Source organism: Triturus cristatus, chromosome 6 (genome assembly GCF_964204655.1).
Source record: "Triturus cristatus chromosome 6, aTriCri1.1, whole genome shotgun sequence".
Classification (NCBI taxonomy): Eukaryota; Metazoa; Chordata; class Amphibia; order Caudata; family Salamandridae; genus Triturus; species Triturus cristatus.
The window spans coordinates 1,516,059,972-1,516,204,150 of NC_140589.1; positions in this window are offsets into that span (position 1 = coordinate 1,516,059,972).

Below are 144,179 nucleotides of genomic sequence, written 5' to 3' on the forward strand. Positions count from 1 at the left end.
GAGAGTGCTCACCTGTTCACAGAGGCGTTTCTCTCTAGCCCACTCCACTATAAGATGGCTTGTGAGGAAAAAGAAGTAGGAAGTGTCACTTAAATAAATGAGATCCCCCTGAGCACAGCCTGTAGCCTGCGCGAGGCAGGATTTGAAAATCTTGAGGATGGCTAATGAAAAACGAAGGCTGATGAGATAATCATTTATATAGCTGTTCTCTATTTATGAGATATGACTGTTTCATCCCAAAAGTAAATTATTTGAATGTACGTAAATTTTTCTTATTTATTCAGACATGTCTCCCGATGCATTTCGGGCAATGGCCCTTCATCAGGGGAAGTATAGGTCTGAAAGTGGTGACGGTCGCGTAGTCAGGAAGTGAAGTGTATATGACTACGCTATCGTCATCACTTTCAGACCTATACTACCCCTGACAAAGGGCCATTGCCCGAAATGCATCGGGAGACATGTCTGAATAAATTGCGCATGCAATGGGAATTGCATGCGCAATTTGCGAGCACCCATTAGGTACTCGCAAATTGCGCATGCAATTTCAAGGGTGCAAGGGTGTCAAAAGGACACCCTGTTACACCCCTGAAATTGATATGTGCACCCATGTTGTGCACACACATGCCCCAAGGCCATGTGTGTGTGTAACCTGGAACTTTAAAAAATGCACTGTAGTGCATTTTTTAAAGTTTTCGCTAAACACCATCAGGTTTAATTTTTCTAAATTAAGCAGACCCTAATAGCGAAATCACTATTTTAAATGCCATCTTGCATTGGACTCAAGGCATCGCAATTTGTGATTCCTTAAATGCAATCGCAATTTGCGATTTTTGCATTTGGGATGATGCATCCCAAATTTAAAAATACAGGTCGTAAAGGGGCAGATTCTGAGAATCTGCCCATTTGAGACCGTTTTTTCCCTTGATGCATGTGCCCCTTAGTTACCTGAAATTACTCATCAGCACTGCAATTTCTTTGAAACTACACCTAAAAAGTTCCTTTGAGTTAAAAAAAAAACCTGTTCATTCTCTATGAGTGTGTTCCACTCTATGGGCAAGAATTAAAGTTTGTGTATTTTCATGTCATATTTGATGCAGATATGTAGTATAAGAATCTATATAAAAGTGTGCAGTCTTAACTGTTCGGTACCTAAGCATTGTTTTACTTATTTTCTCTGATGCCCTGACTCTCAAAGAGGGCCTCTGATTAATCAGTTCCAACACCAGGGAGCACATATGCATGATGGATAATGAAAGAGAAGAAATGGCTCTGCAGCACTATGCAGATTGATTACAGAAATTCGATGCAGCGATCAGACTCACCATCTGAATCTCAAATGTGCAGCGTCCACAGCTGAATAAAAAGTGTTAAACAGAAACCACATAAGCCGTTGGAAAAAAGAAATCACCAAATCATCTTATATTGCTCAAATTGCCCTACTTCTGAGGGAGAGGGAGTGAAGGTAAAGAGACTGATTCACATAGATAAACGTACACTTTTTGTAAGTTTACTTTTTTTTGTATTCACTAACTGCGATTTAATTGTAACTTTACGACTGCTGAAATTCTGCAGTCAGGGCGGAGAACTCTGCAAATAAAAAGATAGGCCAGTCCTATATTTTTATGTCAGGAGTTCTCTTCCCCAATTTCAGAGTCTCTACAATAGTAAAGTTACTATTACATCATAGTTTGGGAATACCGAATAGGAGTAAACTTACACAAAAGTGTAAGGTTACCTTTGTGAATCACGTCCTTTAATGTGTTTTTATTGAATCAGTGAAACCATTAGATTTATTAAGTAGCATACTAGCAAGTGAATAAATTGGAAATGAAGTATTTCTGCCTGGTTGCTTCTTGTAATAATCATTTCATGTTTCAGTTATTCCTCTTTAGATGTTCAAAGAGCAAACAAATTAGCAATATTAATAACTAAAATATCATTTTAATGAGGCATAGAAAATAAAGACTATAAGCAGTTTCTCATCCAAGCATGATTTCTGTATTATTTCTCTTATCAAATTAATTCATTTCATGGCAAAGCCGTTTTAGCAATGTGCATGCTTTTCTTTGAAAATGTGTTTGTCAAACCTTTTTAGATATAGGTAATAATTTTGCCATAACTTTTTAGCCACTCAATTTCCCACATCAGTATGAGTCTTTCCAAATATCTAGGTTAGTACTCAAAAACGGCTTTCCTCCCAAACAAGGAGACGAAGAAATAAAGGTGGAAGGGAACCAGAGACAAGGCAATCAGAATCAGACCATAGCCGATCTAGCCAACTAAAATGGAACTATTCAACTACTAATTTTTTGACTGAGGATGGGTTACCAGGAGGAGGAGACACCGCGCAAGGGGCAAACAAGATATTTTCTGATTCACAGACAACGGCAGAGGCATCTCCCTCAATGAAACTGATATACTCTACTCTCAGACAGATGCAGGTGGAAGCAAGACAGGAGCACAGGAGGACCCACTTAGCAACAAAGAAGGGACAAGGACCCATTCAGAAAGTAAGCAAGACATGCATGGAAATTGCAGGGAGAACAACGGCATTGGAAGAGCGAGTGGTAGCATTGAAGGTTGGAGCAGAGGGTACTGTTCGGCAAGTCCCAGCAAATGAGACTAGAATGATGGACGTCATGTGGAAGTTGGAAGACTTGGAAAATCGCCAAAGGCAAAATAACCTGAGACTTTTGGGTATACCGAAAAATGCAGAAGGAGAGGACATCAAAGGGTTTGTGCTACACCTACTGAAAGTGTGTCTGCCCAAATTGGCATTTTGGGACTGGGCAGCGAGTGCACCGCTTTCCACTCATGCTTAAAAAAAGGAAGGGGCAGAATGATGTTAATGAAAAGCCTGGAGCGATTTTAATATTTTTGGAGAATTTACTCCTGACACAAGCAGTATTCCATAAAGCGAGGCCCGAAGCAAGACGATCTGCCGAGGGGCACACCTTCTTTGTTAGGCTGGACTTCTGCCATAACACTGTGGAACAAAGGTGGAGGTTTTGGCAATTAATCATGCCTTTTCAAAAGTTAAGGTGTGCGGTATATCTACTAAGTCCAGCATGGCTCAAGGTCATTCATAAGGGAACCACAAGGGTATTCTCTTCTGAAATACAGGCACAAGACTTCCTACGTGAAATTTTGGAGACAGGGAATTAAAAAGAATTGGACGGATGTTAAATTTGGCCAAAAATAGTATGGCTGTATTTTTTTTTTGTTTTTTGTTTTTTTCTTGATTTTAAAATATTATGAATAGAGTTTTTTCACATTTGGTTTTGCAGTGTCATGATTGGTAGTGACAGGAAGCAGCATTATGCAGGAGGCATCACAAGGGTCTATGGACTTTTCTTGCCTGGAGATGGGGGGGAGGGAGGAGGGGAGGAGGGCTGGCCCAGTTGGCTGAATCTGACGAGATGGCATTGTTAGCTACAGGAAAGAAATCATTTTTTTTTAAAATGCCACAAAAGGGAATGGGTAAACTAAGAATTGCATCAGTTAACATTTGTGGGCTAAATAACCCCCTAAAAAAGCAAAGGATTAATGACGACATCCGATATCTGAAGGCAGACATAGTATGTCTGCAAGAGACACATGTAGAAGCAGGCAGACGGAAGACGGCAGAAATAGCAGGATATCAGTTGGTGTCCAGCACAATCAGGTAACTCGTACAGGAGCAGTCCCCATTATGGCTTGTAAAAGTACATTTAGATTCCCACTCTCTAAGTCGGATCAAACGGGCAGGTGGGTCATTACTCAATGCTGTATTGACAATTACTTTTATACACTCTGCTCAGTGTATGGTTCGGTATTAGATGACTCCGCCTTGTTTAACTGGTTAAATACAGAGCTAGTCGGCTGGCCGCTTCCTTTAACAGTATGTGGGGATTTCAATATCAATATGACTATCAGTCATATTAAGCTAGGGGAAAGTTCATACCATGGCCATAAACCTAAGGTCTTCAAATCCCTAGCTTATTTTTGTATGACACATGGACTAACATATGTCTGGGCCATGCAAGAACCCCAAGATTCAGGGTATACTTTCTTATCCGCCCCACATCAGATGCACACAAGGCTAGATTATTAATTTGTGTCCCAGGGGATACTGACAACTTGTCGGATTCTTAGATTCCCCTAGTATTATGTAACACCGAAGCCCCCGATATCATGCTGGACTTTTGATAGAGCACTCCTCTATGATGAGGAGTAGATTCAGCATATGAGGAAGTGGATTCCTAGGTTCATAGCTGAGAATAAGGGAAGTGCGAGACTGAATGTAGTGTGCAATGCTCTAAAAGCAGGAGTAAGAGGGGAGACATCAAGGTATGGGTGGATATTCCAGAAGAAGGAAAAACAACATATGTAGGAATTGTATAAGAAGCTACTTGAAGCAGGAACACAGCTGGTGGGGGTAATCACGAATAGGGGAGATATAGGCCAGGCACAGACAAAAGTGGCTCTAATAAAGTAAACAATATTGGACATCTTGGCGAAAAAAGCGGCAGGGAAATATGTGGCCTGGTGCTCTAAAATGTATCAATGTAGTGAGAGAGTTGGACACCTTCTAGCGCTGCGCACAAGACAGCAGATTTTTCAGGGGGGAATTGAGGAAATTGAGGATCCTCTGGTTGGCTTAGTCTCTGAGCCCTCAGACATACGGGCTGCTTTTCAATGATTCTATCAGCATCTATATACTGAAGACACCAATTGTGGGAATAAAGAAATAGAGGGTTTTATGGCTGGTTTACCAAGGGAGAATTTCTCGTTAGAAGAAAGGGAGGCGCTGGAGGCACCTATTGTGGAAGAGGAAGTTGGGGGTGCAATTTGGTCCTACGTGATAGGGAAGGCGGTAGGAGCAGATTCTATTCCTGGGGAATTTTATAAAAAACGTGCTCCCTGTCTACAGGAACTGATAAAGGATGTCTTTTTGGAGACTCAAGCGGGTCGGGGGCACCTGACTCTTGGAGACTGGCCAACATAGTGGTATTTCCCAAGAAAGGCAAATCGGTTAAGGACCTGGGGACCTATCGCCCTATCACGCTAATAAATAGCGGCGTTAAGGTGTATGCTAAGATCTTAGCCTACCGACTCGCAGGGGTAATAAAAAAAAATTGGTTTCCCCAACTCAACACGGGTTTGTTCCCGGCCGTAGCACCGTTGAACATATTCAGCGGGCAATTGCGCTCTTTGATGCCGCGGGAATGCCGGAGACCCTCTGGCACTAATTCTGCTGGATGCAGGGAAATCCTTTGATAGGGTCTCCTGGCCTTTTCTTTGGGCAACTTTAGAGAACAGAAGGATAGGAAAAGGCTTCATTAAGGCCATTGCAACAATGTATTACAACCCAGTGGCCAGAGTAGCAATAATGGGGGAGATGTTGGATCCAGTTTTGATTAGTTGGGGGACTCGCAAAGGATGTCCATGTTCCCCCTTTTTGTTGGCTTTGTACATCGATCCGCTAATCAGAAAGATTTAGGGTAATAACGGGATCCTAGCAATTCATAGTAATGGGGGTGGGGGGGCACTAAGATCTTGGCCTATGCAGACGATCTAGCATTTGTCACTCCTAGCCCTGTGGGCGCATTAGAAGAAATTGAAAAGGAAGCTGATATCTTTGGGCATATCTCTGGCTATCAGCTTAACCAAAGTAAGACCCAAATTGTGATAAGTAAGGGGCTACAGTTGAATGATTTGCGGGTAGTACAGAAGGCAATGTATCTCGGGGTTGATCTTAAGATAGACATGACAAAAAGTGTTCAAACAAATCTGGGCACCCTCCCCCTAAAATTTTAAATGGATTTTGCTCGGTTGGATAACCTTAAACTTTCGTTGGTTGGGAGAAGCAATGTTATTAAAATGCTTTTTTTGCCAAAAATATTATATCTCTTCAGGGCTATTCTTCTGACCATAGATTGATAGTGGCTGGTTTAAGTCCTTGAATCAGATGGTATCTAGGTTCCTGTGGGCTAACTGCCGCACTCGCAGAGTGCTCAAATTTCTAACGCTCCCAAAGGATAGAGGTGGGTGGGCTGTACCTAATTTCCAACTATATCATTGGGCTTCGGTATTAAATAAAATGGGTATCCTACCCGATGGGGAAAAGGATAGGTCACAGAGGGAAGCCTCCACCTCAATATAAAAGCTACTACTAGGAAGGGAGGTTAGGGGGTGTCTTTTAAGGCATACTGAACTCAACTATTACAAAAGGGTTAAGTTTAAGACCCTGACTTGTGCGTTTAAAGTTTGGACTTCGGTCCGGAAAAGACTTGGTTTGGGGCTTATTAATTGCCTATACCCCAATGTGCAATTATGAGTCACTTCCTGGTATTTTCAATGTCGGTCATATGAAATGTTGGTTTATTTAAGGAGTAAGGACGAATGGTGATGTTATGGACGAGACGGGGTAAAACCTTCTGATCTGATTAAGGATAGATATGGGGTTGAGAATAGACAGTTCTTCAAATATCTTCAGATAAGATATTTCTTATCAAGAGAGGGGAGGTAGTTGCAGCTTTGCCAGGGTAACACTGGTGGAGATGCTGCTTAAAGGGCCAACCACACTTGGCAGGATGTTTCAAATACTGAATGAGTTGATGCCGGATGATTTAATCAAAGAAACAGAACACCTTGTCCCAACTGAAATCAATTAGACGACAAAACTATTTTCAAAACCTATCATGAACTGAAACACGAAAGGAAGGCTTTACGAATTGCCTGTTATTCGAAACATTTTTGTTTATTACACATTATTATTTTTTGTGTGAACGGCAATTTTAATTAATAGAATTAAAATTGCCGTTCACACAAAAAATAAAACCGGCGGAGGGAGGGGAGGGACTGGCAGGAGGGTATGGGAAGAAGTGGCTTATGTGAGTTGTAAAGAACTGAAATGTTATTTGTTTAATGCTACTTCACCATGGTTGGTTAAAATCAATAAAAAAAAAATTAAAAAAAAACATTTGGCCCAAACATCATTCATTGTGGCTAACCTCCAATTGCAGTGTTTCAAAACATGGTTTAACCTATATATCACTTCAGCTAAGATTGCAAAATGGGGAAGATTGGCTGGGTCATCTTGGCCGCGCTGTGTCTATCAAGCAGCTGATAGTGTGCATATGTTTGCATCCTGCCCCGGCTTGGATACTGTTAAGAGAGATGTGTGTGCCATTCTGGAATCTTAATTGGGTCAGAAAATAAATATGTCATCACAGCTGATTACTGGTGGTGGGTAATACTTTACTATCAGGGCAGGTGCAGGTATTCCTATATATTCCTATGATGGTATTTAGACTCTGTTTAGCCACCCACTGGCTGGATCCAGTTCCACTAACCAGCCAACAGTGACTGGGCAGATTCTTGGCTGTGTATCCACTGGAAACAGCAGTTTATGCTCGGAGGGGGCACAGGGCATAGAAAAGAGGCATGGAAATTTGGGCACCTCTGAGAAGATGGTCCCGCGAGGAGGAGGAGTTAGGATCTAACTAATGAAGCAAATGGGCTATAGGATGTGGTGACAACTTTTATGACAATGATCAAAGGGAGGATTGTTTTCTTTTTGGAGAACAGAAGGGGTCTCTATTGAAAGGATATAACATTTTTTTGTAATAGCATGTAAATCCTCAAAAGTCTAATTGGGCGATTTGTATTAGGCTATGCAATGATGATATAATTGTATGTAATGAAATGTTAACAATCATGGGCAATGCCGTCCACTTGTCTGTGGAAGAACTGATTTTTTTTTGTTGGGTCTTTTGGACTGGGGGGTGGGCGGTGGGGGGTAGGGCCAAGGGGATGGGGAGGGTTGGACTACTTTTCCGGTTTCTGTCGTTTTGTATTTGAAAATCACAATAAAGAATTATTTTTTTTAAATAGAAAAAAACTAAAATGTGTTTCTGTCTTTGTCTTACTCTGTCATACAACATGATGCCATAAGGAGATATTGTAAAGGATGACTTCTTCCCTCAACAAACCTATTGTTCTCATGCCTTCTATTTCAGCTAAATAGTTACCCAGAACTCCCCTTTTGTCAGAGATATTGGCCTGCAATGTTTAGTCCAATTGTGGCATCTCTCCAGGTTCAGAAGCAGAATTAAAACTTCACCAAGTATCCTTCTTTTCCCCCTCTCCATATGCGAATTAAATATGTCCTGGATGCTAAATTGGTTTTCAAAGAAAGAAGGAAAAAAACTGTCTTATGTATCGATCCCAAAATATGAAGCCTTTGTTGTATTACTTCATTTAATGGTGCTCTCTACTCAACTTTACCTGACCAATCACAACTTGAGCCCTAGATTTTAGGACCCTTCCATGTACTTGTACTCATAATTATAGGTAGCATAATTTGTAGCTACAAAACCATTGTGCCGATAACACTTCCTTTGTTAAAATGTGTCTAAACTATATAGTTTGCATAAATTCTGTGAAAATTTAGGGCATGATTTCGAATTTGGCATACTAGTGCTCTAATACAAACGTGGCAGAAAACCCATCTACCTTATTACAAGTACACAAGGATTTAAAGCAGTTGTAATAATGCAGATGGGAAATCCTTCATGTTTGTGACGGAATAACCCACCCATCAAACTCTAACTCAAGCCCTAAGTTTGTTTAACCGTTTTTAGTTGTGCCCAATTTGGAGGCAATTAATGAAGAAAAAAATAAGTTTGTACCCTTATGTCATAATTTTCATAAAATCAATATTTTTATGGGATGTCAAAACTAGGGGTAGGTGGAATTTGTGTAGTCGCGCTAAGTAAAGCTCCGCAAAACTGTAAAAAATATCCGCGAGCACGCAGAGTTCCACAAACACGCGGAATTGCTTGTTGCGCCCGTTCGCGGTGCTTTTTTCCTGTTCACGAACTCTGTTTGCGTGCTCGGGGGAAATATCTCATGAACACGCATTTTGAAAGCACGACCAAGCAACAAATTCCGCGAAGCCGCGGATCGCAAAATTTTTTGCAATTCCGCATTCTCCGCGGAACACGAAATTACCCAAATTCCGCAAGCGGAACGGAATTTTCCACCCAGGCCTAGTCAAAACCCCATAGCTATTGCACAAAAATCAATGAAAATCATACATTTCAATGTAAACATGCATTCTGAAATCAACCACTTTACAGTGCCATTCAATGTATAAACTATAGAATATTTTCAGTGTTGGTGACTTCCTTACATTATTTACATGATTACGAAAGCCATTATTTGCATATTTAGGCCAGCCATTGTTTGAGCAAATTGGGTGTGAAGAATCATTTTGAAAGTTTGTAATGCCTACAAAACTATGGCTTTGTAGTTGTGCACAACTTTTCAGAGGCCACTAACCTAATAGAACCCGTGTTAATAACCTAAACCATATTAAGCTGTTGGACGTGGAATTTTGGGGCATAAAAAACTGCAGTAAGGATTTACAACATTGGGGCAGATTTACAAGCCACTTGCGCCACTTTTGAACCGTCGTTGTGTCACTTTTGTGACGTAGCGGCAGCGTAAAAGTTGCGGCCCATTTATAACGTGACGCATCTAGGTAGATGCGTCACGTTGTGAAGCCCTGCGCCACATTAAACCTGCATCAGGTTTAATGTATGCAGGGTGGGCGTTCCGTCGCAGGAAGCCCCGTAAAAGTGATGCAGTGAAATCTACAAGATTTCACTGAGTCACTTTTATGTCCATGCTGCGTCAAAACCCTGCGCCTGCTTGAAGGAGGCATAAGGAGTGACGCAGCATGTTAGGCATAGGGCGCCCCTGAGCATTGCTGGAGTTGCATCGTGCTTGCGACACGACTCCAGCAATGCGTGACTTTTCCGTCAACAGATGCGTCAGAATTTCTGACGCATCTGTCAATCCTTGCGCCATGGTGCACCGTATTGTAAATACGGCGCATCCATGGCGACGCAAGGGTATTGCATGTTGGCGCACGGAAAGTGACGCATCTCTACAGATGCGTCACTTTCTTGTAAATCTGCCCCTATGAATGCAAATTCGACGTTTTGTGCAAGCTGGTTTTAGTGGCATCCAAAGGTTTGTGAATCGGATCCTAAGTGTGAATCACATTAACATCTTCAGTTCTGATAACTGCAGAGATGGCTTGTTTTATACTGGCCATGTTGCAAGTAACATTTTACTCAATGTTCGTTTTCAGCATTTTATTTGGGACCCTTTGGTTGTGGTTCTCTTGCATGTTTAAATATTTCAGATTTGTGTTATTGCTCTACATATTTCTTTAATTTTACATCCAGATGACAATGAACGTTGTTTACTTGAACATAGCATAGCCTTGTATGTGTCACAGTTAATATCTTTGCTTCTATCTTGAATGAGTTGTTCCTGAAAACTGTTAATAAATGTGAATGTAAGGGGGAAATATTGGTCCTGCAGCAAACTGCCATGGCATATCTGTCAGGGTTGTACTTAGTCTTCTTAGCCCCGATTATATATATGGTGCCCCAAGTAGAGCGTCGGGCATTTGCACTTGCTTTTTGAGGTCCGACCCAATTTTTGTATTACAGAAAGTGCCACCGTTTTTGTACAGCCCCTTCTGTAATATTTTGTGCCATAAGATCATAAGAGGGTGTTCCGTCATTTACATGGAGGTGTGGCCCCATGGAAATGAGGAAATGCTTTGTAATTACACCTGTGAGAAAGTTGTTTCCTTTAAGATAATTACACCCTCGATCTTCCACAATACCCAAGACCACTGAGATCACATCCTGTAAATAACTTAGCAAAAAACAAATGCTTCAATCTCCCCAGAATTCCTCCATGGAACCCATAACCCTCTCAGGCAATTCAGGAACAGAACAAGGATGTGGGAAATAGGCGTAATGTTGACTAAGTCAAGTAATCAAAACATTACTGCCACATCACCATTCACCTCAATCTCTTGCTGACAAATGTAAGGATGTAAAGGTGAAATAAGAAGAACAGCTTGAGACATGAACAAACAAAACAAACTCAACATTATCTTGGTTGCAACACCTGTGAATTTTTTTAATAAAAAACTAGAAAACATAAAGGTTACACATTGGTAGCCATTGCCAACACTACTCCCCTTACTGAGTCCACTGACTCAACAGTAACCTGAAAATGATAATGGTGAATGACTATAGATGAGGTTGACAATGTAGCAGATCTACAACCATCTAGCACTGCCTGAGGCAGATGACCATGAAACACCAACCCCTTTTGTGAATCACCTCTGCACTGAAGGTAGAAGGCAAGTAAGTAACCTTATCAAGCTGCTCAAAGTAGATGTATCTGGTTTTAAACCACACTTGTTGGAACCAAAATTCCCCCAAAAAGCTTTGGGAGCCCTAAATTCTGGTGTACAATGTAAATAAGTTAACATAACAGGTCTCATATGTAAACCCGGATTTTTACCCAGCTTCTCAATACTAACTGCAAGAAGAATGTCTTCCTGCTACAAATGACAACGGGAAAGAAGCAAGAGCAAAAATCAAGATAAATCCCAGTGAGGATCCATGAAATTTCATAGAGGACTGAGTAATAAATGCCCCCTTAGTAACCGAGGCACTAATGGATCTAACGCTTCTCACATGCCACATGCCCTTCATTGCACCCCTCTGAACCTTTAAACTGGCAAATAGCTATGGAAACTGTTTAAAAGGATTCAAGAATAGGAGGAGGAGGAGGAGAATATGGTAATCCTCCCACCACCACCTTTGATGGGATACAGAAGGGTGTATTTAGGTTCTCCTACTGAACACTCTCTGTGAGTCTTGTATTGCTAAGGCTGTTACATTTGAAAGACCCACGAACTCTCGCCCCAACCTTTTAGCATTCAGATCTCACATTTCAACTAGAACAGTTGTATGGAAATCACTTGTGATTCCAGCAGGCTCTAAATGCCATCTGGCATCCACAGTGGGGCACACTGATAATGCTTATACCAGCAGTGCTTATTTTGTAAAATAAGGAGTGTCGGTGCCAAAAGCACTGCTCAGAAGGCCACGACCGGTGCTACCTTTTACTAAATAAAGTTGTGATGGGCCACAGATATCTAAACCTCAGTCTCTTAGTAAATCATCAAATATATTTCCCTATTGGTTGTATGGACCTTTGTTAGTCAACTTGAAGTGTTATAAAGAAGCTGACATCAGAAATACATTGCAATTTTGTGGAGCCAAAATTACTTCACAATAAAGGCTAAGAATCAATTAGTTAAAATATAAAGGTTTATATTTGAACATTAATCCAACCAGTATATATGCAAAGCAGGAATACATTTAGAAGGTATAGCAATATGGTTTGAAGACTGAAATTTGAAAATAAATTAAGTTGTAATAAAATGGTGTACAAAATAGCAACAGCCGCAATGGAAAGACAAAACATTGTTGCAATAAAGTGTTCTATTAAGAAACTTTCCTTTTCTAACCTAAACATAGGCTGGGCCCAAGATTTTCTAAAGGGAGTTTCTAAAGTTTGTAAAGGAAGCTTCGAAGGTGTTAGCATAAGATCAAACTTCAGTAGAAGTTCCGGGAATATTTGCTCAGTATTTCCTCCTAATTTGAAGATCTGCTCACAATCACTCCTTCCCATCAATTTACTGTGGACCACCATCTTAAATCTATGTGCGCACAGCTTGCCTTTATGTTGCCAATCTAAAGTCAATGTGGGTTGCATTCCTTATGTGTTACGCTCCAGTTCTTCCTTTGCCCACTTATATTTGCCGAAATCTTGTCCAGTTTTCTTACTTTCCTCAATTACTGTTCTTCCATCTTCTAGCTCATCTATAAATATCTTCTTGGCATCGGTCAGAGAACAGGTCAAATTCTATTATTATAAGCAGTGTCAAGTTTCTATGTAGGCTGGAAGAAGCTCTAAACATTGCCTATCATTTTGGCATTGGGATGTGGATTCAAATATTATATTTCTATTTGGGGACTTCTGAGAAAACTAAATTTGAAAAATAATATTGAAATTTACCTCATCTATATAAAAAGCTATGCCAAATGCTGCAGGAAATACCATAAGTTAGAGGAATATGATGATAAGGAATTCCCTCAGCTTCTGAAGCAGGCAATTGTGTACAAACAGCAATCTTTAGCATCCATGGTGTCAATATATTCATAAAGCTGTCTAAAATAAGCATTTGAAGAATAAACTCCCTTTGAAGCATCGATGTGTTACAATTTAAAAATTAAAGTACGCAAATTCCCTACGGTAGAAGCAGTGGTGCTTGAGAAAGGCCTAAGACTTGAAGGGGTTGTGAGTGTAATACTACAAGCATAATGAATAACACTACAACAATCGCTATTAATTTACAAGCTACTATAAATCTTTGCTTATTTGGGTTGCCAGTTTCCATGACTTCACTACAAATAGACTGTTTGAGTAGAAATAGAAGCAAAAAGATTTTCTCTGTATGTTTGTACTTCTGCAAATGACACAACTGTTCAATAATGAAATGTGTTTAACAATCATACTATTCCTAAGTCCAGCGCCTATAGTGCAAGTCGTTGTAATGACTTGCATTGTAATAACAGCGATGTAACGTACCGCAATCTAAATGATCGCGTTGTATCGTCACATTTCATACCTACTCCATTATCTTCTAAAATGACAACCTTATGCTCCTTCGGCAGTCTCGGGCCTAGAGAATCTTATTAGTTATTGAAAACAAAGTTCATAAAATTATCACAGTTCAAAGGAAATGTCAAATTTTTGTCTTGATAATCAAGCAAAGACACAGTTTAATTTACTCCATCCAGTGATGGGATGACAATTTTTTTAAAGTACTCCAGAATAGGCTCAAGTTCACGGAGGTTCAATTGACACTGCACTGTCAACACCCAGATCATAGAACACTCTGTCTCTGTCATATGTCACAAGGTAAGTCCATTCAGGGGTTGAGTCCCTCCCACAAGGCACCCGTGCTCTTTTTGATCTCCTGAGAGTAGGCTGATAGACTTCACTGCCACTTAGATCACTAGCTTCAGTTTCTTCCATGACAGTATGTGGTGTGCATTCAACAGACAGACTCAGTCTCACACTCCCTTGCCTTCTTGGCCATTTGTCTCCAGCACCAACTCAGCTGGTCCTACAACCTGGCCCTTCATCAGGATCAAAATTGCCCTCTACCTGCGACAACAACCAAGAGCCTTCATCAGTTTTGACTCCAGACGCCACCACATCAAGACCCCCCTCAGGCCAAGGGTGTGCTGCTTCAGGGTCCTTCCTGGACTACTGATGAGTCACGAGTCTCTTGCTTGTTCTCTGAGCCCCCCTCTATTTCTCCATGGTGCTCTACAGTTGTGCTCTGCTCTTCAGTGAGAGGCACTATCACATCATCAAGGGGGCACTCCACTCTGTGTGTGTGTGTGTGTGAAGTGTGCACCCAGTTGGGAAAGCCTCCACACTTTCCAGTATTCGTTACTAGTATGACTTGGAAAGCGCCTCTTCAATGAGGTTCCAGACATGTCATCCGAACATGTTTCTTCACCAAGATGCAGTCTCCAGAACTGAGGTCATTGCTCTGCTCCTGATGCCGGAGAGTGGTGGCAGCTCCAACTTGGTGAGGCACAGAATGCATCACATCAGCCAGCCCTTTACAGTAGTTGAGAATCATATCATCCGTTATATTCACAAGCACATTTGCAGGCACTGCAGGCAACCTCACTGCTCAGCCCATGATTATCTCATGAGGAGACAGTTCTGTTCACCCTCTGATTGGTAATACTGCGGAGACTCATCAGTACCAAAGGCAAGGCATCTGGCCACTTCAAACATGTAGTTGCACACACTTTACCAGGATTTCAGTAAACCATTGACTTGCTCTACGATGCCAGAAGCCTGAGGCTAATAGCTACAGTGCAGTCTTTGTTTGATTTGCAAAGCTGTGCACACCATTTTCAGGATATCATTATTGCTGACTCCAGCAAGGACAGGAACCCAAATTTGGGGATTAGATCCATCAGCAACAACTTGCCTCTGGTGAGACTGCTATTTCCTCTTCTTGAGTAAGCTGCAACTCAATGTGAAAAAATAGACACAACCACCAGGACATATCTCAACCCTTTACACACAGGCATTTTGATGAGGTACAGCTGCATCCTGTTAAATGGATCTCTTTGTCTCCCTATGTGACTCATCATCATTGAAGTTCTCCTTCCTATGTTCATTTGCTGGCACACAACAAATCTGTGATTTAAACTTTCAGCAATCAACCTGAATTGGGGATTAAACCAATTCTGTTGAAACAACCTGACCATGCCATCCCTTCTTACATTTGTGGGACCATGAAAATGTCTAGCCATTGGGGCCAGCAAGCTATCAGACAACAAAGGTCTCCCATCCGTTGATACCTAAATTTCATTAACCCTCTTCACACATTCTGCATGACCCAACACTTTTCTGCCCCTGTTTCTTCTTCTTGCAGCATCTTAACTTCTTCCCAGATACACCCACTGTAAACAACATGTTGAAGTCGGTCTCATTTTGAGATTCATTTCGATATTCCCCATTGAATGTTCGGGACCCATGAGCACAAGACCGTGCAACCTCATCAGGATAATGATTGCCAATTGTCATATAGTCGCTTCCACTCCTGCATGCCGAAAACTTTACAATAGCAGTTTTTTTAGGCAATTGCAATGCTTCCAACAGTTTCATGACATAATCCCCATTTTGAATGTGGGATCCCAATGACGTCATAAACCCTCTTTGGGACCATAACTGTCCAAAATCATGAACCACACCAAATCATTGACTATCAGTAAAAATATTCACTCTCAGTTGGTCTGAAACATAGCAGGCTCTGGTAAGAGCAACAAGTTCAGCCATTTGTGCATAGGGCACTCCTCAGAGCCAGGAGGCTTCCACTACTCCCCTCAGAGTACAAACCACACAGCTTTCAGTGTTCCTTCAATTTCTCTAGGCAAGAGCAATCTACATACAGTATATGATCAGACTCTGCCAAGGAGTCATCACGAATATCTGGTCTCAACTTGCTGCAAAGTTCCATGACGTCCAGGAAGTCATGTTCCACCTCCCCTTCTTCATTTTCATTTTCGGGCAATGGTACCAAAGTATCAGGATGCAGCGAAGCACACCCCTTGAGGGTGATGTTCTCAGTGGCAAGTAAAATCTGTTCATATTTATTCAACCTACTTTTTGTCAAGTGCTGTCTCTGAGTATTTGTTAACAGTATTTCAATGACGTTAGGCACCATGATAGTAAGAGGTTGTCCCATGACTATGCTCTCACATCTTTCAATGGTGACATCCACTGCCACTACAGCTTTAAGGCAACAGGGAAGTCCTGCAGCTACGGGATCAAGAGTAGCAAAAATATAAGCCACAAGTCTTTGAGCATACCCATGCTTTTGTGTAAGTACTGAGAGAGCACAGCCCTTCCTCTCACTGCAGAAAAGTGTAAAGGCTTTATTATAAGCAGGCATTCCTAAGGCCAGGGCACAACAGAGACTTTCTCTCATCTCTAGGAACACAGCCAAACAGTTGTTGTCCTATGGTCAGGGACCGGGCACATCCTTGTGAGTCAGACTTTGCAAAGGCTTGGCCACTAGGGAAAAGTTGGGTGTCCACTACCGAAAGTAGCTCACCATTCCCAAAAACATCCTGACTTCTCTTTGTGTAGTTGGCAGATCCATTTTTAGAATCACAAGGATTATTCCTTGTGACACCTTCCTCCCTCCCTTCTCAATGTGGTGTCCCAAGTACAGGACTTCCTTCTGACAATATGGTAACTTACTCTGGGATATTGTCATCCTCTTCTTTAAAAAAGGCTCCAGTTCAAATCCTATCAATTACAGACAAATTGCCTTTTAGACGCCACTGGCAAGATCTTCGCAGCATGCATTTTGGACCATCTGAAAGATTGTGCATTTTCGAACAACATGATCCCCATTACACAGGCTGGGTTTCGTTCAAAACATTCAATTACGGACAACATTGCTATTCTACAGACTGTTCTCAATTAGTATGTAGTGCAAAATCACAAACAGTTTACTGTGCCTTTATTGATTTTTCAACTGCTTTTGACAGCGTTGACAGGCCAAGGCTATGGGAAAAGCTAGAGAGTTTAGGGGTCCCCCATGATTTACTCACAATAAATATATCTTTGCATACAGCAACATGGTGTAGAGTGAAAATGGGGGAGATATTGGTTTAACCAGACCCATCCCCACGATGAATGGCTTGAAACAAGGCTTCCTTCTTTCCCCCTTGCTATTCTCCATTTATATAAGCGACCTACCGGGGTACTTTTACCAAATTAATAATCTGCCCAAAACTAGCGCAAAGTGACATCTATAGCCTAATGTGCGCAGGCGATATCATTATATTTGATCGCACCCCAATTGGATTACAGAGAAACCTAACTGAATTAAATAGATACGCAAAAGAAAACTTATTGGTCCCAAATATCTCCAAAACAAAAATTTGACCTTTTAGAGGAAGAATGAAATTTTCACCATTTACTTGGTTTTCGGGAGGTAAACCAATTGAGGTAGTGAAAGAGTACATTTACTTGGAACGAATATTCTCATATAATCTCCAAAATGCTTCTCACTTTCATCACCTGGGGCGAAAGGCCGACTCCCATGTCGGGGCCTTAAAGAGATTTTATTCCTCAACTGGGAAGAGACACTTTAAATTCCTGCTAGAGATTTATAGTGTGAAAATCCCACCTATTCTATTTTATGCTCTGGAAAATATACAGATTAAAACCTGGCAACCAGTAAAAGTGAAAGAAGGGATTATCCTAAGGAAACTGCTGGAAGTCTCTCAATCTGTTCCCGCACAATCCCTAGGCCTTGAGCTCTCTTTTAATAAGTACATATGCTCGAGCCACCTCTAATATTATAAGGTGGGCTTTTATCTTTTACATGCGTATCCCAGCTCGCTAAGACATATATTAAAAGAGTTACTTTTCGAGAAGAATCGGCACGGCATGCTTTCAATAGGAATCTTAAAGCAGCCCTAGAGGCATCACAATGCACCATAGCACTTTTGCAGGATTGGTCCCCATCACATTTGAAGCTCTTTTTAAAACATATGACTCATAGAATAAGTTTTGACTCAGACAAGGTGTATTGTACTCAATTAAAACATTACAAAAAATATGCGGACACTACAGTAAATAAAACTCCTGAGCATTACTTAAAATTTCAGCTTGAACATAGAGTAAGGTTTTGTATCCTTCTCCTGTGATTAGGAATTCTTCCTTTAAAAGGTATCTGTGACTTGTGTAACGGTGGAGAGCAAGACCTTTGCCATGCACTTTTAATTTGCCCAAACTCGACACTGGTAGAAGCCCGGCAGCATTTCATAAAACCTATTTGCCTCAGATATAATGCTATTTTATCTCAAGATTTAATGTCATTGTGTAAGTCTCCTCTAAATGCATTTATTTGCTATAACTTGTACAAGTTCTTAGAGAGTTTTTTAAAGTTGTAAAAAACAATTACAATTTTAATAACCACAGATTCTGTATTTGTACTCCTTAAATTTAAATTACTATGTTTACAATGTGTTTTTAAAGAAAGTTCAAAAGTATAAATACAATTTTTTAAATTATGTATTTGTATTTGTTGACCTCATACGAGGTCTGAATCAAATAAAAAAAAGAAGATTTTTTGTTTATACTTGGGGACACTTTATATCCATTTTCAGCCAAGTGGTTCAACAGTGCGATAGTGTCATGTTTACAGGCTTCTTGAGCATCCAATGCGACCAACAAGTCATTGATATACTGGACTAGGACAGAATTATAGGGCATTACTAAGGACCTAAGATTCTTTTTGAGAATCTGATTAAAGATTGAAGTAGTCTCTGAATATGGTTATGGGACTTGGCACCATGCCAAAACACGGTTCTGGAACCGGAAATCAAAAAGGTACTGACTGCCCTCATGCCAGGGCATAGAGAAGAAAGCTTGACACAAATCAACCACAGTGAACCACTCAGCCTCACATGGTTCCACTCTATTAGTTCATTTAAATGTATTACATTAATGAATTTAAGCCACATGTTGAATATAAGTGCTGTTCATAAGCTTATAAATGTATATGCATGAAATATACCAGTTGGAGCGTAAATTACACTGCTCCAGTTGCGTAATTCTGAATCCACTGCAGACCCCTTCAATCTACTGCCAGACACCGCCTGCCCCTTTATCTCACTTTTGCGGGTTCATGTTTTTTCCCTTGGTGAAGTTTTTTCCATATTGCTCTTCCTCCTTCTTTCCTGTTTGTATTTTTTCCCGTCTTGCACTTGAGAAATATCTGATGAAGCACAGATAAGTACCAGTCTCTAAAACTGAGTGCCAGTGGGGCATTATCAATAGCACCTTTGCCCTTTCCTGAAGGATTCCCTGCAACACAACAGAAATCAACATAAAAGCACATAGTGCATATAATAGGACCTTTGCAAATGGAGTTACCAAGGCATCCACTCCCCAATTCAGAGAATCATAGAACCTGGCAGCAAAGTGGGGACCCACATTGTTGCTCCTCATTGCAAGAACACCAGGAGTGGCTATCTGCACCTGTTACTATTCTTCCCGATCATTGCTAGCAAAATATTTCAAACATTTTTGGAGGTAGGAAACACCCTGCTGAGGTGATCCATTTCATAATTCTCACTTGCCCTGAGGTGATCTGCTTGAATTAAGGAAGCTTCTTTTGTGCCTGAGCTATGATCTCAAATGCCAGGAGTAAGGGATCTTGGTTCCCCTTGTTGGTTTACAACAGTTTTTGCCACTATATTGCTTATCCTAACAACTACACGAATATCCTCCAGAAAATATGAGAATGTCAGGAAACCTTAATGGCTTGCCTGCAGTTGTCTCCAACTGAGAGATTAAAGCCTCTCAATTCTAGACATTGACTGTGGGCTTCGTATTTGCCCAATGTTGTACCCCAGCCTGAAGCACAGGTGTCCGTTTCAGAGCATTTGGAAGTGGAAAATCCAATTCTACTTTTCTGCTCAAGTTTTCATCTTGTAAACGCTGCTGTAGAAAAGGTGATGTAAGTTGATCATAATTCTCTGACTCCAGTTTCCTTGCTCACTGGAGAGGTTTCGAATGTAGCTGCAGATGATAACGGGCCCAATGTAGCAGGAATTTTGCTGATGCCATATGTCCCTGTATCTTGAGCCAATTCCAGACTAGGGCTACTCCTGCTTTGAACAATGCTGACACTTGGGATTACAGAGCCAAAATCATTTCTGTCGGGATCTCCTTACCCTGATTTATTTTCTAAATAGAACATAGAAATTCCATTGACAATGTTGGTTGTAAATCAAATTTCTATACATTGTTCATAAACCCCAAATTCAGCAAAACAGAGCATTCCCTTTGAGTATGCATGGTCACCAACTGAAAAGAAACCACAAGAACAAGCCGGTCATCCAAGTATGGATGTACCCTGACACCTTCCTAATTAAGTAGACCAATCACGTGGGACAACATATTTTGGAATATCCGTTGAGTAGTCATTAAGCCAAATGCAACACGATGAACCAAAGTACTGTCTACACATGGCAAACTGGATATACCTCTCATGACCATCCCAAATAGGAACAATGTAATAAGCAACTTGGAGACATACAGATGTCATATAATCAAACTGACATATTGTTGAAATCACCTATTGAAAGTCTCCATTTTGAAATAGAGGCTAGGGGGCAGATTTATGTTCCCTGGCGCATCCCTGCAAATCAGCATGGATGTGCCTAGGAAGATGCGTCACGCAAGTTTGCCCTTGCGCCACCGCAGATGCGCCGCATTTACAATGCGGCGCATCGTGGCGCAAGGACAAGCAAATATGTGACGCATCTGCCGGCGTAAAGTTGGCACAGTGCTGAAGTTGCGTCACAAGCGCGACGCAACTCCAGCACTGTTCCAACCTACCCTATCCCTAATATGGTGCGTCAAGCCTTACGCCTGCTTCAAGCAGGCGCAGGGTTTTGACGCATCAGCGTTGGGAAAATGACTCAGTGAAATTTTATAGATTTCACTGAGTCACTTTTCAGGGGCGTTCCTGCGATGGAGCGCACCCCCTGAGTGGCAATGCCCACATGAAACCTGACGCAGGTTTCATGTGGTGCAGGGCTTTACACCGTGATGCATCTCCATAGATGCGTCACGATGTAAATGGGGCGCAACATGGCGCAGGGTTTACGCCGCCGCTGCGTCACAAAAGTGACGCAATGGCGGCGTAAAAGGGGCGCAAGTCCCTCATAAATCTGCCATTAGGAATCTAAGCTTCAAACATTTTGGTTCCTTATCTAACCTGAACCATTGTTTGGCCTTGAGTACTGCAAATAGTGGAAAATGTAGGAAGCGGTCTCTTTATGTGATGTATCATACATTTGATATATTTGTAAAGAGTCCAGGGGTTCCTTTGCTAGTGAACAGGGCTTGCTATGCAATTCTAAAGTGCTCTGCTTAGGAGTAGTGTGGTTGAGCATCCTTAGGCTGAAGACGGGGGAATGTAAGACATTTGCAAATGAATGCAGTGTTTAATAAATGACAACACGACTCCAGCAGGAGATCCACACCAATTTATAAAAATAGGAAGTATCTTTATATATGTTTAGGCATCAGGGAAAAATTGTACAGGTAAGTATGTTTTTAAATATAACTTTGTTCCACTTTAAAAAGTTGACGCAGTGCAATTTCTGAGTTTTGCAATGTTATCCTATGGAAGGTAAAACAAGTGCATCGACTTACAGGACCAACCTCCGGGAGTTAAGGTGAGTGGTGGGCAAGGTCCAAGGCAGCACCAACAGTATACCACCAGCAGCACAAGGGCGGCCGGGGGCAGGGTGAAATCAGTGCTGGGTGCCCAATGCGTTTAAATTGGGATCAGTCTCTGCAAAAAGAGGCTGAAGTCTCTGACTAGGAAGCCAGTTGGACTGAACCAGGAAGTGGGCACAGGCCTTGTGATGCTCGGGCTGTGGGACACCTTTGGTCTTCTTCTCCAAGGACCAGGGGCAACGGGTGCAGAGGTGTCTTGAGGCATTGGGTTTTTCCTTATCAGAGCAATTGCTGTAGAGGGGGCCTGAAAGCAAAGGCTTCAGGCGACACCAGGGAGTCATGGTGGGGTGAAAGCAGGATGGACTCAAGCTCAAGAATACTGGAGAACATTTGTTGGCACAGTTGGCCCACTTCAACTGGGGCCAGAGGTGATGGCTGCAGAGGCTGCTTCAGGTGTCGGGTTTTGGCAGTTCTGGAGGCCTCAGAGTCTTCTTTGTGGAGCTTCTGCTGAACAGGTCTGCTGTGCATGGAAGGTCTTGAGATTTTTTCGAACACTGTCTGCCCTTCCAAGCGTCAGCTTCAGATTCTGAAGAGGAGTGTCCTATGTCTGCAACCACTGCCTTTGCTACTGAGTTAGAAACATGGCATGGAGTTCAGCAGCAGCTGAAGGGAGCCAATCTTTAGAATTCAATCTATATATTTTAGCAGGAGAGTGGTAATGAGAACGAGACCAGGAGGTGCTGTGAAGTACCGGGGATTTTAGGACCCTAGCGGTGCCAGGGGTAGCACCCTATGACTTCGTTTTCCATGTTGGCGTAGTATTATAAAATTCCACTCTCATGGTAATATAACAAAGAACTTGGCAAAGAAGCTGAAATATGAAAAGACATCTTTATTAAACTCAAATGAGTGAGACTACGTCGCACAGAACCCTTAGCAACTGAATGAGGCAGTCTCCAGAACAAAAACCAGTCTTCCCTTATATACAGAATATTACGCTTTGGGCAACACCGCCCCTGTTTCACAAGTGGTCATTCACATATTTTGGCTTCAAAGAAAAGGCAGAGTCATGATGACAATCCCACATTCCAGTTCGTTCAGCCCTCAATCATTTAACCCAGCAAGGCTCAGAACCCTCATCATATATCAGCAGACCCCAATAAATCGGGCACCTCCTGCTTGTAAAACAAGCCATAAAGTAGGAAACAGAGTCAGATGTGAAAGAGATTAGCCGGAGGCTTGTGTGGGATGAAAAGGCTTTATGGTGTGTCAAACCCTGATGCTAATCACAGGTGGCCGTAGGACGGGGGAGCTCGTGAGACCGGACTGACCTGGGGCAGCGGAGCCAAGCTGTACAGGTCAAAGAGAAGTCAAACAGAAAGTACATGTGTTCTAAAGGCCCGTACTTGTTTGTAATGTGTAGCCTATGTGAGGGCAACCATAAGATGGCCACCGCTCTAAGATGGACCCATGAAGTCAATGTATAATATCATATACATAGTGCATTTATCGATGAAATGTAATGAAAAGCACTTGTACATAACGCATTGGCCATTCGCGGTTCACTAGTACCCGAATAGACAGGGGTAGGGCCCTGCCTCCTACGCGGTCCCAAATTTCAAAGTACCACAGACCCTCCTTTTGCCCTTACATAGGCAATAACTATTCTCATACTAATCTCAGTCCAGGTCTATATTCATAAAGTCATGAAGATGTTGCTGTAGCATCATCCTATTACTTAGCAACTCTCTCTCGGGACACGTCTCCTTACACATGTAGTAGCACATAGGCCTCATATGGCAGGAAAAAAAATAAGGAATACCTCTATCTGTAGTGGGTGGCATAAGATCACACACCCAACAATTAGTGATGTTCACTACTAACTAGTGTTGATGCAGAAGCTGTACAAAAGAATTGCTTACGAATTCTAATCTTTTAACCTGCCCATGTTCAGGAAAAGGGTGAAAAGAATGCAAAGAAGCAGTAGTAGGAAAGGACATAGGTTGGAAAGCGGGTGCAGAAGTCAATTGGGTAGAGTAAAACAATCCCACCCATAAATGTCAACGTCATGTTTTAAAAACACTAGAAAACACGTTATAAAGAACATATAGGCAACGGGAGAAAGTAGTGACCACTATTACAAATGAAATCATAATTTTTCACAACCCTAAGCAGAAAGCAAGTCCTAAAATTATCTAGTAACACCTTTAGGGCTCCTATGCATTTTATATATTCAGGTGAAACAGTGGTGACCCTCATCAATGCTCTGAGGTGAAAATACTCTTTCCACAGAAAATGGACTTTATTCTGCTTTTACTAAACAGAATAGTACTTTAAAACAATGCCAGCAAAACAATCAGTCTCCTTAACACCTACTCTATACAATCACACGGAAACCTCTTGTGAAACCACCTATGCCCAGAGTCCGTTCAAAAAGCCTCTCTGGCAGGCTTCTATTGTCCATCAAATCTTCTTCTGTTGTTTTCTTTTGCATGGGCCTCTTCATTCAAGCCTTACATGAGAAAAGTACTGCTTAGTTGGAGTGCCCTCCTGGCAAACACCCACAGCTCACTCGAGAGTCTCAATGTCTCAAGGCAGTGCACCTGTGTCTTTCCTCTGCTGCAGACACTACAAATAATATGCTCTTCATTGGTCATGGGCACAGATCATCTTGTGCAGACCCGGGACCATTCTCAGGATCCAATACTCATCATTCGGTGTCAGAGGACGCTCAGGCTGCTCTTTCATGGGCCCTAGCATTAGTGCCTTTTGTCAATCTTGGATCCGCCGGTGCACTGCACTTCCATTGGAGCAAAGGAAAAGAGGGGGGGGTGTGGCCAAAAACTCAGGCCAAGGGGCTCAAGGGACTGCACACTGTCAGAGGTTACCAGCACATGACAGGCGCTCTTGTGCACTGAAATTCTGATTCTGTGGCAAAACCAGCTCCTCCTTCTTTTCTGATGTTGAACGCCTTCTGATGAAGCAAGTGCGATGCTTTAAACAGTTCATTGTATAACAAGGGGACTGCAAACAGTGGGTCTGCGAGTTTCAAAGGAGTGGCCACACGACATGGGACAATTTTGGTCTAGAATATACTGTCATTCTCAAAAAGCAATACAAATATAAAGACAGTAGGCAAAACAGTGTCTCTAATCTTTTCAATTTGGTTTCCATGTGAGAGCCTCCATCATCTAAAGGTAGATAACTACACAAGAATTCTATCTAAATGGATGTCTTCACATATGGTGGCATTGTCTAACGGGGCAAACACATTTTTTTCTGAATGATTACATCTAGGTGTTCCTAAATTCCTTATCCAGAACATCTCAATAGAGAAATCACATGGTACAAATTATCATGGGCATGTAGAAAACTTTCACATCAGGCGCAATATGCAATACACAGGCTAATAGTCAAATATGCAAACAAAAGACAAGAACTAGAGGGTCCTGATATTTGCATGATTAGAACACATCTGATCCCACCAAGAATTAAAGCAGCAGGAACAAAAATAAATAAACGTAAGTTATCTCCTATTGGGATGGAAAACTTGTCTCACTATAATATAATATACTTGACAGTCAGGCTGGAAAACATTGAAGCAGGCCTAAGGACAATTCTTGAAAACCAGTCTGGTCATACAAGAGGGGATTATACATAATATGGAGGTTCCTGGTGCATCACTGCAGTCTGGAAGTGTGTACCTGAACAATACACCTACAATAATAAATGGGCTGACTGATGAAAGGAATACGGAAAAGGGAATTGGAACTAGGACACAACTAAAATCCCCAATAACTAAGCATGATGCGACATCGGTCAGGGGAGAAGCAACAAAAGAAAGGGGAAAAAAAATCTATAGGAAGACCAAAAATTATTTGGGTGATAGTCAGGCGTGTGACACAACACCAAGAGTACGGGTGATACACAAAGGCCAAAGTTACATACATTTCAACTCTACCGCTGGCGGCTACACCATATACGGTAATCTTAGGTAATGTTCCAGTTCCTTCTTCAGGGAAAAATGAAAACCTAGTTTTCTTTTAAGGAACAAAAGCCATAGGCTACGTAGGAAGCAAAACATCATTAACTAATGTAATATAGAAATTAGGCCACCTTGAGTCAAAGATCTGTAATTTCATCCTTGGGTCCAATCAAGGATACATAAACGTAGGGCTGCCTGTTCCTTTAAGAGAAGGGGCAGTAACGTGACTAACTACAGGTGACACACTTCGATCCTGTATATCTCTTTTATTTTCCTTACCATTATAGCCAAATAGACATGCACTGGTGAAGTGTTGTCTCTCATGTTCACAGCATGAAATATCATTAGCTGTGGAATTTAGTAACCAGAACAAGTTCAACCAACTGTTGCGTAGCGATGGGCATCGTCATGACCATCCCCTCACAACACAGGTAAACTTGTAATAGTATCAAAAGCAGCAACAAAAACAAAGAAAACATGCAAAAAATAAAAAAATGCACAAAACGTCAAGCCATCAGATATACTTGCTGTATATTAAGCACAAAAAGCATAGACAAAACAATAGCATATGTAAATGAGCGGTGACACACAACACCATGTCATGTACTTTTATGCACTGTAAACCTGCAGCCCAAAACCCAATATACGGGCCTGTTTAATTTGTCAGGTTTAAAATCTTTACCCTCCTTTTGACAGCAGATCACCAGGCAATGGAAATCTGCTGTCAAATATAACTTTACTGTTTCTCTTCTAACGTACAGGACCAGCAAGAACAATTCATGATAGGACCAAATACACAAAAATAAATTTCCATTACTTAACTGTTACCCTCTTGTCAGTTACCTGGCAACATCAAGCCACCGTAGTTTTACCTTTCTGAAAGTAAAAATCGTTACATGACACTCCATATTAATTTGGCACCTACAGTTTCCACTGTGAAAAATAAGTCTTAATTGGCGATACGTTCTCACTTAGGCATGTAGCCTTAAAAATTTTAGAAGTGGGCTGCATCTTTAGAAGTGGGCTGCATCTTATTTTCTGTCTAAGACTTAATGCAACACTTCGTTTTCTGTTAAATAACACAAATGTATCTGTTCTGCAAAGCATTTAACATGATGTTTGGGCTTTCAAAGAAAACCCCTTTTCTATATTTTCCCTTTGGTATTAAGTTCTTTAGTTTTAGTGATGTTGTTATGGAGAAACCAGAAACCCCACCTTTAGAGGCCCGTGTAGCAAGGTCATTCTGCATTCCACAGAGGCAAGGCCCTAATTTAAACGGTCATAAATGTCAACGTGGCAGCCGCGTAACGTGAGCCAGCCTCTGCAGCTCTCCTTAGCCCCCAGCTTCTGCCACTCTGAATTTGTCAAAGCCAGAAGGCCTTCCTAATTCCTCCTAACTTGCAATAGTTTACTCTATTTTGAAAATAATTTCTCCTTTTTAGGCGCTAAAAAAATTATCTCTATTCCCAGATTATTAAACTACATGTACTGTGAATAATTCACAAAACTTAATAACACACATACCAGTTTTTAGAATAAATGCTTGTTGCAATCCTATGCAATGGTACACATTTCATCAACCTTAAATTAATAAACTTCTCAGTAGGCCCAGCTGAAGTTAGAACCTTCAACCCTGATATTAAAACAAGCCGTTGTACTGGCATATTGACTCATTGAATCATAAGAAGGCACAACCGGTAAATATATATCAAACCTAAATGTATGTATTTACTGAAGCCTGAGACACTTTAAAAAGTACTCTGAATGAAAGAAAATGCAGTTTAAACAGTGTTTTTACCCAAATTCAACTTTGATATTTCAGGCATTAAAAAATGAATATCCTACAATTTTCTTGCATAATATGCATTACCAGAATGTCTATTACATAACCCATGAGTCAGGCATTGGAAATAATAACTTATACTTTATAAAAATGAGGTTGTTTGCGCCAGCGCCAAGGGAAAATTGTACACGCGAATGCTTGTCATTTTAGTGATGTTACACAACTTAAATCAAATTTTAATGCTAAGAGGTCATAGTATGAGTATTTAAGCTTTATAAATATCAAAAAACGATTTTGAAAAGCACTTATTTTTTTAAAATAATTTTTCCATGATTAATAATTTTCTTTAAAAAAAAATCCCAATTATTCGTTTTTCTGATAATTCCATGTATAAAAAGCAAGCTGCATCTCTTGCCTATCATTTTGGACACATTACCTCACAAGCCTAAGCGCATAAGCCCAACTTGAAACGCGTCACATTTTTGCGCCACTTTCATTTAAAAGGACGGTTATGCAAAATTCCACCCGTGTTCAACTGGGAAGGTGCTGGCTGAATGAACATTTCTATCAAATATACTGCAGCTGAAAAGTTTGCCTGTGAACATCTAATACAATGCATCTAAGGAAAATGCTGTAAATTTATTTTATTTTTGCAAAAATAGACAATTTCGTTTTTGGGGCCTTATTTATATCTACTGAATGTGTTTCTAATTTTATCCTTTAAGCATTTAACGGCAGTTTTGTATATGTTAACAAACGCTCATTCTATAAATTAAAGAGCACCATATAGCTATTTTAGCACATCACATGGTTCATTTCTGGATTTCTTTTCTAAGTTTCTACTTGATATTAATTAACCAGCAATTTACTTCACAGACTGAAAACATCAGAAGACCCACAAACACACATTGAGCTCATTTCAGACATAAACGGAAAGGGGGTCCAACAGACAATACAGCGCGCTTTAGCCATATTTCATAAATAGCGCCGTCGCAATTTACTTACAGAAGTTGCACTAATGAGAAAACCACATAGACATTTAAACACACAGTTGACTTACAAATCAATACGCATGACAGAAAGAAAGAACAGCTCACAGACTATACTTGAACCAAACCATTTGCAAATACTAGTTGTAAGTCATATTTACAGGAAACGCTTCTCAATAGTATTCCAAAAGGCTGCATAAACAGCCCAACAGACAGATGTATGTCCAAGAAGTAGTGAATGCGCTCAATTCACTAGCTTTGCATAGCAGAACACCACACAAAATCGTTCTGCATATCTTTATTCATAAAACTGCACAGAACGAAGGATCCTTGTTTTGTATTATGTCATATTTTAATTCCCTGGGGGTACAAAATCACCAAGGAAGAAATATGTTTTCAAATCTAACCGATTTTAACTATGGTACCTTCCAAAAAAGCAACACATTTTTCCATGTGAGCTTACAAACAGGCATGTCAAAAATACTGCGGAAAACGCAAGTATTCTAATCAAAATGGTGCTTAAGGTATTTTTCGTACGTGCACCGTTCAACTAAACCAAATGGAGAAATATCTCCTCATTACCTGCCTACACAAATTGCAATTCGCATATCCAAACCTATACAAATCAAAAGTTGGCCAACACAAATTTCACAGTTCCAAAGCTACATTTCAAACTTGCTAAGATCAGGCATCTTATAGCTCACTAATCTAGCTTCAAAACTTCAAGGGTTTATCTCTACCAATACACTCGCAAATATGCGAGACCCTTGGGATGGTAATTGCAATGACCAAATCAACAAACCAAGAAACCAACCCCTCGGCTTTGGTAATTGCGATAACCAAATCAAAGACAAAGAACCAAAGCACTTATACTTAATTCTTATTTTTACTAATCAAAAGGTTATCCAAATTCTAACTGTCAAGTTCTACATAACCAAACGTCTTTTATAATACTCACGCCAAAAAGGGTTCTAATCGGGAGTGACATATTTTGGAGAGTCAAAGTCAGAAAGATCAGAGATATACTGGGCTGCAGAGACAAAGAATCCCCCAGAACCTCGGTGCTCAAAGTACCTGCTTAGTGGATTTCTGTCCTGTTCTTCCCAGTAGATTTCTGTCCTCTGACAAGATCGCTCCTCCAGATAGTCACTTGTATTGATGCCGCGCTGTTGGGCGCCAACTGAAGTACCGGGGATTTTAGGACCCTAGCGGTGCCAGGGGTAGCACCCTATGACTTTGTTTTCCATGTTGGCGTAGTATTATAAAATTCCACTCTCATGGTAATATAACAAAGAACTTGGCAAAGAAGCTGAAATATGAAAAGACATCTTTATTAAACTCAAATGAGTGAGACTACGTCGCACAGAAGCCTTAGCAACTGAATGAGGCAGTCTCCAGAACAAAAAACAGTCTTCCCTTATATACAGAATATTACGCTTTGGGCAACACCGCCCCTGTTTCACAAGTGGTCATTCACATATTTTGGCTTCAAAGAAAAGGCAGAGTCATGATGACAATCCCACATTCCAGTTCGTTCAGCCCTCAATTATTTAACCCAGCAAGGCTCAGAACCCTCATCAGATATCAGCAGACCCCAATAAATCGGGCACCTCCTGCTTGTAAAACAAGCCATAAAGTAGGAAACAGAGTCAGATGTGAAAGAGATTAGCCGGAGGCTTGTGTGGGATGAAAAGGCTTTATGGTGTGTCAAACCCTGATGCTAATCACAGGTGGCCGTAGGACGGGGAGCTCGTGAGACCGGACTGACCTGGGGCAGCGGAGCCAAGCTGTACAGGTCAAAGAGAAGTCAAACAGAAAGTACATGTGTTCTAAAGGCCCGTACTTGTTTGTAATGTGTAGCCTATGTGAGGGCAACCATAAGATGGCCACCGCTCTAAGATGGAACCCATGAAGTCAATGTATAATATCGTATACATAGTGCATTTATCGATGAAATGTAATGAAAAGCACTTGTACATAACGCATTGGCCATTCGCGGTTCACTAATACCCGAATAGACAGGGGTAGGGCCCTGCCTCCTACGCGGTCCCAAATTTCAAAGTACCACAGCTGTAACATTTGGGCCTATCCTCCCTCCGTAGCAGAATCAGACCCACATAAAATTGATTCTCATCATGTACCAGAAGGCACAGGTACCGATACCTCCCAAAAGCAGAATGAATGAAATGAGATTTATAGAGCGCAATTCTACCCTGAGGCCTCATAGCGCTTAGGACCGGACAGACAGTAAGCGTGGCAAGTTAATAGGTGGTAGTGAAGAGGTGAGTTTTAAGGAGTCTATGGGAGGTTTGAAGGTTTGATTCCCTACGAAGAGTGGGGGGCAGAAAGTTCCAGAGAATGGAGGCATTCCAAGAAAAGGAACATCCACCTCATCTGGATCTCCGAACTTTCCTCGTAGTGATGAGGAAGTCGGAGCTAGAGCGAAGCCTCCTAGAAGGTTGGTAAGGGGTGACCAGAGGATGGGTAATGGCTGGTCCAGTTTTCCAAATGGCTCTGTGGGCCAGGCACATGGCCTTAAATCGAATTCTGGACTGAATTGGCAACCAATGAAGTTCTCTCAGTGCTGGTCTCGCTGATTGTCTCCGTGGGATCTCAAGGAGTAAGCGAGTCGCACAGTTCTGAATTACTTGCAGTTTTTGGATGGTGGCCTGAGGGGCGCCCAAATACAGGGCGTTCCCATAGTCCAAGCGGGATAGTATAAGGGCTTGCCCCATGATCCTCAGCGCCTGAAAGGGAAGTAAAGGGAGTATTTTCCTTAACATCCTCATCAGACCAAAGCAGGTAGCTGAGAGCATAGTGGCTTGATGATTGAAACAAAGTGAACTGTCGAGCCACATACCTAAGCTCTTGATCTGGTGCTTTGGGGCAGGCATAGTGCCAAGACAAGTCGGCCAGGAGAAGGCCGAGGAGGGTGAGGGAGACTTGCCTAGAAACATTAGTTCTGTCTTGTCCCCATTTAACTTAAGGTGAGATAGTGCCATCCATTCGGCTACCGCCTCTAGGCAAGTGCCCAGAGGCCTGAAGACCCCTCGGGGTGGTTTAATGCCACCACCAGTTGGGTGTCATCCGCATAGGTAATGATTTTTATGCCAAATGGAAGCACTATCTCAGCCAAAGGTGCCATATAGGTGTTAAAAAGCGTGGGGCTCAGGGAGGAGCCCTGAGGAACCCCACAGCTCAGAGGCCATCGAGCTGAGGTAGCAATACCCTCAGAAACCTGGAAAAATCTGTCCTTCAAAAAGGACTGAAGCCAGGTGAGAGCCAGATCTGTCACACCGAGACTTTCTAATCATTCAAGCAGGATGTTGTGATCCACAGTGTCAAAAGCGGCACTGAGGTCTAGCAAAATAATTGCTGCTGAGCAGCCCTGATCTATAAGTCTCCTTGCTTCCTCTGTCACTGCCAAAAGGGCCGTCTCTGTCCCAAGCTTGGGATGGAATCCTGTCTGGGAGTCGTGGGGTAGATTATTGGACTCTAAGTAGTGGACTAGAGTGGAATTTATGTGTCTCTCAACCAGCTTGCTCAGTCGGGGAAGGAGAGAGATGGGGCGATAGATGGCCATATTAGAAATATCTAAGTTAGGTTTTTTCAGCAAGGCTCTGACCTGAGCACATTTCCAAGCCGGTGGAACCTTTCCCGAAGTAATAGAGGCGTTAAGAATATTCAAAATTACTGGGTGGATAGCATCATTAACTAGAGTGAGATGTGGCGGAGGAGCAGGGTCCGTGGGCGAACCTGATGTTACCCTGAAGATAAGTGTGCTCAGCAAACCCTCATCAAGCAGAGGGAACTCCGCTAGGGAGCAGTGTGGATCAGAATGGAAACTCTCAGTGTGAGAGGTTGCAGACTCACTCTGGCCAGGAACGAAGGATTGAGATATCAGCTGAATTTTTTTATGGAAGTATTCCGCCAGCTTGTTACAGCGAGCTTGTAAATCCTCTGGGTTGGGGGGTTTTTGCGGTATGGAAATAAGAGATTTGGCAATCCTGAATATATCCTTAGGAGAGTTGACGGCTGCACTAATTCTGTTCTCATAAAATGCGGATTGCGCGATTTTAATTACGGCCTTATAGTTTCTAATTGCATCTCTATAAACATTTTTCCGCTCGTCTGCTAAAATCTGTCTCCAACTCCTTTCAAGTTTCCTACAAGTTTGCTTGAGTTCTCTTAATTTGAGGGAAAACCATGGTACCGGTTTTTGTTTAGATTTCTTATGGAAAAGTTTCTTTGGAAGTAGTGAATCTAATGACTTTTGTATCCAGGAGTTAAAATTACTGTTAGCCTTTTCAGGGTCTAGATCAACGATGGGGGTAGTGGCGGCTAACATTGTAGACCACTGACTGACGGGGAGATTTGCCCATTTCCTTTCCAACAGAGGAGCAGCACTCTGTGTGGAAGAAGGGACTGTAGTTTCCCATACCAGGGGAACTAATAAATGATCAGTCCACGGGAGAGGAATGGGGGTGCCTACTGACAGACTCTGAATATTACTGAGCACAGAGTCAAGGAGATGACCCTTAATGTGCGTGGGGGCAAAACCCTTCTGCACAATTTGGAGAGCTGAGAGGCTGGTTAGTAGGTCTGTGGCCAGATGGTTAGAGGAGTCATCCAAGTGGATGTTAAGATCCCCTAGTACTGTGAAATTGGCTGGGATTAGTGCTGATTCGGCAAAAAAGGTCGGGAATGTACTAAGGAATTTTCCTATGGGTCCTGGGGGCCGATAAAGTAGCAGACCAGAAAAGGTGCTAGTAGATGAAAATTCCAAAGAAAAACTCATGCTTTCACAGTCAGGTAGCTCCTCAATAGAAGACCGGCAACAGAAGTTGTCTTTAAAAATTATGGCTAGAGCGATGAAGAAATGAGAATAGAGACTCTCAACATTCCCAATGAGTGCCTAGGTCTCCCATGACCCCCTTCCTTGATATCGTCCATTAAAAGGATAGTCAGAAAAACAGGACAAGACCTCACTGGTCTTGAGTATTATGGGCAACAAATGGGTGCATCTTAGTAGAATAACTTCTATGGAGAAGCCTGGGGCTTCAAAGTCTGTCAAGGGAGGCAAATGCCTCAGTTTCATCAGGAAGAGAACGAGGAGGACAAGACAAATGTGGCAATGTGCTGTTCTCATTGCAGGCACATGTTCGCACCTGTACTGTGAACTGTGCCATATCCTGTAGTAGGAAATTAATTGGAACAGAGAGCCCAGTATTTTCAGACATACAAATGATACACGGGCTCACAGTTGTGATGACAAGAGATTGGGAGCTGTGTGGCTTTTGGGAAACGCTTTCTGGTTGGGCATACGCAGTCCAAATAATGTTTTCTTGAACATTTTTCTAAAATGCCTTATATCTGTTTTTTAGTTTACATAAGGTTGCCTGCAAGACAGGTTCACGAGGGCCATTGCAGTGTAGTCTCATTGTAAGAAATCTGTGTCGGAGATTCCCAGGGCAGACAGGGGGTAATGGGTGACAACAAGGGGCAGCTCCTCCACTACCATTTTATGTTTCTGCAGAAGTGTTCAGTTGGGGGCAGACAGGTTAGCGGGGCTGCTCTAGGCCAGGGAAGGAGTGGCTTGCCTATTGCTGACGGAGGGCCGACCAAACCAGTCATGCACACTCTGCCTTTTCTCCATGTAGGCTGCATGCAGCCTACATGGAGAAAATGGCCTCCCCATAGGCGCCTGGCTGGTTGGGGTCCCGGCCAATCACAACGCTGCCATTGCAGCATTGTGATTGGCTTATGGGAGGGGTGGGAGGCTGCCTGCTTCCTGTTCCTGAGAGCAGGAGAGGAGTAGAGACGATGCGCTACGATGTGGGACCGGGCCGGCAAAGGTAAGTTAACTTTTTTCTAATTTGTATTTTAAATTAACCCCCCCCACGCAACCCCCACCCCTCCAACCGCGAGTCATGCCGGCCGTGACTGATGACAACTGTAACAACATTGGTCTTTGGTGACTGGTGTCTTGGATCCCCCTGAGTTGCGGACCTCTAATTAGGAACCAAGTACCCCTTTTTAGCATTTCACTCTCAGGGTAGTGAGGCATAACAGTCCAAGTCTTACTCAGAAGAGGTAATGTGAGCTACAGACTTAGAACTCAGCAGTGCAAGAAGCATCAATTAATAAATTGCTGTTGAGTAAGTACTTTGGCTTATTGAAAAGGAAAAGTACTTTATTATGCACATTTATAAATAGTACACACAAATTACGAAATATATATACAGATGGCAGGAGGGAATGCCTAAGGGGACACCCTCTAAAACTCCTCACAACCAACAGGCGGTGCACACTAAAGCAAGCCCTCAAAGGTCAGGTAACCTCCTAAATGCACCCAAGCCCCCCATCCTCTATGCACATTTGATGGTCTCCACACCAGCAAGCCCTGCAACCTAAAACCACACAGTGACAGGTCAGTGCGGTGACCGCCGCTGTGTGGTGAGACAGAAGTCGACAGACAATGGCATAAGGAAAATAAATATATAAATAAATAAATAAATCCTATTCCATCGTCTGTCGACAACCCCCTGCCTCGCCCCACCCCACCGAGCTTACCTGCACCGACCGCCGCTGAAACCACAACACCCTCCCCTGTGAGCCTAACACAGCATGAGCTGTGCTTTGACTCAACATCCAGCCTACTGGCTTTGATGGGCATCACGATTTGGGAAAAAGGGGGGTGGTGATGGACAGAGTTTCTGAATGATGCAGAATACTCTTACCAAGTCAAGAGATCATGGTTTTAATCCATCACCGTTTTTTAGCTCACTGCACCATCCCAGCTCAGAACCTGGCTACATGCAAATTAGTCTGTACCTGTCCCAGTGCATGATGGGAACAGGGCAAACCAAACTACCAAGCCAATTCTTATACTGGGAAGGAAACAAGCTTCCGGGGACCGGTTTCTGGCATCACAGCCTTCGTCGGGCATCACCACAGCAATTAAAGGCAAACTATCAGATCAAACATTGTGGATATCGACATTGAAACAGTTCAGAATGGTGCCACCTTTCAATCACAGACAATATGAACAGTGATTAACTGTCAACCATGTACACAAAGTTTTCAATGTTTATCATAATGCAATGGAAATGTCTTTTTTCTGCCTTGAACCTTATTGCAAAACAACCACAGGTCCTACTAACAAAGGTACATGCACCAAAGAGTCTCAGCTGAAGGAGTTCTTGCAAACTGTAAAAATCTCCCAGAAAACAGCATGTCGATAATTTTTTATGGAAAATATTAGGGTGCATATCTAACTGTTTCTCAGGTCTCATGATGAAGGATGTGATCATTGTACTCTTTAGTTTCTTATTGAAAAAAAAACTTTCAGTGCACTCCAATAGATCAGGACTGACAAGATTCATTCCAAAGTTACAATCATGTATTATTTACTACACATATGATCTTAATACATCACACATTTCATGGCTGGTATTATTATGTATCTTTATTATTCTGTGTTCCATTTAAATTAAACACAACACTTCCATTCACACTCACATGCGTTCATCTCATTCATCCCCGGGGATTACTATCTCCCAAATAGCTTTTCCGCCATCAGGAGACTCGCAGTCGACTTCCCGCATACACTCTCTCACACCCAGTGGATGCCTTTTATTAATCACGGTAGAAAACCTGATGTTCTTATCCGTTTTCCCCAAAGGATGCATTATAAACCAATTTCCATTAGGTTGTGTTAGCCCTGTCAGGAGAGGTGCAACTCGTATAAGTGTGTGCAGCGAAGCCGCTTTGTATTTTTAACTGGGCGAATCAGCTGGCTTCAAAAATGTGCTTCAATCTGCTAACCCATCTCATCCTGTTACAACTCTAACCATGCCTGTGGGTTTATTTTGTATTGTTTTTTGGGAGGCATGGATGGTTCTCTATTTGCCCAGAGCAAGACGCTGATACTACTCTGGTCGTAAATTAAATTTCTGCTCGAAAAACAAAGATCACGTTCGATGTCTTTGTTTGTCCTAAAATCAGAAATAAAGAGAAAAGAAACGAGGGGAGGAAGACGAAAAAATGTAAGGGCATGGACATTTTATTTAACCATCATGATATTAATAACTAAGACAAATCATGTGCTTTTTCTCTTTAAATTTAACATGGAAGTGCAAGATTTTGTTTTTGTCTCGACTCATTTAAAAATGTGTACATAATGAGGTTTGCGAATAAGCCACAAAATAAAAACAAGCTACCTAGTCGTTGCACTAGCACCAAAAGGTTTGGCCTTTCTTCCAAATTCTACTGCTTCCAGTATAACACCCAAAGATACTTGCCCAAGTATTCGAGGAACGTGTGTGTTTTTTCTCCTAGAGACTTTTTGGTTGACCTTTCAACATTTTCCTTACACTCTTAGTTATAAAGATTAGGGTTCCACAACAACAATGCTCTGCTTCCCAGGCCTGCACGACCAAACTACAATGGGGCAACACTATAACCCTTGAAAACAGGGCTGAGAAATGTAGAAGTAAAACCAATGGCTCCCTTAGGGGGTGGTTTTTTAAGCCTAAACCTCTTGGGCAAAATATTATGATCTTGAAAGAATCAGATGGAATTAGACAGTAAATTCTATTCACTGTATAAAGTTCTCTTCAACATACAGGTGCTGCAAAAACGACCCAGTGAAAGTGAATGTAAATAAAGTATAGAAACAACATAGGTACAAATATTGCTAGGGGCTGATACAGTTACAGATTCTCAACAGGACTAAAAATAGGAGTACAATGCGTACATTGTCATAACATACGAGTCCACTGGTTTATGTATCGATGTTTCGACTCTACATATGTTGACTTATCCAGGGTGTTCATCAGGACAAACAAGCATTTGCAATGCAGTCGGTCTCGCCTTTGGGACCTTATATGTATTTAGCTATGCAGCACATTAGCCTGGGTGCTGAAACATCTACTCTTCTTTAAGATGGAGGGAAAGTAAGCACCAAACTGCGTGACACATCAGGTATGGGAACACATGGAGAGAAATATTACCTTTCAGCGGGAAATTGTATAGTCCACAGCTCTGTTCTTAATATAAAATCAGGGCCTTCGGGGGTCATATCTCTAAAAATACAAGATTTAAAAAAATATTATTGTCTACGGGTGCTCGTGGAAGACAATTTCTATGGACTGGAACCTAGAGAGAGCTAAATTGATTCTGGTATTTTACTGACCTCTGCTGGTCGTTTTCTATCAAGAAAGTTGCATATAGGCAGTTGCCAGAACTTTTTTTTAAAAGAAAGTCCCTCAGCAGAAAGCAATTCTGTATTTTACTGACCTCTACTGGTCGTGTTCTATCAAGACAGTTAAATAGAGGCACACAAAGTACATACACATATAAGTATATACCAAAGTATATACAAGAGGTCTTGAATGCTCAACCTAAAAATATGATAGCAACCAGTAGTAGGAGAAAATAAGGCAATGTGACTTGCTGGGCTCTAACATATTTCTTCTTTGAGTAATAAAACCATATTTTGAAGGAAGAAAAAACTTTCCAATTCATTATAAAAAATTGTTTTTTTATATTTTGTGTTTGTTGTTTGTGATTTAAATATAATATTTCTTAACTGGTGAATACTTTAATGAATATTTGTTTCTGTATTTTCGTAAAAATCATAGAAATGGCTTGGGATGGGGCCCTCGGCTTCTAGAAGTGATTCAGTGGGGTCCCACAGTAGTTAATAGACATTTGAAGAGGTGGAAGGAGTAAGTATAAGAGAAGAAGAAGAAGGGGAATAAATTATGAGTTTTTTATTAGTGACTGCTATACAGACTATACAAAAGGCAGTGGCTGGAGTGGGGGGTGAAATGAGTTACCAGTTGAATAATATGAGGCTAATGCTTGAATGTTGGAGGAAAATGTGTTGTAAGTTCATGTTGAAGCATTTGAGACAGGAGTGTTGCCCCATTTTGCAATGGAGGCCCTTATAATAATGATTCCCAAATTGGACAGGGACCTAACTGAGCTATCTGCCTGTCATCCATTGTCCATGTTAAAGGTAGATGGCAATGTACTCATAAATATGTTGGTGCGCAGGCTGTTAGATGTGATCCCTAAAGTAAAGCATGTGGGTCAATGTGGCTTCATTCTGCTTAAAAGTTCATGATGCAATCTGCATCTTACATGCACTACACCTGGTAAGAGACAAATATGCACTAGAGCTACTTGATATAGGACAATCTTTAAATACTGTCAACTGGGAATACATGTGGGAGGTTCTAAGTATGCAGGATTTGGACATAGTTAGCTACAATGGACTGAATTGTTACACACCAAACTCACATCAAGAATGGACTGTCTCAGAATACTTTGAATTGGGGTGAGGGAGATGTTCCTCAATTATTTATATTGGCTATTGAGTTGCTTGTATGCTAAGAGGACTAAGTTGGGAGAACACGCACTGCGGTTTTGGTACGTCGCAGGTGTGGAGTTGTCGCGTGCCTCAGGAGTATCACTCTCTGATCAGTGAGTGTGATGAAGATAAGCAATGGATAGCATCTCCTAGCAAGGAGGTGTCCCCTTGAGCACAGCAGGTCCCACTAAATGGTGGATATAGCAATCTTCAACATTAATGTAGTAACAATAAAGCAGCAGAGTTGTAGATTGTTAAAGCTGTTTATTCGTACTTCGATTTTATGACTTCATATCGACAGCAAATTTCACCATGTAATGCATTCAACCGTTGTGCAATTCGAACATCTCCCGATGCATTTCGGGCATTAAACGCCCTTCGTCAGGGCAAAAAGCAAAGATATTTTGAGGACAAAATCCGTAAAAGGTGAAAAACCATGACCTTTGACCCGAGTGTGTAAATGTGAATATGATTTGTCTTATGAAAAAAGGAAAACACTACAGAAATACCATAATGTGCGGGTTAACAGTAAAAGTGGAAAAGCTTGGTTGTGGTTAGAATGTGGGTGTGATGTGATAAAACGAGCAATGGAGCTTAAACCAGTATAGAAAATAAAAAATCTGTGGTGTGTGTAAAAATACAATAAGGCAGTGTGGACTGACCACGTCATAACGAGTGAGTGATCGAAAAATCAAGATAGACATGCAGTACATGTGAGTAGGAGGTCAAGCGAGTCAAAAACAATGTGTATCGTACTAGAGGTTGCACTGCAAGGAATACTTATTGTGCCAGTTAAAAGTAAAACCTGAGCATGGTCATTGCGTAAATAAAAAAATCAGAGTGCACTGACAAAGTCTGCCGATGTGCGAACGCGTCTTCCAAATCGTGTGAGATGACCGGAAAGTATCCACAACCTTTAAAATGAGTGCACAAGGAGAAAGTGAAGAACGACTGAATCGCAGAGCGTGAAGGCTCTTACAAAACATGTGTCATCTTGCAGTGAGTTGAAAAGGAAAAAAGAAACATTTCCAGCATTATGAGTTGAAAAATAATGTGATAGAAAAGGGTGAAAAAAAAAATTAGAGAGTAATATCAGACAGCTCTTATATTTAACCAAAAGAGAAATCAACCAACGTCTTCATGCGAGCACGTTTATCAGATACCACCGCACACAAAGAATTCCGAGGGACTGCGCATTTCTCTAAAACCATTACTATGCAAAAACAGCCCCCGATTCATTGAGAAATGGTATGCCATACTTAACAAGTGCTCCCTGGATTTAATTCCACTCAATCATCATCGAAGAACTTTCTAAAATTTTATCTATCCAAAGAAATCATTCATGTCAAATCTGAACTATCCGAAATCATGACAACTGAAGACTGGACCAAGAAACTGGAAGACATTCATTCCCAATTGGAGAAATATACTCAAGAAATGAATGAAAGAAAAATCCGCAAATACAAGCGTGACACCATCGATTATAAACTGGGTGAGGTATCCTCGTGGGCAGAAGTCTATGCTAGACGCCGGCAGAACAAACCTTACAGCCAGCACACTGAGCCTGAGACATCATCATCGGACAGTGACAACATACGGAAATCCCGTACAGCTATTGAAATATAGCCTTCAACCAGCACAGTAGTGCCACAACTGTCTGGTGTTCCTTTTTTGGAAGAAGGCTCAAAGGACAAAGACGACTCTGGTGGAACAAAGAAGGGGAGAAAGAAACCTGGTGTCAATCGACCATCAACAAGAGACTCAAAAGGACCAGTGGGCACATTTCTTGACAAATATCTGCAACCTTTTGTCGTAAGCATGAAGACTTATATCAGAGACACTACAGATTTTCTTGCTAAAATAGATAGGATCACATTTACTGAGGATGAAGAATTATGTTTGTGTTCAGTTGATGTCAAGTCGCTCTACACCTCCATTCCCCATAATCTGGGTCTAGAAGCTATTGAAGAAACACTTTTGAACTCTGATTTAGATTCCAGTTTTCAACTATTTTTAATTGAGAAATGAGAGTTTGTGAACATAGGTGCCCCCTAGGCCCAGATGCACAAGGTCAGGAGGGAAGGGGGCCCTGCTTGGGGCCCCCAATGTTGCTTTCCGACAGCATTTCCATGTTGGAAAGGCTGTTGGAAACCCACATCATAATCCTAACTGCGGAAACGCCGTCCTTAACAGATTATGAGGAGTTTCCGACCGACGGGCTCTATGAGTCTGTCGGAAAGTGTTGGTTGGTCACTCCAAATGCTGCCTCCGATCGCACACATCCTAATGCGTTGGTCAGGCCTCAGCAGTAGATGCGGTTCAGATCACAACTGACAAGCTGCCGGTTGCGGCCCGAACCGCATCGTAACGAGGCCTGTAGATTATTTATATTCAGATGATGCACTAGTTTATCTTTAACAGCCAACTCCTCTGCTCCAATACTACTACATGCACTAAAAGCATTTGGTAAAACATAAAATCTTGATCTAAATAGAAATAAATGCTAATTTTTCCCAATGTGAGGCATAGTTGATTGCATGTTGAGTGAAGTCAGGTTTTCAATATCTCAGCATATGCATTGCATATGATGAGATTGAAAGTCATAAGGGCCTCCATCAAGTTCTAGAACACTTTGCATTGATCAATAATGGCAAAAGTAGGCATGGCCAAAATGGTTTATTGCTGAGAAGTCTTTATACTCTACAAGGTGCAATGTACAAAATTAAAAACTTTTAAAAGCTATTCATAGAGTTGGATCAAATATTAGGTGAACTAATTTGGGGAAAAGAAGCTAAATAAAACCTACAATATTCAAAAGAGAATGACACAGAGGGGGGTCAGAGTTCCTTGGTGAGTAGCTATACTGCACAGTGCTGCATCTGCAGTATATGAGGTGCTGCTTAAACGAGAGAGCAAATTGAGAAAAAGACAGCTAGAAGGAACACATGGAAATGCTCTATTACAGCATGTATTGAAGAGGGGTTGGGGGTTCAAGCTATTATACCATTTCTTATAAAACATATCTGTTAAGTCTGGGACAGGGTGAATAAAAAAATGTATCTGTCCTCCATTTGCACCTGATATGCATACATGAAGCAAACACCCATTTGCTCAGATTACTCGAAGTAGGACAATGTACAGATGGAAGAGGAGAGGCTTTCTGATGTTTGTGGGCCTCTATCCAGATAATAGGGTTTTGACTTAGTACTAGGGGTGGGTGGAATTTGCGAAATTCACTTTCGCAAATTATCGCGAAAATGTTAAAAAATCTCCGCAAACACGTGGAAATATCGCGAAGATGCGGAAGTTTTTTTCCCGCCCGTTCGCGGTATTTTCTGCGTGGTCGTGGCTCGCCAACTTACCCATGCGGCTGCTCACGGACGCGGCCATCTTGTTTTTACTTGTCTCGCGGTGCATGATCGTGAGAAGAAAGACGTGATAGCGCGACGAATGACGTTACTACGGGCGCGAACTGTCGCGAGACAGTGCAAATGGCTACCAACAATCCAACATCTCACGGTGAACGCGACCGGATCGGGAAAACTTGTCGGCGAACGTGGGGATTCAGGTAAGGCGATCGCGCGCACGCGAGAATGTATTATTTTACAGCGTGAGCAAGCAAACAATTTCCGTTAAAATGCGGATTGCTGTAATTTTGACATTTTCACGCTCTCCGTGGAACGCAAAAATGTCAAATTATCGCAATTTCCGCAAGCGGAACGGAATTTTAGCCCAGGCCTACTTAGTACAACCTTAGGAGACTTTCGAGATTGGGCCAGGCCAATTTCTACAATAAGCCAAGATTTTATGCATTGGTAGAGATATATGGCACATGTTAGGGTGAAAAAGTCCCTCACATTGTGACGGATGTGCACCCCTGAGTGTCCCAGCTGCAATTATATCTGGAACTCTGATGCTAATTTTTGTTGTCGTGGGTGAACACGGATCATTCTTGTGCGCCATGACATAGGACTGTCTCACAGGTTGCAGTCTTGTTGGACCGGAAGGGGCACCCAAAACTCTGCCCTCATAGTATTGTAAGGCTACTGCGTTTGCCAAGAGTTAAGTAGAACAAGTGTAGTGGTGGTAGCATACTATGGAGTGGTTATTAGAAGTGAATATGCCTTTCTACATGTGCCGCTGCTGAGTGCTTAACTCACCCTTGGTGTACTTCAAGGTAACATATAGTACTGTGCAGCATGCGTGTGGATACATGTGTGTGCTATGTGTGCCTGTAAATGGAGACTCTGGCCCCCAATTTAGGAGACCCAGGGATGACTGGAGGAACATGAAGAGAAAGAGGAATCTCCCCAGACAGTTTGGGGGGGCATCTTGGGACTAACTACGACCCACCTCTGGGCCACCTCCCCACCTCACTCTAGGAATATCAGGGCCATAAGGCAGAAGACGTACAGCTCATGGGCCTGAGTTACCCTACACTCCTCACTGGTGTACTGCTCCAGGTAAACTAGCTTTTCCACAATGATGGTCTGGTTGTGTGGTTCCTAAAAATACATAGGACCTGCACGTTTAGACAACATAAACTAAGGGATCGGTGTCCAGACTGACTCCAGACACCCCCAAAGGATATGTTAGCCCGTAGACCAGTTAGCTCACAGTGCCACCATAAGCCTCCTAACCTTACCAAGGACTGAATAGTTTCTGGCAACGATTGAACAAGACAACCCTTGATCCTTCAGGGATCATGGAAACAGTGCAGTACTTTTCGGTCAGTTAATCGTACTTACTTAGTCTCAGAGAACTACACAGATTGAACGATGGGGATATTTCCAATAAGGATTTATTGAACCAGCATCATTCTAGTATAAAACATGTTTGCTGTGACAACCATTAGACACAAACAGATATATAAGATTACAAGTACCAACAGATTAAATTAAAGGTAGAATTCTACCATGGTACTAAAACAGTGAATATATGCGGACATATATACATGACAGTAATCAAGGTTACTCCTATGATGCAAACCCTGACTAGGTGTTCCTAGCATGTATGTGGGTGTAAAGCCAAGAATCCCCTAGGAAAGAGCCGCCCCATTACCTGATTGGAGAGAACGAAGGACTTTGTCTTGGTCTCGAGTTGGACACCCTGCAAGGGATGTCAGGCCACTGCGTGTTTGAGATTCTGTCAGTAGGTACCTCGGCGTCTTGTTTTAGTGAGGAAGCTTCTCCTCCACTTTTCTAGTGTTGGTATGGTTCTTTTATACCATACAGATAGCCTCAGGGTTCCTTACATAATCCATATGTTGTGAGTATGATTATGTAAATGAGCCTAAATCAGTACCTGCAATTATGGAAAGAAGTTATTTTGCCCTAGGATGAAGATGACATGACTTTTATACAGGGTATGTTAATCCTGTTATGTACGTCATGTGCAGTGACTTATCTAAGAATTCTCATGTACAATAAATGAGGCTAGTTTATTCAGCACATAACTGGGTAAAAGGTCAGTGCTAGAACCGTTATGCAGAGCAAGGTAGGAAAAATGTAGGTAAAAGGTCAAGTAGCTACCTAGGCTCCGATTGGGGTACATAACACCCACACCCCATCTGAAGGTCGATAAGGCCAACTAATGATAAAATATGCCTCTTTAAATAGCATAAAAGACATTGTCATAAAACCAGTGTCTAAAAGAATGCTAAATGGTCAATGTTCTGTTAGACCAACTGAGCACATCTATAGCTATGGTGCTCAGTAAGAGAGGAAAAAACATAAACAAAACAATGTTTTGAAATTTAATTTGGCTTGTCTTGGAAAAAGGGCCGAATTGTTCCCATCACACAGAGAGCCAAATATTTATGTGTCCTGTGTGGGAAATGCAACATCACTGTCACTCACATCCGCAGACAACGGTCCCTGTAACATATCTTGTATCAGGTCAATGGAGCAAAAGTGATCATCTGTTGTAGAGTCGCTGTCCGATCCGACAGGAGCTGAAGCATCCAGTTTGGGCTCTGTTGGAGTCCCCCCTAGACCCTTTTTCTGACATGGTGTTGCCAACGTAGATGCTCTGAGCACTTTGCCACTGCTGATCAGTGTCAGAGTGCAAATGCTCCCTGTGAAAAGTGTAATGGTAATTGGTTGTCCATGATTGGTATATTTGCCTTACTAGTAAAGTCCCTGGTAAAGTGCACTATGTGTGCCAGGGCTGGTAATGCAAATGCTACTAGTGGGTCTGCAGCACTAATTGTGCCATCCACACAAGTAGCCCTAAAGAGAACTCAGGCCTGCCACTGCAGTGCCTGCATGCAGTTTGTTAAACTGCCTTGTTGTCCTGTCAAGTGCACCCACTTGCCAAGCCTTACCCTTCCCTTTTTATGCACATCAGAAACCCCTATGGTAGGCCCAAGGTGCCCCTGGGCAGGGTGAAGTGCATGTGAAAGGTAGGGCATGTACTGAGGTGTGTACCATGTCCTGAAGTGAAATACTCTTCATTTTGTTTTTTACTGTTGCAAGGCCATCTTGCCCATAGGACAGAATGGGGAGGCTGTGTAATATGTTTCCAGCCTATCTTCCCATAGACTTAAGATGGAGAGGCGAAGTTTAGTGTGCCTGAACTCACAATGTAATAACACATCTTTTTGTGAAGGTGGTTTTTGCAGTGTGTGTTTAGAAACCACGCTTTTAGAAGTGGCTGTTTTTCTTGTGTTCTAACCATTCTGTGTGTCTCTGCCTGGTTGTAGAATGACTGTCTGGATTTGAAAGCGATAGGATCTGGGGAATGTCTTGACCCAGGGGAGGATGGGAGACAGCAACAGGCTGATCTGTATCTGGAGTGTAGGGGGTAGGAGTAGCCCCTAGAGGGGAAGAGGCCTGTGCTGCTGCCATAAAACAATGGCTCCATCCCTTGCTGAGTGATTTAGGATCCAGACCCCCACTATCAAAGGAAGAAGGTGTCACTGGCAGGGAGACACCCAGAACTGGTTTGTACAGGAGTCAGTGCCCCCCTGAACACAAAGACGTCAATGACATTTAGGGGTATATCTATGAGAGCTGAAACCCCTGAACATTGTAACTGATCAAGACTGAAAAGGATTGAAACTACTTTGTGGTCAAGAGAAACCTCAGCCAAGGAAGAAACAGCTGAAGAGACTGAAGGAAAGAACTGACCCTTGGTGTGTGTTCAGGGGCTGGCCTGCAGTTTGCTGATTTAACCACGGAGAGGCTAAGGGACTTTGCTGTATGCTGTGTCCTCCTGCTTGAAAGGACTTTGCTGTATGCTGTGTCCTGAAGTAAGTTGTCCCCAAGGGCCCGAGGTGAGCTGGTTCCCTGTTGTGGAAACTCAGGAACATAAAAGTTTCCAGAAGTGTCTCAGTGACACTGTGTGCGTGTGCTTTGTGCAGCCTGAGATCTTCGTAAGGATTGCCCTGTGATTGTGGGCACCCGTAATCCAAGTGAGTCTCAGCGACGCTGTGTGCGTGTTCTTCATGCAGCCTGAGACCTTCGTGAGGATTGCTCTCTGATCGTGTGCACCTGGAGTCCAAGTGAGTCTCAGTGATGATGTGTGTGTGTGCTTCGTGCAGCCTGAGACCTTCATGAGGATTGCCCTGTGTTCGTGTGCACCCGGAGCTTAAGTGAGTCTCAGCGACGCTGTGTGTGTGTGCCCTGTTGGAGCCTGAGACCTTTGGGAGAAAATTGCCCCATGACTATGTGTCCCGGAGCAGTCGTGTTCTCTGAGTTGAACGACAGCGTGACCAGAAGTGCTGCAATCGTCATTGCCATTGGCCTGGACTGGCATCCCCAGAGGAGCTGTGGGAATTCACCGCTGCCAGCCCGAGCCTGCTGTTGCCAAGGAGAGACCTCGACCATCACGTCGGAGGTCCGTGTTCCACTGCCCGAGACCAATAAAGTCGCACCGGAAGCCCAAGCCGCGAGGAGAGGAGAGCGAGATCCCACCCCCCCCCCCCAGGTAATGCTCAGTGAGCATGCGTGTGTCACCGTCTGGGGCGGGGTGTGGTCTCCGAGAGAAATGCTCTCGCCCTTCCCCATTTTTGCAGCAGAAGCCTCCCCGGGCCTCCTCATCGCGGCCCGTACTTGCCAAGGAGTGGCAGTACCGGGGCCGGAGTGTGGAGCTGCACTTTGTTTTACACCAGACCCATGTTGGGGGCATATTTTGGCAGTAGCTGACTGAAAGTCAGTAGGAGTGGCATAGAGTCTGTCCAGAGCACTGTGAACGGTGCTGGAGTACATTATTGTTGGCATTACAAACTGCCTGATTGCTGCATTATTTTCGCATTACGAACTGCCTGATTGTTGCATTACGAATTGCTTTATTTTGGCATTATGAAATGCCTTATTGTTGCATAACGAACAGCATTATTTTTACATTACGAAGTGCCTGATTCTTGCTTTCCGAACTGCATAGCATTGCATTAGGACTGCATTGGATCATTGAGAATTGCTCATTAATACTGAAAGAACCTACCAGGGCTTGCTGACCTAATAACCAGCAGGGTGAAATATGACAAATATGCATGTGTTGGATTTTTATCATGTGGTCTCATCGTATATCTTTTTATGTAAACATATAATTGTTTTATGAAACTCGTGTGGAGTCCATTTGTGGTGTTACCATTGGGTTACTGTGAACGTGATTGTAAATACTTTACACATTTGCCTTGGAGATAAGCCTGGCTACTCGTGCCAAGCTACAGAGGGGGTGAGCAGGGGCTATCTGAGAAGGTGTCCTTCCTTTCCCTGATATGGAAGCAGGGGTCTCTATTTGGACTAAGGTACCTACCTTAGCCAACTAGAGACCCTCGGTTCTAACAGGCTCTAAGAATGCCGTCATCAACATGGGAATACGCTGAGGACACTGTAACAAGTGGGCCTTTAAGGGATTCAGTGGAACGTCTACGTCCGGTGGCGGAACCAATGGAAGAGTCAGACATTTGTCCAACACGCATTCCTATCCGCAGAATAGGCAGCGGAACACAGGCAAGATGCTGTCAACCCAGACTGGTCATAATTATAGAAACTAATGCTCGCTTAGCTCCCAAAGCCGAGTTGTGCCTAGATGGAGTACCATGAGTTCACTTCAACGTCGCACCAGGAGGGCTTTTTCCATCTCTTGAGGAACTTGGCCATCCATTGCGTAACAGGAAAATTAAAATCAGGATACCCACTACACGTAGTAGCACCAGCAGAAGCCGTCCAAAAACGCTTCCCAGTACGAAGTGTATAAACTCTGAAATAACTCTGAAGATTGTTTGAAAGGTGGTTAATAGGTCCATGAACCTATGCGTCTAAATAGGTGCATGATCCCCCTCGTATCAGACATGTTAAAGATACGATGAACCATTTCCCTGAAATGGAGCAGGAACTTCATACGGACTAGTGCCTGTATCTCAGATGAAGACCTTGCCACCTGGAGATCAAAAGTCTCTGGTGCTGAGGTTAAGGCCCCCTCTTTCTGCAAAAGCATGGCTTTCAGTCTTCTCAGAGAATCAAACCGTATAAAGGAAACATCAATGAAGCCCATAACATTGCCTCCCTAACTTTGTGGGTCTGTGGAAACAATACTTGCATACAACAAGTAACCCTGGAACATACTGTAACCAGATATGCAATGCCTGGTACCATCCCACAACAACCTAGATCACTCAGAATCAAATAGCTCCCATTCGAAAGCAACTTGAACACCGGATAAATCATGACAGCTGGGGATCACTTCAAGTGACAGGATAAGTTAGCAACTAAAGCATTACAGGCTCCGTGGGTTGAAATATCCTTACAGACTAGAGACCCACTGAAAGCAGTTTCACAGTTTGAACCGCCTAGAAAAATTGTCCCCATTCCTGCATCTAAATCTGTACGGTAATTCCCAGTACTCATGTATGTATCCATCTCCCAGTATCTGGTGATACTGTAGACAATATTGAAACTGGAATGTCGTGACTGGCAGTTTAATATAGCCATGGATTAACAGTTCTGTGGAAGGTGACTCAGCCACGGTTAAAGGTAATTGGTCCAATTTTTCAATGTGCAACATGGTATATGTTGCATCTCTTAATGCCATTGATATCTGTCTTTCTGTTAGATTGTATGCAGAAGACAGAGTTGTGCTGTTGATGTAGCGCCAGGGGACATGGCCAGAACACGATGTTTGCAGCATTCAGCTTAATAATTTAATGGATCGCAATTGTGATTTTCCGTGTTGTAGAATAGACAAACGCTGTTCCATTATATCTATAGCAGAGGACACAATATTGGCCAGTGAATAAATCCTGGATGAAAGTGTGGTCATACCATTGTCGACCACTGCCAAAGCCTTTTCTAGGTTAATCCTATCAATCCCAGGTAATCTCTCAGCAGCCCCCTGCTGGAAGATTTTCCATACCTCATTGTAAATAGTGCATAAGAAGTGCTTTTGACGTGGTTTCTGGGGACCTAACAAAAAATCTCTAAATTCTATGTCATCCGAGAGAAGGGACAAATGTTGCTTCACTTGGGACACTATTGAAGTCTTTAGCCACTCTAGGCATAATTTCCCAACACTGTAAGATGTCACCACCCCGAAGTAATCTGAGTGTACATAGCGCAAATATATGACGATACTTAGCATGCCATTAGTACGCATGCTTTTAGTGCGATGTTTTTACATTGCAAATGCCATTACTTCGCATATTTTTACTGCGCATTCCATTACTTCGCAAATGCATTAATAAGATAATAATTAGGGCTCCCGGTTTTCCGTTTTTATGGATTTTTACATATAAATACAGACGGAAATCTATATTTCTTTTGTCTGTATTTATATTTAGAAACAGACAAATACTAGAAAATGTTGCCACACTGCCGTGCTCAAATCCAGCCATGCCCCCTTCCTGCTGCTTCAAATTCCTTCCCGGGCGTGCACACAGCCGCACCCGAGTACTTCACAGGTCTTTTGAAAGACCATTTACTTGTTAACGAGGCTTTATTGTTTTCACCTCATGCCGTAGCCTCCCCCAACGCCCCTGACTCCTCCTGTCCCAGGCCCCATACAGTGCACGTTTTAAGCACTTCAATTCACAGTGCTGCAGCAGGAGAAAAATGAATATTTTCCACTGTGACAATCGGCATGCCCTGAGGCCTTGATTGAGAGATTTCATCCCAGAACCGAGGCTGGGGTGTGTGAATCAAGGGTAGGATTTGCATGTGTCACCAATTATAAGGATGGTGGGAAAAGAACAAGAAAAATACGAACACCAGTGAAATAGTGCGCGACGTGAACAAGCCTCTAAAGGAGAGTGGGTTAACCCATAGTGTAAAAACTAAACAGTACGGCTTTGGAAGAGGATGCGCCCATTCGAGGTGGTTACATACAAGTGTAAAACTAAAAATGATGTGTTCACGGAGTGCTTCACCAAATGAACTTTCTAGTGACAAGTGATACGTGACTATAACTGAAACGGTGAACGGGAATACGAGTGGGTGGTAGGGTGATTAAATCCAATGAATAATACAATATAAGGCTCAACAATCTTCTAGTCGCGGTAATACAAGATGTGAATGAACGGGAAAGGTAAATGCCACTGAATGCATCAAGGTTCCGCGAGGCCGAGAGCAGTTAACAAGTGTTCTGTAAGTGGAGTAACAATAAATGCAAAAAAAGTCTTAATAACGTAACATGCATTAGAAGTGTAGAGAGAGAGCGAGAAGGGGTCTGCGGCTTACCTAATCTAACCGGGGGAAGGCTCGTAGCTGAAACAGTGAAACAGTAACACTGTTTTAAAACATTGAACATGAGTGCACGACAAAGCGTGGTTCAGAAACTGCCGTGAATGAAAGTGGAAAATCAATCTAATCCAAAGATTAGATCAAAACTTGTGATTAATCAAACCCCCCGTCGGGCTGACCGCCCCACAGGCTTTCCTCGTGTGCCCTTCAACATATGAAAGAAAACAACATGATCCGGTGATCAGTATCTGAACGGGGCACTGGCTGCAGCGTCACACAGATCTGATAGTGCCTCGCTTTCTGTTTTAAATGCTGGCAAGGCACCCCAGACAGGCACTTCTATGCACTAGTAGTCCAGAGATTCCAGGCGGTAAAGGGCACTTTGGTTATTTTAAACTGAGCTGCTCTAGGCTTTCCCTGCCTCTTAACTTAAGTGGTATTGGCAGGATGTTTTTCCCCCTGTGTTGCAATTACCGAAGGGTCATCTGGCAGTTAGTGGAGCCCCTCCTCCCCCCAAACATAATGTTGGTCCCAGGCAGCCGGTCTGATTCAGAGAACGGATCGTTGTCCACCGAGGCCAGTCTCCTCTGCAGCAAAACCAGCAGAGCAGACTGGCAAGAAGTCGAAGTTCTCAAGGAGTACTAGACAATTGCTGAAGAATAAAGAAACACCCTATTCACATTTCACACGTTTTATTCCATATTGCATTCCCGAATACTATTTCCTTTTACTAACTGTTTTGTAGATTTTAACAACACTGACATGACGTGCTTATGGACAATTTCAGAGAGATGTTGGAAGAGAAAGAATGAAAGTGTATAAAGAGTGAAAAAATGCAAAGGACAGTATGAATGGAAAAACGTGATAGATTCAAGCACTCTAAAGACTGCTTTCCTTCCACATACCTTAGTAATACTTAATTCACAGTCTAATATTTCCGGAATTGCATGATTTAAAACTCTAATTCACAACAAAAAACATTATTAAATACTCATTCATCTGATACTGCTAACAAGCATTAGTTACACCAACAGGTCTTGTCTTGTTTTAGGGTATGTTAGGTATTGTGTTATATATCTGGCTATAGTAATTTCTGATATTTATATGTTCCTCTAATCTTCATTGCTTGATTTTGCTTGTGAAAATGTGTCACTCATAGTCGTTGAAATGTCACTCATAATTACACTGAAATTATGAAAATGTCACACATAGCAATGTGAAACCTTGGCAGCTATGAGCAGAGAAGGAGCCGACGCGCCCCACCCGGGGTATTGAAAACATCTTTTGGCAGAAGAGAGCTCCCAAGCTATATGCCACGTCCTTAATTGTAACGTATACATATATAATATGTATCAAAAGGGCGTGGCGTGTAGATGGGATCTATCTATCTGTTTGTCTATCTACACACAAACACACCACCACCAATATAGGTAACCTTCTGTACTCTGTGTGAAAACCATAGACATTTGAAGGCAGATTTCTAGCTGGCTTTAGATGGAAATACAAAAGCGCTGGCACATGTTTGCTCCTGATAAGTGTTTGTACTCTATCCTAAAGTGTTTTTATAGCAGAACTGAGAAGCACAGGTACTCTCCTTTTCAAATTACTCAGTGCCGGACCATTTAAAGCACTGCTAAAGCCACACCAAATCGCTAGTTTAAGTGAGCGCATATGTGCATTGTCAATTTAAATAAATGTGGAAAAATACTAGCTGTAGCGTCGTCTTTTACTTGTGGCAAAAATAAATGTGGATAAATACAGAAAAAATGCCCAAAAAATAAATATGGATAAATACAGACGGAAATGGCAAAAAAATAAATACCATAAAACCGGGAGCCCTAATAATAATTTACTTTTACAGCGCATATCATTACTTCGCATACCACTACTTGACGTAAATGGACGATTTTTAATATTTTAAATTGAAAGTAACCTACCTCCTGGGACGGGATACCGGGGAAATAGGGGTTTTGGGTGGGGGAGTAATTTTAAATATATTTTAAAAATGTATACTCGGGTATGAAATTTAATACACCGCATAGTTTTACATCGCATTTTTTTTTTATAAACACCCCAACACTTAAAAATGTAATAACATATTTTTCAAACATTAAATAAATAAATAAACACCCCAACACTAAGCTAAAAACTAAATGCAAATACACTACCCTACACAACACAAACTTCACAACACTACTCTTGTCCCTTAAACACTACCCCCTGCATGACCCTACCCTGTGCCCCAGTCCTGTCCCTACACGCAAACACTTCACTACATGACCCCCCGACACTACCCTAATCCCTAAAACACTACCCTACACTACACAAACACTACAACACTACCCTAAACCTAAAACACTACCCCAGCACAACCCTACCCCCAGTCCGTCCCCTACACTGAAACACTACCCTACACGACCCCCTGACACTACCCTAAACCCTAAAACACTACCCTACACTACATAAACACTACAACACTACCCTAAACCCTAAAACACTACCCCAAGCACGACCCTGCACCTACCCCCAGTCCTCTCCCTACACTGAAACACTACCCTGCACGACCCCCCGACACTACCTTAAGCCCTAAAACACTACCCTACACTACACAAACACTACAACACTACCCTAAACCCTAAAACACTACCCCCAGCATGTCCCTACCCCTACCCCAATTCCATCCCCTACACTAAAACACTACCCTACATGACCCCCTGACACTAACCTAAACCCTAAAACACTACCCTACACTACACAAACACTACAACACTACCCTAAACCCTAAAATACTACCCCCAGCACGACCCTACCCCCAGTCCATCCCCTACACTGAAACACTACCCTGCACAACCCCCGGACACTACCCTAAAACACTACCCTACACTACACAAACACTACAACACTACCCTAGACCCTAAAACACTACCCAAAAGCACGACCCTGCCCCTACCCCCAGTCTGCTCCTTACACGATAACACTATCCTGCACGCCCCCCAACCCTACACTACACTACACAAACACCACAACACTACCTTAATCCCTAAAACACTAACCCTGCACGACCCGCCCCCATCCACCACTCCTGTCCCTACACACAAACACTACCCTGCACGACCCACAACACTGCCCTAAAACTAAAAACATTACTCCTCAAACACAAACCATTCAAAAATACAAAGGCCCTCTTTCTTCTCTCTCCTCGGTGCACGTCCCTTGTCCTCGGCTGCAAGCGTTGTCAATGAAAGGACAGCAGAAGTTCCTCTAAAAAGCCTTTGAATTACGGTGGTGTTGAGATGAGTGCGGGTGTGTCCGGAGCCCTTCGTGCCCCTGCTTCAATGCTGTGGTCACCAGGTCACCTTCCACCATGCCATCTTTCGGGCCTCCACGTTACTGCAATTCCGGGCGTGTTCCGACATCGCTGCCTAGCTCGCCAATCTATACCCTGACTGCCATCAGCCATACACGCATTACAACGCATGCGAAGTAATAACATGCGTAGTAAAGGCTACGCATTGTTACAGTGCTTGTGTTGTTTCGCTTGCGTAGTAATGGTATGCGAACTAGAAGTTCCGAACTAATGGCTGTTTCCACGTAGCGCGGGCCAGGCCTATGGATACTAAACCCTTTAGTGGTACCCCTTAATCGTGACTGACACCAATTTGTGTTGACAGACCAAACCACCCACCCTTCTAATTGGTTTCTGATGAATTGTATGATCCCTTGTGTAGCATTGCATCTAATGTTTCCTCACTGTGTTGTGTGTAATTTTGCCAACCCTCAAAGTGTGTGAGGGAATCTGAGGTGTGTTCAAATCCTTGATCTTGGCTAATCCAAGACAGGAAGTCTGTTGCACTGTGTCATTCAGGAAGATCATCTGATGTGGAATGAGGCATGCTCTGAATAAGACATAAGTTCCCTGATCATGCCATTCTTTAGTCCCTCAGACAGATTTTGTGTCTATAGTGTCTTTCCAAAAGTCGAAACCATGTGCAGACAGCTGGACAATAAAGTATGCAGAGTATATCTGTTTTGTGTCAGTGAGCACATTTTTCTTTGCAGTTGTAGGTGCAAGCTTCTAATAATAAAAGGTTGGGCCTGATGTGTTTAAACACTGAAAAATAAGCAAACTTCTGTGCAAATGTAGCTTTACTACCTTTTGGCTGTGTTGGGCAATGTTCCCATTGATGGTAAGAGATAACGTTACGTGGGATACTTGTTTTGTGCAGGAAATGGTGACCATAGTGTTGGTAACAAAACATGGTGTCAAAATTTGATGTACCATCATGCAATTCATCTTTTGAAACTGCTGCAGATTGTTGAAATCAGAGAGCATATTATGCACATTTTCAATTTCCCAATCATCAGAGGGAGTACTAGGGGTGATGATATCACTGAGAGAATTGTTAAACAAGTGTGGTATTCTTAATAATTCAGAAGGACCATATGCCTCATAGGAATCTCTGTCCCAAACTATTTCTTCAAGAACTGGAACTGCTGTAGTGTTCACTAAGGACAAGTCTCTCGGTGTGATGATGCATGTGGTTTCAGGACCAATTTCACTTGTTGTACTGCATACTGTTCTAGGAGATAATGTCCATTCAGGAGCAAGGAGAAGACAGTCACTATATCAATCCAAAGGACTAGGAACAGTTGACCAATTTCAATCCAGAGCTGTAGCCAGGGAAAAACAAATTAAGTATTTTTCAGCCAAAGGTAGAAATCACAAATTTTTTATTTGTAGGAAACAGGCGGTGGTGGTAAATCGGGTTCACTGGGATCCAATGAGAAAGTATCAAAATCAATGAAGTAGCCAGACGCAATTCGATCTATCTTTGGTAGCTCAGCAGATTTAGCAAAACTGGGAGATGACCCAGTTTGAGACATATTTACGTAGATGTGGGTGCTAGGCCAAAATGAGATCTGTGTTTCATGTGTAGTTTGTTGCTGTTCATTTTCAACAGGTACAAGTTCCATTTCCTTATCGGCAGCTCCTTCACATCACAGATCAGATTCTTCAAAGGTTATTAATCTTTCTGTCTGAACTTCCTGTATGGTAGCGAGAGGAGACCTTGTGCTAGCCAGGTGCTGACGCGGCCTACTATTGAGTATCGGCCACATAGTGTGGTTTGATCAGATCAACTGAGGTGAATCCCTTTTCTTTCTTGCTGACAAGGGGCAGAATAAGTGCTGTTCTTGTTCCTTTGACAGCCAGGACAGGTACAGGTGCTCTCTAAGATAGCCCGAATTCTTTTTTGTCTACAAACTTTTCTCTGACCAGGTCCTCAATCTTCGGTACCCAGGCAGGTCTTGCCTATACTGCAATCACTTCTCCAGTGGCGGTGCGTTTTATTTGGACATTGCTTTGTAATGCCCAGAATTCATAGAGTTCAGAAGGACCATATGCCTCATAGGAATCTCTGTCCCAAACTATTTCTTCAAGAACTGGAACTGCTGTAGTGTTCACTAAGGACAAGTCTCTCGGTGTGATGATGCATGTGGTTTCAGGACCAATTTCACTTGTTGTACTGCATACTGTTCTAGGAGATAATGTCCATTCAGGACATGGCATATTCCATCCTAATGCCCTGCCTACAGAGCATGCAGCATACTGCCCTGGCTGTCACGCCATTTTACCGTTCATTCGTAAATCCTTTCAGACTGGTAAGCACCATCCGACGAAATCCTACACCATTGCACTCACAAACGTCCGTTCGCTTAGCAAACACAGCCAGGACATCCATGAACTGATACAGGACCATAAAATAGATATCCTGTTCATGACGGAAACTTGGATGGGCCAAGCATCCAATCCGGATCTTGTCATAGCCGTTCCTGACGGGTTTGCCACTTATAGGCTGGACAGGCAAACCGAGAAAAAAGGTGGCGGTATTGCTATCATTGCCCAAGACACCTACATTGTAAGGCACACGCCAATTCTTCAGACTTCTTGCGAAGCCTTAGAATTCGCAATAAAACTGACCCCTTCCTATACCTTCAAAGGGATCCTCCTTTATCGACCACTGGGACCCAGGTGTGACTTCCTGGGGGCTCATAGATCCTTCCTGGAAACATCCGCGCTGGAGAACTCCTTCACCATTCTAGGTGATTTTAATTTCCATTTTGATGTGCCCAACAATCCTGACACAGCCACGTTTTTAGCTGACATATCCACTTTTGGTCTATCCCCTTTGGTCCATTCCCCTACGCATGAAGGAGGGCACACATTAGACGGCATTTTTTCTAATGCCTCGGGCCTCAAACTTACAGAAATACTCCCTCTAACTTGGTCGGATCACCATCTCATTCTGGCGTCACTTCCAGTGGGTGACCCCCAGGTCGACAAGCCCCACCCTAGCGCCTGTCCTCCCTACCTGGCATGGGATGACTTAGATGTACACAGGCTGGAAACCTTGCTTAATGATACCAGCCCCACGTTATCTTCGGACCCTAATAACGCTACGTCCCAATTTTATAACTGGGTGAGCTCAGCAGCTAAAGATCTGGTCCCACTTAAACAACGGTCACGCAATAGATCTACCCCCTCGGCCCCGTGGTACTCAGAGGAACTGCGTACCCAAAAACAACAGTGCAGAAATAGAGAGAGACACTGGCGGAAGGACTACACACCCGAAGCCAAACTCTTATATAAAGAGTCAGTAGCAAAATACAAACATCTAATCTTGGACGCAAAAAAAAAGTTCTATTGCAATAAAATTGAAACAGCACAAAACTCCAATAAATGTTTATACGAGACCACCAAACAATTGGCGGGTCTCTCCATGGATCTCACACCTCCCCCGTCTCAAACCCTTTGCGACGCTTTATCTAGGTTCTTCTTCAGTAAAGTGGATGACATTTACAGGGTCTTCGCCAATAACGTCACTCTCTTCCACAGCCCATCTATTCAACCTGAAGGACCTATTCTCTCGCAGTTCAGTGAGGTCACGTGTCCGCAGGTGCTAACAACGATATCCACCATTAAATCGGGATCGGGATCGGCCCTCGATCCTTGTCCCTTGAAAGTCTTGAGACCTATTATGAATACAGTCCTACCCTCCATAACCAATATCTGCAACTCCATGTTTAGCACCGGCATTTATCCCGAGACACTAAAGAAAACCCTTATAAAACCGTTGCTCAAAAAATCTACCCTTAATAAAGATGAACTCAAAAGCTACCGCCCCATCGCCAGTCTCCCACTATTAGCAAAAATTGTGGAAAAAATTATGAATGCCCAACTCTCCTCCTTCATCGAGGATAATAAATGCCTAGATGAATCACAGTTTGGCTTCCGTCGCTTCCACGGAACCGAGACGGCCTTGGTGAAAGCGGCGGACGACATCAGATTTATCCGGGATGCGGGAGGCACCGCCGTCTTGATATTACTAGACCTGTCGGCGGCCTTCGACACGGTCGACCATACCACCTTGGTCGACCGTGTCGAGAGCATAGGCATCCAAGGTAACGCCAAAAATCTTCTTGCCTCCTTCCTGGCCAACAGGACCCAGGTCGTCACTGTGGGACCTTTTGAATCCTCCCCTCTGTCACTACCGTGTGGAGTTCCCCAAGGCTCATCCCTTAGTCCGACACTATTTAACATCTATGTGTCGGACCTTGCCAATGTCATCAGGGCACATGGGATGAGCCTTACCTCATACGCTGATGACACTCAACTGGTCCTAGCCGTCAAAAATGACGGCCTTCAGAAAGCCAACATGTTCAACCAGGGCATGTCAGCCATCGGGAACTGGATGTCGCACAATTGTCTGAAGCTAAACTCCGACAAATCGGAGGTTGTAATCTTCGGCAATCTCTCTCCGGAGTGGTCCTCCCGTTGGTGGCCGTCATCTATGGGCCAGCCCCCAGTTCCGGTTGATAAAGTGAGGAACCTGGGAGTTATGTTTGACAACCGTCTGAACTTCCTACCACACGCCAATCAGATATCCTCTTCAGCCTTTTATAAACTTAGGCTCATCAAAAAAATTCTGCCCTTCTTACCTGAAAACATGGCGAAAACGCTGGTAAGCTCCCTGGTGCTTTCCACCCTAGACTATTGTAACGCTTTGTTTCTAGGGGCCCAGGAGAGAGTGTTAACAAAAATGCAGTCCATACAGAACGCGGCCGCCAGGCTCCTAGGGCGAATCCCCAAATTCCATCCGGTTCTACCTACCATGAAACAACTTCATTGGCTTCCGGTGAGGAAGAGGATCATGTTCAAAACCTTGTGTCTGGTATACAAGGCTTTACACAACGCTGTCCCAGCGTTCTTCACTCAGAACCTTACCCCTTATTGTCCATCCAGAGCACTGCGCTCTTCCAGCTCCCTGGATCTGGTGATCCCCCGAACAAAATCTGTCAACTGGGGTGACAGAAGATTTCTGGTGGCTGCCCCAAAATTGTGGAACACACTGCCTCACTTCATCAAGACCAGCACGTCCCTCTGGTCCTTCCGAAAAAACCTCAAAACCTGGCTTTTTAATCACTGATCTCCCAGTTCCCTTCTGGCTAAACATTGCAGTTACTTAGCGCCGAGATGCCCACGGGCCTTCGTTCGCGCTTTACAAATGTCAAAAAATAAATAAATAAATAAGTTCCTTTAAAAAAGCCAAACGATCATTGATGGCAAATGGTTTTTCATCTGTCACAGTACTGCCACTGTCGAAGTCAGATACCCATATACTAATCCTGAACAGGACTTTGTATGGAGTATGGCCCACCCAGGGAACTTCTTTCTTGACATGTTGTTTAGTGTCCTCTGGACCCCATATAGGTAATTGACCCAACTGCCACCCAAGCCTAATACCTTAGCTGTTAAGGATTGCTTTAAGTCCCGGTTCATCCTCTCCATAATTGAATTTCCCTCGGAATGATACAGAGAGGAGTACCGAAATGCTACATCCACACTTCCCATGGCTTCTTTGTAAGCCTGTGAGCTAAACGCAGGGCCATGGTCAGAATGTAATGTGCCAATTGCGTATGTCCCTATGAAGACTCTCAAACTCTTTATAACAGTTTGGGCGTCAGCTGTGCGCGGAGACAAAACACACAGGAAGCTAGAGCATGAATCCACTGCCACCAGGATGTACCCGTAAGCCCTGTCAGATTATAAGGGGCCGCAGTGGTCCAAATAGACACATGCGAGAGGTCTCTCCGAAATCAGTAATGGTGTTTGTGGTAGATGTGCTACGGTGGAACCTTTCATCTGCTAACAGATATCGCACTTAAGGGCATAACCTGTGGTCTGTTTAGTAAGGCCTGGCCACCAATAACGCTGCTTCAGTAGTAAAACCATTGCAGCCATACCTGCATGTGCTGAACCCAGACCCTTGTGAACAGCTAGAATTAATCCTAATCTGTGATTCATGTTTGGTATTACTCTATCCCCCACTCCTGGAATTTGAGCATATGGAATGTTTTGTGCATCTAACTTGCAGCACTACTTAAGTGGAAAACCTTTCGACAAGGTTGAGCTGTTGTTGCTCTTAGCATTCACAGCTATCATTATCTGTCCGTCTATCCTCGTGATAGAGTTAGAACGAGTGATTGCAGCAATGGTAGCAATTCGCACTGTCGCCTTGGTGGCTTCATCAGCCAGTGAATTCTTTACAATGTGCACACCAACACGCTGATGACTCAATGTGTGAATTACATGCGCCCATGGCAAGCCCATGTGCTTTATTGTGCAACCTATGGAATCTCTAAACCCATTCTGTCCCGAATAGGGAAGATCTTCATTGTATGACTGGACACAGTAAAGCAAGTGTGGGGAATTCCCGATCCCTATTTTTTTTTAGTGCCAGTATCAGTGCTTTTAGGTATGCCAGCTGTGCCATGCAATCTCTTAGAGACTGCGTCTGTGTATTGCTAGAAAGGAGCTTGCCATCCCGCATACGTCCCTTCACAATCGCACATGCTGCGCTGTATTGACGTTTACTTCCTACGGCAGGCTGGGCAGATTCGTCAGTGTAAATTATCTATTCATACTGATCTGAGGCATTATTTCCTTAGGGAGAGGATATTCTTGTTCGTACTGTAGGAATGTTTGTGGTTTTTTTTTATTTTTTTTTTATTTATTTTGTTCGAGCAAAATTCATACAGCATAATATTTCAAACAGTACATAGAAAGAAAAAACAATAACAAATCTAAAATAAGAATTCAAATCAGGGTTTAAATAAACATAAAGCCCAGCAGAGGGGATTAACATTTGATTACTTTTAGAAGCCAAAGAAACATAGAACTTGAGAAGCGGACAGCTTGTTTAGTTCAAAAGAGGTAGATCATTGGACCTATGTTTTAGATACCATTTAGAAATAGGAGCCCAAATCTGAGCCCCAAAACGCCGGGTTTTTTTACCTCTAGAACTATAAATTAGAAGCTCCTGTTTATATGTTGCTAAAATCCGGCTAAGCCACATCTGAAAAGTAGGTGATTCAGAATCTTTCCACCGTGCCGCCAAAATAATACGAAAAATAGCGGTACCCAAAAAAAGTATCCTTTGTTCTTCCATGTTATGACCGAGCGATTCATCATGTCCCAATAAATAAAGAGTTATTGAATCTTGAATATGATGACCAAATAGTCGGTTCCAAAAGCCCATGAAAGAAGCCTTTAATAAATCCAATTTGGGACAGCTTGCAAACATATGTACTAAATTCGCTTGGGGTTGGGTACATCTCGGACACCTATCATCAGCCCGTAGACCCCAAGAAAATAACTTTGCGGGCGTAAAGTAAAGGTTATAAAGAACTCTATAATATTGGGCTTTAAGATTCGAGGGAATAAAAAGCTCAGATGAAAGGACCAAGCAAAGATCAACATCAACATTTGGATTAGCTAACCTTGTGGCCCAAGCCTGTTCAACCCGTTCTAAATCATCTGGAGTACTTTGGTTCAGCAAATGATAAAAAGTGCCGATCTTAGTAGAATGTTTCCCAATAATAGAAAACAGATTAATATTGTCCAATTTAATTCTGGGAATACAGTCACGAATGCTTGTAAACACCTGAAGGTATTTGAGAAAGTCAGTAGATGGAATATTAAATTTCTGTTGCAACCGTCCAAATGACAAAGTAATATCCTGGCCAAAGAAATCATCCACTGTATTAATACCTAAAAGTTCCCACCTACGGGTGGTAGAGTCATTAAGGCTAATAGGTATAATAGCACTACGCCATAAGGGGGTGTATTTCGAGAATTTTGGAATTGATAAGTATTTAGATACAGATTTCCAAACCTTCCAAGCATCCGTGACTACTCTTAGCTTAATTTTTTTATAATATAGTTGCTCAACCTGCCTTAAAAATAAACCTTGACATTTATTTCCAAGACTCAACTCATAAATAGAAGGGATATAATACTCCATACTAAGCGAGATGGTAGTTTTATAACTAAATAATGGAGCCATTTGTTGAAGAAATGTTGCCCATAAGTATAATTTTAAGCTGGGAATACCGAGCCCGCCTCTCCTCTGGGGCAAAGTTAAAAATGATAGGGCTCTTCTGATTTTCCCAAAGCTCCAAATAAACTTAGACATGGAGGAGTCAATAATCTTAATAAAACTATCTCCAGGTAGAAGCGGGATTGCTCGAAACAGGTAGAGTATTCTTGGGAAAATATTCATTTTTAAATAATTTGCCCTGCCAATTATAGATAGATGTAAATTATCTACTCTCCTAAGGTCAACCTTTATTTTATTAATCAAGGGAGTATAGTTGAGATGATCAATTTCCCTTACATCAGAAGAGAGACATACACCTAAATAGGTGGCTTGCTTCACTCTTAGAGGACTATCAAAAACCGTATTATCTGTACACAGAACCATTGTTTTATCCTTGTTGAGGGAATAACCTGAAAAGAAGCCAAAGAACTGAGTGATTGATTCAATTTCCTGAACGGCGTCAGCAGGATTTGTCGTTAAAATGGCCACATCATCGGCATAGGCCAGGACTTTCGTCGATGACACACCAATATCAATAGGCCGGATAACGGGTGAAGAAAGCAATTTAACAATTAATGGGTTAATATAAAGAGAGAATAATATAGGAGAGCAAGGGCATCCTTGCCTCGTACCTCTCTGTATATCAACAAACTCCGACTCAACACCGCAAATGGAGACTTTTGCTTTAGGATCGATATATAGAGATTTTATAGCTCTAATGAACTTGTTCCCGAAGTTGTTAAATTCCAGGATGTTCCAAAGAAAGCTCCATGAAACGCGATCAAATGCCTTCTCGGCGTCGAGAAGGATCATCGACATCTCTCCCCCCGTGTTGCCCATGATGTCAAAAAGGGTGATGGCTCTCCGCGTATGGTCCGTAGTACCCCTACCTGGGATGAAGCCATGTTGCCATGGGGAGACAAGATGTTCGATGATCCCACTCAACCGATTAGCTAGAATCTTAGCATATAATTTTGAGTCAGAGTTTATCAAAGATATGGGTCTGTAGGAGGATGGATTATGTGGGGGTTTGCCTTTTTTCAGGAAAATGGCTATGTTGGTATGTTTCCATGACTCAGGTGGAAGTGAATGATACTGAACCCCCAAAAACAAGTCCAATAAATAAGGTAGAATTTGTTTGCCCAACACCTTGTACAGATCAAGTGGAATTTTGTCCGGTCCGGCTGCCTTGCCATTTGCTAGATCATAAAGTGCAATCTCCAGCTCCGACATTGAAATTTCTCTTTCGAGATCTTCTTTAACTAAATCATCAACCACCGGATTGAGATCCTGATCCGATAGCCAATTTTTAAGAAAAGTTTTTAAGGCGTTATCCGAGTGTGAATTATCGCTGTGATACAGTTTTTGGTAATATTTTCTAAATGCCTCCACAATCTCGCATGAAGAGGCGTATTCCTGACCCTCATACTCAATCTTCTGAATCTTGTTTTGAGATTGTTTTTGACGTGTTCGGAGGGCTAGATATCTGCCTACATTCTCTCCGGATTCATATAATCTGTTTTTATTGGCTTCATATGTTTCTACCGCTTTCCTAGTTAAGGTACCGTTAATTTCAGCTTTTAATACCAGTATTTTTTGAAGAGTATCAAGAGTTGGAACTCCCTGTTGTATCTGGGTAGCGTGACGTGTCTCGAGGTTGGACAATTCTCGCATTAAGCTCAGATTGATATTATCTTCTATCTTTTTGCGTTTAGCAACAAACGCAATAGTCTCCCCCCTTAATGCAGCTTTAAAACAGTCCCATACGATCAGTCTCGAGGCACTAAACTGATTGCAATCAAAAAATTCCTGGGCCCAAGATGTGATATGGGCTATATATTGATAATTAACAAGTAGCTTTCTATCAAAGGACCATTGCGATTTCGGCTTCATACTGTTTGGGGAATCAAATATAAGGGTAAGTGCGTTATGATCTGAGATCGTTTTCGGGGATTTAATTATATCTACCAAACGCGGGAGCTCTAATGATGACATAATATAATCAATTCGGACATACTTGTTGTGTGGATATGAAAAATAAGTAAATCCGTCATCATTTTTCTTCTTTAGCCCCCATATATCCTGTAAATTATGGCTATCCATCAATTGACGTAAGGCCCTATATACCCTAGGTTTACGTCCCTTGTAATTTGTACAATTTTGATTATAAAAATGACCCCCTGTAGCAATGTTTAGATCCCCGCATAAAATAAGGGGTCCAGACCAAGAGGCTAATTCCAACTCCAGATCTCTAAAGAGTAGGGGATCGTCCAGATTTGAGCCATAGATTGCACAAATTACAAGACCAGATTTTAATTGAGCTATAGCCCATCTGCCGTGATTATCGGCCAGTGTTCGAATAGGATCACCAATTAAGGGCTTTACAAGAATAGCAACCCCGCGTGTTTTAGATGTTTGTGATGTTGTTATAATAACATTGTATCCTGGAATATTAAGCAGTTCTTTATCCGATTCTGAAATGTGCGTCTCTTGTAGACATAAAATATCGACAGGATCCTGCCGCAAGAGTTGAAATAATTGTGCCCTTTTATTTCTGTCATTTAAACCCGCAATATTCCAACTACAGAGTTTTACTCTCCCCATCTATAGAAACAAGAAAAATTTCCGGACCTAAACACCAAAAAGACAAAAGGCTGTATAAAAAACAAAACATAAATCTTAGTCTGGTCCCCTCTAATTACTAGGATATGTTCAATGTACAAAAAACTGAAAGTTACCTTATTTGCATGAAATTGCTCATTTTTATATTTTTTTCCCTCCCTCCCCCTCCCCCCCCCTCCCTCTGCCAACCCCCCCCTCCCCAAACGACGGCCAACAGGGCATTAAGACTCCAAAGGAGTCTAAGGCGATGGAGAGATATGCCCTAACCAGCATATAAAGAATAACCATCAAGAGTGAAAAGCCAATAAGGCCAAAAGGGTGCAACCGTGGTAAAAAAGAGCACAAAGGTAAAAAGAGAAAAATGAAGAAAAAGAAAGAAAAAAAGGGTAGAGGAGCTAAGCAACCCGGCCATTTCCTCACTCAGTGCTACTAGTGCTACTAGTATATGTAATATGTATGGTATAAACAAGAGAGTTTAAAGTTTAAAGGTTCAGGGCAGGCTATCCAAAAACTCCTTGGCTTTAATTTCTGAGGAAAAAAATTTAGCCTGACCATTGTGAATAACTTTAAGCTTAGCAGGGTTGTTAAGATACACCTGCACTTTTTTTTCCTGAAAGGGTTTGATCAATTGGCGGAGACGCCATCTCCTCTCAACAGTAGTGTGACAAAAGTCAGGCCTCACAAAATAGGAGATAGTGCCTCTGCTACGCCGAGCTTCAGGTCTTGCTTTCTCCGCGATAGCCTGACGGAGTAAAACATTTCCAAAAAAGACCAGAATTGCACGGGGGTACCCCCCTTGTGATAAGGTCTTTAAAGTAATTGGGAATGTTTGTGTTTTTAATGTAGAATCACATTTGTAGTCTCCATCTGTTGCAGTAAGAGAATTAGCCCATTGTATCTATTACAGCTGAAATGTTTTTGCGTTTGGAATGCTTGCTTTGGTAACAATCTTTATGGTTGCCACTGGGGTCATGACAACTATGTGTTTCCTCTTTCTCTCACTACAGCAGTCTGTACTGCTCTCAGTATCTTTTCTGAGGATGCAAAACGCATTTCAGCATTTGTGTACAGTTTTTCCTTCATAGAAGGTGTGGTAAGTGTACCCTGATTGACCCGCAACTAAACGGATCACCAAATTCGTAATATTTACTTGTGTGTGTAATGTTAGGAAGCTCCAAAACGACTCCCAAAAGGAAGAAAGAGGGTCTTAGGGAAGAGTTTAATGACCAATCTACAGTTCCAATCCCCAATACAATTTGAAAAAACTACAGAGGAACTGGTGGTCAGACAAAGAAGGAGAAAAGTCTGTAAGGAACAGAAAGCCTATATCTTTGCACACAGATGGACTATCTTGACTGCAATAATCACTTTAAAGCAGAGATGTAAATAGAAGGAAAGAAATGGGAAAGAAGGAAATTAACGCAAATTGATAGGATTTCCATCAACTGCCAAGAGAGGCCAGTGTCATCACTTGGTTATCCTTCTATCTTGCTACTACTCCTCGAAAAATCAAGGGAAAATATGTAGCAAAGATTGCGACTGGACAATAAAAGATAAAGCCAGAAAAGAAGAGAAACCTTCAGAGACAGAGAATAACCGACATGGTCATGACTTGACAGACGTTGTGAATCGTCTCTTATGTGGTGAAGGTGTGAGTGCAGTGCATAAACGTGAGAATTAAAAAGGGAGTTGAGAGAGAGAAAAACAGACTTTAATAACCATCTCTCTATCAATCCTATTAAAAACGTGTATAAGCAACTTTTAACAAATAGGTTGCTTCACAGATTGGTCAACTAGTTTCAGCCTGAATAGAACTTGTTCCCGGCTTTCTTCAGGACCCAAAAAATAAACTGCTACTGCAAAAAAGTGAACATAATAATAATTAAAGTGCTTTAAAAGTTGCCCAAAAGTACAACCTTATGTGGTGAGATCTCTAAACAGGCAGGGTACTCTTCACTCCTGCCTTGTGTGAGATTCAGACCTCACCTCACCCGGTCACTAACTCAGGTATGGGAGACCCCGCCCTATCCGTCGGTGCCTCGGACTCTCCTGAGTATGTGGATGTGAATAGGATTGATAGAGAGATGGAACCGCGGGATGGACAGACTTTGAGTAGAGTTTCCAGCCAGGGCACAATTGAGGCTCCATGACGATTCCACCCGTTCCATGTTCATGAGGCATTAACCTCACATACATATAAATACGCATACATACGATTAGGTATTGTATATAAGTGCATCATTTAATGCATTTCTCACTCCTTTTTGTATATTATTAAGCAAATGCTTTCTAATCGGGAGGGATCTTTCCTGTCCTGATGAAGATGCTTCGCATCGAAACATGTTGACCCACAAGGAGTAACCACACATTAACGTAGGCAAACTCCGCAACCTTTTTTAGTAGTACCAGCCTCCCAGGACATATTAAAGTTTTTTCTGTCTTAAGGGGCCAGGTGCTTTTTAACAACACATACTTACAATCACATCAGACCCTCCCTTTGCATCACACATAGCACTTTATCAACAGTGCTCCCACGTAGTCGTAGGTCGTAGCACTCCCCGTCCCGCAGCGGGGCGGGAAGACCCCTATGATGAAGCATGACACCATGGGCCATTCTTGGTGTGTGAGGGGTATTTAAACAACATTGTGTGTGCCCAACCATATTGGGACACGCGCCTACCACTACCCCATCGTACCCAGTCTTCTTTGTACCTCTCTTTCCAGAAGTGGATCCTTTTGTTTATCAAGTAATCAAATGTACTCCTACAATGCAAATGTTGCCTAAGTGTACCTAGTATATATTGGTGTAAAGCCAAGCATTCCCTAGGAAAGAGCCAACCCATTACCTGATAGGAGAGAATGAATGACCCTGTCTTGGTCTCGAGTTGGACACCCCGCAAGGTATGTCAAAGCACTGCGTGTTGGAGCTTCTGCATGCAGGGACCTCAGCATCTTGTGTCAGCATGAAAGCTTCTCCTCTGCTTTTCTAATGTTGGTATGGTTCTTTTAGAACATGAAGATAGCCTAGGGGTTCCTTATACAATCAATATGTTGTGGGTATGATTATGTAAATGAGCCTACATCAATACCTGCAATCATGCAAAGTAGTTATTTTGCCCTAGGATGAAGATGGCCATGACTTTTATTCAGAGTATGTTAATCTTGTTATGTACGTCACGTGCAGGGACTTTTCCAAGAATCCTCATGCATAATAAATTAGGCTAGTTTCAAGGAAACTGATCAACATTTATTCAGCAAATAACTGGGTAAAAGGTCAGTGCTAGAACCATTATGCAGAGCAAGGTAGGACAAATGTCGGTAAAAGTTTGTGTAGCTAACTAGGCCTGGATTGGGGTACATTGGGGTACATAGCAGACTGGGTAGCTCCGGTATCCCTCAGAGCAATGACTGGGACCCCATTCACTTTCACTTGGTGAAAGTGACAACTCCCACCCTCAGGGATCACCAGCTCACCCTCCGAGTCTATCTCCCAACTAACAGAGATCATGGCATGGTCTATTACCTGCCCCTGGTGACTATTTACTCCTAAGGCCATATAGGCCACCTCAGTAGAGGTTCCACCAGTGGATGGTTTATTTGGACAGACAGAGTCCCACTGCTTGTGTGCTATCTGGGAACACTCAAACCAGTGGGGTTGAAATGGGGTGCCGTGGGCCTTTGCCCACTAGCACCATCCCTCTGTTTCCCAGATGGGGAATGGGAACCATTTACTCCCCGCTTGTTCTGAGACTTGTCTGGGCCATCTTTATTCTCACCCTCATTCTGCTGGGGAGAACCTGAACCACCCTTCTTGGAGTCACTCCCATGTACTTTCTTGGACACCCTAGTACTAGCCCAAAGGTATGCCTTCTCACAAAGCTTCCTGGGGTCAGTCAGCATGGGTGCTAGTAAAACTCTGTAAAACAGATACTGAGCATGTACTCTTTAATGATTAAATGGTACAACCCATGACAATCAATAACCGTGCTGCACTTGACCAAGTCATTCACTACCTTACTGGAGTAATCAACAAAATCTACTCAGGATTGGCTGGGGAGCTTCTGAAACTTTGGCGATACTTTTTGTGAGTCAGCCCAAATTTGGCAGTCAAAATGGTGTTCATGGGGATATACTTTGTTTGGAACCCAACGTCTAATCTTAGAAGTGTGCCCCTCCCAAGTGTTTGCATGTGTTTCCACAGGCCACCCCACTGGTGGTCCTCAGGTATCCTGTGAACCTTCAGTGCAAATTCATAAGCAGAAAACTACTTATCAGTGTCTTAATGGCAACAAAAATAAAGTAAGGAAAAGGAGGAGGAAGGCAAAATGTTTGGGGTAGGCCATTTGTTAACAGGTACCGGCTGTTCTCATGCAAGGGTATAAAATAGGAAGATAGGCATAAATCGATCACAGTAAACCACTCCCCCTCACATGGAATCTGAAATAGTATCATATCTGTTTTCGGTACCACAGGACAACAAGGAACAGCAATATTATTGATCTTTCTAATGCCCTGAATTATGCAGGCCCATAATGGAAGAGTGAAAGGAAGACGACAACGGAGGTATGGAGGAGCTTCTTTATTCACGTCCAGCTGAGCAGTCAACCCGTCAGCAACTGCCGTACGTGTCCATTCCACGTTCCCTGCACGGAACCTACATTCCAGGTTCCGCGCAAGGAACCCGGTTAGCACACCCAACACACCCCCCTCCCTTCACAAAAAAAAAACAGCACCCCTCATTACATGAAAGCAATCACAACACCTCCTTAAAACTGCATTGATCACAGAATACAGGAAATCAAAATCTAATATAGTCCTGTAATTTGACGGGGGATGACCTAGCTCCGACAGGGAGAAATTTAGTCCTCAAAAGACCTTGTTGAGGAGCAAGGTTGCTCCCAGATGCGCGATCCCTAGGAATATTAATGCTAGGAGCTGGAGTTGCACCATGAGTGTTGACACCAAATTTGTTTTTCACAAACTCAACCTTTGGCTTAGGCACAACTGAAACAGCAGACTTATTCCAAACCTTACCATTTTCCAGAACAACTACATGATCCCTCACCTTACTGACCTTAACAGGGGCAGAAAACCAGGAAAAACCTTTGCGAACGAGCACTGGTTTCTTAATTCTTACCCAGTCTCCTTGACACACCGAAGACTGCTTAAGACAATTAGATCCCTACCTGGCTTGAGTAGCAGCTCTGACATCAGCTACTATCCCTAATCTTTTTGAATCTACCTCCTTCCTTAACATCCAATCTTTGTTGAGTTTGGAACCCGCAACTCTACCTCTCAGCAAGGAAAATGGAGACATTCCAGTACTGTAGTGTGGAGTAGTTCTTATTGCCCATAGCATGTCCGAAATCACTAACTTCCAATCAAGACCATTTATGGAGGCCAACTGTAACTGCTCTTTGATAACACGATTGAAACGCTCAACTAACCCATTACTACGTGGATGGTAAAGAGAGGTGAGTATATGTTTAATGCCATGCTTCTTCAGAAAATCTTGCATTTCAGCAGACACCAACTGGGTACCATTGTCAGTTACTAATTCTTCCGGGAATCCCTCACGAAGAAAAACCTCCATAAGAAATTTGATAATGATAGCAGAGTTAATTCCGTCCACAAACCTAACTTCTGGCCACTTGGACAAGTAATCAATTAAAACTAGCACATACTTGGGAGAACTCCCTAAGCTACTGAATGGACCAGCCACATCAAAAGCCAATTTGCACCAAGGTGATTCTTTGACAGGAATAGGACTGACAGAGGATGGACAGGTTACCTGAGTTTTGTCACTCAATACACACGCACCACAATCCCTAACACAGTGTTCGATGGACCTGTCAACACCCGGCCACCAAAAACCTTCCCTCACCCTCCGCTTCATTGCCCGAATACCCAAATGGCCTTCGTGGGCTACGTCTAAAACCTTATTGCGTAATGATAAAGGAACAACCAGTAACCCACCCCTGCGCAAAATTCCATCAACCAGAGACAACTCGTCACTAACTCTCAAATAAGGAATTAATTCCGAAGGAATAGTAGTACTATTGGGCCAACCCAGAGTTACGAAGTCTATCACCCTACTGAGCTCAACATCCTCAGAAATGGCAAGTTTCCAATCAACTTCAGATAAGGCAGCTCCCGTATCAGCTATATTGCTGACCGCACACACCATCTCCAAATGATCATTTTCAGGTTCAACCACATTTTCAGAAAGAGGCAACCTTGACAAGCAATCAGCCATGCAATTCTTTGCACCAGCAACATATTCTAAACGATAATTGAATTCGTTGAGTCTGTACTGCCATTTAGCAATACGAGGCGTTGCTCTACCCCCACCTTTGGTGGTAAAAAGATCCACCAAAGGTTTGTGGTCAGTCCTGAGAACAAAATCATTGCCCCACAAGAATTTTCGAAAATACTGTACACCCCACCATAGCGCCAAAGCTTCTTTTTCAATGGTAGAATAGGTCCCTTCGGCACCACGGAGTGTTCTGGAAGCGAAGGCAATAATTTCTTCCCTATTGTCCGATCTTTTCTGAATTAAAACAGCACCAAGTCCCACATTACTGGCATCGGTGGCGACAATGCATTGATCATTGATGTTGAATAGTTTAAGTGGCTGTGCTTGTACAATTGCTTCTTTCAACAACTTGAAATCAGACGCACATTGATCAGACCATACATATTTCACATTTTTCTTAAGGAGACCACGCAGACATACAGTTCTATCAGAAAAGTTAGCTACAAATTTTGCGTAGTACTCAACTAGGCCCAGAAAAGAACGTAGTTGATCCCTGTTCTTAGGTTCAGGTGCATTTTGAATGGCATCTAGTAGTTTCATTTTAGGTTCAACTCCTCTAGCAGAGATATGGTGACCCAGGTAATCTACCCCTTCTTGAAGAAATTTGCATTTGTCTTTTCTTAATGTTAACCCACTAGACTTAACAATTTCTAGTACGTGCTTGACTCTGGCATTGTGCTCCTGTATGGTCTTCCCGTGAATAAGAATGTCGTCTTGAAAGAACACAACTCCCGCAGTGCTCTTGAACAGGTTTCCCATGAGACGTTGGAACACTGCGGAAGCTGATGCCAAACCAAACGGCATACGTAAATAGCGGAACGCCCCATCAGGAGTTACAAATGACGTGAGATGTCTCGAGTCTTTGCACAGTTCAATTTGATGGTAAGCAGAAGATATATCAACAGAAGAAAAATACTTGGCACCCTCCAAGGTTGACAACATCTCATTAATGTTCGGTAGAGGTTGATGGTCCACCCATATACAAGCATTCAGATCGCGCAAGTCCACACACATCCTAAGAGACTTATCAGCTTTGCGCGCTAAAACAATGGGTGACAACCACTCAGACCCTTCTATGGATTCAATCACCCCCATAGCACATAACCGTTCCAACTCTTGTCTCAACTTACTGCGCATGCTAAGCGGTACCTTTCGCACTTTGGCCGTAACAGCCCTAGCACCTTCTTTAAGAACAATGCGGTGTTGAAATCCTTTAAGTTTGCCTAACTTTCCATTAAAAACTTCAGGGTAATTTTGAATCCAATCATTCTCAACACGCAAATCAGTCGTGATAGTATGCACAGGAGAAACAACAGGAAGACTAGCATAGTATTGTTTAGCTTCCCGTTTGGATAGAACCATGTCTGCATGATTGGGATAGAGGATGATTCCTAGTTCACCTTGTTCATGCCATCCTAACAAATTGGCACCTTCTTCCACAATGAATACAGTACCATAAATACAATCACCCTTGAATTCTAAGTTCCCCTTAAATTTGCCTAAAACCTCCACTCTTTTGCCACCATAAGCAAAAATCCTTATACTTGAGTGAGCTACAGGGATGTCGCCCAAACTTTAAAAATCCTTGACATTGATAAGAGTAAAAGGGGAACCAGAATCGGCAAGAAATTTAATGCCCTTCCCGTTCAAACTTATAGTGCTCACAGGATTTTTCCTTCTTTGACCCTCTCCAATGGAAGCTATTTCTACAACCCCCTCTTCTTGTATAGATGACGAAGATAATATTAATAATTCATAACTTTCATCATCTTCATACTGATGCACACAGTCCTCTTCTATGGCCCTTACAGTACGTGGGGGTACCTTGTGGGCTAGAGTTGCTTTGCACATACGTGCCAAATGTCCCTTCTTCCCACATTTGAAGCAAGTCTGGTTTATGGCAAAACAAAACTTAAAGTTTCCCAGATGAGAGGCACTGCCGCAACGATAGCATGAAGGATGTTGTCCTTCGGCTCTCGTTTTTGGGGAATTAGGCACAGATGGTACACGGGAAACATTAGTATTGGTGCCCCTGATTGGTTTGATAGGAGCTTTTGTAGTAACTAGCTTGACTTCGGACAGAGATGTAGTATCAGATGTTGATGCAGGTGTATTTAACTCTTTCATACAGAGTTGAGAATGCTCAACACTCTTCGCTAAGATAAGAGCAGTCTCTAAATCAGGATCATCTGAGGATAAAAGTTTCTGTTGAACCTTCTTATCACATGTGCGTTCAATCAGCTGATCACAAATTATTTCATCACGAAATTCCCTATAATTGCACTTGAAAGCCAAAATTCTGAGAGCAGCAACAAAGTCATCTATAGATTCGCCAGGCATCTGTGTGCGCTGCAAAAATTTATGCCGCTCCAGAACTACATTGCGCTTAGGATTGAATCTTTTATCGAGAGTTTTTATTAACGAAGCATAGTCATCAACGACTAGTAAATCGCCATCTTCACCTCCGCTGGTGCACGTCCAAACCGACTCCAGAGGTAGAGTTTGCAAAATCGACCTGGCCTCAGCACCTACATTGTACACCAGTAAAGCTTTTTTTTTTTTAGAAGTGAAAGTATCGCCATCAATTGCCTCTAGATAAGCTTCGAATGTGTCCTTCCATTGTTGCCATAGCATAGGAGAAGGACCAGGTGACTGTAAAAACGGAGGTGGAGCAACAACGTTATCCATTTATAATCTTGCGTGGGTGAGTTGCTGCCACTTTAAAATAACTACTGTTCAACAAATGCCACTTTAAAATAACCACTGTTCAAGAAACTTGCTTTCTTCTTCCAATTGAAACTGACGAAATAAATAGCGCTTGGAATAACTATGCGGTTATATCCCTGTATGATCTTCAATTAAAACGCTTGTCTTGAAGCGCACAACAGTTGCCAAGGCAACGGTAAACAAATAAGGCGGACTCGAGGAGCGCTCGCGTTGACGCTCGCGATGACGCCGCGCGTCGATATACGCGCCGAAGCAATCAAACCAAAACTCGAGTGCCACAGCAGGAAAGCGACGCGAAACACTCAAACAAACGTCTCACCAGGTGAAGATCGCTAGCAGGCGCAACAACTCGAAGAGAGCCGGGTCCATCGACTTCTGAGCTCAACGAAGCTCAACCCAATTTGCATCAGCCATGAACACCGCTCCAGGCAGGAAAGTCGGCAGAGTCACTGGACCCGAAGGAAGGAAGACTGGACGCTGGACCAGCCCGTCACCAGTGAAAGGAAGATGACAACGGAGGTATGGAGGAGCTTCTTTATTCACGTCCAGCTGAGCAGTCAACCCGGCAGCAACTGCCGTACGTGTCCATTCCACGTTCCCTGCACGGAACCTACATGCCAGGTTCCGCGCAAGGAACCCGGTTAGCACACCCAACAAAGAGCTATATAGGCTCCCCAATTTTTCTCTCTAAATGCCTTATTGTATAAGTGACTACATCCCAGATGTAATTCAAAATTTCGTTTCAGTCATTAAATTATACTGAGGAGTTTTAGAATACTCAGCATTGGGCTTGCCATTTATGTGGGCAGGGTCAACTACTTTTATGAGATCTATGTCCTACCCCGAAAAGTCCCAGGGCCAGATTCACAAAAGTAATCTGAAACAAAATCCTAACTTTACAACTTTCGGTATTCACAGAAGGCATTTAGGAGTAGTACACCTAGGATTCCTAAACTTACTACTCCTAAACTGAGACAAAATCATATTTTACGACTTTCGGTATTCACAAAAGGCACTAACTTTATTACTTCTAAACTGAGCCAAAATCATAACTTTATGACTTTCGGCATTCATGAAAGGCATTTAGGAGTAGTAAAGTTAGGAATCCTAACTTTACTACTCCTAAATGCCTTTTGTGAATACCGAAAGTGTCGTACTTTAATCTCTGTGTCCGCGTAGGGGACAGGGCCCTACCCCTGTCTATCCTGGTATTGGCGAACCGCAAATGATTAATGCGGTATGTACGAGTGCTTTATATATCGTTCTAGCTATGAATGCACTGTGTACACGTTATTCTGCTTCAACTACGCGGGTTCCATTTTGAGAGCAGTGGCCATCTTGTCATTGCCCTCACATAGGCTATAATGGAGCAAATACGGGCCTTGCAGTACATGTGCTTTCCCGTGACTTCTCTGTGACCTGGGCAGCTGGCTCTGCTGCCCCAGGTCAAACTGGTCTCACGAGCTCCCCTTCCTCCGTCCACCTGTGATTAGCATCAGGGTTTGACCCATCATAAAACCCTTTCATTCTACACGAGCCTCCGGCTAATCTCTTTCACACCTGACTGTTCCTGCTTTATGACCTGTTTCCCAAAACAGGAGCTGCCCGTGTTTTATTGGGGCCTATTGATATCAAATGTGGGATCTGAACCTTACTGTGTAAATCATTGTGGGCTGGCCGAACTGGAATGTGGGATGGTCATCATGACTCTGCCTTTTCTTTGTAATGTACACTTGTATATTGCCGTATCATAAAACCTAGGAATGTATGCTTGAGGCAGGGAAAAGTGTATTTAAGATGAAGTCCGTTTCTATGATTTTCAGCAGTCTCCTGAGAACATACACGCTGTTGTACTTCTAGGATACCTGTAATTGGTCTGCAGCCAATAAACAATCTTTGACTTCACCCAGAAGACTCTGTGTTTCTGTAGGTCTGGAACAGGGTGAACCCAGAAGTCATAGGGTGTGTGCCCCTGCACCGCTGGGTCTAAAATACCCAGTACTTCAGTTTGGCGCCCAACTCGGGACGATTTCAGCGGTACCAGTCCAAGCCAGAGGTTCGTGAGGAGCTTCGTGTGGAAATTCCGGAGGAAGGCCGCCACTTCATCGACCCCTGCATGTCGACGTGGTCCGAAAGTCTTTTCTGCGAGGTTCTCCGCGTCCCGAAGGCTACAAAGGACTGCTGCCCTGATTAATCGACCTGTTTTGGACCCTTGACGAGTTTTGAGAGAGCGAAACAATCGAGAGAGTCTTCTGGTGACGCCATCGATCAGCAATATTCAGTTAAGTATAAGTGGAGCGTCTCCCATTTGTTTTGGTATCCCTCGGGATCGTTTGATTTGGTAATTTGGAGTTTGCAAACGCCAAAGCCAGAGGACTCGTGTATTCACGAGACTATCGTAATTGATAATCCTTTGACGTTTGGATCTAGACTAGTGAGCAAAGATGCCTGGTTCTAGAATATTTGGTAGAATATTTTGTTTGGGTTGTGGAAAAGATTTCCAGCTGGAGGAATCATGCCCGGTCCCTCCGGTTGGAACTCCAACTTATGAGCTCTATGTAAAGCATGGCGTAGGTCCCATTGCATATAACGAAGTATGGATCCACTACACCAGGAAAGATGGTGTTTTAAAATGGCCCCAAAATGGTAGTTTCGATACCGATATTTTAGATAACTTAGAAGTTAAATTGTTTAAAAAGAAAGCCCGGCCGGCGATGTTTGACTCTTTCCGCTTATGGCGAAAAGAAGCCAAACAGAAGGAAATTAAGCTAGCGAAAAAGAATAAAAGGGAGAGAGGTATGACAGTAATGCAAGCAGCTGTACAATTTAAAGATAATGAGGAGGAGCAGATGAATGAGCAATTGCACAGGCAGCATAAGTTAGGGATCGACAAATGTTACCCAGCCTTACCACACTCTAAGCAGAATGAGTTAGAAGAAAAGGAGAAAGATCCCCTGATGTCGCATTTGTTGAGTTCACCACCCCCGTATGCTCAAAATGTCACGGCACCTCCCCAGCTTGTGAATATGCCACCTCCAGTTAATATACAGCAAGCCTTGCCGCTACCGCCAGCTGCTGCGCAGCCGGCTCTTGTCCATATAGCGCAGCCCTCTCAAGGGCCGCCAGTTGTGTTCCCGACTGCCCCCGCGCTTCCTGCGACTTTGCCTAATTCAGCAGCTGCCTCCCCTGACACTCTTCCTTCCACCACTCCAGTACCTGTTTCTGCATCCTCTTTTCTCCCCTCTGTTTATCCCCCTGTTTTCGCCTCAACTTCTCCTTCAGCGCGACAGCGCTTAGCTAATGTGGTTACTACATTAATGTCGCCTCTCTTTGAGTCATCTGGTGCGACTCCTGGTTTACAGCATAAGCAACTGCGTAGTCAATTGCCTAACCCTGATGAGAAAAAGGTAATAGATAGCATGGCGCGTAGATGGATTGTTTTCCCTTCACTGTATGATGTGGAATCAGTTGTCAACGTTTTCCATCAGTGGGATGCCCCAAAACAGAGATATGTGTTTGAGAAAATGTGCGAAATTCTCTGTGAAGAATTGGAGGATAGTGGTAAAGACCCGAGCCCGCAGGAGTTGTGTAGAGTAAGGTTTGACTTTGGAACTGGTATAATTGTGGATCGTGAGGTAGATAAAGCAGTTGCGGTTGTATTGTCCTTCAGGAATGATGATTGTCAACAGTCGTTGTTTGAACCTGATGTTTCTGTGGGAAAGAGGGTAAAAGCACGCCAATATCCGATGCGTGAGGTTCCCCCAGTTTGGAGACCCGCTGATGCAAATGCTAATCCACCTGTCGTAGCACATTTCCAGCGTATTTGGGTACATGTTCCATGGAAAAGATCTGAGGTGTTAGCACTCAAGCAGTCATTGCCTGATCCCCGTAAAAACCCTACTGGTTATTATAAGGAGTTGTCACAGACTGCAGAACCTTGTGTAATGAATCTGGCTGATGTAGATATGCTATTTGGGAATGTGGTTCCGCAGCCTTTGTGGGGATCCATACGTAATACGGATCATGCTGCAGAACTAGGAGACACATTGGCTAACATCATCGCTGCTGATGCTAGACAAACTGGTGGTGCGAAACCTGAGCCTTTAGTAGCAGAACTGCCTGGTAGAATCATCACGTATATGAAGACAATAATGCCCGCGATGCGCGTAAATTGGGACAAGTTATCTGCATGCAAGCAGAAGAAAGATGAGACAGTGTCAGACTTCTTTACTAGGTTTGAAGAAACGTTTGTTGACCACAGTGGGCAAGATATGAGTACTGAGGGTGGCCAACGGTTATTTGTGGATAAGTTTGTGCAGAATCTACTTCCTGACCTGTGTAAAAAGTTAAAAGATTCAGAAAGTTCTTGGGCTGTTTCCTCTTCAGCGCAAATACTGGCTACTGCACAGTATTACGAGAACAGAGATAAAGATGAAAAGGATAGAACAGAAAAGAAAACGAAGGAACTAAAGACGAAGGTCCTTTTGCAGCAGGCCTATCCGCCACGTGGAGGTCAGAATAATTATAGGCAACCCCAAGGTGTCTATCACCAACCCCAACAATTTCAGAACAATCAGCAAATGAATGGGTATTATCAACCACGTGTCCCTGTAGGTCCCAACCAATGTTCTTACTGTAAAGAGGAAGGTCATTTTAAATATAGTTGCCCTAAATTAATGCAGCGGAGCGGTAATACGTATGGCGCAAGAGGTAGGGGTGGTCAGCAAGCTCCTAGAGGCCGAGGCCGTGGAAATGCTCCCCAGAACGCGCGTCCTCTGCCGCCTCAAAATACCATCAATAGTTTTGACCAGCAAGCTAACGCGACTAGTAATACGGCTCAGTATTATAATAATGATTATTATGCAGAGGACGGTGATGCAGAAAGTAATGATTACTAGGATAGTCGTAGACAGAGAGAGGGAGTTGTTTCAGTGCCAGTGGATCAGAGTGGACCGTATGTTAAGGTAACTACAGCAAATGTAACGGAGCCCTTTCTGCTAGACACTGGTGCTGCAAAGAGTTCAATCATGCATTCAAAACTCCCTGGCGCACCTTTGTCTGGCGATATAAATGTTTCAGTAGGTTTTTCTGGCGCCCCGGTTAGGAACCCGATTTCTAGTCCCATGTCACTTTCTATTGGGCCTTGCGAGCTGAAAGCACCCCTGATTCTGACAACAGGTTGTGGTGAGAATTTGCTAGGATTAGAATTGTTGAAAAGATTGCACGCTACACTGTATTGTTCTCCTTCAGGAGTACAACTTACATTAGGCAAGAAAGTGATTTCCCCAATGTACTTGTCTAAAAATACAATGCCACCTGAATTGTCATCCCTTCCGGATGCCCTTTGGGCTACTGGTCCCAATGATGTGGGCCTCTTGGAGATACCGCCATACGTGGTGACTTTAAAGGCTAATGTCAGACTGCCACGTATTCCACAGTACAAGATCTCTAATGAAGGCCAGAAAGCATTGTTAGACATTGTCAGCGACTTGATTAATAAGGGCGTGATTGAGGAGACAAGAGGCAACGTTTGTAATAGTCCGATTCTACCTGTCTTAAAACGAACGGACCCCTCACAGCCACCTGTTTACAGATTTGTGATTGATCTTAGAGAGGTTAATAAGATTGTTGTGCCACAGTTTCCGGTTGTCCCTGATATAACTGCCTTGTTAACGATGATTCCAGCCTCTGCTGCATGGTTTTCAGTGATCGATTTAAAGAATGCTTTCTTTAGCATCCCAATTGCAAAGGAGAGCAGAGATATTTTTGGCTTTAGTCTGGGAGGCCGAAGCTTCCGCTTCAAACGCGCTCCCCAGGGCTACTGTGAGAGTCCATCCATATACAGTCAAGCTTTGAAAGCGCAGCTTGATACACTTGTTTTACCTAGTGGCGCTATTCTGATTCAATACGTGGACGATTTACTAATCGCCGCGGATACTGAAAACATCTGTAAAGAAGCCACATTGTCATTGTTGCGCCATTTATCTGCTTTCCATCACAAAGTGTCTCTCTCTAAGCTGCAATATTGTCGACAAGAAGTGACCTACTTGGGTCATCTCTTGTCGAAGGAGGGAAGGAAACTGACCCCAGAAAGAATTCAAGCCATTGCACAGTTGAGTGTGCCAAGAACACAGAGAGAAGTACGTGCTTTCTTGGGCATTACCTCATACTGTAGGCATTGGATTCCTAATTTTTCCTTGTTGGCAAAACCTTTGTTAGCCTTAACATGCAAAGACACACCGAATCCTATCCCATGGTCTGAAGAGTGCCAGAAAAGTTTTGTGGAATTGCGCAATGCATTGTGCTCAGCTCCTGTGTTGGGTACTCCTGACTACAGCAAACCCTTTACGTTGTATGTTCACGAGAAAGATGGATGTGCGTTGTCAGTGTTAACACAGCCCTTTGGCGACAGACCGCGCCCATGCGCATATTTTTCATCCACCTTGGACCCTGTAGCGAGGGCATTGCCAAGCTGTCTGAGAGCGACAGCTGCTGCAGCGATGTCTATCCGACAATCTGCTGGTTTGGTAATGGACAACACATTGATCGTTATGGTTCCACATGCTGTAGACACATTATTAAATAGGACCCAGACACAACACTTGACTAGTGCGCGATTATCAGGCTATGAGCTTACACTGTTAGCAAATCACATACACATAAAGAGATGCAGTACGCTGAATCCAGCTACGTTATTGCCAATTCCAGCAGACTCAGATGAGATTGAGCAACATGACTGTCTGTTCAGAACAGAAGAAGAGACTAAAGGGAGAGTAGATCTAAAAGATACTCCCCTGACTGAGTGTGATGGCACTTTATGGGTGGATGGTTCTTGTTTCAAGCTCCCTAATGGTGACACGACTGCTGCATATGCTATCACGACTTTACACACGGTCGTGGAAACTGCACGAGTGCCACATAATTCGGCCCAAGCAGCAGAATTAATCGCCCTCACGAGAGCGTGCGTGTTGTCTGAAGGAATGAGAGTGAATATTTACACAGATAGCCAGTACGCCTTTGGCGTGGCTCATAATTTTGGGCGTTTGTGGAAAGAGCGTGGGTTTCTGACGTCGCATGGAGCTAAAATTCAGAATGGCAAGTTGGTGAATGATCTCCTTGAGTCACTGACCCTACCGTTGCAAGTTGCGATCATGAAATGCAGTGCGCACAGGAAAATCACAGATGATGTTGGACGTGGGAATGCGTTTGCTGATGAGACCGCGAAAGAAACAGCACAGAATGTGAAGACTAGAATGTATGTTGCAGGCCCCGCAAGATGGGTTGATGATGTTGGAATGTGTGAGAACACAATAGAGAGTGTGAAGTCGCTTCAAGCTGAGGCCACTGAGAAAGAGATAAGCAAGTGGAGAGAAAGTATGGGTAAGTTGGATGAGAATGGTTGTTGGATCGATCTGACAGAACATAGGCGATGGTTGTTACCTGACGCATATGTGCTCCCAGTGGTTACTATGGCACATGGAATGGCACATATCAGTACGAAAGGAATTTGTAAGTTGTTGGCTCCAGTATGGCAGAATGCTGGAATTCCCAAGTGTGCAGAGAATGTGGTCAAGAATTGCATGGTATGCTTGAAATACAACCCTGGTAGGGGAACCCCAACTCCAGCTGGTCACTTTGCACCCCCATCATGTCCATTCGAAGTCTTGCAGCTGGACTTTATTCACATGGAAAGATGCAACAACCTGAAATATGTACTGGTGGTTGTTTGTGCTTTCTCAAAATGGATAGAGGCTTATCCTCTGAAAGATAACACTGCCCTATCCACAGCCAAAGCCCTTGTGAAAGAATTTTTCCCCAGGTTTGGAATGCCAAGAATGGTGTGGTGTGATAATGGAAGTGAGTTCGTGGGTAAAGTGATGAAGAATGTATGTGAAGGTTTAGGCATAAAGCAAAAGTTCCACGCTGCAAATCACCCCCAATCAGCTGGACTAGTAGAGCGCTACAATGGAGCCTTAAAGCTCAAGCTGGCCAAAATTCAGGCGAGCACCGGTCTTAAATGGCCTGATGCTCTGCCTTTAGCACTCCTGTCCACCAGAATGACCATACACTCACGAGTGGGACTTAGTCCTTACGAAGTGGTTTTTGGCCGCCCGGCCAACGTATGGGGTGTACCGAGGCCTACGAAATTTAGTGAGATTGAGCATCCAGTACTACTCGATTACCTGTATGATTTGACTGTTAAACTGCGTGTTTTGCACCAACAGGTACATGATACTCTTACCCAAGCTTCTGAACCTCCTGGGCACCCTATCAACCCTGGCTCGTGGGTTCTGATCCGAAATTTCCAGCGCAAGAGCAACGACGAGCCTCGCTGGATCGGCCCTCACCTTGTGCTTCTGTCGACGAGATCAGCGGTGCGAGTAAAAGGGAAGAAGCACTGGATCCATGGTACCCACTGCAAAGTAATCCCCTTGCCTTTGCCATATGACCGGTGGGTCCAGGAGAGTATCGCCGACTCTGAGGCAGACATTGTACCTCGTTTTGTACCATTCAGTGACGCACGCATAAGAGGCACAGTTTCAGACCAAGAGAGTGACAATATTCTGCAAGAAGCTGTGCCACCATCCAATCGACTGGACACCACTGAGCCTGAACTTTTGTTCCAAGACCAAACAGCACCTGGCCGTCTCCGCTATAATTTGAGACCAAGGCCCATGGACAAATAAAGATTTCCTTATTATTTCCTTTTTTTTGACATTCTGGCTCTCCCATCTGAAGGACTTTCTTGATTTTTGTTTTTCGAACCACCATCCGGGTTCAGCCGCAGGGTCGCGGTGCCAAGACTTTGGGGTACAGGCCGAAGACGTTAGGTCAACGGTTCTGGTTGGTCTAGGGCGTTTCCCTGGACTGACAGGCGTACTCCTTAGCAGAAGAAACTCATCCGCCGCGAGCGGCCCGTTTAGAGGATGGAGTTTTTTAAGATGGAGAGACCCGTTGAGGACATAAACTCTAAAGCAAAGATGTGTAGAATTGTAAAAAGTAAATGTTTTGTATTTCTGTGCCTATTTACGCTCTGTAGTATAATAATGTTCAACGTAGGATTCGTGTTTTTCTCTTCTCAAAAGACCATTGCACCCACTGAACAGCCTATACCTCTTTCTACTGCCTCCTCTCACTCTTTTCACCCTTTGCCTGAGCACGAACAGACCAGACGATCAGAGTTTGTAAATAACTCGTTTATCCAGCTTTTGCACCATCACCAACTAGTAATGAACACAACCAATTGCTGGGTGTGTGGGTTAATGCCACATACCATTAACAAGGGTATTCCCTATTTGGTGCTGCCCTTTAGTTACAATGGATCGTCATGGGCATTCCAGACCATGTTTCTCTATGCTCTAGATACGTACTCCCCTCGCCAACCGCGTTCCATCAGACCTATCACCAACAATAAGGCTTTGATGAAAGGAGTTGCCGATATGAGTAGAGATATTGATGCATACTCATCCATTCCCAAAGAAGAATTGAGACCTTATGTAGGATGGAACGCGACGGGGTATAGTATTAGTTTGGGTGAAAGACAGCGAAAAATCTCATCCCCAATCTGGGTCGTACCCCACATAGGTCGGTTCTGCTTACAGGGTAATGGTCAGAATCCTAGAGCTCAACTGGGAAGAAGTGACTGTACTGAAACGTACACCTTCCCGTCACAGTTCTCCCCTGCATTTTTGGCTGCCAAGGGCACATATTTCATCTGTAATGACCGAGCATATACATGGTTTCCCCCTGATTTCTCGGGCACATGTTATATTGCGAACTTGCTACCGCCTACATTTACTGCTGCCTCTGATTATCACAAGACCAGAGTTGTGAGAGGTGTGATTAGTAAGGAGGATACTGCCGGTCAGGAAGCAGGAGACTTCTTTTTGGGCTTCCTGCCGTTTTGGGGACCTATGGTGAATAGTAGGAACCTAAGACAACTGACACGTGTGGTTGAATCCACTGTAAATATAACGGCTGGTGCCCTTGGTAATCTGACCGCTGAGCTCCAAGCGGATCGCCTTATGACTTTGCAGAACCGCATGGTTCTAGATGTTATTCTTGCAGACCACGGTGGGGTATGCAAGGTTATCCAATCTAGTTGCTGTATTTTCATACCAGATAACGCTCCAACAGTCTATCAAGCCATCTCCAAACTCCATAAAATATCTGAATCCATACACGTGGATAAGGGAGACTGGTCACTGATGGGGTGGTTCTGGGAATTGATATCTGCCTGGGGTTGGAAAGTTCTGATGGTCATTGGAATGATCTTAGCCATTCTTTTCCTGTTCTGTCTGTGCATACAGTGTGCTCCTGCGATATGTGGCCTCTGTGCTACCTTATGTGTAAGGAAACCTGTATCGAGGGATGAACTAAGTAATAGGATGATGCTACAGCAACATCTCCATGACTTTGTGAACATTGACCTGGACTCGGATTAAGATGAGTATAGTGATTGCCTATGTAAGGGCAAAAGGAGGGTCTGTCGTACTTTAATCTCTGTGTCCGCGTAGGGGACAGGGCCCTACCCCTGTCTATCCTGGTATTGGCGAACCGCAAATGATTAATGCGGTATATACGAGTGCTTTATATATCGTTCTAGCTATGAATGCACTGTGTACACGTTATTCTGCTTCAACTACGCGGGTTCCATTTTGAGAGCAGTGGGCATCTTGTCATTGCCCTCACATAGGCTATAATGGAGCAAATACGGGCCTTGCAGTACATGTGCTTTCCCGTGACTTCTCTGTGACCTGGGCAGCTGGCTCTGCTGCCCCAGGTCAAACTGGTCTCACGAGCTCCCCTTCCTCCGTCCACCTGTGATTAGCATCAGGGTTTGACCCATCATAAAACCCTTTCATTCTACACGAGCCTCCGGCTAATCTCTTTCACACCTGACTGTTCCTGCTTTATGACCTGTTTCCCAAAACAGGAGCTGCCCGTGTTTTATTGGGGCCTATTGATATCAAATGTGGGATCTGAACCTTACTGTGTAAATCATTGTGGGCTGGCCGAACTGTAATGTGGGATGGTCATCATGACTCTGCCTTTTCTTTGTAATGTACACTTGTATATTGCCGTATCATAAAACCTAGGAATGTATGCTTGAGGCAGGGAAAAGTGTATTTAAGATGAAGTCCGTTTCTATGATTTTCAGCAGTCTCCTGAGAACATACACGCTGTTGTACTTCTAGGATACCTGTAATTGGTCTGCAGCCAATAAACGATCTTTGACTTCACCCAGAAGACTCTGTGTTTCTGTAGGTCTGGAACAGGGTGAACCCAGAAGTCATAGGGTGTGTGCCCCTGCACCGCTGGGTCTAAAATACCCAGTACTTCAAAAGTCATAAAGTTAGGATTTTTCTCAGTTTAGGAGTAGTAAAGTTGGGAATCCAAACTTTACTACTCCTAAACGCCTTTTGTGAATACCGATAGTCATAAAGTTAGGATTTCTATCAGTTTGAGAGTAGTAAAGTTAGGAATCCTAACTTTACTACTCCTAAATGCCTTTTGTGAATACCGAAAGTCGTAAAGTTAGGATTTTTTTCAGTTTAGAAGTAGTAAAGTTAGGAATCCTACTATACTACTCCTAAATGCTTTTCTGAATAGGCCCCCAGACTTCAGGTTTTACCGCATCCTTAACATTTGGTGGTATTCATCAGTTGTCATAATCCACACAATATAACAAAGAGGGGGAGAAGGATACACCCTACCTCGTCCTCCTCACGTATCATACCAAACCACATCAAAGAGGTAGGGTAATTCAACTGTCGTCTAAATTTCGAAGTTTATGGGCAGCAAACCACCCTTGACGAATGTGTGACTACAGGGGGTCGCCCTCTTCTCCAGTGCCAGTTTTAGCGTCTGACTCAATAAACTCGTTCAAAATTGAAGAGTTAAGTTACCAACAACTCCAAATCTCCAGGTGGAGTAATAACCCAAATTGTGGGTAGTTTAGATGGGGTAGTTAGAAAAAGAGCATGGGGATCCTTTTAGTCCTGATGAAGGCCGGATAAAGATTCTATAACCGGCTGAAACATGTCGACCTCTATGCAGACGGGGGTGGTGAGTACTTTATTAACTCACACCACCATCATCCGTAAATCTTTTGAGCTCTGACTAGGGAATCTATGAATAAAATTATTATACTGATATCTCTAAGTCAGTTTTAATATCACCAGTTTCTGCACCTTTATAGGATCCTTTCTTTTTTCTTTTTCCTTTGTGTCTTTATCACTGTTGTATTGTTGACCCCTCCCTATTGCTCCGTCTCTAGCGTTGGTCTGCGCAGAGACGTTAGTAGCAGCCCTATGATGAAGCATGCCACAACTTGTTGTGGGTGAGGGCAGTTTTAACAAATGTGGTGTGCTCCCCCGTTTGACGACGTCCAACAAAACTTAGACGACAGTTGAATTACCCTACCTCTTTGATGTGGTTTGGTATTCATCAGTTGTCATCAAAGGATACAACCCTACAGCTGCCTCTTGGTCCCTAATTTGAAATCCACATCCTCATCATGAGTCCATGGCCCAGATTCTCAAAAGTTTAGCATCAGGTTAGCGTTACTTTTTTAATGCTAGATCAATGCTAAAACTTTTTGAGGATTCACAAACCAATTCAAATTAGTATTTGTGTTGGTTTTTATAGAAAAGTAACACAAAGCAGCATGAAACACTGCTTTGCATTAATTTGCATCAAGGGGCCGTTACACGGATGGAACATAGGCGTACCCATACTACCACCCATGCTTTTTGATTCTAAACCCTTTTCTCACACATCAGAAGATAGGGTTTAGCATCCCAAATTAATGCAGCTAAAAAGCAGGCATTAAACGGAAAATGTTTTCATTTATTTGTGCTTTTCCGACTTTGCATGCGAGCTGCCCTGTGCAGCACACATACAAGTAACGCATGGTAGGCATTTCTCTTCTGAGTGGAGCGATATAAGTGCAGGCTGGGTGCTTGTGTCCAACTAAGCCTCCTTGTGGTGTACCAACACAGATTCAACTCATCAACCCTGTGGGTCATGGAAATACTGCAGGGCGTGAGATGGCTGGGAGCGAGCCCCCCACATTGCCATGGTAACCTTCCTGCATCCCTGTGATGTTGGATTTCGAGTAACAAGAGCAGCGAAGACCCTCTCTTGCAACCAGCGAGTCACAGCAGAGCATGTCACGGCGCAGCTCGGCACACGAGAGAAAGCCGTGTGGTTGGCCTTGCTGGGGCAGAGGTGCCCCAGAGGGCCTCAGGCTTGTCTAAGTTAGTGGTGGAGTCACCCTACAGCCATCAGCTGTACCGTGAGGTCACCGGCAGCTAGCCTGTGGGCAGTGCGGGTGACTCCCCCCTTTGTTTGACACATACCTAGGGGGCACGGTAGTGGATTTGGCAGGACGGGGTAAACCTCGGTGGAGGCCCCCAAAATCTAGGTTCAATGGTATACCCAAAATGACCAAAATCCCAGTGATAGATGTGCAGATTCTGCTGTGCCTGGTCTCCCTGTGTGCAGTACCGTATAACATTTATGACAGGTGCAAGAGCACTGTCATATGTTTCTGTTGCATTTGCTTGTGTGTTGCAATGTGGGTGAGCCCTCGATGGAGGAGCCCGCTGGACTGAACACAGGAGACATTCAGGAATTACCATACAGCATGTAAAAGAAGCGCAGGTGCGCTGTGGCTTTCGTGTGCAGGGTGGAAAATGGTAATTTCTGTGCCGTATACATTATTGTGCCGTACCAACCCCAATCCCTGTGTTTGTAGTCATTACCCAACTGATTCTTACTTATGCCCTGATGTTGTGATGTAGGGTGTGTTTCCTCACATTTCCAGGACTGCCATGGTATGCCCAGTAGCCAGGATTAATGTATAACCTAACGTCTGCATTTTAGGCCCTGATGTGTTCTAATGTATATTGTTTTTACCTTGCATTTGTCAGGATAACAAGCATTATTCCAGTATTCAACCTATATGTGCAGTGATGGTGGTTTTATAACATGTGCAATCTATGAATATTTAACCTATTGCACTACCTATGCTGTTATGACCATTGCCTAGTGGCAAAGTGTTTTTATGAACTATGTGACGTCATGACAATTGCCTAGTTGGCAAAGTGATTTATGTGATTGTAGTCTAAAGTGTTTTCTGTACAATACTAAGGAAATATCTGTATAACCTTGTGTGGAGTCTCTTTTTGTGGTGTGCCTAGTGTGTCACTAGTGTGTGTTGCACAAACGCTTTACACATTGCCTCCGGGACAAGCATGATTGCTCTGCCTAGCTTCCAAGGGGGTGAGGAGGGGTTATCTTGTGTGTGTATCTCCCTTACCTTGACTAGAGTGGAGGGTTCTGCCTGGTTTAGGTGCATACCCTGGCCAACCAGAAACCCAATTTCTAACAATAGCCCTCAGGTGAATCAAACATGGAAAATTGCTGAAAAGGGTTTTGATTCTGGAAAGAGTTCAGGTTATAATTCGGAAATTTATTTGCATGATATCTCGGGGCATTCACTTTCAGCTGAGGAATTGAGGCTTGTGGGACCTGCATCACAGGAGTTTGTGGTACATTAGGACCTTGCATCCTTGGCAGATTCTGTGGCTGTACGGGACTACCAATTTCTGTCTGTGCAAACCTGAATTTTGGCCTTGTTTATCGCTCACTCCCCTACTAGAGTTGAAATTTCATACCCACTTCCAATTCCCCAACCTACTAGAATAATGACAAGGGTTAGATTTATTTGACGTTGCCACATCAATCCCAGTACTCGGGTCAATAGCAATACCTCAACTTCTATTTTGTGGAACACCATTTCTACCCTGTATCACATATCTTCCTTCTTGATACACACCACCAACATTCCTGTATATTTGATTCTGACTTCCCTTTTGAACTGCCCTGTGAGACAGCATGAACTTTTTCGTCAACCGCTTCTGTTTCATGTCTAATTCATCACTGCACTACTTCACATACCTCAAAATCTCATCAATCGTATCATCTTGTCAACAAATCAAATGCTGTTGAATCATAAAGCTAACCTCGGGCTGCAATCCTATTACAAACCTAGACACAAAACTTCCCATATCCTTATTTTGGGGATTTCTCATCCCCCAATGCTGCTTAAACTACTGCAACAATCTCTCATAAAAAGGCCCTTGAGTTATTCTGTTAATCTTGACCCAATCAGTGCCCTTTACCGGCACCTTCCCTTTAAAAAATGTAATCACCTGTTGATACTTTTTCACCACTACAGGTGACGAGTAAGGAGTTATCGGGTTTCTTTGAGGCTCCTTTTCCTACCACTGTACAGCTACTTTACACTCTGCCCATAAGTCACCCAGTATCAGAGTGCTGAAATGGGTATTTAAATCCACCCATAGCACCTGAGAATTTTTTTACAAATCAATCAACCTGGGTGTACCACAATACTGGATTCAGCCTCTGCTTAGGGAAATGGTTTTTGAAAGCAGCAAGATCGCCTCTACTCCAAGGCACATGGATGTAACCTCCACCAGGCATCTCTCTTAAAGGGAAATTCTGAGGCCCCTATTCATCTAATAACAAAGAATATGTTTCACCTTTGCTCCCTATGGTAGATATTATCTTCAACTTCTTCGGGTCTTTCACATCTACTGCAGTCTCACTCTCCAGAGACTGGCCTTCCCTATTTAGCTCTCAGCATTCACACTGATCCAGCAGGTTAACAGCTAGAGATGCTCACAATCCACATACTCACCTGGGCCCATAAACACACATTCACGTAAGCTGGTAAAGTACCGCTGAGGTCAATTTGTGTGATATGCTTTTAAAATTGAACTTACCTTAACATTTTCTAATAATATCTTTCTGAATCAAAAGTACTTTCCTCGGGTCAATGGACCTTTTGGTTAAGCTAGTATAAGGTAAAATGACGTAAATTAAATATTTTAAATAACCACAGACTCGGGAAGAGTTTAAATGTTTATCTAGTTAAATTCATGTGAGCCAAAGCAAAAATACAATTCGTACACCGTTTTCTCCAAGGAAGGAAACTCAATCTATCACATATGTTAGTAAATCATCTAAACACTATAATTGCAATGACAGTACCTGGAGAGAACAAAATAGAGAGAGCAGTACACTGACATACTACACAGAATTATGTAATTACCTAGAATGGTGTGGAAACCAACCCCTTGGATAAGGGGCTGGAAGGGTCCCCTGGGACAGCTCAAGTGACAAAGGTTTCAGGACAGGTTTCAGGGATAGGATAGATGACCTCTTCTAGATCTGACGCCTGCGTCGCACCTCTCTCTAACACTATCTTCCTCCTCGATTCTTCACTGATCTTCTTCTAATTCTTTGCCTTATTTCCCTCCTCGATTCTTCCGCGATCTTCTTCTAATTAATTAGATCTTGGCTCTATGTTCTGCAATTCGATTCTTCTTCAGTATTTGATCAGCTCTGGGACAGCATCCTGGTCTCTCAGCATCTCAGCAACACGAGCAGCAGCATCTGCATCAGCATCACCATCAGCATCAGCATCAGCATCTAACTAACTAAACTACATCAATTATACTTTTCTAATGGCATGTACCACCCCTAAATGTTTCAAATTTATAAAACTCATAATTCTGATTGGGCAGGAAAGGGGAATGATCATCACACCATGCTAAGTTTTTAACAATTTTCTAGTTCGTTATTCAGTGGTCCCGCTCCTTAATTTATTTTCCCAAGCTTTATTTCCCACCCGCAGTTCATATCTTTATCAATAATAAGAATACATTTAACAGTTGTCTTGTTCATCCTGCAGGATGTCCATCACATTCCCAGGAAATGGTGCGAACGCGGTCTTGGGCGGGATCCAAGCACACCCTCATGGCTTCTGGCTGGTTGTCACTGCGCCTGCGTGAGGAGTCATGTGATGTATAGACTTTAGCATCGCTCAGAGGCCCAAATACAAACTAATAGAGAGGTCAAAAAGAAACATGTTAAAATCAAAATAAAATGATTTCACTGTATACCACCTATGTCTACTCTGATCCCATTTACTTATAATAAGTCTCCCTGCATTAGCATTTAGTAAATAGTATATTTTAGTTTTAGCGAGGCAGATGCTTAGCATGTGAGCCTTCAAGTGGCCATTTTAGAAGCAAGTGCGCAGAAGCAGAAAATTCCCTCCAAGCTTTAGTCCGTCATCCTGCGTAGATGCAGTTGACACATGCGCAGTGCAAATTCCCGCATTAGCAGCCATTTTAAGTTTCTCTCGGGTTACTTGTTAGTAAGACACATATGCAAGCTTCTTCTAAGCTAATTATATGGAATGTGGTGCATATTAGTCTTTACAGACATGATTAATACAGTGTTACAAGTTATTTGAGAGCATTGCTTCAGAGCAAGTCTCTTTTATACGAGTCCTTGCTCCATTAACACCCTCTAGGGGGCCAACTGAAAAATCTGATCATATTGTCGAACTTCTGTGAAGTAACACCATTTTGGGTTCCAGAGGTATTGGACATCACCCCTCTAGGGCTGCTGCTTGAAAAACATTGCAGTGAATTTCAGACGGTCATGTGAGAATTTTGCGATATCAGGGCAGGTTCCTCTATGGGAGTGAGTCCTGTCCTCCTCAAGGTTGATGGTGCACAGCAACATAAGGTGGAGTTACCTTAGTGGGGACAAAAGGAGTTCTTCCCATTCCCCCCATCCTGGTTTAACATGAACAGTGATTGATGTACTTAGGAACCGCCAAGGCATGTCTCGTGGCCTCAGACAACTCAGGTTTATACAAAGGAACTGCTGGACCAATAGTAACCGAAACAGTTATTATATCTGCGGCATTAAAAACAAGGGCGTTCACAGGAGCACCAATCCCTGACTTTTCTCCCAGAGAGCTCTGACATATATTCACTGGGGCAGAGGTTCTCCCTGAGTCTTCACCTGACAACACTATCCATCCCTTAAGACAGGGCCATGTTATTGACAGTAACACATTCAAAAACTCATCACTAGAACTGCTATCACTATTCTCACCCAAGCCCTTTGTATTCTCAGTTTTGTACTCTCCTTTCTTCTTTTTCCTTCTCTGGGGTTCCTCACTCCTCAATTGTCTGCTTCCCTCAAGCATTTCTGCTTGTCATTTTTTTTGTTCTGCATCTCTCTTGGCTTCAGCTCAGCTATACACTGCCCTCTTTAGCTTGGGCAGCATGCTCCCAAGCATTAAACTAATGGGTCACTTCGTATACCTGTAGGTCTAGGGAGTGGCTTCATGTTTGTAGCATCGCGATTCCAATAACCACAGACACAGCTTGCTTCTTGAACTGGAGCTTTATTTCCACACATCCAACCTCGACCCTGCCCTTACTCTCCCTGCCCCTTTCCTGTCCTGGCTCCTCTTCTTCCCTTCCTCCCAGCTCGGTCCGCCCGCCCCAACTGCTAGACTGCTGACTTCATTACATCTCCCCTTTTCTTAATAAAATAAACAAACAACAGTGCTTCAGTCCATCTCTACAATGAGTCTCTTTGGTGGCTGAATATCACGACGTGGCCGCAATGACATGCCCCCAGTGTGCACACGTGGCACGGCTCACTCTGCTGACCTCTGCCTTCTGTATCACCAGGGTCGGATTCTTCAAGTGCGAGCGTGCCAGTCGGATTCATCCCGGGTCCTTTCAGTTCTCGCGGACACCTCTTGAGGTGGGAGACGTTCCTGGTGACTCTGCGTTGTTCAGATTCCGCCGTCAGCATAGTGCCCTTCTGTGGGGTAACCAACAACGGCTCGTCACGGAATCGGGAATCAGTTTTTCTGTGCTGCTCTTGTTTGATGAAGACATGATCTCCTTCATGCAAAGATGGAGACCTCACTCTCCGCATGGCATCGGCATACGATTTCATTCGGTCCTTGTTGTGATTGTCAGTCACAGCCATTTCTTGATTTGGTGATACCGCTTGCAAGGCACCTTCCCATGTCGGGATGCGATTTCTCATTGGCCGCCCTAGCATGAGGGTCGCAGGGCATTTTCCGGTGGTTGAGTGGGGGGTTGTCCTGTAAGCTGAGAACTCCAGTCAGAGCTGCCTGCAGTTCTTTCTTCTCAGCAGAAGCTTGCTGAAATGTCTTTTTGATCATGGCCATAAATCTTTCAATGGTACCATTTGCTTGGGGCCAGAGTGGTTTGACTTTTCTGTGCTTAAAGTCCATGTGTTTCGCAAAGGCACTGAATTTGTGTCCTTTGAATGGGGGCCCATTGTCCGTTGTGATTACTTTGGGGACACCCCATATTGCAAATACCTCATCTAGCACCTTGAGAGTGCAGGAGGCGCTTGTAGACGATATTATTTGTGCGATGGGAAATCGTGAATATTCGTCAATTATGGCAACCACATATTTTCCAGACTGCAGCGGTCCATAAAAGTCCATGGCAATTTCTTGCCAAACTCCACTGGGTAGGGTGTTCATTTGTAGTGGTGCCGGTGGATTGCTTTTGCTGGTCAGCTGACAGGGGTGGCAATCCTTTAGTGTAGACTCCACCATCTGGTCCAAAAAGGGGAACCAGACGCGTTCCCGTAGAGCTCGTTTCGTAGATACTGCTCCTCTGTGGCCTTCATGGGCCAGATCGACAACCCCTTGCCGTAGGTGACTGGGGATGACAAGTCATTGACCTCTTAGGATGACTCCATCAGGGGTGACCGACAGTTCGTCGCGGACGTGTCGGAATGCTTGTATCTCTTTCCGGATTGTAGAGTCTGTGTCTTCTTCTTGCAGGTTATATCTCCATCTATTAGTTTGGATCCGGTGGAGTACCATTTGCAGGATAGTGTATTGGGCGGTGACTTCCCGGATGGCGTCCATGGGAATGGCCGGTGGCAATGCTTGGTCAGCCACGAAGTGGATGAACTCCTCAGCAATCGATGGTTTGAATTCTGACGACGGCTGAGGGTGGCGGGACATGTAGTCAGCCGGGTTCTCCACCTTCCCCGGTTTGTGAACAAACTTGCTGACACAGTTCTAATTGTCGTTGACTTTGAATAAGACTTCCACCAGATGAAGACGCTCTGCGGTGGGGAGGCTAAGTAGGCAGTCGGCTTCAGGCCCTTTGATGACATGTATAACTGCCTGTACGGTGACGTCGTCATGGGTGAGAGTTGTGTGGAATTTACCCAGGGTAGTGGTTTTTTGGACATCCACGTGAAGACACGGACTGGTGCAAACGTTAGTGGGGGTTTCGGGACCCTTTTCTCGTGTTCCGTAACTGGAATATAGTTCAGCGAGGCTCCGCTGTCCAATACGAATTTGGTGTTGTGATTCCCCACTCTAATGTCTAGGCGTGGATACTTTTTCAGTTGATCAGGGTCCGCAATCATGTTCACGTATTCCACAGTGTAGATCAAGTCTGTGGAGGAAGATGATCTCGAGTCCCGAGATGGGGAGCGGCGTTCCCATCGTGACCTGCATGATTCCCGGCTGGAGTCTGATGAGCCTGGGGACTGCATGGACTCTCCTTGAACAGTTCGTATGTGATGTTTCCTTTTGTCTGAGCAGGACGATCTCGTTGTTTCACTTCGCCTTTCCTTGTGATACTCCCCGCACATTGCTTCGAAGTGGTTGGATCGCCCACATTTCCTGCATCGCTGACCCATGGCCGGACAGGTGTCTATATGAGGATAGTCATATCCACACCGATAGCATCGTTTAGTCCTTTCTGGCTTTCGGTCCCTTCGCCCTGGTTCCCTTCTCCTGTACTCCGGGCGTCGTTGGCGAGACGACAGCCTGGTTCTCCATTGGTTCTCCTGCGTGTATTTCCTTCTGCTACGAGGTTGATCTTGAACACGGTGTGCTTGCTCCTGACGGCCGTTGTGTCCCGTTTCGATGGTGGTGGCGTGTTCCTCCGCTTCGTCGTATATACGAGTAATTTCTTCTATCTCTTCCAATTCGTGGGATTTCCTCAGTAGCCGTCTCCTGAGAGCTTCTGAGTGACAGCCAGCTATGATTTGTGATTTGATAGCAGCGTCAGGCGAGAAGGTTTCAAACTCACAGTGTCTCGACAGCCGTCGTAACCGGGTGATAAATGCACTCATTGCCTCCTCTTTTCCTTGACGCGCTTGGTGAAACTCGTGGCGCTCATAGTCCACGTTTCTTTTATGTAGAAACTTTTTGTTCAGTGCCTCACGCACCTTGTCATAGGTTCCAGTATCTGCAGGCGAAAAATCCTTGATGATTTTGCTTATTTCCCGGCCTGCTATGTTGCGGAGGGCAATTAACTTCTCTTTGTCTTCCGTCACTTTGGATCCCTCGATGTAATCTTCGAAGTCTTCTAACCATTCTTGCCACTTGGGGCCCATACTCCCTCCCGTGGTCACGGTCAGAGGTTCCGGAGCTCGCAGGTGTGATCCTCCCGCAACAAGGAGCTTCCGCTGTGGTGAGGTCGCCATTGTGTCGTTGTCTTCTTTCCACCCCTTTGTTGGTGCCTGTTTCTTTATGTCTTCTCACCAATGCTTGTTTAGTTACTCTTGACAATGCTTGTTTATTTCTTCTCGCCAATGCTTGTTTATTTGCTCTCGTCAATGCTTGTTTACTTGCTCTTGTCAATGCTTGTTTATTTGTGCTAGCCAATGCTTGTTTACTTGCTCTTGTCAATGCTTGTTTATTTTCCTTTCCGCCAATGCTTGTTTCCTTGTTCTTGTCAGTGCTTGTTTCTGTTACTGTATGCCTGACTTCAAAATGGCCATTCTGCAACAATCCAGGGGTCTGTCTTGAAAGATGCCTGACTTCAAGATGGCCGCTGTCACTGCATGCACACGAGGCTTTCTCTCATGGCTCACTCGGTCCTCTTTCACGCTGGACTCACCGGCGGGCAGCTTCAGAGGGCAGCATACACCAGGACTTGCTTCTCCCCAACGGCGGCTACTACCAGGTGAGGTTGGGGTGGGCTCCCACCTTATCCTGCAGCTTCCCGCGTTTTCCTTGCGCCACCGTGCCAATGCTCACGCATCCGGCGTGAGGTCTTCCGACGTCTACGGGCGCTCAGGCCCGGACTTCACGGCGCTCGACCACGCTCACCAGTGGGTCTTCAGGGACGACGTCCTCAACACTGGGGCACTTCCCCTTCACTCTCGGGTGCGAGGCAGGGTCGGGGTGGGCTCCCGACGTCTGCGCTTCCCAGCTTCACTCGAGGCACACGCTTCTGGCATGAGTCACGCTTCAGCGCGATCGACTTAGATCCCTTCAAGCGAGTCAGCGCTTGTTCTCGCGGCCGCTCTCAGCTCCCTCACGGTCTCTGGGGGTCTGTGATCAGTGGGGCTTGGTCATCCCACCCTCATCGCCAGTTGTAGCATCGCGCTACCAATAACCACAGACACAGCTTGCTTCTTGAACTGGAGCTTTAGTTCCACACATCCAACCTCGACCCTGCCCTTACTCTCCCTGCCCCTTTCCTGTCCTGGCTCCTCCTCTTCCCTTCCTCCCAGCTCGGTCCGCCCGCCCCAACTGCTAGACTGCTGACTTCATTACAATGTTGTACAACACTCTCCTCAGATTCTCAATAATTCTCAAATTGAATGTGCCATAGCGAGGAAATATTAATACACCTTCATTTTTAGTGATCTGATACCACTGGCTCGGCAAATGCATATTTATGACCACATAATCACCTACCATGGCTTCCGGTGGTACCTCTTCACCCCCTTGGACAGTAACCCTCACATCTCCCCTGATCAAATCTCTAATAGCTCTGAAACATTTCATTTTTTATGACAATTTCAACAGTCACAAACAGAAAATTAATTTCAAATCAAGATTTATCCACAATCTTTGTCTTGCACTAACAACCAGTCTCAGCGCAGGATGTCTTGTTCTGGCCTAGAGCAGTGTGGCTCTCAGTGACGTGACACTCACTTCAACAGTACAATTCCAGCACAGCACCCAATGACGTAATTGTAATTTCTCACTGCAGTTCACCCTCCTTTACAATTTTCACAAGTGCACCTATTTGCACAACTCTAAGCAAGCATAATAAACTAAATAATAAGCAAATACAATAAACAACCTTTGTCTGTTCTATAAAAGAATAGAAGATATTCAAGCACACTAAAAATAGTCCAGAGTTGCACTTTTTGCCTTATCCACACACACATGGATGAAATCTCGACCAGCGGGAATCACCCTGACTAATGCAGTTTCTTCTTTGTGCAACAGGATCTACCAGCACCAATCAGGATTCAGTATCACACAAAGTTACAGGACCCCATCTCTATTAAGCAGTCGATGGCACCTCACGACTGACACCACAAAACTTAGCAGACAAATTACGACACAAAATATTCTTACCTATCCTGGGATCTTGGGTTACGACTAGCCTAGTAACAACTTCAACTGCTCAACATTAACCAAATCTACATATACACAATAACTAACACGTTAGCACAACGCATCACACAATCTTACAAGATACCGCAAGCTTGACAGAGATGCTTACAATGCACAACCCTATTAATAGTCACTCTCCTCTTCTGCAACAACTCTTTGCTGAACCGTTGGAACACTGCCAATCTTCTTAACCAGGACACAGAATCTAAAGGCTACGACTGGGCTTGGGCAACTCTAAATCTCATTCGGGGGTATCCTAGCTCCCTTTTCTTTTAGTAACTAACCACCTGACGTGCTACCATCAGATGGAGTGTTGGTACTTACACTTTAATCTTTTAGTAAAAATCATTGAAGATATTTCCCCATTGGTTGTCGGGACATTTCTTAATTGACTTGAAGTGCTGTAAGGAAGCAAATATGAGTAATACATTTCAGACTTGTGGAGCTAGTATGACTCCACAATACGGACCAGGATCGTTTTAGAATATTGAACAATCCTGTATGTAAACAAAGTAAGAATAAATTCAATAGCTACAATAATATAGTTTACAGACAAATGTCTCAGAAGATTGAGGCCCAATAATATGAGATACAGAAAGGTAACTGCTACAATAAGAATAAAGTAAATTGCCACAAATAGGTGTTCTATAAAATACTTCTCCTTTCTAGCCTGATGATAGATAGAAGACAGATTTTCTAAAGGTGGATTTGTAGTCAGGGAGCATAGAAGGTGTCAGCATGGAACCGAACTTCCGTAGAAGTCTGATGAAATAGAAAAAGTGTTCTGCATATAGCTTCACACTTCTGGGAAAGTCCAGCAAGAGAGAGATCTTTTCCCTCTCAGAGTCGGGAAAAGTCTGGCTAACTATGGCAACACCAATTAAAATAACAATAGCCTCAGAAACATTCTTATCTCTCCTTACACCATCAAGTACCAACCAAGTTGATAAATGTGAAAGAAATCAGTACACTCCCTTATTTTCTGATCTGGTTGAAACTAGGACCGCAAAGCTCAGCCCTGAGCTTTCCACGATCCTGGTGCGTGATAAACAGAAGGCCTCCTTTGACCATAATTTCTCTGAGTTTGATGCCAGCTTCCTACCTGCAGGCCTCACTATCATCTAATGCAAACAATGAGTCTTTCTCTAGCTAATGAGAAGCACGATAATGCACATGCAAAAGGAAAGAAACAGCCTACAAGCAAGGTTAAAACACATACTTCAATTGAGGCCTAAAGTCACGCTAAGTTAACTCGAGAGAGAATAAACTTTGGTTGCAGGATTATACATATATACATAAATATTGGCAGCAAATGTTAAACATGGATATGCAACATAAGTACAAAAATCAAATAATAAATCAAACTGTGTTTATTTATGGATTCTTAATAACTGCAATGGTTACATTCTATTAGTTAGATTTAAAAGCATCACACACGTTAATGCAATTGAGTCCCACATTGCATATGAATGTTGTATATGAATATATAAATGTACAATTGTGACATATAAAGGGTGGATCATAAGTTGAGCTGCTCCAGTCTTATACACTTCAAGTCGATTCCGAAGAAAAATAGAACAGTTTGGCACTCGTGGATGTTGCAGCATCTCAATTAGTGGCACATCTAGTGCTCGTGTATTTTTTTCATTCTGATTCTGATATTCTTTTGCCCACAAGCAGTAATTTGTGGCTAGCCTACTCACTTTTCTTGTTGCCAATATAACTAAACACACATATCCAGCAAATAGGTATAGTGTGCCCTTTTTAAAAATAAATAAATTATTTTTGGGCATTTTCACATCATTACATCAATAATCAAGGCACTAGAACTAGAATGTGACAGTACGTATATCAGCACACAGGACAATAGTAATTGCAAAAATGTAATTTAGGATTATAATACAATATGGAGAAGCATGTGGTATGTATGCAGACCAATTTTTTATAGCCCTCGAACAAGGGAGGTAGGCTAGGTCAATACATTCCCCAGGGGGATGCCATCTACAAAGAAATAGTCAAAATAATGTATTTCCTTATAAGTTGAAAATATTTAAAAAAATCTGAGAGTCCAGGAGCGGCAACGAGAATTCAATAGTATGATTCATATAGAAGCAACCAAGAAGGATATGTGTGGGAGGTGCCAGGAGCATCTATGTGAAGCTGTTTGGGAGTCAGCATTCTTCATCCGTTTACCACCAGGATGCCTAAAGGCAGAGGTTCTATTGCATGTGGGGGAGGTTGGATCGAGCTTTAGGGGTTTCCCTGAACTAGCACTCAAGTAGCCATAAGAGACTTGTGGTGGCCCGGCCCATATCGGCGATTCTGTAAGGGTGTCTAATTTGTCCGTCAGATTGAGCACATAAGTGTCCCTTAGCCCCTTCAGTGCCCATGACGAGCTGGACTCGTCATGGGCTGCGGTGGCGCTGTGCCCATGACGAGTCCAGCTCGTCATGAACTCCGCCCGCTAATGCAAGGCGCGGCACTGTGCGGGGAAAGGGGCGGGCATGCAAGGGGTTAAGGTGGCTGCACACCCCTCTTGCAATTGTGTAACGTAGACCTTGATATCAGCCTCAGTGGTCACCCATTTATGCACAACCTGAAGCCAGTAGCCTACTGAGGACAGCTGCGGTGCCTTCCAAGACATAGCTATTTCGCACAGCTTGGTCAACCAGCCTCAAATATTTCTTAATGCGTTTTGTAAGTTTCGTCCGCTTGTTGATTTCCAGTAGGCAGAACAGTGGTTCAGGAGCAACTGCAGATTGATCACTGGCAAAATATGTTCCATCACTTGCACCCACAAATATGCACTAAAAAGGGGCATTCCCACACCATATGAAAGAAGGTTGCGTCATGGCGACTACATTGGGGGCCTCCATCCGGGACCATCCTATGCAATCCATACAGTATGAGGAAAGTGTGATGTAGGTAATTGAAGTGCGTGAACTTCAGACGAACATTACAGGAAATGCGCTTTACTTGTTCGAGCACCATTGCCCACTGCTTGGTCGTCAGTACTGTCCCAAGGCACGTGTACCAGTGGGGCTTGCCAAGCAATGCATAATCTACTTCCACAGATTATAAAGCTGCACAGACCACAGTGCTAGCCTTATTACCTAGGCTGTGTTTTAGAATGCGCTGTAGCCTGTGGTGGAGGTTTGGGGGCCTCCTGACCCACTGCCCAAGTATTCCTAATCTCCATGACGAGAGTGCTGTAGGCCAGATTTGGCCAGCTCCCATGCCATAGACATCCTGCAAGTCCTAAAAGGAGTGCAGGTCCCCATCATTGTACAGGTCTCCCATGCATGATACCTCTTCAGCCTGCCAAGTTGTCGGGTCATGTGCCCCCAATAGATCCCTCATCCTAAGCATACTCCAAAGTGGTAATTGTGTGGCCTAAGGCACCGAGCCATGCTGTGGTTGATTTTACCTGTTCTAGCAGTGATTTGCAATGCGTGGCAATCTTCTAATCTCTATTGGTATAGCAGCCAAACTAAGATTTCTGAGTCACCCAGTTCCTCCCTGATCAATCTACTCTCACCCATCGCCTCCCCCACCAGCCAGTGCATAGGCCATTGTAGTTGTGTCATGGTGAAGAAAGCTCAAGGTTCGGCACTTCCAGGCCACCTTCTGTTAACACCCGTTCTGATGGAGGCTTGCTTACACACTCCATCCCATATTAGATCAGAAAGGAATCCCTGCAAATCCCCAAAAAATGGTCTAGTGGGGACCACAGGCAGAGGCAAAAAAAAGTATAGGAGCTGGTGGAGTATTATCATTTTAGATATGGAGGCTCGGCCCATAGTCTACAAAGGTAGGTGCATCCAAAAAGGCCAAGGATTGTCAAAGTGACATAAGGGTTCCACCATGGTTCTCTTCCAGGAGATCCCTGTCAGTGTGATACATATTAACCCCTAGATATGGAAACATCTCAAACTGCCAGGGTAGACGATCAGCATCCAGTTCATCCACCTCTGCACATTCCACCTTCATTAGGGGGAAAATGCAGGACTTCTCTCAATTCACTCAATGACCTGCCATATAGCCAAAGATGTCTAAAAGATTGAAAAGAGCAGATGGCTCTCACCCAGGACTTTGTATATATACCAGGACATCATTCGCTTATAGCGAAATTGCGCGTGAGTGTGGCCCCACCACCAAGCTGAAGTCTGGGCCTACACCCATAACAGGGCGGCCAGGGGCTCCATGGGCAATGTAAAGATTATGGGGTAGAGGGAGCAAGCCTTCCATGTACCCCTGCCAAAGTCGAATTGACATGTTATTTGGCCTCCTGTTAGCACCCTGGCCTGCAATGCTGTGTAGACAACCAGCCTCAGGGGGGCACTTCTGCCCTATCGCAGAATGGCTCTCTCAGTGACGTGGCACTCACACTGACCACAAAACAAAGAAATCCCTTTTCAAAGAGATAAAACATGAGCGAGGTGGATGTTAGACCTGGCACCATTGGCGTGGGTCTCCTTTCCATTTTTTTTTCTGTTGCCTCATGTTTTTGCTGGTTATAGATCCTTTGGGTACTGTGCCACTGCTGTCCAGTGCCACAGTGCAAGTGCTCCCTATGGTAAATTGATGTATGGATTAGTGAATCCATGAATGGCTGGTTTGGTTTACTTGTGTTGCAGCGCGCAATGCAAAATCCCTCCCTTCGTCACAGATCATAGATCACACACAATCACTACATTCGCTGGTGGGGCCCATAACACCAACATACATCCTTCTAATAACCTGTTTCAAGGAGGTGATTGTTCCACTCGCTGGAAGAGAGTACTTACATATCCCTATTCATAAAGATCTAAACTTCACCTTTAGTACTCCTCCCATGAATAGGCCATTGATCAACTAGCTGCAGGTTGGAGTGATAACAAAATCTATAACATCATTTACATAAATACATTTTCTCAAATAATAACGACCCAACACAGTTCTTGTAATGAATCTTAAATTTTATCTAAATAATTGAAATTCGAGTCTCTGGTTTAATCAAGCAAATAGATCATCATAGTTACCTATTCTGGCTAAAAGTCGCCCTCTAAGTCAAAATCTTGGTCATCAGTTCATACTGTCAGAGTCTTAGGAAACAGCTGTCCTGCAGTGTCACCGTCCTCTCCGTCAGCATAACGTCAGGAAATCGAAAATCTTCTGAAGGGTCTCGCTTTTTCATCCTCTCTGTTCTACCATTTTTATAGTAAAATTACATTCCAAAGTGTAACAAATTATATTTTGAACGATTCTTATTGGTCTGTTTAAAATTGATTGACTTCTTTCCCATACATATAATGTGTCTTTAGATATAGTTCCAATTTTCTCCACAGAATAGTATATTTTCATTGTTTCTTTCAGAGCAGCTGGCTGATAGCCCGGTGTGTCCTTGGGTGGCACAGTTGAGTTAGGGTTGTTCAAAGGCCACTGCAGCTGATGACGACGCATGTGCACTTCACCCAGAGACCTTCATAATGGAGTCGTGTTCGTCAAAATAGGGATGTCGGCCATTTTGTGGCCACCAAATGGTCAACTTAAGCAAAGAAACACAAAAATGTAATTAATATATAGAAATGACTAATAATCTGTTATCCCCTTACTAATACCCATATGTGTATGTATTTATCTAGCAGAAGCAACACTTAATGCGGGTTAGATTCACATTAATAAAGCACACATCACGAATACATCACGAAAGCAACATATAATCATGCAATTTCTGATTGTTTATTATTAATATGCATACGAAATTAGTTTACGTCATTAATTAGGCCATGCAAATGCAATTCCCACGTGTATTTCTTATATTAGTAATGTTGGTCAATTCACACAGCAAACAATTAGTACAATTACTATTAATTAATTATTCATATTAATCTAAACATGCAAAATGGAGAGGGTATACGATTTTTAAAGAAAACCCCACTCCAGCAATCCCCCCTTTGGTGATTTTATCACCACCACAACACTAAATGTATTCACCCTTTTACGGAAAATTGAAATGTATTCTTGCTCTTTAGTTATAATTTAGTTTCTTCTTCATCTTTTTTTGCCTTTTTATACACACTTTCTTTCCACTCTTCTAAAGTTATCTCTGTTAAGTCTCCTTCTGGATCCTTCTTTCTTTTTAGTTTTTCTCTTTTTATTTTATTCTTTGTTTTCTTGTTTCTACAACACATACATCCTAATCTTAATATTAATGACACGAAAATCACACAAGTTAATGGGAATAATATTTTACCTATAACTGTACTACCTATTTTCACTAAGAAATTTTTAATAGCAGCAATTTTCTTCCCAATCTTTTCCCAAACACCTTCAACCTCCAGTGGTACAATTTCGTCATGCAATCCAGTAATATTTTTAATGTCAACTTTTAGATCTTTGCTCTCGTCTGGAATGTAAGTGCAACAATGTTGAACTTTCAGCATTCCACAGACTTCACCCTCTTTTGCCAATAAGATATCAAGGGCAAGTCGATTTTGCATTACCATAGCACGCATGGCAACCATTTCAGTATTAACCAATAAAAATCCTCCAGCGGTGCTTGTTGACAAGCGATCCACTACTGTTGATAATCTTCTAATATTGTTCGCATTCAGAGATATTCCCACTGCTGGTATCAATGCTCCAAAAATGTCACCTACAATTTCTGCCCAAGATTCTCTTTTACTACGTGTTAATTGATTACCTAACCTATGTACACCATCTTTACCTCTGTCCATGTGAAATATTTTTGGAAAAACCAGGCCTACGTAACATGTGCCATACCAATGGTGTGGCAAACGATAATATGCCCTGTTCCCACAGATAAAATAAAGTCCAGGAAAAACTGGATCTCTTCCACCTTTAAATCCCCATCCACCTATGATTCGGTATGTATCATGACACTCACTATTCCCTACAAAATGATTGTCGTACGCCGTTTGATTTCTTCTTATACACAGTTTCCCTTTCTGAGGCCAATCTAGAGCCAAAGTTGGATTAGACTCTCCCTTCATATGTTTTTCCATTTCTACATCCCAGACTGTTTTCTCCCCTTTTCCTTCAGATCCCTTTCTTCTCATTTTCAATCTCCTTTCCTCGACCATGTCTAGGAATGTCTTTTCTTCATTCTTCAAACTGCATGTCAAATTATTTTTAAATATATATTCTAATGTTAGCTCCTTAGTTACTAAGAAAAATTCGCCTAATACCTTAGCAGGTCTTACTTTGTTATTAGCAGGTACTTGCGCAAACATGTTATCTACATCTGAAAAATAATATTCTAATTTGCCTGTCTCATAAAATAAGCTTGCTATCATACTACATGCAATTCCATACGTTGCTGGAAGGTGATGAAAAGTCACTCCCTCTGACACAGATACAGGTAACTGCATACATACGTAGCAGTCCCGTACGTCCATGGTCTTTACATATTCATACAATAACTTTGAAAACACATCATTTGAAAAATCATTATTAGACCTATCTTTATGTAAATAATTATTATCTATTCTAGTCGGAACTACTTTTGGAATCTTCTTTATGTTAGTAATGTTTTCAGTGTGTCCTTCTAGTGTATCAATAGTGACCTTAAAAGAAATCAACAGAGCAAGTATGCTCCATAGAAGCATTAATAATCCTGTACAACAACAACACATTTTACACCATCTCTTCATGAATGTACATCTACTTTTGCTATTATCTATGTTAGCCATCTTGTTAATTTGGACTGTGTCTTTCGACTTAGCCTCTTTTATTTCACACCTAGTTCTCTAATCTTAGGCCTCTAAGGCCCTTCTTAGTTCTACCAGTATCTATCGATTGATTCAATTGTTATTTCTTCATCAGTAGTTTTCTAGATTTTCTCAGTTTGGCATTTCATCGTTTTTCACTTCTTTCTGTTCATCCAAATACAGAATTTCCTGATCTTCCGTTTCCTCTTCTCCGATGTCGGATAAGATAACTCTCAGGATTCCTGCTTCTTCCTCTTCTTCAACCACTTTCAGTACAGCCTCCTCTGGTTTTCCTTGACTATCTGCCTCTTCTTCCGTTTCAGGTAGTGCCACGTACGTCCATTCCAGTGACTTATACTTCTGTTTAGGTTTCCTTGTTCTCTTTCCTTCTTCCTTATCTTGAGTAGCTTCTTCTTCTTTTGATTTTTCCTGGCTTGTCACTTCATTCACCTGATCTGCTCTTGGTGATTTCACTCGTGTCAGCCGATAACTCAATCTCTTTATTTTGTTTGGCCACACTTCGTCCTTTTTGACTCTTTTCTGTTTGCTTTCTTTATTATTCTTTTCCTCTCTCCAAGCTCTTTTCCGTAGAACTCGTCCTTCTTCCTCTTCTTCAACCACTTTCAGTACAGCCTCCTCTGGATTTCCTTGACTATCTGCCTCTTCTTCCGTTTCAGGCAGTGCCACATACGTCCATTCCGGTGACTTATACTTCTCGTTAGGTTTCCTTGTTCTCTTTCCTTCTTCCTTATCTTGAGTAGCTTCTTCTTCTTTTGATTTTTCCTGGCTTGTCACTTCATTCACCTGATCTGCTCTTGGTGATTTCACTCGTGTCAGCCGATATCTCAATCTCTTTATTTTGTTTGGCCACACTTCGTCCTTTTTGACTCTTTTCTGTTTGCTTTCTTTATTATTCTTTTCCTCTCTCCAAGCTCTTTTCCTTAGAACTCGTCCTTCTGGTATCTAATTTTCACTCTCTTCAGATTCTGTCTCAACTTGCTTTTTCTTTTCGACAACTTCTTTTTCCACCGCTGTTTTCCCTACTTCTGTCCCTCCTCGGGTCTCCGACACGCAATCTTCCTGCTGGCTACTTGTCCCTTCACCTAGCTGGATGTTGCAGTTCCCTACACCTCCTCGGGGGTCTTCCGCAATCTGTCCCTCTCTCTCTGTACCTGTCCCTGTTTCACTTTGATCTATTATTTCGGGTGGAATTTCTCTTGGTCTTTCATCTGAAACTTCCTTCTCTCGAATTCCTTTTACTGCTTCTTCGTTGTCTTTTCCTTTTTTCTTTCTGTGTTCTTTTCTGGGACCTTGTCTCCCTTGTTCGTCTTCAGAATCTGAACTGATATCAGAAATCTGCAATCGTCTTCTCAGAGAGATACTTCTGGGGACTAATATTTGATCAGGTTCTTTTTCCCCCCTTTCAGGATTTTCTTGTGTTCTTGGCTCTTCGTTATCTGATTCAGTACTTGACTCTGATTCGTCATAGTACTCTTTCCCTTTGCCATTAACTGGATTTGGTATCCTCAAAGTATGGCTGGCATGGATCCAATTTTTCACTCCAGCACACTTCACAGCTGTTGTTGTGGTCAGAATGACTTGTCTTGGTTTTTCCCACCTTGGAACCAAACAATTCCTTCTTCTGTGGACTTTTATCCTTACCCAGTCTCCTGGGCTCAGATGATGGGCTGGCTTCCTTTCAAGGGTGGTGGCATCCGCTCCAACCTGATGAAACACAGAATGAACTGCGTCAGCCAGGCCTTAACAGTATTCCAACACCATGTCATCAGTTATTGTCATCAGCTTGTTGACTGGAATGTAAACATGCCTCATCGCTCGTCCCATGACTATTTCATGAGGACTTAACCCTGTGGTTCTGTCTGGTGTTGCTCTAATGGTCATTAAAACAAGAGGCAAGACATCAGGCCATTTCATACCAGTGGCTAAACATATTTTCCCGATTCTATTTTTGATTGTACCATTCATCTGTTCAACCACACCAGAAACCTCTGGTCGGTAGGCACAATGTAGTTTCCGTTGTACATTCAATGCTTCACAAATCAATTTTACAATCTCGTTATGGAAATGTCCTCCTCTGTCTGATTCAAGAGTCACTGGGAACCCAAACCTGGGGATGAATTCTCTTAAAAGTAGCTTTGCCACTGTCATCCCATCATTTATTCTTGTTGGGAATGCTTCCACCCACCTGGAGAATAGGCAAACTACAACCAGGACATACCTCAGTCTGTTACATGGAGGCATATCAATGAAGTCAACCTGCATTCTGGTAAAAGGTCCACCTTCTCGGCCTATAGTTCCTAGACTCACCACTGTCTTTCTTCCAGGATTGTATTGCTGAAATATCAGGCATCTCTGACATAGGCTTTCTGCTACAAGTCTGAATTTTGGATTGTACCAGGTCTGCTTAAAAGACCTTATCATGGCGTCTCTCCCTATGTGTCCCTGGCCATGATACATCCGTGCCATGGTAGACATCATGCTATCAGGCATTACTGGTCTTCCATCTCGATAAACCCACACACGGTCCTTTTCTCTTGGTGCACACCCTGCTTTTATCATGCTTTTATCCACTGTTTCATTTCCTCATCTCCTGGCTCTTCCTGCAATTGTCTCACTTCTTCCCAAGTTCCTACTGTGTTAGTGAACATTACTGAGCAAGAAGACATTTCTCTCTCCTTGGCCCGATTGACATTTTACCACAGCCAATTGTTTAGGCAGCTGTATCGCCTCAATCAACTTTCCAACCACTTCAGCATTCTTTATAGGGGTTCCACTTGAGGTCAGGAAACCTCTTTGTAGCCAAAGCTGGCCAAAATCATGGACGACCCCGAAGCCATACTGGCTGTCAGTTATCACAGTCACTCTCACACTTTTCCCAATTTTACATGCTTTGGTCAAAGCAACAAGTTCAGCTACTTGGGCTGACCTTACTCCTTTCAAATAAGATGCTTCCATCACTGCTGCAACCGTGCATACTGCATATGCTGCGCTTAGCACTCCTTCATCTGTTCTCAAACATGACCCATCAACAAACAACACAAAATCACTCTCTGGCAAAGGTACATCTTTTATATCTGGTCGTGGCTTTGTGCAGTACTCAAGCACATCCAAACAATCATGATCTGCTTAATCTCTCACTTCCACATTCTCAGCATCAGGTAACAACGTTGCAGGATTCACATTAACACATCTCGCAAGGCTCACATTCGTTGCACCTAATATGACCTTCTCATACTTAGTCAACCAACTATGTATCATATATAACCCCGGGCGTAGCACTACGCTTCGCCCACGTAGTGTACGTAGCGCTGCCTGCTTCGCACTTTCCGAAGTAGGCGAAGCAGGGCAGCGCTACGCACACGCCGAGGGCGAAGCGTAGCTGCCTGCCACCCGCCACCCACCTCCCGCCTGCCCTCCTTTTAATAATATCAGCAATGAAAAATAAATTAAAGTAAAGCGACTTACCTTGAGCGCGGCGTCTCCGGGGCTCCCTCTTTCTCGTTTCTAATTTCTTCTGGCAAATGCGCATGCACGGACACCTGTGCATGCGCATTTCTTGCGAGAAATGCGCATGCGCGGGCGTCCGCGCATGCGCATTTGTCAGAAGAAATTAGAAACGAAGAAGAGGGAGCCCCGGAGACGCCGCGCTTAAGGTAAGTCTCTTTACTTTAATTTATTTTACATTGCTGATATTATTTAAAAGGAGGGCGGGCGGGAGGTGGGTGGCATGTAGTGGGGCTACGCGAAACGCGTAGTGTGCGTAGATTTGGGCACACTACGTGCTGCTTCACGTAGCCCCACTACGCCCACTACGCCCACCCTTATACTGAGTACGACTTCTTGTTAAAAGAATCGCCACATCATGAGGTACAAACACTTTCAACGGATACCCCATCACAATACCTTCACTCTGCTCCAAACTTCGACATGTTGCAGCCACTGCTTTCAGACACCCAGGTAAAGCTGCAGCCACTGGGTCAAGCATTGAGGAAAAATATGCAATTGGTCTCCTTAACCTTCCATGCTTCTGGAATAACACAGAGAGTGCACATCCATTTCTCTCACTGCAATACAACTCCAACTCTTTCTCATAGTCAGGCATGCCCAGTGCTGGTGCTTCACACAAACCCTCTTTCAATCGTTTGAATGCTGACAATTCTTCCTTGTTCAATTCAAGGGGATCTTTTAGATCACTCCTTGTTAGTCGTACCAAGGGTTTTGCAATCAGGGAAAAATTGCTAATCCACTGACGGCAGTACCCCACCATTCCCAGAAACATTCTCACCTCTCTTTGGGTCATGGGGGCTCTCATTCCTTTTATAATTCTGATTCTGTCTATTGTTATTTTTCTCAGTCCTTTCTCGATTTTATGTCCCAAATACTGTACTTCTTTCTTACAATACTGTAATTTTGCTGGTGACACTTTCAATCCTCCGTCTGCCAAATGATTCAGTAGTGCTATTGTATCTACCTCGCAAGCTTCACGTGTTTTCGACGCCACCAAAAGGTCGTCGATATATTGCACTAGTACTGAACTTTCAGGCATTTGCAGACTTTCCAAAGATTTCTTCAACAATTGATTAAATATTGAGGGTCTCTCTGTATACCCCTGTGGGATCCGGCACCATGCCAAAATCCGCTCTCCAAAACTAAATGCAAAAATTGACTGACTGTCATGGTGCAATGGGATAGAAAAGAAAGCATGGCATAGATCAATTACTGTATACCATTCCGCATCATGGGGAATCTGGTACAGAATTACTGATGGGTTGGGCACAATATGTAATGTAATGTACTGTAAAAATTACTTATAAAGCGCGACATACACCGGACGGTTTCTTTTTTTTTTTTTTGAAAATTTTTATTGTGCAGAGAAAAGGTTACAAGCACGGGCCTACAACCGCCAGGGCCGGCCGCTAGTAGTTAAAGTGATCAAGCAGTTCAAAAAACAATGACTGGCCCATAGGGGCTCCGCTATATTACAGAAGATCAGACTGCACATAAGGGAAGTCAGGATACACACTTTTAACATACATAACAACAAAAATAAAGAAAAACAAAAAGCAAGGTGAAACGACATGTAATGGGCGTCGAACCACAGCCGGGGGACTCCACACCTGACCACCCGAGGGCGGTCAATAAAAGGAGGCCTGAGAGGGGGGGGGGGCCACGGGAGAACCAAATCTGTACTCAGATGTACGAGATAAGCAAGGAACCCTCAAGGATCAGGGGGACGAGGCAACCCCAGACGTACCCACCAGGGGGGGAGCACAGATAGACCCGCGATACACGTTCCACTGCCCCCAAATTCTACCCCATGCCGCCGGTTTACCACGAGCCACATACACAGTTTTCTCCCTGAACATGCACCAGTCCATGTTCTCCTTCCATACGGACACGGTGGGAGGCCATTGGGAACCCCAAAGCTGCGCTATATCTCTCTTTGCGATCATGTTCCCCAAGGCCGCCCACCGAGCCTGAGCCGCATTATAGTCATTGGGCTCCCATACAGTCAGAACACAGCGACGCACCTCCGGCAGCAGAGCGACCCCAGTGACTCGTCTCATAACATCATGCACCCGGCGCCAATATTCCGCCACCTCGCGGCACTCCCATAGGATATGGAGAAAGGTGGCACTGAGCCCCCAGCCACGCTTACAGAGCCCGTCGTCAGAAAACCCCATCGAGACCAAGCGGGGGCCCGTCACATAAACACGATGGAGAATCTTAAGCTGGACCAGACGGAGACGGGCTGGGATGGCCACCTCCTTAGGGGATGACAGTGCAGTCTGCCAGTCCTCGTCGTCCAACTCCACCCCATCTCCCGTCCATGCCTCCCGAAGACGCACCAAGAGGTCAGCCCGATTATTTATCAGTTTTTTGTAAATCAGAGAGATAGTACTGTCGGGTACGTGACCGTCGAGTATGCGGTCCTCGAGAGGCGAAGAAGCAGGGACCGTGGTCCCCTCCCCAAAGACCGAGAGCAGGGCATGCCGAACCTGTGCATAACGGAAGAACTCTCTTTCACTAAGCTCGTGCTCGCTCTGGAGCGCCGCGAAGGATTTAACCGCTCCCCTAACCCATAAGTCCCCCACTCTGCTGATGCCGATCGTGTCCCAGTGTTCGAAGCCTTTCGTTGTCCAGAGGCTTCCCAAGCGTTCTGAGGCGAATAAAGGAGTAGCACACGTTAAACGCTCACTCCAGCCCATCGCTACGTTTGCCGCCTTCCACACACGTACCGCAATCCTAGTAGGGCCCGTGAGGGTCCTACCAGCGGATCGAGAGTAGAGCGCTCTATTATAGTTACCGCCGGGAAGCAGGAATTTATCCATCTCATATGCCGGGTTCAAACCAGGAGCATACGTAGCATGGTTAATGGCAGACAGCTGGGAGGCCCAATAGTACCGTCTAATATCAGGAAGCGCGATGCCCCCGTCATACCAGGGGAGAGTCAGCTTTGCCAATGCGATACGCGCTCGCCCGTCCCAAACCAGTCTCCTCTGCAAACTCTCCACTTCCCTAAAGTAGGCCGCCGGAATGACATCAAAGGAGTTCTGGAGTGCATAAAGAAATCTGGGAAGGGACATCATTTTAAACAGCGCCGCGCGACCAAGTGGACACAAGGGCAACTTACACCACCGGGCCGTATCCACCCTCAAACGCCGGAGTGGAGACAGGAGATTATGCTCATAGCGGACCGCCGGATCCAACGAAACGTACACCCCCAGGTATTTAAAGCCGGACTGAGATATTTGGAGCGGAAGCCGAGACGGCAAAAGAGGAAGGCCACCAGAGATAGGATACACGCAAGATTTGGACCAATTAATTATCAGACCCGAATTTCTCCCGAAGGAAGTAAGGACATCAAAAAGAACATTGAGCGACTTCCGCGGCGAGGTGAGGTACAAGAGAATATCATCCGCGTACAACGAGACCCGATCCTCGAAGCCCGGGGACCACCGGAGCCCCCTGATCGAGGGCTCCCAACAGAGCCAGGCAGCGAGCGGTTCCAAGGCGAGAGCAAAGAGCAGAGGGGACAACGGGCACCCCTGCCTAGAACCCCTCCCGAGAGCGAAAGGCCGAGAAACCCGCCCATTGACAACGACCTGAGCCATCGGTCCAGCATAAAGAAGCTTCACCCAGCTAAGAAATCCCTCCCCAAAGCCAAACTTCGCCAAGACGGCCCAAAGGAATGGCCACTCAATGGTATCAAAGGCCATCGTGGCGTCTAAGGAAACCAATATGGCCGGTTCAGAGAAGTACTCCGCCGTAGCGAGGACGCCGTGCAGACGCCGTAAGTTGAGGGCGGTATTACGATGAGGGATGAAGCCGCATTGATCCGGATGTATCAAGTCACATATGACGCTCAGCAAGCGATTCGCGAGGACCTTAGCAAGGATTTTGGGTTCGGCATTTAGTAGGGAAATAGGCCTATATGAGGCACAGCGGTCACGTGGCTTACCATCCTTGGGAATCACCACTATAGTAGCCAGACGCTGGTCGTCGGGAAGGGAACCCCTCTCGAGCGACTCCTGAAACATACGACGGAGGAAAGGCGCGATTTTATCCGGGCGTAATTTATATAGTTCAATCGGCAGGCCATTGGGGCCCATAGCTTTGCCCGAGCGAAGGGAGCGAATCGCAGTAGCAATCTCTTCGACAGACAAAGGGGCATCCATCAGCTCGCGGTCCTCGACGGATAAGCCGGGCAGGGCAATATCCCGCAGCAGAAGACGGGAGTCGTCCTCATCTCTATCAGACACCGGGGAGTACACTGCCCGGAGGTGTTCAGCAAAACACTCCACAATCTCACCAGGCTCAAGTCACACACACTCCATCCGAAACCCGAAGCTCCGGGACCACACGATTCATTCTCTCCTTCTTATCCAACCAGGCAATCAGTTTACCCGCCTTGTCTCCGGCATCATACAACCTACCCTGCTGCTCCCTATACATGGTCTTGGCAGCGTCAGTAACAAGAGACTTATATTCAAACTGCTTAAGGCTGAGGGCATGCACCCCATCCGGAGTGACACCCGCCTCCAAGGCTGCCTCCAGCCCCGATATTTCAGTCTCCAGCGTCACCACCGCCTCATTCTTAACCCTCTTAGCATCCACTATCTGGGACAGGGCATGCCCGCGGAGCACTGCTTTGAAAGCTTCCCACAGGGACACTGAGGACAACACCGACCCATCATTCTCAAGAAAATATTGATCAATCGACTTAACCAGGCTATCACGGATCTTGGGGTCTCGCAGGTACCAAGGGTTAATAGGAGCGATCCGCCCAGCGGACCGCGTCCCAGTGTCAAAAAACAACCACAGTGGGGAATGATCAGAGATACCTCGGGCCAGGTGTTTAACCTCTCGAATCCGGGCAGTCTGGGCCGCGGGCATAAGAAAATAATCCAATCTGGAGAGACTCCCATGGGCCCCAGAGTGAAATGTGTACTGACACTGTGTCGGATGCATTAACCTCCAACAATCCACCAGACCGAAGGTCTCCAAGAGTCCGCCGAGCCACGCCTGGGCAGCAGGGAGGGCCCTGGGCGGGTGGCGATCCAGGTCACCAGAGACAACCGAATTAAAATCCCCACCCATAAGCAAAAGACTGTCAGGAAGCCCAAGCAGCATACGACCCAAGTCTGAGAAGGTGGAGTTCTGGAGGCCCGGGGGAACATAGACCGAGATCAAGGAGATGGACTGCCCCTCCCACCTCCCAGTCAGAGCCACATAGCGCCCTCTATCGTCTAGGACTACCCTGGTGATCTCTAACGGAAGTGAAGATCGTAGGAGAATGCCTACCCCTCTAGAACCACTGGTGAAACCAGAATGGGCCACGAGTCGGTATCCCCCCCTGTTCATGGCATGACAAACATTACCAACCAGATGCGTCTCCTGTAAGAACACCACATCAGGAGTCAGACGACGCAAATATTGCAGCACAACACCCCGTTTGATACGGTCCCCCAATCCGTTGATGTTCCAAGACATCAATCTCAACCCGTCCCCCCCCATCCCCTCCAGTAGATCAAGGGTCCCCCAGCAAATAGCGCAACACCCGAAAATGAACCATAGCCAATACCTCGCCTTGAGAACAAAAAACACAAATCCAAACAACCCCACCCACCCACCAACCCCCCCCCGAATCCAACTCCCCCCACCCTGCACCCCTGCGGTCCAAGAAACCACCCCAACTTGCAGTGTGCCTGTCGCCCTACAAACCCCATTCTACGAAAAGACCCCGGAGGAGGAAAGGGACCCGTCCCCGCCCGCCCCCCACACAGATCAGAATGAAACAAAATGCACAAAAGAAGTAGAACCCAGCCGAACAATACAAAATGGCAAAGTCAAGGACCAAAAGTCACTCCGAAGGAGACCCGCCATCCTCGGTACCGGCAGAGGGCCCAGGCCGGTCACCCCGGTCCGGCAGCGAATCCAGCCAGTCACTCACAGTCGCAGGAGAGTCAAAAAAGGTAGTCCAATCTTCATATTCCACTCGGAGCCTAGCAGGAAATAGCATAGAGTACTTGAGACCCAGGTCCCGGAGACGACGCTTCACCCCCTGGAAGCCCATCCGCTGTTTCTGGACAAGTTGGGTGAAGTCCGGGAAAAAGTTAATGGACGAGTTCTCATGTCGGACCGGGCCATGGACCCGTGAGGCCTGCAGAATCGCATCTCGGTCTCTGTAATGAAAAAGTTTCGCAACAATAGGCCTCGGGGGGGCCCCCGGTCGCGGCCGACCACCTGGAACTCGATGTGCCCGCTCCACGGCGAAGAACTTACTCAGGCCAGCGGGGGCAAGCTGTTCGAGGATGAGCTCCTCAACCATGAGATCAACCGGGCGGTTGTCGGAAGTCTCCGGAACACCTATGACGCGGATGTTATTGCGTCGAGCCCGTCCCTCGAAGTCCTCCAGCCGCCGGGCCATCAGATCGTTGGACGACTTGAGGTCGCCGAGAGGAGTCTGCAGGTCCGACACGTCCGCACCAAGGGAGGACGTCCGCACATCCAGCGATTGAACCCTCTCGTTGGTCTTAGAGAGATCCGCCCGAATTAGCGTCACATCAATGGCCACCGTGTCGATTTTGCGGGCCAAGGCCTCGTACTGCGTAGCGATGGTCTCCCTGATGCCATTAATGGCGCCCATGATGTCCTGCAGGGACAGATCCGGAGGAACGGACGGGCCACCACCGGCATCATCCGGGGGGACACTGGCCGTCCCGGGGGACCCTTTACCTTGAGTGTAGCGGTCCATGTTGTTAGTCTGGACCGGTCCCCCACGTAGGGATGTCTTGGTCTTACGCCTCTCGGGGTCTCCCTTGCCTCCCATGAGAACCACGCTCGCCGATGGGGGCCACCGAGCAAGCGTCGAAGGGGCACAGGACAAGCAGACACGGGCCGCACCAGAGGCCGCGATGTGGCGGAGCGAGGGGACCACAGTCGATGGGCACACTGGTAGCAGGCGGAGACACAGGCATCAAGCGAAGGCCAAATGAAAGCCCAGCCGCACCAAGCAATTCCACTGTCCAGCCCCTCAGTGATCCAAAAGTGAAACCGAAAGTGATGGGACGGCCACTGGCACAGCCCCGCTGCCGTTGTTGTTCAACTACGCCCCGGCTCCACAGTTCACCTTCGCACCGGGGACAGCCATCGGTTGGGCCTCAAAAGTTCAAACCACCATAGATCAGGATTCCCAGGTCCCAAGATGAGAGGAGCGGAGGTTCCTGGAGGGGGTATAGGGATGCAAGAGGGAGGAAATGAAGGACGGACCGGTGCCTGCCAGAGATTTATGAGTCAGGCAGCCAAGTTTGAACTTGCAGCGCTCCAAGACAGGGAGCCAGTGGAGGGCCTTAAGGAGAGGACGAACGTGGTGATGTTTTGGTTGGTGGTGGATAAGGCGAGCTGCCTGGTTCTGAATCAGCTGCAGTCTGTTGATTTGGTATTGTGGGATGCCAACGTACAGGGCATTGGCGTAGTCGATCCGAGAGATGACTAACGCCAGCAGAACCAGGGTGAGGGCTTCAGTAGTCAGAAAGTGGGCTATTTTCCGGATCTTCCGGAGTTGAAAGAAGCAGGAGGACACAGTGGCACTGACCTGGTGCTTCATTGAGAGGTCTTGGGAGATGTAAACCCCAAGGCTTTTTACTTTGTCAGCAGGGTGGGGGGGAGGGCCGAGGGAGAGGGGCCAAAAGGTGGAATTCCAGGGGTTGGATAGGCCTCCGACAAGAACGAGCTCCGTCTTGTCGGGATTGAGTTTAAGATGGTGAGTGCTCATCCAGTTGCTGATATGGCAAAGGGTGGACTGGAAATCTTGAGCCGCTTCGTCCGAGGAGTCGAGATTGAAAACGAGCTGTATGTCATCTGCATAATTAAATGCAGTGACATTCCTGCCGTGGAGGGAGCGGATCAAGGGGGTGAGGTAAAGGTTAAAGAGAAGGGGTGACAAGGATGAACCCTGCGGCACACCGCAGGTGACTCTCGTCCGGGTTGCCGTAAACTGGGAAAGACGGACCGATTGATGGCGGTCCGCAAGGAAGGAACAAACCCAATTGAGGGCCGTCCCGCTGATGCCTGCCTCTTTGACACGGTCGACTAAGATGGTATGATCGACTGTGTCAAAGGCCGCTGACAGATCTAAGAGCACCAAGGCTTGGCTGATGTTGGAGTCAGCGCCTCTGCGAAGTTCCTCCATAACAGAGAGGATAACCGCCTCTGTCGAATGGGCAGGTCTAAACCCAGCTTGCTGGGAGTCCAAAAAATTGGAGTCCTCGATGAAGGAGCTGAGGGCGCTGGTCACATGCGTCTCAAGTACCTTGCTCAGGTAAGGTAGAAGGGAAATAGGGCGGAAGTTGCCCAAGACCGTAGGGTCGGCGTTGGTTTTTTTTAATATGGGGACCACTTCGGCGTTCTTAAACTGACTGGGGACCACGCCGAGCAGGAGAGAGTTGTTCAGGAGGGCCAGTGGAGGGCCAGGGCAGGTTGAAAAGGCGGTCCGGAGAATTGCTGGAGGGCAGCAATCAGTGGGGGAACCAGATGAGACTTTGTGGAGCAGGGGGAAGAAGTCTTCTTTGGGTATAGGAGGGAGCTGTGTCAGGGAGCAAGAGTTGAGAGAAGGGGCGGCCTCTGGGAGGGACATTACAATAGGACAGCATGATACCACAATCTTGTTTACCTTTCTCAAATCCTGCACTATCCTGAATTTCCCAATAGGCTTTTTTAGTCCCATTATCGGTGAATTACATGGACTACTCATAATTTCTCTCAAAATTCCTTGCTTGATCATTTTCTCAATTATTGGAGTAACCCCTTCGATTATCTCCGGTGTCAATCTGTACTGAGGGACATTTGGATAGCTTATTCCTTCCTTCACAGTTATTTTGACTGGATCTACGTTTCTCATTAATCCTACATCTTCTCCAGTAAAAACCCACACTTCTGCCTTTACTGACTGTTTTAGTCCTTTAGGTAATTCATCAGGGTTGAATATTGCATAAGTCTCAGTTACCTCATTTTCTCTGTTAGCTATAGTCATTTTATACAGCACATCCTCATCTGGTGTTTCAAATGCAATTCCATCTGGAGTACAGAATATAGTGCAATTCATCTTGCACAACAGATCCCTACCTAATAAATTCACTGGACTGGTGTCACACACAACAAAACGGTGCATCTCTGTAAATTTCCCTATACTAACTTTCACTGGTTCTGTCAGAAACGTTTATATCTGTCTGTTGGACACACCAACCACTTGGATTGTTTCATCCGAAAGAGGAAGATTCTTAACATCAGCTGATCTAACAGTTGATTGAGTAGCTCCAGTATCCTCTAGGAAAGTAATATTTTCATCATTAACCTTCCCATCTACAAATGGTCCTGTCTGGTCTACTTCTAGAGTTGCGCCAAGTACGCACTCTTCTTCCTCCTTTCGGCACCGTCAATAGCTTTCCTCTGAGTCACTCTCATCGCGTTGCAGCCAATACTGTGAAATGGCGCGAGCGCACGGCGGTTTATTTACCTGTTCTTCATTGTAGAATCCTGATTCATTACTATACTTCTGAGTGTTTCTGCTCTGCGGGAAAGGTGGTTTTGGCACCTGATTCTGGGAAGTAACCACCTGCTACTGTTGCTGCAGTTGACCACTCACCTCATTCTGCACCTGCGGATTCAATGATGCATTTTCATTATTAGTATTTGGAGGGTATTTACACTCGGATTTCCAATGCCCTAACCTACCGCAATTGTGGCATGGGAACTTCTTTTTAGCTTCTTCTATATTACCTTTCCCTTTTCCTGGGCCAAATCTCGGTTTAGTTCCTGGGTTATTTGCTTGTCCGACCAATTGAGCTTCCTGCCTTTCAGCTACCTTTACTTGTGCCCACATTGCCTTTTCTTTTAATTTTCGCTGTTTAGCCTCAATTTCGTCACTGAAATATTTAGCATGTCTCAATACTTCATCTATTTTCTTATTCTGCCAGTCAACTGTATGCTGTTTTATCATGTCACCAATTTCGGGGCGTAAACCATATACAAATCTGTATACGAAATGACTCAAATCCTTATCACTCAGGTTCTCATCTCCACTGAACTGTTTAAAAGCTTGAATTAGTCTCTCATAGTATGCATGTACTGATTCCTTTCCTTCCTGATGTGTTCGATCAATTTTTACCCAATCTGTGTCTTTAGGGGGCACTTTGTTTTTCAAAAATACCATAACCTGTTCATACTTCTTCATTACCTCAGGGTCTGGAGCTCCTGTCTTAGGATCCCTAGGGTACTCCTGAGTCAGCCAGTTGATCATCAGTTTGCACTCTGTCCACAAATCTGCCAATACTATTATATCGAACAGACTATTCAAATCTATCCACAGTACTTTTGACAATTTTACAAATCTGTCTACCTGCCTGTACCACTCGACGGGCTTTTCACGTAGTCGAGGAAAATCATTCGTAAATGACAAAATGTCCTGTCTTGTCCATGGGACATGTACATATCCTCCTCCTGGGATCTCCCTCATGGGATATTCAGTCACTACCTTTTCTTTTTCTCTAACAGGGAATGCCGAAACTGTCCTGTCAGAGGACTCATTACGTTTTCTACACCATTTACTTCTCCATTTATCCACATCTCCCCATTTTCTCAATACAATGATTATGTCCTTAATCTGACCTATCTGTCCTGTGGTGTTCAGATTTTCAAAGTCTTTTTCAGTTAAATCAACTCGATAGGGTTTCTGTAAGGCTTTTACCTTATTAATATCTATACCCATTTCATTCGCAACTTCTCCTAGTCTTTCATGCAGATTCCTCGCTCTCCATGTCACACTTTTGCATATGAATAACAGCTCCTCATCCTGATAAAATTTTAATTTTTCTACAGGAATAGTCCCTACAATCAATTCTTCCAATACCATCCGTAATTTAGCCACATCTATTGACTGGGATTCTTTATCTTGTCTCTGCAACCCTTTTAACCATTCACTCAGTTCTTCCACAGATGGTCCTACCGGGTTCTCTACGCTACTCTGCTCTGGATTTCTCTGGGGTTCCAACAAAGTTTCTACTGTCGTTCTACTCCTTTCAGCATAATTCTGATTTATAAAGGGATTATTTGAAACATGTGGTTCAAACATATTTACTGTCGGTCCTCATGGATTTTCAATTTGACTCCATTCTGGACTCTCAAACACATTATTGTTCCGGTATGGTACCGTTAAACAATGTTCGCTATCCTTTTGCTTCTCAAAAATGGGCATTACTGGACCTATAGTCACTGGAACTGTTACAGCTTCTAGATTCTTAGTTAATTCTCTTATTTTCTCTGTTAATTCTAGAGTTGTTTTGGCCAAATCCGCTGAATTGTCGCTATCTATTCTATTCTCCGATTTCTTTTCTACCTCTCTGATGCAGTTTCTTTTTTCTAAATTTGGTGACATAGTCTCAGTCTTGATAATTCGTAATGTTTCTCTCATTGGGGCATTTGGTGTTAACATGTCTGGTTCTGGTCGGTACGGCGGTGGATTTTTATTAAACACATCATCCAACACATCATCATCCAAATCATTTGCTCCGTAACCTCTTGATTCCACATTATTCCTTTTTTCCACACATTTTCAACCTTCATTCTCTCCTACCCCTCTTACAGGAAACATACCCTCAGTCATACTTGCATTCCTCCATCTTTTCATTCGATCGTCATGCGTTTCATGTCCATATGACCTGCCAAACAAATATCTGTAACTTCTACCATTTCTCTGTTTTTCTCGCTCATGCACTTTGTCTTCCCACTATGTCAATGCCTCAAACTGCGTCGGTCTAGGTCTTGGTTCTAAGTACATCATCTTTTGGTGCAAATTACTTAAAACAGCTAAATTAAAGGAACCATGTTCTGGAAATGCCAGGACTCCATCGTCCTTGGTATATTTTACCCAATTATCTACCAAATACAAGTATGATATCCATATTTCGCAATCATTAAAGCTGCGGGGGTTTTCGGTGGAGGAATTAACTGTCCTTCCCTAGTTTTGACCTGTTTATCTTGCTTGAACCACTTTTTAACTTTACCAAACCAGGATTTCTTTTCCCTATCTGGTGGCTGGTAATACATTTTCTTGGTTTCTGTGTATCGCTAGTCTTTTACAACTGTACCGCTATTCTGTCCACTCACAGCGCGACTTCAAGCTAACGCACCAATCAAGAGCGTCTACGTCACTGTCACAGTCGTCTAATCCCAGCGCGACTTACACTAACGCACCGATGGGGAGCGTTTACGTCACCCTGTACTTCTCCAATCCTAGCGTGGCTTTACACTAACGCACCAATCCAGAACGTTTTACACTTCTGACCCACTGTCCAATCCCAGCGCGGTCGTTCTGACATCAGCAGCCGCTGCGGCAGCTCTGCTCCTGTCTACCCCTCCTTTACAAATCCGCTCCGTGAACTCTTACTCCAACTTTTACAATTCTATTAGTAACAACACTGAAACATCTCCATTGTCCGCTTCGCTAACCAAAGAATAGCAATAGACCTTTCTCACGAGAATTCCGTCTTTCCCGAGAGCAGCGCTTACCTCTGCCCTACTACGGAATCGTTACTTTTGTTGATAAAGTAACACATCCCTCTACTTCACCCTTCTAGCAAGCATTAGCTAATTGTTTCTCTGGCATTTATGAAATAAACCTATAGTTTCGCAATCAACCTGAATGCCTTTACATTCACACTCGTTCACACAAGAAAATGTAGTACATACGCACAGAATCCTGTCTTTCCCGAGAACAGCGAACAGTCTGTCCTAATACAGAATTATGACACACGTTAACAAAGCAGCGCTTCCCTTTACTTTGTCCTTCTAACAAGCTCAGAGAACACCTGCTACCTTTTCAGTGATAAGCATTATCGGTATGCCAATTGGTTTCCTGATACTTAAAGACCAAAATTTCACAGGTAACCTTCGCTATCATACACACTTCTCTCACACCGAGAATATTTCTAATGGCAACACACGACGATGCCGCCAAATCGAATCCAGACAATGCGCTGTGCAACTTCACTTGTCACACGTTTCCCCTGTGTACCTACAGGGCAACAACAATTCAGTTTTTACCGAGAGCAGAGCTTACCTCTGCTCTTCTACGGAACTGTTACATACTTCCGACTTCCTACATCCCAGAAGCCGTGCTAACAACATATAACTCAACACAACTCAACAGATAGTGTTAGTACATAAATCAATACCAATCAATAATCAATAAGCTATTTACAAGCAATGATCACTAAACCAAAACAGTAGTAAACCATACTTCTGCTACCAAGAAAAACTGTTGCAGCGCGGAATGCAAAATCCCTCCCTTCGTCACAGATCATAGATCACACACAATCACTATATTCGCTGGTGGGGCCCATAACACCAACATACATCCTTCTAATAACCTGTTTCAAGGAGGTGATTGTTCCACTCGCTGTAATGGAAGAGAGTACTTACATATCCCTATTCATAAAGATCTAAACTTCACCTTTAGTACTCCTCCCATGAATAGGCCATGGATCAACTAGCTGCAGGTTGGAGTGATAACAAAATCTATAACATCATTTACATAAATACATTTTCTCAAATAATAACGACCCAACACAGTTCTTGTAATGAATCTTAAATTTTATCTAAATAATTGAAATTCGAGTCTCTGGTTTAATCAAGCAAATAGATCATCATAGTTACCTATTCTGGCTAAAAGTCGCCCTCTAAGTCAAAATCTTGGTCATCAGTTCATACTGTCAGAGTCTTAGGAAACAGCTGTCCTGCGGTGTCACCGTCCTCTCCGTCAGCATAACGTCAGGAAATCGAAAATCTTCTGAAGGGTCTCGCTTTTTCATCCTCTCTATTCTACCATTTTTATAGTAAAATTACATTCCAAAGTGTAACAAATTATATTTTGAACGATTCTTATTGGTCCGTTTAAAATTGATTGACTTCTTTCCCATACATATAATGTGTCTTTAGATATAGTTCCAATTTTCTCCACAGAATAGTATATTTTCATTGTTTCTTTCAGAGCAGCTGGCTGATAGCCCGGTGTATCCTTGGGTGGCACAGTTGAGTTAGGGTCGTTCAAAGGCCACTGCAGCAGACCTTCATAATGGAGTCGTGTTCGTCAAAATAGGGATGTCGGCCATTTTGTGGCCACCAAATGGTCAACTTAAGCAAAGAAACACAAAAATGTAATTAATACATAGAAATGACTAATAATCTGTTATCCCCTTACTAATACCCATATGTGTATGTATTTATCTAGCAGAAGCAACACTTAATGCGGGTTAGATTCACATTAATAAAGCACACATCACGAATACATCACGAAAGCAACATATAATCATGCAATGTCTCATTGTCTATTATTAATATGCATACGAAATTAGTTTACGTCATTAATTAGGCCATGCAAATGCAATTCCCACGTGTATTTCTTATATTAGTAATGTTGGTCAATTCACACAGCAAACAATTAGTACAATTACTATTAATTAATTATTCATATTAATCTAAACATGCAAAATGGAGAGGGTATACGATTTTTAAAGAAAACCCCACTCCAGCATGCCCAGGGCTTGGAAATCAAATGCTGCTGGTGGGCTTGCAGAACTGGTTGTGCCACCCACAAAAGCAGCCTGTAAAGTGTGTCTCAGGTCTGACATTGCAGAGCCTGTGTGCAGTCTGGTACTTCCATCCTGACTGGGAAAGTGCACAAACTTGCCAGTCCCTAAACCTTCCCTTTTCTTCATATCAGATACCCCTATGGTAGGCCCAAGGGTAGAGTGCATTGTAAGTATAAGGTAGGACATGCCCTGGTGTGTGTGGCATGTCCTAATAGTGAATTACAGCCATTTTCGTTTTTCACTATTGCAAGGCTACCTGTACCCCATAGGCCAGAGTGGGCAGTTTGATTATTACAGCTTATTATCCTAACTGACTCAGGGAACTAGGTAGAAATTCGAGTTTAGTATGCCTGAACTCAGAATGATAACATGCATCTTTTAGTGAAGTTGGTTTTAACATTCTGTGTTTGAAAATACCACTTTTAGAAAGTAGGTATTTTCTTGCCTAACTATCCAAGCCTGCCTCTGCTAGGTTGTGTATTCCTTGTCTGGAGTTTGAGTGACAGGGGCTGTGGGATTCCAGGAGACAGGGTGAGTCAGCACTGGGCCGAATAGAGAGATATGCATGTAGATGGGTGGGAGGAGTTGCACCTGGGACCTGAATAAGGCTGTGCCTTCCCTCCACAATGCTGGCTCCACCCCCTGTGGTGCATCTGATGTCCCTGGCTTCGCATCGCAGAAGCGCATCACCGGAGAAGAGTGTCGCCGTCGCATCAGATGCCGTTGCATCATCGGAGAAGCGGGTTGCCGCTGCAGCCACTGTCGTCTCATCACTGAAGAAGGGTGTCGCCGATGCAGCTGTCACATCACATCGCCAAAGCGTCTCGCATCACCGGACAAAAGTGTCGCTGTCGCATCAGACGCCGTCGCATCACCGGAGAAGCGTGTCGCAGGGCCTGTCGTGGGTCAGAAGAAACATTGAGTCGCCGCATGGCCGTCGGGCATGCACGCATCATGTCGCATCAAGAAGAAGACGCCATTTTGTTTCATCACACCGGATCTTCATCACATCACGGCATTGCGGGTCACACCGCCATGGAAATGCAGTAAGAAACCAACGCATCACCTCCCCACGCTGAGAAAAACGGACGCATCCCCTACGTATCAGTAGAGACCCGACGCATCACCGTTCTTGCGTGTAAGAAACCGACGCATCACCTTCCCTGCAACACTTTTGTTGTATAGCATTACGCATCCAAAGGTACATTGAGCATAAAGTGTCACATTTACCATCTTAAGGGAACTAAGCTATTTTTACCATTTTTAAGGTACAGTATTGTGAATTTTTGTAGTTTGTGGTCTTGTGATAAGTCTATATAAAGAATACTTATTTTTTATATAAAACCTGTGTGGTGTCCATCTGTAGTGTTGTCACTGGATTACTGTATGTGTTCACAAATGCTTTACACACCTGAGAGAAGCCTGTCTGCTCCTGCCAAGCTACTAAGGGGGTGAGCAGGGGTTATTTTAGGAGTGTATCCCCTTACCCTGACTAGAAGCAAGAGTCCCTATTTGGTCAAAGGTACCTACCTCTGCCAAATAGAGACCCCCAGTGCTAACAGTGGATATAAGAGTAAATGCAATAACCAACCCAAAAAACAGGATCATGTGGTATAAGTACTTGGTACAAGGGATATGGCAAAGATAAAGCTACTACAATGACCACAACCGTTGTTTAAAAGAAACTTGTTTGTTTGCAAGTTGCTGTGATGTGTTACAAAGATACTCAAAATTCAGACATATGATCAACTTTGTATTAATTTATTTGAAAACACTGTTAATTTAAAAACAAGTTGTTTTGAAATTCTTGAAGTGCAAATTCATGGAGTATAAATTCATATGATCACCAGCATATTTCAAAACAGTAATTTCCTTAATATATTGGTATCATTATCTTTATCCACTTCATTCTTTCAAAAAGGTAGATAACAAATACAAGTTTAAAAAATACAACAATAAAAACAGAAAAACTGTTGACGCGGCATTTCGGCGAACATTTTAAAGTTCTTCGCCTTCTTCAGGACAAAAATGTTCTCACACCAACCATCCAATTCCAGTGCTGCACCGAATGCCATCATTGTCACTCTTTGCAGCGGTTCACCCTCATTTACAATTTTCACAAGCGCACCTCTTTCCACAACTCTAAGCAAGCATAATAAACTAAATACTAAGCAAATACAATATACAACCTTTGTGTGCTCCACTAAAGAATATAAGATATTCAATCACATAAAAACGTCCAGAGTGGCACTTTCCGACTTAACCACACACACACATGGATTTAGGCTGAACTCATCCCAGGAACTCGGGTCCCATTCCCAAGGCTTTCAAGACAAGCAGCAAATACGACCTCCAGAGAATTTCAAAAGCTTTCTCGAAGTCCAAGGAGACCAAGACTGAGAGCTCCACATACCGTTCGGCCACACCTATATTGTGGCACAGTCTGCGAGTGTTATAGGAGGTGGCTCCTATGTCAGTTTCATTTTCAGACTGTCATGATGAGAGCCCTGAGGAAGGGTCACCAATGACCCGAAATGCATTGGGTTTAAAATATTTTATAGTCTAAACTGCAACAATTACCAAGACGCATTTGGAATATAAGAATTTTACAATTTAATGAATAAAAGGAAATAATATATCATTGATGACTTGGAAATAATTGGAAAGTATCTCTAATAAACTCTTTAAAATTAGAAAAGAAAACCGGACGGTTTTAATGATAAGTGCTCTCTTCAGCCGGGCAGCAGTTGTTCCAAACCTGGCACCCCTGTAGCCTCTATGAGGGATGAACCCACACTGATCGGGGTGGACCAGCATTTAGACATCGGGAGCAATCGATTCACCAGCACTTTTCTCAAGATTTTATAACCAATTTTCAGGAATGATACAGAGTGATAGGAAATCACCTCCAAGGGTTTCCTACCTGATTTGGGCAACACCACAAGGAGGGCTTCATGTAGAGAGTAGAACATTCTACCCTGCGTATACACCTACTGATACACCGCAAGTTACCTGGGTGTGATGGTAGCTCTAAACATCGAGTTTTGGGGACCTTGTTGTGGGCCATCTGACATATTGCTGCCTGCATTTCCTCAAGCTGTAGAGGTTTTTCAAGTTCCTGGAACTGAATGCGGTTCAAGCGGATAAGGGTGGCGCCAGTGATGTAGGTCTGGAGGCATTCTGTGGATGGTTCCGGGGGGGAGGGGGCAATACAGCACATCATAATACTAGGCAAAGACCTCCTGTATGACAGCCTGTGACTTTACAAAATCCCCAGTAGTAGTGTAAATTGCTCCAATAAGGGACCTAGGCACCATGGAGCACAGAAGCAACGCACAGAAGCAACGCCAAAGTACGATGCGGCTTGTCTGCATCCGTATGCTGATGAGCTATTGATGCCCTATAATGGATGTTATTAAGGCAGCGCGTCTCTTCTCTACAATGACCTCGTAGGTCCAGCAGTCATGCTCAAGCCTTGAGTACCGTCACATAGGCATGCCTTCAATGCCAATACATTATGAAGGAGGGATGTCTTTCCTAACCATGAACTCTTGATGCAATTCCCCCTCATGTCCACATTCATGGCATCCCACTCTACCCTTGTGCACCCTGAAACATCTTCATTATTATCCAAATAGTGGAGCAGATGAGTGCTAATCGTGTCCCTGTAAACCACATCTAGGAGAGCCTCAGCCTGCAGTCATCAGGTTGGTATCGGCTCATTGTTCTGTGGTCTGATATTGTCTGGCCTAAATACTTAGAGTTCAGCACACGGGGACAGAGCTCCTCATTGCAGAAGTTGTAGTCTATTCTAGTGTGTATCTGGTGTCCAGTAGCATAATAGTGTGAAAGTGTGTTTTATTTTATGTGGAATCCATTTTGTCTTGGTCACGTTTTGTGATATTCAATGATGTCTGTCCCTTATTGGACAAAGTATTTGCTCAATTTCTTCCTTGGTTTAGCTCTGCTAGTAATCTTTCTATATGGGTCTCTATGTACTCTCTGTATGTCTAACAAGAGTTCTTCCTTTGTGCATTTAACCTGAAGTCCTTCCTTGATCAGATGTATCACATATTGTTTTATGTCTTCCCCTTCAGCTCCTTCCGGAACTTTGAGCAAGCGGAGATTACATCTTCTTTGGTTGTTTTCCAATGCCTCCATTTTATCCTTTAACTGCTGCTCATTAGTCTTAAGATCTCTGATCTCTTTAGTATTAACCTCCACTTGATGTACCAGGTCTTTCATCTCTATTTCCAATTGAGAGGTTCTTTCTGCCACCTCATCAAGTTTTTTCCCCAGGTATTCACAAACAGCCCGTATTTCTTTCTGATTTGACTCTGATGTTTCGAATCTGTTTCTGACCTCAGTTGTCAGTAAACAAATCAGATCTACGACTGATTGCTTCTGGACTTGAGACGGGGGTTGTACTTGTGGCAATTCAATTTGGCTCCCTTCGGTTGCAGGTAGACACCCCCCTCATTGGATACTCTGGTAGGGGCCTCATATGGTATCTTAGGAATCGTTACCTGCAATTGGGCTGATACATCAGATTGTACCGGTTGTACAATTTGTGTCTCTTCCATCTTCCCAAGATTAAGGTTCTGATAGTCAAAAGAGCTCAGAAGCCCTGCCAAGACCTGAAATCTATTGGTGCAGCTAGTAATACCTGTCTCCTCCTTCTTTTGCAGTCTAGTGTCAAGGGATCTACGGTCAAGGGATCCTACAGTGGGGTTCTTTAGGAGCAATGTTTTTGGGGCCACCTTAAAAAAAGTTCTCAAAGAGGGGGTCATTTTAGGGTTTAATATCTGGGTCTCTCGACTCCCCTTAGATCTCCTCTTCTTTTTCGGTGTTACCCACTCTTCTGTGTCTCCCCCCCCCTGATTTTAAAGCTGAGAGACACTGCTCCCCTTTCATATAATTTTTGCTGATGCCGCTCCTCAAGCCTGCTCCTCGAGTCTGCTCCTCCTTTACTCTTACTGCTCCTTTAACAGTGGGGGGGCTTTGCTTGGCTAAGTCCTCCTTGTGTGTTCTTTCCCTTTACCCCGACCTCCTTTTACCACCTTTACAACCTTCTCTGTAGTGACAGCCCCAACACCCTCCTCCTCCCTCTCTCTAAATGCTTTCTCCGTAGGTAATGTTCTCCAAATTTGTCCAAGCTGCCCTGCTTCCCTTTTCCCCTTATGAAAACATTCGTACCTGACTTCAAGCTGTGGGATCCTCCGCTGCCGGCTCATTGCATTAGAGACTTCCTACCTCTTCCGAACTCTCTGGCAGCTCGCGCCCAGCAGGGTTCCTGAAACGGTGAGTCCCGCTTCCACACATATAGTCTAAAGGAAGAAATTCTTCTTAAGGCTTTGAAAAAAGGCGCCTTGGTTATAGATGGTATTAGTTTTGAGATTAGGTCAGACATCTCACAACTAACAGCTACCAGGCAATGGGAGTTGGGAATGTTGATCGAACCTTTTAAAGCCCTGGGAGCCACTGCCCAATTAAAATTTCCTGCTAGCCTCCGAGTAGTGTATAATAATAAAATGCTGACTTTCCGGAGGGTTGAAGAAGCAGAAGAGTTTTTAAAATCTATATCAGGAGCTGGAGTTTGATCGTAGCATCCTTCTGTTAACCCCTTCGATGCTCATGACGGAACGGTTCCGTCATGAGCATCGGTTGAGCTGTGCTCATGACGGAACCGTTCCGTCATGACCACGCCCGCGCTAGAACCCTTCAGCACCGCGGGGGAATCCGCGCAGCGCTGAAGGGGTTAATCTGTAATTTATACAATACCAATTACGCCGAGTCTAAAGTTATTATTAATGTTTTGTTTTTTTGTGTGGAGGAGGGTGTACAGTTTATTAAATCTTCGCAATCAGGGCCTCCCTAGGCCAGATATGGTCTTCAGGATAGAAGAGGGGGGTATCCCAAGGGTGGGGGGAGGGTCACCAGTATATTTTTATGCACAGGTGTGACAGCAGTGGGAGAAAATAAAAATAAAAATGTAGTCCTCGTTATGCAGTATAACCCAGGCAGAAATAAAGCTATGAGAATAAAATGCAAAAAAAAGAGAATTAAAAGATGATAGTTAAACAGAAATTACTGATAGAGTTCCTTTCATGGAATGTAAATGGGTTAAGGGGGGGTCATAGATGTGAGAGGATACTGCAATATCTGAAAGATTCTTCTGCCCAAGTCATTCTGCTCCAAGAAACACACTTAACGGGGGATGAGATGAGAGAGTTGTTCAAGAACAGGGGTTGGATCCAAAATATGATATGTACAGAACAACAACTCACTATAAGGGGGGGTGGCAATCTTGTTTAAAAATAACCCCCAGATGAAAGTATTTGCAAGTAAGGTGGACAAGGCTGGAAGGTGGGTAATAGTAAAGGTCAAATATTACAAACAATTGTATACGATAGTGGGCTATTATGGGCCCAACATCGATGATCCTATTCCTTTCAGTAACCTGCTTGCTGAATTGTCAGATTTCCCCGACCCTGTCATAATGGCTGGGGATTTTAATGTGGTTCTTGATGATAACCTGGATCGTTCAGCTAAAAGTAGGAGCACAAAGCACAATAAGACAAGGGCATTAATAAAAAATGCAATGAAGACCCTTGGTTTATGCGATATATGAAGGGAAAAGAGGGGCCTTATGAAAAGTTTTACTTTTAACAACAAGAAATATGGGCATCAGTCCAGAATAGACCTCTTCTTGGTGGACCAACAGCTAAGAAATCAAGTGTGCAATGTGAATCATGCGGTTGCACATTTGTCTGATCACTCAGCAATAACATTGAGGTTAGGTCCACCAATTGTAGCTCCTCAACGCAGATGGACTATGGATCGCTCCATACTGTCTGAGGATGAGACGATAAGTAGACTGGGTTTGGAATCTCAGGAATTTTTTTGAAATAATTCAGGTAGCACCCCAGCAGGGATCGTTTGGGACACCTTCAAGGCCTTTTTAAGGGGTAGGAGTACATCAATTCAGCTATATAAAAATAAACAGTGAAAGATGGAAATCACCAGCATAGAGAATAAAATACAGAGTTTGGAACACAGAATACAATCTAAGGAAGTAGAATTAGAAAGCCAAACCCTTAAGATGGACTTATCTTCGGTAGAAGAAAGACGGATGCAAGAGAGATGGCAAGCCAGCAAGTTGGCCCATTTTAATTATGGGGAGGGCTGTGGCAAGTTACTAGCCTGGAAAATTAAAAGCCATCAGGCTAGGAACTATATAGAAGAACTTAATCAGGGCAATGCCAGAGGTCCTACCATAGTGGGGGGTAGTGTAGAAGAAACAATGCTAAAATACTACGAGGAAGTATATAAAGAAGATCTTTGTACAACAGGGGAGGGGGTATTAGCATGGCTTGAGCAAGAACTACCTCATAAGATATCGGAATCTGAAAAGAATGCAATTAATGAGATAATAACAGAAGAAGAAATAGAAAATGCTATAAAATCAGGGAAATCAAGTAAGGCACCGGGGCCCGATGGGCTGCCCATGGAGGTTTTCAAGAAATTATGTAAATATTTGTTACCAGCAATTAGAGAATTATTCATGGCTATCTTTGAAAAAGGAGAAGTTATCCCCCCTTCATGGAACGAAGCTACTGTGACTTTGATTCTTAAACCTGATAAAAAACCAGACTGCTGCGATTCATATAGACCTATTTCCTTGCTAAACTCGGATTATAAGATCTATTCAAAAATAATAGCGGGTAGGCTAAATGGAGTAGTGGGAACACTCCTCCATGAAGATCAAAAAGGGTTTGTTCGTGGAAGAAGCATTAAGGACCTAACTTATAGCCTAATAGGTGCTATTGATTTAGCCATAGTGGATAATGAGCCACTAGCGGTCATTACAGTGGATGCGACCAAGGCTTTCGACCGGGTGAACTGGTCATATCTACATGAAATATTAAATCTGTCAAATTTAGGGGGAAATTTTTGTAGGGCTATCAGACAAATATACAAAAACCCTACAGCAAAAATCCTAATAAATGGGCGGCTAACGGAGCAATTTAACATTTTTAGAGGGACAAGACAGGGGTGTCCGTTATCTCCCCTGCTCTTTAATTTATACATTGAACCATTGGCAGAGAAAATCAGGAAGCACAAAGAGATACTCCCTTTCTATTCTAGGGGTTGGCAAAAAAAAGTGGGACTATATGCTGACGACCTGGTGGTATATACTTCTAACCTTATGTCATCTCTGCCAAGAGTGTATGAGCTGGCGGCGGGATTTGGCAAGATTTCAGGATATCAAATTAATCAAGAAAAACCAGTCATAATGACCAGGAACATTATCACGCAAGAAAATTGCGTTAAAAAAGAAATGCGGTACTTGGGCATAAAGATCATGGAGAAAATAGAGCAAATTCCTGAAGCTAATTTCCAAAGGGTTAACAAGGAAATAGGGAAACTACTTTTAGGATGGTCTCACCTGCCTCTATCTATCTATGGAAGAATTAACAATGTTAAAATGGCTATCCTCCCAAAGATCACCTTTCTTTTTCAGAATATTCCATTAGCCTTTAAAGATGAGTGGCTAAAAAAAACTCAATCTAAAATATCTAGCTTTATTTGGGCCTCCAAAGGTGTACGTATTTCATGGAAGAAACTAAGACATAAATACGAGAAGGGGGGCCTAAAACTACCGGATTTAACATACTATGCTTGTGTTTTTTTATTAAAAGGGGGAAAAGAACTATTTAAGGGACCAGAAGATTCAGAAATAGGGAGAATGTACACAGCAATGCTAAAAAATATAAAGGGGGGTGAATAAGGCTTTATATACAAATATGGAGACCTGCGTTTTTTTTAAAGATTCGCCTAAAGAGTTTACGGAGCTTAGCAGAAACGTGGCATAAAATGAGAAGAGAGTTAAAATTCAGTTACTACTGTGGCTTTGCGCCAATTTTTGACTCTCCTGGATCTCCAGAATGGACAAAAGATTGCATGGTACGTCCACTGAAGAACATAGGAATTGTTAAATGGAGTCATCTGATTAAGAATGGGTCCTTAATCTCCTGGGAAGAGATCCAAACACTATCCAACGGCCATCTCTCGAGATTCAAGTATTTGCAAATGCTGAGTTGGAGTCTCACTGATGGCTGTGGAGCAGGACTTCCCAGTAAACTGGAAGAGATTTTCTTAACTAGAGGTGAAAACGGTGAAAAGAGAGGTGGCAAAAGTCTACTGATTGTTAATGGAGATTGCGGAGGGAGATTTCAATCTGCCAGCCGAACTGTGGGAGAAATACTTGCCAGGAGAACAGATCCAAGACCTATGGCAAGTATCATGTGATTTACTATACAATACAGTTTGGCCCACAAATTTAAGGCGGAACCCCCTCTTCTGTCTTCACAGAGTGTATTGGACTCCGCATAGACTATCTAAATTGGGCAGCGGTACACCAGTCAGATGTCCAAATGCAATAAGGAGAGAGGTGACGACATCCATATGTTTATGCTCTGTCCGGAGATTCAAGGTTTCTGGCTAGAAGTAAGTAATATTATCTCTTCCATAGTTGGGGAAACACTCCGCGTAAGTAAATTAGTGGTATTTTTTGGGCTTACTAATAACTATATCTCTCTGGCAAAAAATTCAAGAAAATTGATATTTATTTTAATACTACTTGCGCGGAGAACAATTTGTAAAAAGTGGGTCAAAGCGATCTCTCCCAGTATAATAGAATGGCTGGCTTCAATTAAGTATGTAAACAAGCTGGACAGAATACATAAATCTAAGCAAAATGCATTCTTGTTTCCTTATGAGGTATGGGCACAATCACAAGATAGCGAAGACCAATGATTAACCCCCCCTACATAGTACTACCAACAAGCTCTGATGGCTGCCACCAGTGTGGTTTAAGGCACCCAAGGTAGAGCGCAGATGGTTAAATGTAGAGGGTATTGCGTCAGGTTGAAAAAAGATCACTAGAGGTGCCTCCGGAAAGTGACCAGGGGTTTCCTGATTGGTATAAACCTGGGAAATGAAGACTAAAAACGGAAAAAAAAAAATTAAAAAAGTATTTGCTCAATTTATGTTTGTTGTCAAGTATTGGAAAGTCCCGCACTTTCTCCATCACTGGGCTTGTAGACATCAGGCACTCCGCCACACTCGTGGCATGAACCGTCTTCCTTTTCTGATTGGTTATATGCTTACAGATTGTGTAATTCTGGCCTGTCTGGACAACTACGTACAATATATTTGTTTATGACAATGACCTTGTTACTTTATTGGATGTGTGTTTAACCCTCCTTTGGTGGTTCACTGACATAAAAGACCCTGTAAAATTCTGTACTTTGGGCTTCTTGCTATTTTAGCATGGGCCGCCGTGAATTCACATATAAATGACTATCCATGAAATGTGACAAATTGTCTGTGTTTCTTTTATTCAGATTCCACAATGGGAGTATGCTGCATTCCCTGGATGACCCAATCAGCATAATTTGTGAGGCTGTGTAGTGGACATTGACTGCCTAAAGTGTTTGGTCGCATGTAAGCCCTGTGTTCCTGGGAGGTGGGCTACCGAGCGTTCTGTGTCAGTGCAGTGCACACAGTTGAAGTACCCTTCTCAAACACCATGGGCCTGGGAGTCTAAGAGTAAAGTTGTTGACAATGTGCCCAAGAATTCACCCTAAAGCATGTTGGGTGTGTGTAGTGAAATGACCGAAAGAAAGCGCCTATCTAGTGCACCATCTAACAACACATAACAGTCCTCAGGGTCCACCATTGTCCTCCTCTGCATAAATTGGACCCCAGAGCAGTCCAAATCAAAGCTGTCTGGCAAATGCGGATTACCTAGTGCCAAACACCTGCACACTCCAGTGCTTGGAAACCTTATCTAGTTCAGACTACGAACCCATCCACCGAATCAACGCCCCCCATCACCACCCTATGCACCTGGAACCCCGTCAGCACGGAAGACACCACCCACATGATGAACTCCATCCACTCCGGCTCCCCAGCCGACCCCTGCCCACACCACATCTTCAACAAAGCCAACTCCATCATCGCACCCCAACTCCGGGACATCATTAACAACTCCTTCGCATCCGCCACATTCCCGGAGAGCTGGAAGCATGCGGAGATCAGCGCCCTCCTGAAGAAACCCACCGCGGACCCCACAGACCTCAAGAACTTCCGTCCCATCTCGCTCCTCCCCTTCCCCGCAAAAGTCATCGAGAAAACCGTCAACAAACAGCTGACCACCTTCCTCGAGACGAACAGCTCCCTCGACCCATCGCAGTCCGGATTCCGAGTGAACCACAGCACCGAGACCGCCCTCATCGCAGCCACCGACGACATCAGGACCCTGCTTGACAACGGTGAAACCGCCGCCCTCATCCTCCTCGACCTGTCGGCCGCATTCGACACTGTCTGCCACCACACCCTGACAACCCGCCTCCACCACGCCGGGATCGAAGGAAAGGCCCTGGAATGGATCACCTCCTTCCTCTCTGACAGAACTCAGAGAGTCCGTCTCCCGCCCTTCCGCGCAGCGGCCACCAAGATCATCTGCGGCGTACCCCAAGGATCCTCGCTCAGCCCTACCCTCTTCAATGTCTACATGAGCCCCCTCACAGCCATCGCACGCAAACACAACCTCAACATCATCTCCTATGCCGACGACACCCAATTGATCCTCTCCCTCACCAAAGACCCCGCCACCGCCAGAGCCAGCTTCCAGGAAGGAATGAAAGACGTCGCAGAATGGATGAAGCTCAGCCGTCTGAAGCTGAACTGAGACAAGACGGAAGTCCTCATCCTCGGACCATCCCCCTCTGCCTGGGATGACTCCTGGTGACCCCCTGCTCTGGGCACCGCCCCCAAGCCCATGGACCACGCACACAACCTGGGTTTCATCCTTGACTCCTCCCTCACGATGACCAAGCAAGTCAATGCCGTTACATCTTCCTGCTTCAACACCCCCCGCATGCTCCGAAAGATCTTCCGGTGGATCCCCACTGGAACCAGGAAGACAGTCACCCAGGCCCTCGTCACCAGCTGACTGGACTACGGGAACGCCCTCTACGCTGGGACCACCGCCAAACTACAGAAAAGACTCCAGCGCATTCAGAACGCATCTGCGTGACTCATCCTGGACATTCCCCGACACAGCCACGTCTCTGCACACCTGAGAGACCGGCACTGGCTCCCCGTCAGCAAGAGGATCACCTTCAGACTCCTCACCCACGCACACAAGGCTCTCCACGACATGGGCCCTGAATACCTCAATACCCGCCTCACGTTCTACACACCTACCCGCCAGCTCCGCTCCGCCAGCCTCGCCCTCGCCACCGTCCCACGGATTCACAGAACCACCACCGGAGGAAGATCTTTCTCCTACCCGGCGGCCAAGACGTGGAACTCCCTCCCCACCCCCCTACAACTGACCCAGGACCATCTCTCCTTCAGGAAGCACCTCAAGACCTGGCTTTTCGAGCAGTAGCGGCACCCCCCTCCCAGCGCCTTGAGACCCTCGCGGGTGAGTAGCGCGCTCTAAAAATGTTCCTGATTGATTGATTGATTGATTGTAGTAAGGTGTGTCTCCTGAAGGCAGGCTATGTGTATATACCTCTGCCTAAAGTACACATATATTCTATGCCGGCGTATGGGAGTTGCCATACTCCTAATGTTAGCCTTAGGGTATGAGATGTGTCCCACAGCCAAGATTCTCCAGTGTGCCCATTCAACATATAAATCGCATTACCCCTGTCTCTCCCCCACCGTACTGTGCAATCCTGACTAATAGGAAGAAAAAAATAACAATAACACCCACACCCTTTGCTTGTACCACAATGTATCCAACAAAGCATCCAGTAACAAAAATGTGACCTCAGTACTGAATAGTCTTTGTCGAATTCTTTGAGGGTTGGACCAATAGGTATATGGTGTAGTATCTGATGTGGCTTAAAATATCCTGGGACCAAGTACAGAATATGATTGAACGTCTGCTGTTTAATCGGGATATGCCACAATGGCATTTACATTGTACATCCAGGGTCCCTTTGCACAGAACAGTTGCAGGAGAAGATCTCTGTCTCTGTAATTGAGCAGATGTGCAATCATTGGTCGAGGGGGCCCCTGTGATGGGGGGTGGAGTGGGGATTTGGTGAACCATTTAAATGCAGAAGAACTTTGGGATCCTGTTGGCCAAAACCATTTGTGATTACCAGTCTTCAAGGAACAATTGCATGTTGGAGCCCTCTGCCCTGTTGGGGAATCCCAAGAAGCGTATAGTATTGCACTGTAAGCGCCCCTCTGCCCCTCCACCCCTCTGCATCTTGTGTTCTCACCTTTAGGTCTTGTACCTCAGTTTGCAGGTGTTTTAGTTGATCCTGCATGGCCACCAGGGAGGGCCACTTTGTAGTCAGGGAGAATTCACTCTTTCTGCGAGTTTGGTGTGGTCGCTTGTAGTAGCCCCGTTTCCATCTGTATCGCTCCGAGTTGAGTAGCAGTTTTAAAGTCCTGGATGGCCTGCAGCACTCTGTCAAACTTCCCAGTTTGTTTTTCAAAGGTGCTTTCCAGTTTGTGGATCGTATCCACCAGCGTAGGTTAAACCACCCGCATAATCATGACCATTTTTTGAAGGGGCGTTTGCTTGGAGGCTTTCGGTCTGACCATGCCCCAAAGGCTGCCTTCTATGGTGACTGGGGACCTAGAGTAGAGGGATTGAACATCCACATCTAGTGCAGGGAATTCCCAGGGGGGGTAGGCAAGTGGGTGGGGGAAGCCCCCTGAATCGTGTAGCACCCTAACCCTGTATAAGCCTAAATATTCCTGATCCTGCCTGCAGGGTCAGCATTATGGTGATCTCCAGGGGGTCGTGTGTGGAGCCAGCATATATAGTGAGGACACTTGTCAATGATCTGTGCTGCCACAGTCTGCAAATGGGAGCATTAGGGGGCCCCTGGAACATCACCTCTGAATGCCCTTTTCCGCAAGCGAGGGCGCACCGTGTGTGTAGGGGAGGTCGAGGGATAGAATAGGGTGCACAGTAAGACGTGGCCTGGTATTTCCCACTATTACACTGTCATCTTGTGAGGAGAGGGTGTCTCCCACCTGCCTTAGTACTTTGCGTTAAGGCGTGGTCCCTCCGGTCACCTATGGGGGTTGTAGGTGCTCGATTGATCGGCAGTAGTAGCCTGAAGTCCCTCACTGACACGTAAATTGAATATCATCCAGGGCCTTACAGAAGCCAATCCTGTCACAATTGGCCTATGTAGATATTCTTGCCCATATGAGATGAATGCGGGGGCACAAGGTGATGGGAATTGCTGTAAGACACTTACTTCTCTGTCACCATCCCTCCTTAAATGGTGTGCCCATTTGCTTGGATCATATTCCATTTGTGGCCTGGGAGTTTCCCCTGTCCACCTCGTCACGCAGTTTAATCTAGAGCAATGTCATTGGGCTTAGTTTCAGCTGGCAGGCCATACCCCCCGATGGCAGCTCCAGCCCCCATGTAGCAGCAAAGTAAGTCCCTATTTGTGCACCCGGCAGCGCACCTTAGCCTAAGGTACTGTCCTATTCAGTCTTTGACTGGGCCGCCGCCATCATCTGCCGTAGCTAATGTCAATACAGGCTCAGGTGTCCGATGGGCCCTCTCCTTATTCAAGCTGCCAGCGAAACACCAAATCTTCAGTACGGCTGCCACTAGCTCGGCTGGGCACTCCCCCCAGGCAACGACTTTACAGGGCCCTGATCCCGGCAACCCACTATTGCCGCTACCCTCAGTTCTTTCAGGCCATGATGGGCGGCAATGCTGCTCACCTTTTTGACCCCAGGCAGTTATCCTTTTGAGGCAAAGAGATTGAGGCAGATGCAGGCTCCTGCTATAAGCGTTTCACTCATTGTGTGGGCCATCAAGGGAGGGCTGAGTATTCTGCACAGCCACCACCAGCACGGCCAGGCACTCCACACGGTGCCGGCCACATGGACCTCCTCCGTGGTAGCCCTTCAGCATCACAGCACACAAAGCACTTAGGCCACCAAGGAAGGCAAAGGGGGCCGAGAAGCAGGCCCCTGGATGGACAACTGTAGTGGCCGAGGAGCACCTCAGGCTCCCAGCGCTGAGTTGAGTCACTCACCTCATGTTCCAGTGGAGCAGGCCTTACCATCAGGTCATCTCTCAGATTGTCTATATTCCTCTGGCTTCATCATGGGATGGCCAGAAATCCCGTGCTAAGCAGTAGATGTGGGGAATGGGCTCGTCGGTATTTTAGAGGACTAGTGGTAATGTAGACTAGATCGGAGTAGAACTTCACAGAAAGGCGAACGCTCCCAATGCCATCATGGCCCTCCCTAGGGTAAAGTGTGCCTTTGGGAAATATTAAGCTTCACTGAACAAAAAATAAACACAGAGCAGCAGTACCTTGTAGCCTCTCAATATTCACCACATCCTCCATAAGGTATCTGTATAAAAAGTGTTTAAGAGCATGAATCACAATAAAAGTAGAGAAAATACATATGGATGTCTTCCTTTGAATGTGTTCTCTCTACTTACTTCCATATACAAACATTTCCTGGAGTATGCCTACATATCTCTCTCTCGCTCTCTCTCTCTCTCTCTCTCTCTCTCTCTCTCTCTCTCTCTCTCTCTCTCTCACTCTCTCTCTCGTTCTCTCTCTCTCTCTTTCTCTCTCTCTCCCCCCCACACACACACATATACATTGTGGTTTGTAAAGTCAAACCATAGCTCATATTGAGCAAATATTGTTGAAAGTGAGTTACAATGAATGTTTTTAATCACCTATGACTGTATAATAAAGGCGTCATTCAGCTATTTTTTAAATTTGTGCCTGATAGCACGGCAAGAGTCCACAATTTACTTTCCAGTACAATTCAACCTGTAACCTATAAGAATGGACTCTAACAGCAACCCAAATCTTCTTCTTCTAGCCGGTAGATCTTTGCCACCATTTTTGAATGAAGATAAACCAAATCAATCTCAATTCACATTCAACTTTATCAGTCCTTAAGTTAAGTCAATAATGAGAGTTTTAGAAGGGTTTCTAAATCCTTTATTCTCATAAAGAGATTAGTAAAAGATTGTTTTTGTCTTTATTCAATTAGTTTGTCAGATAAATCGGTTTACTGAAATTCATCAAGAACATATATGGTTAGAGTCAATAAAAATGACAAATGACAAGTGTGTGCCATGAAGGACTGGTCCCCATTATAAGTAAAGTCCAAGGAGCATATCAACAAGGGCTTTATCTCTGCTTTTTTGGCTTTAAAAGCCAAAAAAGGAGAGATAAAACTAGCGCCCTATCAACAACAGGGTGCTAACATGCAAATTTGCATGTTAGCACCCTTTTACTCTACGCTTCCCATTGCATCTCTAATGAGATGCAAATGGGGCGTTCCAGAGTAAAATAATAGGAGAAATGTCGCTAAGCGAAATTTCTCCTATTATCAAGAATGTCGCTAACCCTGTTAGAGACAAAAAAAGCAGCGCTAACCGCGGTTAACGCTGCTTTTTTACGTCTGGTATTTTTCTGACTTAGCCATGATATCCTATGGAAGGAGGATATCATGCCTAAATTTGCCTGTCCCTATCAACAAGGTAACGTGAGATTATCGCTGGGTTTCCAGCGATAATCTCACGTTAGCCTGTTAGCGTGAGGATTTTTATCGCTATTGAGATAAGCGTTGCTAATAGCACGCTATCTCAGCGATAAAAATTCACGCTAGCCGGCGATAATTATCCTAGCGCTAAGTGAGCTTAGAGATAATTATCGCCGGTTGTTGTTGATATGCCCCCAAAATCCTAGGATAATGGAACCAATAAAGAGGTCAGGAAAAGGAGTGAGATCAAAAGAGCATAAGGTTCAAAATCAAATTAAGTAGTAAAACTCCAAACAAAGAGCAGTTCATGAAAATCAGCAGAGTCCCAATATCCACAAAGCATCAGCATACAGTGCAAACACTTGCAATCTTTATAAATAAAGATAGGAGTATGTCTGGGAGCGCCACCTCCGAAGGCAACCACAATAGCTGTCAGCAGTAGCTATCAGCAGGGTCTCCACAGCAGTAGTCCACAGCAGATAGACCACCAAAATGAGTTGTCCTGACTAACTAGGAAACACTAATATAAAAGACAGGAACACATGTGAATACTTTGTTGCAGGTTAGATCACTGCAGTTCAATGGAGAGATATTTTTCGATGATGAGCAGTCTTCGTTCTTCCTTTCTCACGGATAACACATGAAGTTGACAGTCTACTATCAAATATGTAACAGACATCATTAAACATTTGTGTTTCTAGAAGCACTAACCTTGGTTCCCATGAGATTTTAATGCAGTCTATTCTACCAATTATTGAATATTTCCCTGTGTAACAATGAACTAAACTAAAGACAGACACACTTTTTTTTAGTTCAAAAGATCTTTATTAGAGAAGTAAGGGTGTCAATACATGAGAAAAATTAAAGCATAACAGCAAAATAATAAGTGGAATAAGCATGTCTTTGGAATTAAACATGAAACTAAGAAATAACAAATAATTGAGGCTATATAACAGAAATCAGTACTGGAAATAATGCGCAATAAAATGAAATACAGAAAGTGCAAAGGAACAAAAAAAGGTCAATCAGGGAGGCTTGGGGACCTCCTGCTGAAAGGGAGGCAAATGGGACAAGCGCTTAGCGCAAATATCAAGGTACAAAGTCACAGGTAACCAGAGATCCTGTCATTTTTTAGCCAGACTAAGGGGATATATAAGAACGGTATCCAGTCTATGATTATGGCATACATTGAACCACCATGCTTTAAAAGAGATATTAGTAAAGTTTTTCCAATTTACAGTAATTTGCTGGAATGCAACAGCTAGCAACAGGTCAACAATTTGCACATTAAAATCAACATCTGCCCAACAGGAAGAGAGACTTCCTAAAAAAACATTGACAAAGGAAAAGGGAAATGCAGAGTGAAATATGGCATTAATCTGGGCCCAAACTTGTTTCCAAAAATTGTTCACAGCAGTACATGAAAAAAGCATGTGGAAAAGAGTAGCCCTGGGTGTCGAGCAGGACCAGCAATGGTCAGGAATTAAAGGAAATCTTTTATTCAACATATGGGGTGAAAAAAGAAGTCTGTTATAAATAAAAAATAGGGTTTGCGTAAGAGAATCAGCCCTGGATGATTTGCGAAGTTTGGTCCATACTTTATCCCAAAGAGAGGTGGGCCAAGAAATATCAAGATCGGATTCCCATTGTTCCTCTACCGTGGATTTTGGCCTGGGGGTGAGAGTCTTGTGAAATGAGCGATAAATTAATGATGCAGTGTTATGAGTGCGAAGCAAGGAGTGAAGGCGTAGAGTGGGGTTGGAAGGATCGGGCTGGGCGGGAGAGTTAGAAAGTTGGATATAAGTGGACATTACTGCATTCTTGAGCGTGAGGTACTTACGGGCAAAGGAGGAGGGAAGGTTGAAGTTATGACAAAGAACAGAGAAAGGTAGGAAATCAGAGCCAGAAAAAAGATGAGATGCCCAGATCAGTCCTTTTTGTCTCCAAGATTTCCAATAAAAGGGCTTGTGGTTAATAAGGATGTTATTGTTATACCAAATTGTGGTGTTGAGAAAATCAGCTACAGAAAGAGGAGGGCTTGGAGAAGTGGAAAGAAGAAGCTTGGTGGTGAGTTTATGAATGGGAGTGGAATTGAGCTGGGGTTTACGGGAAAATGAGAGATATTCAGCGAAGGTAAAGGGGGATAGAGAAAGACGCTCAATAACAAGCCATAAAGGAGGAGAATCCGCAGGCTCTCGCAACCAAAGAGAGGCTTGTCGCAGAAGGAAAGCTTTGTGGTAAGTGGGAAAATCTGGAAAATTGACTTCACCCTCCGATTTGGGTAGTCGTAATCTGTACAAGGACATGCGCGCTTTTTTGCCTGACCAGAGGAAAGAAGAAAGAATACCAGGAAAGGTAAAGTGGGTGCCACCTGGAAGTAAGGTCAGACAATCTCTGGGTACATTTGCTAAGGCATAGTGAGACAGTGTCTGAAAGGGAGGGGGTAATGTGCAAACCAAGATATTTGATATGCGAGGCATTCCAAGTGAAATTGGATGTAACGAAATCAGGTTTGAAGGTGAATTTTGTGAGGGGTAAAATTTCACATTTGTCATTGTTCAACTTATAACCGGAAATTTGGGAGTAATCACGGACTTCAGCCAGAAAGGCAGGAATGGAGATGGCAGGGTTGGAAATAAAGAGAAGGATGTCATCCGCATAGGCCGCAAGTTTAATGTTTGTCTGAGAGCAGTAGAAACCATGCAGATTAGGATTTTGGCGAAGTTTTGAGAGGAAGGGTTCTAAGGCCAGATTAAAAAGGAAGGGGGAAAGGGGACAGCCCTGACGAACTTCTCTACCTAAGTTGAAGAAAGAAGAGATTAGGCCATTAGCACAAACCGCCGCTCTGGGATTGGAGTACAGGAAAGAAACAAAGGAAATAAAATTAGGACCAAACCCAAACCATCTGAGGGCAGAGAAAAGAAAAGTCCACTCTACTCTGTCAAACGCTTTTTCTGCGTCTAAAGCAATTGCTGCTAACGAATCCTGAAATCGTGAGGATTTGGACAGGACATTAAACAAAAGTATGGTATTGTCTGAGATGAAATGACCTTTAACAAAACCAGACTGTTCTGGGCCCAATAATTCAGGAAGAAAGGGGTCTAGTCTTATGGCAAGGGATTTAGCGTATATCTTGTAATCAATATTGACTAAAGAGATTGGTCTATAATTCTTGCAATACTGGGTATCTTTTCCCTCTTTGGGTATTATGCATATGTGGGCATCTGAGAAAGTGCCAGAGGAAGTACCACTAAGGACAAAAGAATCAATAAGAGAGTATAATCTGGGTAGTAGTAATTTAGAGAATTGCAAATAAAATTCCACAGTAAATCCATCCGGACCCGGAGCCTTATCCTTCTTAAGTGACTGAAGCGCAGTATATAGGTCGGAACTGGAGATGGGCATTTCAAGAGTGGATAAGTCAACAGGGAAATTGGGGGGAGCCTGAATGCTAGAGAAGAAGTTAGCAAGGGATTGGGGAGTAGGGTGAGTTTCAGAAGAATAAAGCGTGGCATAAAAGCGGGAAAATTCTTCTAAAATATCAGCATCCGTATGTTTTAAAACAGAATTAGCATCAAAAACAGATTCAATATTCAGTTTGTGTTGCTTAACTTTTAAATATTTGGCTAAAACCTTCCCCGCTCTGTTCTTACCCCCATAACATTTTGAACTAGATTTCAACAGATACAACGAAGCATCATCAGTGGATTGTTTGTTAAATTGCATCTTAGCTTCAATAAGAGTAGTCAAACTTTCCTGCGAATGGGAGGTGTAAAAAGAATGCTCCAGTTTTTTAATCGTAAGGAGAAGATCGCTGGTACGCTTACGAGCGGTTTTACGCTTTTCAGCCACAAAATCAATGATGAAACCCCTGGCTGCAGCCTTGTAAGCGTCCCAAATAACATGCTTGGACACATCGGGCGTATCATTAATGGCAAAAAATTCTGTGGTAAAATCAGCAAAGGAGGTAGTGAATTTGGGATCAAGAAGGAGAGTGTTATTAAAGCGCCATCGCTTTGGCCCAGTGAGTTTGGGTAAAACATCAATGTTAACCAAAACAGGGGCATGATCAGAGAACAGAATGGGGCCAATGTCGGCGTGAGTGAGTGACTGGGAGATATGATGAGAAAGAAAAACATAATCAATGCGGGACTGGGATTGGTGAGATGGGGAGTAAAAAGTAAACTCTTTAGTAGTAGGATTGCATAAACGCCAGGCATCAACTAGTTTGTGCTGGGAGACTGCCTGAACAAACAACTTGTGAGACTTATTGGGTATATAGGATACTTTGGAATGTCTATCCAAAAAGGGGTCGTGGGGTAAGTTGCAATCTCCTGCCATAATAAAATTATCATCAATGTATTCAGAAATACGGGAAGCCATTGTACGCCAAAAGGCGGGGTCACCACCAGTAGGTGCGTAAATGTTGAGAAGGGAGATGGGAATACCCTTCGAGGAAAGTTTGACATACAACCATCTGCCCTCGGGATCTGACTCAGAAGACAAGAGAGAGTGAGAAAGAGATTTGCAAACTAACACAGCCACACCATTTCTTTTACCATCCCCGGGGGCAGAGAAAACATCACCAACCCAACCTCTCTTGAGCTTGGCAGCTTCAACATCAGACAGATGTGATTCTTGCAATAAGGCAATGTCTACATTTAATTTGGCTAGATGAGAAAGGATTTTTTGCCTCTTAATAGGAGAATGAAGACCTT